This window comes from Poromitra crassiceps (genome assembly GCF_964638095.1).
Source record: "Poromitra crassiceps genome assembly, chromosome: 14".
NCBI lineage: Eukaryota > Metazoa > Chordata > Actinopteri > Beryciformes > Melamphaidae > Poromitra > Poromitra crassiceps.
Genome location: NC_139633.1, coordinates 43,666,921 through 43,810,683, shown reverse-complemented (window position 1 = coordinate 43,810,683; position 143,763 = coordinate 43,666,921). Strand labels below are relative to the sequence as shown.

Sequence of the window (143,763 nt, the reverse complement as noted above, 5' to 3'; positions counted from 1 at the left end):
AACTCATGCTGACCTTGCATATGTTTTTTTCTTTAGCATGGTTAAAATATATTGTTTATTGTTGCTTTAATTGATTGTTACATTGTTTGTTTATTGCTAATTTGATGTCATTTGGATTGCTTGTTAACATTGTGTATTTGGGTAAATAATTCTGTTTGTGTTCTTATCCACAGACAACATGCTGATTGCCTCACTGTAACTTTTGATGTTGGGAAAATAAAATCACCCTGCACCTTGTCCTGCTGTGTGCCTGCCATCTTTTCTTGTGGTTTTATCTGGGCCCAGTGCTGAGGGGTCACATTGCCCTCACCTGTTCATAGGTGTGACACTCATTAACCGCTCATCCTGGCTGATTTTTTACCACATGTTGAGCAGAGTTGCTTTAACTTAAGAACACATAATTTGATCATTGTAAACCCAGTTCACCAATGTTTACACTGCAAAATGTATCGCCAATGTATTTTACATGAAACAGAAGTTGGCGGGCTTGTAATCCTGCAGTGTGACTGACATCACTCTGAGCCAATCAGAGTTGGGCTGTGGTCAGGCTCTGTACCAGGTGCACTGAATCACTGATGAATGGAGATGGTGCAAGACAGTTGGCAGTATAGAGGGAATGTTTTTTAACATCCAATTCATCTTATTTTTGAAACCTGCTGAATGAAACCTCCAAAAGCCAAATCCGTGAGTTTAAAGGGAGGTTTACACAATCTGAAATATATTTTCAATGTTATGTAAAGGGAGGTATGAAGGTAATTTGAAGTGACAGCAATGTGTTGTGATTTGAAATGTATTCCTATCTTGTGTTTTAATTAAAGCCAACTGAGATGTTAGAGTTTTGGCCTTAAAGGGACACTCCACCGAAAACGGAAACAATGCTGATTTATTTTGCACATCTCGCACATCCGAAAACAGTTTAGCAGGCATTCATTTAGTTTGACACTTATTGAGTTGATTTGTGAAAGGTATAGTTTGGTTTATTTGAAGTGGGGTACTATGCGGTACTTGCATGCAGTCGGTGTACTGGGTAAAGCACTCTGGACGCATCACACAGAGATAGAACTGTACTCTAACCACAACAGGCACAGAGAGCTGTCTGCTGAGTGAAGTTGACCATGAGCAAAAACATAGAAAAAACTAAAATACAGAATGCTTCCATACTGCTCACCTGGTGTACTCAAACTCTCCACAAGCCCTGAGATGCCAAGTTGACTTTAAAATGTAATTTACACCCTGATTCTAGCTTAAATGTTCACTGTAGCAAGGTTGTACCTTAGTTGGTGTAATTCAGCCGCTAGCTCCAGTGCACATTGCCAAAAGTGGTGCCCCTTTGCACTTATCAACTCTGACTAAATGTGCACTATTTGGGGTCTGTCACATTTAACCCCCAGGTCACTTGGTGCACTTGTCCACATATCTCTGACTAAATGTGCACTATTTGGTATATCTGATGTATAACCCCCAAGTCCCCAGAAGCTTGGACCCCATGCGCACACGCACGCGCACGCACACACACACACACACACACACACACACACACACACACACACACACACACACACACACACACACACATATATATATATATATATAGGCTATATGTGACAGTCCATATAGGCCTATCTTGCATTATTCACGTTTTAGGATACCGGTATGATTACAGTATTTTATTTTTCACTGCAAAAAAATCTAGCCTACTTGAAGAGTGAGAAGAAATAGCCTGTGAGAACTGTCAATTGCTTGAGTCTCATAGACAATGCGAGAGTTGGCAGAATTCTAACCTATTACTTTTGGGCATGTCACACAGCTGTTCACTTTACATTGATTTAAATGTGTCGCACATGTAAACACCAGATCGTATTAACTCATTGAATGCCAATGACGACAGCTGTCGTCAATTCAAATACTGACGTAGAGTGCCAATGACGACGGTTGTCGTCAATTGCGTTTTTTGACGGTGGGACGTGGATCAATCCCTGATACATCTCTGGTACAACTATTGTAGCTATTGGAGGTCTATAACCTATTTTACAGAACCCTTAGGTGGCGACAGTGCTCTCCACATAACAGAAAGGCAAGGAAAAAACAAAGAAGAAGTCGTTATGGAAACGGAAATCGCATCGCATCCGTATGCATCGATATGCTGAAGCACGTTACTGCAGCTGTGCCTGCAGCAGCCAATCTGCTCCCACAATTGAGCCGCTCTGTGTCGGTTGCGACAGCACATCCGCACATCCACACCGTGGAGTTATTATTCTCAACTGGAAGCATCGTTGCCGGTGACAAACACACGCGGAACGCTGTAAAAAAGCTGCACCCTTCACTGTGCGCACAGCAAACTCAGCAGAGAGCCACCACAGACAGGAGGAGGAGTGTGCAGTTGAGGCGAGGCGGGGCGGGGCGGGGCGGGGGGGGGGGGGGGGCACGCAGAGCAGCACGCAACACCCAGACAGACCCAGGCAGCAGGACAGGATTGACAAACGCAAGCCAGAATATCCGATGCCCACCAGCAGCAAATCAAGACCAGCAAGAAGCTGCAACCAGCAGCGCACGCAGGGGCCAGCGCTGCTGGTTGTAGCTAAAAATATTATTCTGCCAAACAAAATTCCCTGGCCTAAACTGTTTTATTGAAGGAAATTATTTTTGAGGTGTGACTACATTAGAAAAGATTAGCTTCAGAGTCAGTGTGTGCTTGAAATGTTTAATTTCACAAAAGGCCAATTATCTCAGCTTCTAGAAAAAAATTGCTGTTTTTGGATGAATCAAGCTATCTTCTCCGGCTCATAACTAAAGAACGGAAAATGGGATCAATAAACTTTTTTTTGCAGATGATAGAATAGAGTCTCATCGTTCTTTGTGCGTGTTCAGTGTTTACATAGTAATATCACACAATATTCTGTGGGCCTCGAGAAATCACTGAAAACGCTCTGAAACTCTGGCACTGGGAGCGTCCGTTCTCCAAAAGTGGCTGGCACTCAATGAGTTAATCACCTCCCATGTAAACACTTGCCCCGAAATCTTCAAAACGATTGATTTCAATCAGATCAAAAATGTGCATGTAAATGCAGCTATGAGTAATACATGTTTCAGGTCAGGTGCAACGTTATAATACACATGAGTCATGACATTCTGATTATCGCACCAAATCCCCCCTTTTTTAACCTCCAATGTAATGTAATTTTTTGTTTTATATGTTGCAAAATGTATTCAGTACCCACTATTTTGTTTGTTTTACAGGTTGGAATTATATCATTTAATTTAGCCTGAAGATGGCAATTTTGGATCCAACTATTGGAAACCATTTTGGTACCTGATTTTCTGCCATATTATGGAATATAAGTATTAGATAGTCCAGGTATTTAATATTAAGAAGATATATGAATAGAGTGAGAGGAGATTAGTATCACTTGGTTCCTTTCATGGCATTGTCTATTGTGTTTATAGTTTGATAGATCAAAGATGAGTTTAATGTTACACTCCAGATCAGTAGGTGGCAGTACTGCACCCAAAAGCTAACTGTCTACCAATAATCCAACCAAAAGAAGAAGAAGAGGACTTAGTGTCATGTGACATCGTTACAAGCAGACTTGCTCAGGAAGCACAAAGGTGAGGCTGCTCAAATGTGTTGCACAATAAGTTATTTCCTTAACACTTTGAGTGCCACGGCCCTTGGGCAAAAGGTGCTGTACTGTGCCACATAGGCCGCAATGCATTTTAAAACAGTCATATAATTTCTTTAATAATTACTATGTAAACACTGAACACGCACAAATAACGATGAGACTCTCTTCTATCACCTGCAAAAAAAAGTTTATTGATCCCATTTTCCGTTCTTTAGTTATGAGCCGGAGAAGATAGCTTGATTTGACCAAAAACAGCCACTTTTTTTCTATAACCTGAGATATTCAGCCTTTTGTGAAAGGAAGAATTTCAAGCACATCATTGACTCATTGCTAATATTTTCTGATGTAATGACACCTCAAAAATAATTTCCTTCAATAAAAGAGTGAAAACAAAGGAATTTTGTTTGGCCAAATATTATTTTTTAGCTGCAACCAGCAGCGCTGGCCCCTGCGTGCGCTGCTGGTTGCAGCTTCTTGCTGTTCTTGATTTACTGCTGGTGGGCATCAGATATTCTAGCTTGCGTTTCCTAATCCTGTCCTGCTGTCTGGGTGTTGTATGCTGCTCTGCGTGCTCTGCGTGCCCCCCCCCCCCCCCCCCTTCCCCCCCCCCATCCCCTCAACTGCACACTCCTCCTTCTGGGAGTGTCTCTGGGGCTTTCTGCTGCCTGCGTTTGCTCTGCACTGACAAGTCCGCTACATCCAGCTTTTTTACAACCGCGTGTATTTGTCACCAGCTCCCATGCTTCCAGTTGAGAATAATAACAACTTCACGGCTGATCATGCGAATGGGCTGTGCAGCGGACACGGAGGTGCTCAATTGTGACAGCAGATTGGCTGCTGCAGGGGCACAGCTAACGTTATGCTTCAATGAAGCAGCTGCATACGGACGGACGGATGCGATTTCCTTTTCCCCAACGACTTCTTCTGTGTGTTTTACTCCACTTTCTCTCATCTGGAGTGCGCTGTCGCCACCTAAGGGTTCTGTAAAATAGGTTAGACACATTCAATAGCTCTCATATTGTAAGAGGCGATGTAAGAAGCATAGATCGACACCCCCCCGTCAAAAAAACAATTTCGAGTTATTGACGCCATTTGGCGTCGCTGGCAGCCTACGGTAAATTTCTAATGACGCCATATGGCGTCGCTGGCACTCAATGTGTTAAAGGAATCCTTTTGTCTATGCAATGTGTAACTTGTACTGCAATGTTGTCGTCCAAAGTTTTGGACTGAAAAAGCATGATGATGAACATAGTGCTATATATGCAACTAGATGATGTAAACTATATCTTGGGTGTGCTGAGCTAATGCTATTAGGTCAGCTAGTTACAAAACATGGTACAACACAATTCATGCAATGGAATGAAGTGAACAGAATCAACCTGCATGTCCTTTATTATACTACTACTCCTAATATGTAATGTATACCTGCTACACATATATACACATATATATATATATATACATATATATATATATATATATATACACACACACACACACACACACACACACACACACACATATACACACATACAAACACACACATACACACACATATATACACAAACATACACACACAGATGCACACATACACACACACACACACACACACACACATACATACATACAGATATATACACACATACAAACACACATACACACATATATACAGATATATATACATACAGATATATACACACATATACACACACACATATATACACACATATATACACACAGACATATAGACACATCCATATACACACACATATATACGGTACACACATACACCCAAACAAACATACAGGGGTTTGGACACATACACACACACACACACACACACACACACACACACACACACACACACACAGACACACACACACACACACACATACCCCCCAAGTCACCGGAAGCTTGGACCCCGCATCGCCGCTATATTTATTATTATGATTATTTATTTATTTATTTATTTATTTTTTGTCCCTACCCCTATCCCTCAAGAGGCCCTGCCTTTTGCCAGGTCGCCATTGTAAATAAGTATCTGTTCTTAATGACTTGCCTGGTTAAATAAAGGTTAAATAAATAAATTAAATAAAGTAGGGTACCCTCTGAGTACTCTAAACGACTCCAGAGAAATCAATTGCTCCAAGTGTCATGGAGCCTGTTCCATTTATCGGGGGCATAGAAAGAAAAGGCTGTCTTTCCCTGTTCGGACCTCACGTGGGATGGACCCACTCACTAATGTGAGACCGTGAGCGTGTTTGATAGTTAGCATTGTTGTGATTAAGAAGTGAAGACAGATACAGAGGAAGCTGTCCAATCAGAGCTTTGTAAATAAACAAATTACAGTGTTGCTCTCTTCTAGCCATCAAGGAGGGCCAGCATACCTTTTTATACAAAATACAGTGGTGTGTGAGAAAACCATCACCCGTTAGGAAGCACAGATTCAAGATTCAAGATTCAAGATTCAAGATTTTTATTGTCACTCCGTAATACAAGTATCACGTATGAAATTCTTGTGCTGTAGGCTCCGTTACAACATAATGCAAAAAATAAAAGATATATAAATAAAAAACAAGAGGCAACAAGCAATAAAGCAGTAAGACACGCCACAGACAGTGGCGTATTCACTGCCCATAGTGCAAATGGCATGAACATACTTTAAACATAATTAAACATAATAACATTCTGTTAGGTGCAAATAGCGAATACCTAATTAAACATACTATTGAACATTAGTCATACATGATGGTAGCATCTACAGTGCGGTACAGTACGGCTACTACACTATTTGTATATGTTAACTCATTCATGGCCAGTTTAGGACTGCCAATATTTAGCACAGGCCAAAGATTTTCATAATTGTTGGTCATCTTTCAAGACCCACAGTAAATTATCTATTAGCACCAAAGTGATTTGCAATACCTCAAAATGAAGATGTACGTCTCTGGGTTCACCAGGAAAAAAAAAGTGAGCTTTTAGCATGTTCTGTACTCTACTTATAGCCATTTATATACACCCTGTTTTCACCAAAAAGGTCTCTCGGAGAAGAGAAACAGCAGAAAAGGCAATTTTTGTAAAAGACACAATCTCAGGCAGAATTCGCTCTCAATTCTTTTATTTTGAACTGTATTGACATCGCTGTGCTTAGTCCCAGATGCTTGAGTTTGCTTACCAGCCTGGAGGGTACTATGGTGTTGAATGCTGAGCGCTAGTCCACGAACAGCATTCTCACATAGGTGTCCTTCCCCTCCAGGTGGGAAAGGGCGGTGTGGAGCATGTGTGCTACTGCATCCGCTGTGCTCCTGTTGGGGCGGTATGCGAATTGTAGCGGGTCGTGGTCCGGGGGGAGTGTGGGGCGGATCTGTGATATAACCAGCTTTTCGAAGCATTTGCTGGCTATGGGCGTTAGGGCTATTGGGCTATTGGGCGCCAGTCGTTGAGGCTGGTCACTTTCTGCTGTTTGGGAATGGGGATGATTGTTGCTGTTTTGAAGCAGGGGGGAACTTGCCGGAGGGAGAGAGACTGGTTAAAAATGTCTGTGAATACGCCTGCCAGCTGGTGTGCGCAGGCATTGTGGACACGCCCAGGGATGCCATCCGGGCCGGCCGCCTTGCGTGGATTGATACGCAAGAACGACCTGCGGACTTCATCCTCGGTGATGGTGAGGGGGCGGTCCGGATCTATGGGGGGGGGGGGGGAGGTGGGGGTTGTGGTTGTGGGCGGGGAGGGTGTGAGTGGGAGTGGGGGTTGGTGGTTAGGTGGGAGTGGAGGGGAGGTGGGTGAGGAAAGGAGTGGGGGGAAGGTGAGGGGGGGTTAGTGGTTAGGTGAGAGTGGAGGGGAGGTGGGTGAGGAAAGGAGTGGGGGGAAGGTGAGGGGGGGTTGGTGGTTAGGTGAGAGTGGAGGGGGGGTGGGGGAGTGGAGGGGGGGTGAGCGCTGTGATACACGGCATCAAGCGACTTCAGGATGGTGGATGAGGCATGCATAGACAGTAAAACAACATCTCCATAATCAAAGACAGACAATATTAGGAATTGTACAAAAGGTTTTCTGGAACGAAATGAAAAACAAGATTTGTTTCTGTAAAGAAAGCCGATTTTCCTCCTCAATTCCTTAAAATGTTCAATATGTACATGAAAAGAAAGTTTGGTGTCCAGACATGCCAAGATATTTATATGAATTAACAGATGGATTTGTTCACCCTGTAGTGTGAAGATCCAAAGACTATCGTTGACAGTAGGAGATCTAGAGAATAGGATCCATTTAGTCTTTTTGGCGTTTAAGACTAAGGTCAGACAGGGACCGTTGGAAAGCATTGAAGGCGGTCTGCAGACTTGCAGTGGCCTGTGCAGGGGTGGTTCCGAAACAATATAGAATTATGTTGTCCGTGTAATAATGGACATTACAGTGCCCAGAAGGGGGAATTTTTATTTATTTATGTAAAGAGTGAATAAAATTGGGCCAGAAATGGCCCCTTGGGGGACACCCTTACCAATAGACAGGGAACCGGATCTCATATTGTCAACAACACTGCTGCTGGAGCTGGTCTCTCGCCATGGCATGGCTGGGCTGCCCCGCCGCACGGGCTCGGTCTTGGGGCAACAACAACAACAACTGCAACACCACTCTCCCCGGATTACTGTCACCTCTCCTCATATCATACCTCCATCTTGGACTCTCACTACTGCTCCTCCTATCTTTTCCCCCTGGACCATTTTTATTTTTATTTTTTCCACCTGGACCATTATTTTTTCCACCTACCCCCCAACTTCCACGATCTCTCCCCCGCCTCACCTACTCTCCTGCCAACCTTCACTTACTTAACAATAACCACCGCCTCTCCGCTCCTGCTTTCACCGCCGCCAGCAAATCTAACATTCTCCGCTGCCGCCGCTACATCCACCATGGACCCCGCCATAACCGCAACCGGACCCAACACTACTCGGCTGACACTAACATTCCCTCACTCTGGACTAACTCCCGCCCCCCTGTCAATACCACCTGCCGCTCTGCTAACCCCAACAACCTCCGCTCTCTCCCCCCTGCTCCCAAATCCATCTCCCTTGCCCTCCTGAACACTCGCTCTCTCTCCAACAAATCATTTATCATATCCGAACTCATCCTGGACAATAACATTGATCTTCTCCTCCTCACTGGAACATGGCAACAGCCCCTGGACTTCTACTCACTCAATCAGGCCACCCCCCCCAACTATAGTTACATCGCCAAGCCCCGCCTCTCTGGGCGTGGGGGGGGTCTCACCGTTCTCCATAAACAATCCCTACCCATCAATGAACTCAACCTCAACCTCCCATCCCTGTCCTCCTTTGAACACCTTGCCTTCTCTCTTCCCAACTCCATCACTGCCCTTCTTCTTTACCGTCCCCCCAAGCCCCACCCCTCTTTTCTGTCTGAACTCTCTGAACTCCTCACCATTGCTTCTTCTCTCTCCTCCCGCCTCCTTCTCACCGGTGACCTGAACATCCACGTCGACCAACCTGACTCCCCTCTGACATCTGACTTCCTCTCTCTCCTCGACTGTTTTCACCTCACCCAGCACATCAACTTCCCCACCCACACCAAAGGCCACATTCTTGATCTAGTCTGCTCTTCCTCTCTACCCATCTCCAACCCTCACCCTCTCTTTTTCCCTCTCTCTGACCACCACTGCATCCTCTTCTCTGCTCCCCTGCCCCTACCCCGCCGCCCCAACAAACGCACCATCTCCTTCCGTAATATCAAATCCATTGACCTACACACGCTCTCCCAGACTATATCCTCTGCCCTCCCCCCCCTGACTCCGCCCCCTCCTCTCCCGATGACTATGCCACCCTCCTCAATTCTGCACTCACTTACTCCCTTGACTCCCTGGCCCCCCTGAAAACCTCCACAGTCTCATTCACCTCCTCCTCCCCCTGGTTCACTCCCCAACTCCACACTATGAAACAGACCAGCCGGCAACTGGAAAGACTCCTCATGAAAACCCACCTTACTGTCCACGCTGAACTCTACAAGCAGCACCTCTCCTCCTACCGTGATGCACTCCTAGCCGCCAAATCCGCCCACTTCTCCACCCTCATCAACAGCACCAACAGGAACCCCCACACTCTCTTCTCCACTGTCAAAAAGCTCCTCCAACCCCCGGACAATAACACACTCTCCTCCCCTGAACTCTGCAACTCATTTCTCCACGCCTTCAACAGCAAAATCTCCAAAATCCACTCCTCCCTGACTGCCTCCATCGCCAACCCCTCCGCCCCTCCCCCACCCCCACTATCATCTGACCTCCCCCCTCCCCCCTCCCTCACTGCCTTCTCCCCTGTTGACTCCTCCCTCATCACCGACATTATCACCGCCTCCAAGTCCTCCACCTGCTCCCTCGACCCCCTCCCCACCCCCCTGACCAAGGCCTGCCTCCCCACCCTCACTCTCACAACCTCTACGAATCCCTACAGTCTGGCTTCCGTCCCTTCCACAGCACCGAAACCGCCCTCTCCAAAGTCATCAACGACCTCCTCACCTCCGCTGACTCTGGTGCCCTCAACATCCTAGTTCTACTAGATCTGAGCGCAGCCTTTGACACTGTGAACCACTCCATCCTCCTCCGAAGGCTGCGCCAACTGGGTGTTGAGGGCACCGCACTGGACTGGCTCACCTCATACCTCACCGACAGACAACAGTTCATCTCCCTCTTCGGTCACTCCTCCACCCTCTCCACTGTTTTGCAGGGGGTCCCTCAGGGCTCAGTCCTCGGCCCCCTGCTCTTCATCTGCTATATACTCCCCCTTGGTCACATCATCCGTCAATTCAACCTGGACTTCCACTGCTATGCCAACGACACTCAGCTCTACATCAGCACCAAATCCCTCCAGAACCCACCCCTCACCCACATCGAAAACTGCATATCCGCAATAAAAACCTGGCTAACCCACAACTTCCTCCAACTCAACAGCGACAAAACGGAACTCCTCCTCATTGGCACCAAATCCACCCTCAATAAAACTGGACCCATCACCCTCACCTTAGACGACTCCACCATCACCCCCTCCCCCCTGGCTCGCAACCTTGGTTTCATCCTGGACCCCACCCTCTCCTTCGATCCCCACGTCAGCTCCATTGTCAAAACCTCATACTTCCATCTCCGCAATATTGCCAAAGTCAGACACTGCCTCTCCCCCCCGCTGCTCAATCCCTCATTCATGCCTTCATCTCCTCCCGCCTCGACTACTGCAACTCCCTCCTCACCGGCATCACCTCCCGTTCCCTCCATAGACTCCAGATGGTTCAAAACTCAGCCGCCCGCCTGCTCACTCACACCCGGTCCCGCGATCACATCACCCCTGTCCTCCACTCTCTTCACTGGCTCCCCGTCAAGCAACGTATTGACTTCAAACTACTCCTCCTCACCTTCAAAGCCCTCCACAGCCTAGCCCCCCCCTACCTGACTCACCTCCTCATCCCCCATCGCCCCTCCCGTACACTCCGATCCTCTTCTACTGCCACCCTCATCATCCCCCCATCCAGACTCAAAACCTTTGGTGACCGTGCTTTCTCCCGCGCCGCACCCCGACTTTGGAACTCCCTCCCCCAGACCATCCAAGACTCTCCCTCACTCCCCACTTTCAAAACCCGACTTAAAACCTACCTGTTCTCCCAAGCCTACAACCTCCCCTACCCCTGACCACCTCCTCCTAACCACCACCTTCCGCCTCCCCCCTCCTGTTCTCTTCCTCTCCTCTGCCTCTCCATACAACCTTGCCCTGAATCGCCACTGTTATTTGTACCTGTTACCTGTATCTGTTGCCTGTTGCCTGTTTCTGTTGCTTGTCTTTTGTTTACTGTTAACTCATTCACCGCCAAAGACGTCTTTGACGTGTTATCAGGAATAGTCATCCACGCCAAAGACGTGTTTGACGTGTTTTTGTTTTTATTAGTGCAGCGCGTAGTTCAAAGACTTCCCCAGCCTGTGACATGTTATCAGGTCCCTAGCCTCAAAGCCAAGCCGACAACACGTTATCAAACACATACCGCAGCTGTTGTTTTGAAATGAGCAGGAGGAAAAACAGAAAACAGAGAAACGCGCTTCCTTGTGCAGAGGAGAAACGCCATTGAAACGCCCCTCGGCGCGCTGCACGAGCTGGTCGGCTTGCTGCGGGGCAGCGGACATCGATCAGTTGTTCGCGGTAGTCAAACCCGTGACCAACATGATCGATCCTGGTGCCTGGACCCCGTTCCTGTGTGCCACCCCGAAAGAGACGAGACGGAGTCACAACTTTGTGAGCAGGAGGAGAACAGCAGCCTCGCCACAGAAATGGCTTTCACACAGAGCCAAGCAGCACAGCCACTTTCCTGTCGAGGGCGAGGAAGACTGGACTCCGATGCATCAGGACCCGGATGATCTCGCGGTAAGGAGTGTGTGTGTGTGTGTGTGTGTGTGTGTGTGTGTGTGTGTGTGTGTGTGTGAGAGAGACTACACTGATCTCTGCATTCTATGATCGTATAGTTTACTGAGACACTAGTACACGACTACACTGTCTCTGTACTAAATGTGATTATATAGTTTACTGAGGATATGTTGCTTTTATTTCAGATGAGGAACCGATTGTGAGCCCACATCTCAGAATGAGGTCAGGACGGTCATTTAGGTCTGCTAAATGACGAAATGTAATGTAATGTAAAGAGACACACATGGGCCCCGCGCACACACACACACACACATTCACACTCACTCACACTGAGTAAACTGTATTGTTGAATGTAAAAAAAGCACTTCATGTATATATATATAAATCGTAAAATACCAATTAGAAGCCGACTTCCAAATTGCCGCGGGTCCCATATATAAGCGGGGTCTGGATACATATTTTGTACATAAAAGCAGGTCCCAATTTGACGCCCGGTTAGTTTTTTCAATGTTTTCTTTTTACCTTTGCGACATCCTGTTGAATGCATCTCCCAAACACAACGAAGAAGAAAAATCGGATGAAGAAGACGAACAACGAGGAAACGAGGAACAACGAGGAAAAAAAACACATGCACGAAACTTGCTGATCAAAATTCGTTTTCCGTCAACATCTGAGGATTCTGAAAATTGTGTAGGCATTTCCTGAAGATTTTTATACACTAAAACCGACATCTCTGGTGTAATAATTATTTTGAGAAATGTGCCTATGGTATGTTTCCCTGCCAGCGGGCATAGAAGTCTAATTGGTATTTCACGGCACTTTCACATGTGCGCTACTGAAGAGGGTAGGCTCCGTGAGTGATGAACTTTTTAAAAATTCGTTTTCCAGCAACACCTGACAGTTATGAAAATTGTGTAGCCATTTTCTGAAGATTTTTGTAGGCCTATACAAATCCGACATCTCTGATTGAGAAATGTGAGTATGATAGGCTATAATGTTTCCCCTGCCAGCGGAGGAGGCAGCGCATGCAACAAATAATCTGCTCACATGATGATCATGTTCTCTCACCTTCAGCGGAGAAAGTTTAGTGGTAAATACCGGTAGGTCACAGTTCAGCTCAAATTTTATTTGATTTCATGTACAGGCCAGAACTGGCATGCAATGTGCTCTGCTGCGCTGAGAGGGAGGCGCGGCTCTCCCCATAGACAAGCAATCGTGTGGGGGGCTGTAGCCAACTGATTAAAATAAATGGTTTAAATAAACAATTTCATACTATTTACAATCTTTGCTGAGCAATATTTTTGTACAAAAATAATTAAAGCAGGTCCCAAACTGCCGCAGGTCCCATATTGACGCGGGGTCTGGCTACATATTTTGTCAATTAACGCCCGGGCTAATAATTGGTATTTTACGGTATATATATATATATATATATATTTTTTTTTGTCATTTGTGTCATAACGAATAATATTTACATGTCTGATGTCAATACAGTTCAAAATAAAAGAATTGAGAGCGAGTTCTGCCTGAGATTGTCTCCTTTACAAAAATGCAATTTTCTGCAATTTCTCTTCTCAGAGAGACCTTTTTGGTGAAAACAGGGTGTATATAAATGGCTATAAGTAGAGTACAGAACATGCTAAAAGCTCACTTTTTTTTCCTGGTGAACCCAGAGACGTACATCTTCATTTTGAGGTATTGCAAATCACTTTGGTGCTAATAGATAATTTACTGTGGGTCTTGAAAGATGACCAACAATTATGAAAATCTTTGGCCTGTGCTAAATATTGGCAGTCCTAAACTGGCCATGAATGAGTTAAGCGTCTTTGAGTTCTGAAAAGCGCTATATAAAATAAATGAATTATTATTATTATTAACAACAACAGTTTGCTTTCTCCCAGACAGATAATTGAAGAACCATCTTACTGAGAGATCATCTAATCCGATGGAGGACAAACTTTCTTAACAGAATACTGTGATCTACAGTATCAAAGATCAACAAAGAGAGCAGCACAGTGCTGGCGATCATCTAGGCATTTCAGTATGTTATTTACAACAAGAGAACCCTGATTGATGTGATTGAAGAATATTGTGTGTCTAAAAGGGTTTCGAGAACCTTGGCTAAACAACACAGCTTGGAAATAGGATGGCAATTGTTTAAATCACTGTGTTTTAATAGAGGCACGACCTGAGCAGACTTCCATACAGATGGAATTTCACCAGAGATGAATGTTAAATTAAATATGTGAGCAATCGGAGCAGCAATCAGATGGGCACTAAGGCATAGGAGAAATGGAGCAATGTCATCCTCGCCCTTAGACTTCTTAACATTCAATTTTGAGAGTGCCTTATGGACTTCATGGACGCTTACTGGCCTAAATGAAAAATGATCGGCAAAAGGGGAGGGGGTGGGTGGGTCTTCGGCTAACGGATCATGAGCGTGAGTGACCCAAGGCCGTACTGGCAGAACGTCAGTATATAAACAAATAGATAGCCAGCAGAAACAATGTGATGGTTAAAGGCATCACACATTTGTCATTTATCAGAGATTATATCATTCTCACCATTGATCTGAGGAGGGAGGGTGGAGTTGGGCATAGTTTTTAGAGATTTTACATTTTTCCAAAAACTAGATGTATTTCCTTGAGCGTTATGGAGAGAAGTTAAATAAAAGTCAGATTTGGCTTTCTGATTATGCTAATACACTTATTCCGAATCTTCCTAAAATATAGCCAATCTTCAGGGTTACCAGTAGATCTAGCATTGGCCCAGGCGGAGTCTCTGACATGCAGGTGTGATTTAACACCGTCTGAGAACCAGGGACTAGAGCATATTTTTACTCTGAAGTTTTTATAAGGGCCGTGCTTATCGGTGACAGAGTTAAAAACGAGAGAGAATTGATCTGATCAGCTAGATTTAGCTAGACATATTCTGCCCTCTGAGACATGCTACTGAATTAGGGCTATACAAATAAACTTGACTTGAAATCAAAATAGAAAAAATCTAGTTTAATTTAGGCATCAGAGGGATGGAAGGAGATACTGTGGTGAAAATTCTAAGTTAAAGTTAAATCAATAACATGGTCAGAAAAAGATGACAAGTTCCCCAATACATTTCTATCTGTCCTGAGATTAGACCTGAGAATTAAACTTTAGTGACTTTTGAACAGTTTACTTCCAAAATAATTTCTATTTCTTCTTTTCCACAGATTAACATGTGATGTGGTCTCTCACACAGCTGTTATGTAGCTCATCATTACAAATAAATTGTCCCTAATATATTGCCATGACCGGCTCGAAAGCTATGGAAAATAATGCGAGAGAGATATGGAGAATCTCTTCTTAGCTCCCATATAACATAATAATAATAATGATGATAATAATAATAACAACATGGTGAGTGCAGCCCGCACATTTTGAAATAGTGTGATGGACTTCTGATAAGTGGTTGCAGTGAGGCAAAACTTCTGTCACAATGCAGACTTGTCCGCTAGATGGCAGAAGAGCTCTATTGTTGTTAGGTTTACTCTCTCTCTAGCCCTGTAAAGCCTGACCATCAAATTGTCAGAAAATCCAAATTGTTTGAAACTAGTTTATTTGACCTAGTTGGAAAAAATAAATAAATACAAAGGCAGATTTAACAGACTAATTTGATACACACATATTTAAAGCTGCTCTATGTGATGTGTGTGTGTGTGTGTGTGTATTAAGATATGTGTAAGATAGCTCTAGTGTTCCATTATAGCCCGTGAGCTGAATATTTTTATGTAAAATAATTTGGTAACACTTTCTATGAAGGTCATGTCTATAATGCATTATGAGTACATTCATAAGGCATTATAATGCATTTATAAGGCTTTATAAGACCATTTATAAATGTTTATAATCATGCATAACAACTTATAACAAGGTTTATAAAGTATTATATGCGGTGGATATAATGTATTATACGTTCAGCATTATTAACGCTTTATATCTCCAAGCACAAGTGTTTGAAAGAAGAATCGGAGTCCTGGGTTACATAGCACATTATAACGACCATAACTTTAGACTTTAGCCAGTTATAAAAACACACAGAGAACTGCACTACCATATCATAACAGATAATAAATTCTAAGTTTCTGGATTGGAATAATAGCTTATAAACACCAATAATGCATTATAGCTTGACTTTGGGAGCTTTAAGTAAAGTGACAACACTGTATAAGGTTATTAGGAATTGGATGATGCTATAACACAATTATGAGGACTGCATAATTAGCAATTGACTTACTTGCAATTTGTGATATTTTTGTTTTTTTCGTACAATTAATGCATTGTCTTATTGTTTTATTGTTGTATTTTATGTGTGTCTTGTAGGCCCATGAGGGCTGGGCACTATAGAATGCATGACACTATTATTATTATTTTTTTTCAAAATAGTCTTTCACTTTTTAACAATTGCTACTGGGGTAGTATTGGGAAGTCTCCACGCAGGGTGTTTCTCCAAGAAGCCAACCCACACTACCAAAACAAAGTGCAATATCAGTGCAATTCCAGCTATTTTAGGGGTAAAAAAGATTGTTCAAAAGCAAAAACTGAAATCAGTGCAATCCCAGTTTTCCAAAAGGATTCAGTAGCTTTACAATGACCACTACCAGCCACTATTAGCCACTTTGAGTCCACAGTTTGTGTTGATGATCAGAATAATGTTCAGATAGAGGGATGCTCTTCCCAGCTGCTGTCAGCATGCAATATATATCAAATACCCTGCACCAAAATCACATCCAGTAAAGAACAGGTTTGCCTGGAACAATATGGAGTTTTAAAATGGAAAGCGTGTAGGAACCCTGCATCTCACATATTCTGATACAGTATTTGACGCTGTGTGGAAAAAATCTTCATCTTACTGATACGACCTAGTTAGCAGGGCCAAGATGTCTATCTGCATAAATCATATTGAACACAAGACAAAATCTCCAAAACAAATCAAGGTCTGGAAAAAGTATGGAATTTTTTCATTGAAAATGTGTAGGGACCCTGGCACTAGCCCAGTCTTGTTAAAATAGAGGTAAAAAGTGTGTATTTTCTGCAAAATAGTTGATATTGCTTTGATAATCAATGTGATTTTTTTTGTCTTATACTTTACTTGCAGCCATCAAATACTGCTCACAAGTCTTTATAATTGTGTTAGCATCATACAATTCCTAATAACCGTATACAGTGTTGTCACTTTACTTAAAGCTCCCAAAGTCAAGCACATTGCATTATTGGTTTTTATAAGCTATTATTCCAATCCAGAAATTTTGAATGTATTATCTGTTATGATAGGTAGTGCTGTGTGTCTTTATAACTGGATAAAGTTATGGTTGTTATAACGTGCTATGTAACCCAGGACTCAGATTCTTCTTTCAAACACTTGTGCTTGGAGATATAAAGCGTTAATGCTGAACTTATAAGACATTATATCCACCACTTATAAGTTTTTAACTTTTTATTTATTATTTAACTTTTTTTTAAGTCACTGAGTTTTTATTTGTGAAAGTTTAGCATGAATGAATGTTTGTCTTAGATTTGTGCCTTTGTGTGTTTACATTATTACAGATAACTTTTTCAAATATAAAAACGACAATCTTATACACTTTCATGCTTTCATGTCCTAATTTGCTACACCGCCTTTCTTACCACACAGTGGACTGCAGTAGATCCTGAAATCCCACTATGAATCGAGAATCGATTTTAAATCAGCAATCTGCATCGAGAATCGATTTTAAATCAAATCATGAGCCCAGGAATCAAAATCGAATCATGATGCACCCAAAAGATTCACACCCCTAATGTAGGGGCCTCCCCTGTAACTTGTTTTACAAATTGTAGATGAATATCACTTGGCTTTAAAAACATTTCAGTCAGATTTTTTTTCTCTTGAATCCCCGAGTATATTACACACAGTCTCTCTCTCTCTCGTAACGGGACAAGCCCCGTCTTTTATTGTCACACGAACACCACAACACACTCATGCTGACGGTGGCCGGTGAAAAGTGTCCTCTGCATTTAACCCATCCAGGCATGTCCTTTCCTCCGGGGGGCAGGCCAGGAGCAGTGGTCGCTTTCTCGTACAGCGCCCGGGGACCAACTTCGGATGTTGTCGTCACTGGTCGGATGACGATGACGATCTGATCTTCTGCATGTTTTTAGTGGGGGGGTTATATATGGAGGAACCCCCTGGGGGAGCACGGGGAGAACATGCAAACTCCACACAGAGAGAAAGGCCCTTACGACGAGATACCCCACCTGGGCAGTAGGCACTGAGGATATGGGGGGGACAACCACAGCGCCCAGTGTCCCAGGCGAGAATCGAACTCAGGACCTTCTGACTGTGAGGCGACAGCTCTACCACTGAGCCACCGTGCCCCCCAGTCCCTCCAGGAATTGCGATTTTGCAATCACAATAATTAATGCAAATTCAAACAATCTCTGCAACATTTGTGGGCACTCACACTTTTTAAAATTCCTGCAATTTCCTGTAAAAAACGGCAAAACTGGTACATCAACTTGCAATTTTTGTGGCCAGTTGCCATTAGGTAGTAGTTTGGGGGATGTTTTCCTCAACTGCAAAAAATCACATAAAACTTGGCAGATCGCTTGAAAATCAAGCATTTTTGATTGCAAGAATCACACAAAACTGAGCAAAATCTGGAGGGACTATGTTACTACAGCATTATTACTCATTGTACAGCAGATTTGAAAGCACCACAACACCAAGACCTAACACTAACTTTAAAATATTTTATTTGTTTTAAAATATACATCAGTTTACAAATTGAGAAAATAAAATAGTAGTTTTAACAGTCCTTTTTGTAGATTTCTTCATCCTCTTTAAAGTGGCTTGTTTTATTTCCCAACCGGAAGAGACATGAATTAAGATCAGAGCAGAAAACCCCCAAGCCGGAACCCAATGTTATGTTACAGCACGTAAATTAGTAATTAGTAATAATATTCAAAAAAGAACACCACTTTTATGATTTTTTAAGCATAAATGCAATTAAAAAAAAATGACGATTTTCAGAAAATGGTTCAAAAATCATAAAAGTGGTCTCCATTTGTGAAGATTATCTTACTGAACACAAAGGTCTGTTTCATAAACTTTTGTTAACCACAGACCTTATTTCAGGTATCTAACGAAAATCCCCATACACAATCCCATTAACTTCCAAACGAGGGAACCAGGAAGTGTTAATGTCGGGTTTTAGGATCATTCCTACGGCTCTAGATGGTTGTTGAAATGGGCTTACTGCCTGTCTGTACAGTAGTATTTAGTATAATGCGGAACCATAAAGTACGTAGGAGCCCATTCTCTTCAATCCTCGTACAAATAAATCAACTTTACGCTTTCAAATTGCGTGCAGTGCATAGTCAAAGACTCTAACCCGAGGCCTATACCACAAAGCAAGATTAGTGGCTTAGCAAAGGAACTTCAGGTTTAACCCTGGGTTTGCCGTGCTACGACGCTAGTTAACTTCTTACCAAAATATATTTTGATAGCAACTTATGCTTCAGACTTAACCTGGTCCAGAGCAGGTTAAGTTTCAAGGATAAGATTAAACCTTAAAAGGCACAGCCCAAGAACCAATGAGCTTCCTGGAAAAGGAGAGAAGAGTCTTTTGCGACCGCCAAGACCAATTTAATCATACGTCTCCAAAGCGCACCGTGTGCGCAACGGAGATGCTGAACTTCGGTGGTGAAATCAAGCAAGCTGAATAACATTGAGACAATGCATTTTTTTTGCCAGCCCTCCTTTCTGTGATTATGTGCAGCAGTGTTGCCTTTGGTTTTTATTACATCTTTGAATTCTTCATATTTCCTTAAGATTATGGTTTGTTCCTCCAGCGTGAAGTATACATTTTTTTTCGCTCCCAAGCAACGCTGCGTGGAGAAATATCACTAAATCACCTGCGTAAAAAGGTTACCATAAATGTCTCCAAAGCGCACTAAGGTGCGTGCAACGGAGCTGCACATTTGTATAGGCTATTTTTTGGGGCGGCTGTAGCTCAGGAGGTAGAGCGCGTCGTCCACTAATCGCCTTGGATAAAAGAGGTCGGTGGTTCGATTCCCGGCTCCTCCAGTCTGCATGTCGAAATGTCCTTGGGCAAGACACTGAACCCCAAATTGCTCCCGTTGGTGTGCCAGCAGTGGTAACCTGCCGCCATCGGTGTGTGAATGTACCTACTGACTGTAAAGCGCTTTGGATAAAAGCGCTATATAAATGCATTTACCATTTATTAATTCAATGCCCGCACCATGTTGATTCAGAGCCTATAACGTTAAATCTATTATCTAAATAGGCCTACAGATTTTGGAAGTTTACACTTCTACTCGCAAAAAACACATGCGGTAGGCAGAAACCAAACGGCAGCAGAGATCAAATGACTGAATAAAGCGGTAACTTTAGACAGTCCTTCAGTAACAGATCCAACGCAGACTTTGATTCTGACATGCAGTAAAGCTCCGTTAATAGCCTACACTTTGATGTGATGTGGCTTTCAATGAATGAGGAAATAGGCGTGTCTGACGCTGTAAAATCCGGAGTTGTCCATATTGCATTGTGATTGGCTAGTTGTTACAGACTATGCCTCTTTCATGTGCACGAGCTCCTGTTCACGAGCATTTTCAAGTGAACGAGCTCAGAGCTGATAAGAAAATCCTGAATTAACCGACCTAGCTGATAACCGGCATCGTGGTACAGAATAGCTTGATCGATTTGATCTGGTTAATCCAAACCAGATCAAAAGACAGATCCTGCATCGGTTTATCCTCCATTCGTGGTATGGGCCTCTGGAGTGACATCTTAGTACCAACATGTCCTCCAACTCATATGCTCCATGAGGTCATAATACAGTAACACCTGGAATACGACCATATAGCACGTCTGCTAGACTAGCGCCCCTCAGTGGCAGAGAAAATGCCACTCCCGCCCAAGCAAGATGAAAAGGCGACTGTTCTTTCAAAAAACGTAAGGATTAGGGTGTGGCTTAGGTGTCAAGGCGGTTGACAGGCGGCTGTCAAACCAGCGGCCCCAGGTTCAAATCCTGCACGCCTCAAGAGACTGGGATGTTATTCACATGACGTGTGGGTCGTATCCAGTTGGTCAGGCTGCTCAGTACTATAAGGCAGAGGGGTGTGGTTCCGCGGAGTACAACTGCACACTCAAGTGGGCTAGCAGCTGCTCAGCCAACGTCAGCTGACGACTCTCGGCCAAAAGAAACTGCTATTCACCTCTGTGTGAAATGGTGGCAGTTTGGTTAGGGTCACTACAAAATGTTTCCATGTCCACTGCACATACAGTATACTAGAAATGTTGCGCCTTCATTTCTAGCATGCTTGCCTGTTCAACTTGAGCAATTGTGCGCTGCGCCATGAGTGGAACCCCTCACCTTATAGAAGTGAGATGCGGTTCTGGGTCGGGGCTGGTGTTGGGGTGGCGGGCAGGGTTACGGGGCTCGGGACTGGTGGAAAGTGACCTGGCTGCTTCTCTGTTATTCTATTCATGAGAGAAGCTTCATTAAAGATGCAGGAGGCCAGATGTAAGTCTATTTATACTTTGAGTATGTCTCGCTCATACACACACACAGTCTCTCTCTGTTCTCGTATCCGGCACATCTGATGACTTCTATCAAATATTAAGGACTTACATTCTTACATTTCTGCATGTCTGTCTGTCTCTCTCTCTCTCTCTCACACACACACACTAAAGTGTGTGGATGACCTATTTCTGACGGTAATAAAACATTAATAATTTAACAGCAGTGGTCGTCTCATAATTATAGTCAGCTAGCGCCCGGAAACGTTTAATAACAGGAGACAGAGACTGTGTGTGTGTGTGTGAAGCCGTCACACTGAAGAAAATGGTTTTAAATAATTCAAAAGCGAGAGGTAGCAGCTTCTTGCACACACAGTTTCCTGTTATTACAGCAGCGTTGTGTGTGGGGTGGTCGTTTTACCACCCCAATTTTAGATGTTTTCTTCCCGTTAGAGGGGAGTTTTCTTAAACAGGAGTTTTTCAAGCCAGATGAATGCCCACCAAGAGCCGGCCAGCAAGGTCTGATCAAGGCGTCTCCCCCATTAAAGGGGGTTTTCCTTGCCGCCATCACTAAGTGCATCTTGTTGGGAAATCGTTTCAATTGCCACATGATCTGTGCAGTAAAATTGCCGGCGCATGTCAGAATTGTTTCAACTGTTGGGTCTAAAATAAAAAGAGCCTGGTCTTCTACCTGATCTATTTCTTAAGCGTCTTCAGATAACTCTTGTTGTGATTTGGCGCTATATAAATATAAAATTGATTGAAAATTGATTGACTTCCGTACAATTAAAGCCGCAGATTTCAAGCAGGAAAAACATTGCGGCTTGTTTGGAAACGGTCTTATACAGTTGTTACCCATTTAGTGTGTCCTCACTGCTGCGGGGGGTGGGGGCGGCGCTGCAGCAGTACTGCGGGAGTACTGCCAAACTAAATCAGCAACATCTGTATTAGGAAAATTGTTCAGCAAAATGTCTCTCTGAAAACATTTGATGTGAGAAGTCTTCAATTGACATGGACAAAGGTTTGTTTAAAAGTTTGTATATGGGTTAGGGTTCGTTTAAAAGTTTGTATATGTGTTAGGGTTTGTTTAAAAGTTTGGATATGGGATTGGGGAGTTTCCAGAGGCCTCAAATGTTTTCAGAAACTCATTTCGGTGAACCACCTTCCTAAAACGTTTCCAAGCAAGCCACCATTTTTCCCCCCGTTTGAAATCCGAGGCTTTCGATATACAGGAGTGGGTGTGGTTTGGGTTTGGATTGGGAAAACGACAGACACTGCTGAGACAGTTCCAGATATGCAGCAAAGCCAACATATCCTCCAACTCATACGACCAATGACGTCGTATCACTGCAATACGACCATATACCACGTCTGCTAGACAGCACTCCTCAGCGGCAGAGAAAAAGTACTGTGTGACTTCCGCCCAAAAGCAAGTTGAAAAAGCGTATTTTCTTCCAAAAAACTTTTACATTTAGGGTGTGGGGTAGGGACAGCAATGAATTGATAGCCAAGTGGTTATGACAGGTGGCTGTCAAGCCAATGGCCCCAGGTTCAAATCCCGCACAAGATTATATTTTTACCAAATTCTGAGACTGGGCTATTCACACGACCGCTAGAGGTCGCTTAACGTTGAAACGTGATTTTAGGTCGTATTCAGCTGCTTGTACAAACGACGTCTTGGGTCATATCCAGTTGGAGGTCAGGCTGAGCAGAGCTAACGGCAACATTCACTTCTAGCTAAGAGGCTGCTAGTGTCAGTCAGGTGGTCAGTGCCATTCACCTGGACGCAGGGCTCCTACACTCGTTACAGCAAAGAGAGGCATCATTGGAAATGTAGTTCTGTAACTGCAGTAGTGAAATATTTTCCCTCAGCCGTTTGGTCTGTGTTCCAGCATACAGACAGACCGACCTGACATCCCATAATAACACCAGCCACATACACACACACTAGGTGCTAGGTTCAAGCTACAATCTGCGATCACACGACCGGTGTTCTGTCAATCTATGATATCTATCCTAATGTAGCGGCTCTGTGCATATAGGTAGCACAAGACAATACTGTCTTTCAGAGGGTGTAGCGGGTTCCGTTTTAAAGCCAGAGTGAAGTTTCTAGTATCATATGAAACTGGATGACCCAAGGTATCCATTGGTACAAACCATGTCATGCTAGCTTGTCGTCAAGGGGGCTAAATACATTTCAGCCAGGGAAAAAAACATTTTCATAGGGGTCCCTTTACTCCCTTGACCTCTCCCCTCAAGATATCTGAATGAGAATGGGTTCTATTGGTACCCACAAGTCTACCCTTTACAGACTGGGGAGCATCTAATGCTACATCAGACTGTAGCTTGACACAGTCATTTTAGCTAAGAGGCTGTGAGTGGAGAAACGGTCCGCTCAGCTGGTTCCTCACATTCAGAGAATCCAAGATGGAAACTTCTCAACACTTTGAAATCAACAGACACCAAAACTGTACTGAGGTGGTGGCAAAACCTCCAAACACAAAAGGGATGAAAGACAGTGTCTGTTTTACAGATGTGACATGGGACGAGTTGTGAAGTAGTTTGACCAGGAATGTAGGGGGGTGATAGGCAGCTGCTGGGAGAGATCAATCAATCAATCAGTGGTCGGTGGCCCTCAGTGGAGTCACAATCACAGAGCTGTGGAAGGCAACGAGCCAACATTCATCCACTCAGTGAAGAGAGCACGACAAAAAAACTACAGTTCAAACCAATCAGAGGACAGATAAACTACAATTCAAACCAATCAGAAAACAGATACTACAGTTCAAACCAATCAGAGAACAGACACAACACTTCAACCCAAAACAAAATGAGAAACGGAGAAATATTTAGATTCAAAAACTGTCAAAAAAAGGTGATAATGAGAGTAAACAACATAAATGCATGATTACATTCCAGATCTGAATTACAGACTAAACTGACGACCTCAGTGAGGCCAGGCACTGGCCCCCATGCTGCCTGCCTGCGGGGGGCAGCACATACTGTCAGTCTGTGTGTGTACCGTATGTGTTTTGGGGGGCAGCCAGTCAGAACCTCTGAGGTGAAAGGGTTAAGTGATCAATAGATGTCCTCCTGATGCCCACCTGATCGATCGCTGATTGGTTAAGACGTACGATCAAACTACCTGATTACACTCTGGAAATCAATTAGGAGACTAAATAACAAAACGATTAATAATCAAAAAATATACACAAAAACAACAAAAAGGTTTTTTTTCATTCTCAGTGAGAAGACAACTAAGATCTGCAGTGACCCTGACCTCTGTGTGTGTGTGTGTGTATCTTGTCAGTTCTTTCAAAAATAAAAGCCCTGGGTAGGAAACAGAAGGGAACAAGGCAATGGTGTCCATCTTGTTTGTATTTTTTTTTTTTTTTACGCTTTCTTTACGGCTTGACCAGACACGTGCAAACGCCCCCCCCCCCCCCCCCAAAAAAAAAACACGCACACACACAGGCCGTCCGGTCGGTAGTGTATGGCTATATCCTGATTGGGTGTGACGTCTGATGGACAGGTTAGTTGTCATGGAAACAGACTGTAGCTGACAGCACAGTGGCTGGCGACCATCACCGCCGGTCCAACAGTGATTAAGAGAGAGAGGCTGGGCGAGGGAGAGTGGGGGAGAGAGAGAGTCATCTAGTCAGAGAGCTGGAGCTGAGTAACAATGACCTACAGGATTCAGGAGTGAAGCTGCTTTCTGCTGGACTGGAGAGTCCACACTGCAGACTCTCGGGTAAAATCAAGTTATTATGCCTTTGTGGGAATGGTGATCTATTCTGGCCACAGCCCAGGAGAGGGAGAAGAGAGGGGAGGGGGGGAATCGTCTCCTTGTTGGTCAGTCGATCTTGCTCCTGGCCTCGGGTCAGTCCAGCAGCGTGCCTTGCTCTTGGGCTCGGGTCAGGCTGTCCTTGCGGTGCAGGTGATGAACCCCCATCCTCTTAGGGCTCTTCTGGGGTCGTGGGGGGGCGGGGTGGAGGGGCGGGGCAGGCTCGTGGTCCAGGAGGCGTGGCGAGATGACGGGCAGGTCCTGAGACAGGATGTCCCTCTTCTCTTCCCCTGCTAGGTCCTCCTCTTCCTCTGCTAGCTCCTCTTCTTCCTCAGCTAGCTCCTCCACTGTGACAGCCGTGTCTCCGCTGGCGTTGTCCTCCAAGGTCATCAGTAGCCTCTCCGCCTCCTCAGGGGAGCCGTCAGCCCCGTGGCAGCCCCTCTGGGTCCTGGCCCGCGGCTCGGTGTCAGTGTCGGTGTCAAGGCTGGAGCCGCGGCTCGGGGTCCAGCTCCGCGCAGATGAGCCCTCCTCCCCATCTGAGTACGCCCCCCGCTGGCTGTCTGAGAACGCCTCTCGATGGCCTTCTGAGTATGCCCCCCGGTGGCTGTCTGAGTACGCCCCCCGGTGGCCGTCGGAGGAGGAGGAGGCATCCTGCCGGCTCCTCTGCAGCTCCTGGGCTGTCTGACTGCTGAAGGAGGTGCGGCTGACCAGCGAGTGGTCGCACGCTGGTGCCATCCTCTCCACAAACATCCGCTGCCAGTTGGCCAGCAGGTCCTCCTCCGAGCTGCCCGAGCTGGCCAGGATGCTGGGAGCCTGCAGAGAGAGAGAGAGGGGTTAATTACATTTATTAATTTATCAAATGATACATTTATTAATTCATCAAATTATACATTTGAAACTATTCCTTTTTCAAGTTCTGTCATACAAGGGTTGGGGTTCTTTTTATACTCTAATTTGAGCGGAAGGTAGCCCTATAACACACACTGACTGACTGAGGTACATTGAGGTTCCACTTAATGTTAATTGAGGATCCACATAATGTTAGAATGACCTTGCTTGATCCTAAGATGCTAGCTTACATTTGGAATGTGAACAAGGCCGCATGGTGGAACCTACTAACTGGGGGTCTTGCTCTGTGTCTGATTTTGCTTGGGGGGAGGGTTCCGTATCTTCACTTCCTGATTTATTTAACTAGCTACAGTAGGTGTATGCTGCAAGGATGGCTTGCCCGACCCTCATTATCACCACTGAGGTGCCCTTGAGCAAGGCCCTTAACCCCAACCGCTCAGTGGCCAGCAGATCAGGCTGGACAGCTTCCAGGTGTGGATGTGTGTGTGTGAATGTGAACAAGGCACTCCTGAAAAGAGAATTGTTCTCAGTGAGATATTATACTTGCAGTTATCTAGGCAATGTTGAATTCTATTAATGAACATTTAGGTAACATGTAAAGTCACGTTAGCATTATATTCACTAATTCTTGCTTTATACAGCTCAAATTTTTCATGTGTGTTGGCCTGGCCTGGGTGGAGTCAAACTACTGGCCTGAAATATGGTCCCAGTCTGCCACTGTCTGTCTGTGTCTATTGAGGCGAAGTGACTGTAATTTGTCAGAGCGAAGCGGTGAAGTTCTGGCCTCAGTTCTCAGCTCCCAGTCCTCTAGTCCAGTGTTGCCCAAAGACTGGGGAGATTTTATTTGGGTCGCCAAATAAATTTGCCAGAATTTCTTGCAGTCTTTTATTTAAAATGTGTATATTGTCTTACTGATGAGAAGTAAAAACAATGACATGGCCTGGTAACTCACCATAAACACAATTATTTGTTCTCATTTATCTATCTATACTATAATGACGATAGCGTCTGTCTGTCTCTCTGTCCTTTCCGTATCTCGAGAACCGTTGGTCGGATCGACTTGAAACTCGGGGGGTGTGCTGATGGCGACCCGACGGAGTGCAGTGCCCTGTTTTCTTGCGATTCGGACGTGAAACACGTTAGATATTTGAATATTTGTCTTCAGTTCTGCGCTCCTTCAAGCCCCAAGCCCCAGCTTTAAGTAGTGTCGTTGACACTAACTGAGAAAGTCAACACAGGGTCGTCGATCTCAATGACCCTGTGTTTACTTTGATGTGAGTAGATTAGGGGAGGCAGCATCCCTCCTCAGGTTCCAATTAAAAAATGTCTTGCAAAGAGGGCAGCTTGAAATGAGCAGAGAATGTATTTGTAAGCTGAATAAGCTGCATTAATATTCATGTCATCAAGTCTGTCATGAATAAAATCAAGGGGAAATAATCAGTAGAGCTCAGTGATCTTAGTTAAGTGAGATTTCTAAGAGATTTTTACGTGGCTATAATGGTAGGCTATAATGAGTCACGCATTCAGAAATAATATCCTCTAGGGCCACGCCACTTCCGGGAACCCCCATCCTGTGTAAGTAGGGTTCCCAGAGTAAAACCTGGCCATTTCCACCACTGCTTATGGATGAGAATCATCTGCTGCATGCCATCGAGAACCGTTGGTCGGATCGACTTCAAACTTTGGGAGTGTGCCCTATTGTGCAGTGCAGTGCCCTGTTTTCGTGCAATTCAGCATAGCGCCACCTACTGGCAACATTAAAAATGCTGTTTATCTCAAGAACCGTTCGTCAGATCGACTTCAACTTTGTGGGGAGTGCGCTGATGGGAACTCGACACAGTGCATTGCAGAATTTCGTGCAATTTGGCACAGCACCACCTATTGGCAACACAAAAAGTGGTTTATCTCGAGAACCGTTCGTCCGATCGACTTCAAACTCGAGGAGTGCACTTAGCGAAGTGCAGGGAGCTGAATTCTGTGCAATTTGGCATAGCGCCACCTACTGGCAACACAAAAAGCGCTTCATCTCGATAGCCGTTCATCTGCTCGACTTCAAACTTCAAACTCGGGGAGTGCGCTTTGGGGGACTCAACGGAGTGCAGGGAGCTGAATTCCGTGCAATTTGGCATAGTGCCACCTACTGGCAACACAAAAAGCAGTTTATCTCGAGAAACATTTGTCCGATTGTGACTTCAACCTTGGGGAGTGCGCTGCTTGGACCGTGATGGAGTGCAGTGCCGCATTTCATGCAATTTGGACTTCCAGAACTGTCTATATGTCTGTCCTTCGCGTATCTCGAGGACCGTTTGTCGGATCGAAGCGCCACCTACTGGCAACACAAATAGCGCTTTATCTCGATAGCCATTCATCTGATCGACTTAAAACTTTAAATTCGGGGAGTGCGCTTAGGGGGACTCAACGGAGTACAGGGAGCTGAATTCCGTGGAATCTGGCATAGCGCCACCTACTGACAACACAAAAAAACAGTATCTCGATAGCCATTCATCTGATCGACTTCAAACTTGGGGAGTGCGCTGCTGGGAACCTGACATAGAACAGTGCCTAATGTTGTGCAATTCGGCACAGCACCACCTACTGGCAACACAAAAAGTGGTTTATCTTGAGAACCGTTCATCCGATTCACTTCAAACTTGGGGAGTGTGCTCCTGGGAACTCAAAGTAGTGCAGCGCTGAATTTCTTGCAATTTGACATAGCGCCACCAACTGGCAACACAAAAAGCAGTTTATCTCGAGAAACATTTGTCCGATTGTGACTTCAACCTTGGGGAGCGCCCACGGGGTGGTGCATGGGGGAACGGGCACTGCACTAGTCTTTATAAATGAGACCAAATAACATGTATATGTTTTCAATAACGTGCATAAAACAAAGTTGTGATTGATCAAACACATATCTCTTTGAAGTGGCTGGTTTACCAATTCAAGATAATATAAGGTGATGTGGAACTGGCAGTAAAAATGGTTAGGAATGTGCATTTATGCACAAATTGGCTCTTCTCATGACTTATAAAGGCCAGGGCCATTTGTCATTTTCGCCCAGAAAAAAGTTTGGGAAACATGGCTCTAGTCTGAGATAGCTGAACCCGAGTAACAATGACCTACACCATTCAGGAGTGGATCTGCTCTCTGTTGGACTGGAGAGTCCACACTGTAGACTGGAGACTCTCAGGTAAGATCAGGTTAACACATTCACTGCCAACAGTTTTTCCAATACAGTAGGTAGCTTCTGCCAAGGTTTTTTTTGAGGATTCTGGCTCATCTTTCAAGAGCCGAGGATTATTATACCACAGATAATGGTTTATAGTGGGACAGACTTCCATGCCTGCCCATTCACAACAATAGAACTCTTCCCAATGCAAAATTCAAACAGCTTTGCCAGTAACATGACAAAGGCAGATGTAGTGAGCAAAGATGGATGATTGATTTAATATTCCATAGCTCTGACCTAACAAAATTTAACTGACATCACTATTGTGAACACAAAACAAAGAACACTTCTGATATAATATGATATGAGTGTTTTAGTAGTGTATCACTCAATACAAAAAAATAAAGGCTTTGATGGAACCGAAAGCCTATGGCTGATTAGTCTGCAGATAAAACACAATGACAAAAGCCATGTTAATTTAGAGTCAGGTGTGCATAAACTACAGGTTAAGAAGTTCCTTTTTTAAATACAAAAATGTGAAATTATTATTGCTTATTGAGGATAAGCAGATATGTGTCCGTTTGCAAAGTGAATTTTAAGCTCTGATCACAATAAGATTTTTTTTGCCGATATGAATATGAACTCTAGCGATATATCGATAATGTTGTGGCACACCCCTAGTTCTTCATCCAGTCAACCGGCGGACGGAGGCAGGACCTGAGAACTGGTCGGACCGATCCAGTGGGTTCTGGATGGTACCTGGGGCGGGCTGATCCAATGGGTTCTGGAAGGTACCGGGGCGGGGGGGAGGATGTCAGGTACCTGGGGGGGGCTGCTGAACGGGCTGGACTGGCTGGACAGAGGCTCGCTGCCTGCCTGCCGCTGGCTCCGCCCTCCTCCGCCGGAGGAGGCGGGGCTTGCGGGTGGCAGGCGCTCGTCGTCACTCTGCACCAGGCTGAGGCTGATGGCCTGACGCGTGGCGTAGGTGCAGTTGGGCAGCGGGCTGTTCTTGGGGATCTTCACCTTTTTTTTTATTGTGCAAACAAATAACAGTACAAATAAGTCAAAGACAAACAAAACTGACTTCTACAAAAAAAACTAACAACAAATACAGAAAAGACATAAAAATACATACAAAGGCAGAGACAAGGTCTAGTGGTTGGGCAGACATGCAGGCATTTGGGGGAGATTCTTCTTACAAAGGTGTGAGAGGTTAGTCTGCTTAAAACCTACCCTGGTAACCCAGCCGGTCACGTGAACTCACATTTCATTTTGTTCTTCGTTTCCGTCTGGCCTGAAGCTCTCACCCAGTCTTTGCAGTGGGCAGAAGTTGGGTGGGTGTACTTGCCTTGACAGACAACTCCTTCAGCCAATCAGTGTTGGATCCAGTCAAACCCAAATCTCGGGAGAACGGCAAAAACATATTTTCCACCCAGAAACTCCACTGTTGCATACTCCTGTACTTGTTTAATTGTTGTTATTGAGTCTATTTCTGCAATAACTGCACTTTATGCCTGTTTAAACTAGTCGAACGTTGACATTACTCCCCAAGGCGACAGGCAAGGAGGCAGCCATTACTGTTTTGCTAGCGACGTTCCTGATTGGCCAGTTACGATGTCAACTACGAGGCGGGTTGCTGATTGGCTCGTCCGCTTTGCAGTTTCTGCAGAACCCCTCAGAGAGTTGAGGCCATACGGTCTGGTAGAACGAAATAAAATGTGGGTTCACGCGACCGGCTGGTTTACCAGCCTAGTTAAAACCATCTGGATCCGTGAACTCACATTCTGTTTGGTTTGTAGATCCGTCTGGAGTGGACTCAGCACTGTGCACAGTCAATTCAGTAGTTGGAAGTAGGCAGTCCTTCAGCCAATCAGCGTAGGATCCAGTCAAATCCAAATCCACTCGGGAGAACAGTGAAAAGGTCTTTTCAGCCAAGAAACCCCGCTGTTGCATAATCCTGTTCTTGTTTAATTGTTGTTATTGAGTCTGTTTCTGCAATAAGTGCACATATGGCTGTTTAAACTCGACAAACTTTGACCTTACTGCTCGAGGTGGAAAGCCATGGAGGCAGCCTTTACTGTTTTGCCAGCGGCGTTCCTGATTTGCTGGTTACGATATCAACTACACAGCAGGTCCCCGATTGGCTAGTGCACGTTGTAAAATCTGAAAGCGCCCGCCCTGGGGCAGAGGCCAGATGAAGGAGTAGAACGAAGCAGAATGTGAGTTCACGTGACCGGATGGTTTACCAGGCTAGTGAGAGGTATGCGGATATGTTGTGTTTCTATTACCGGTATGCATGTTTACCTTTGTATCAATATGCTAGTGGACATTGTCGTGCAGGAGGGGGGAGGGGGGGTTGATAATAGTTGGGAGGGCAGTTGGGTTGGAGTGAGTGAAGGGGAAGTGGGGGGGGGGCAGATACAGTGATAAAGTAAAGTACAGTACAGTACAGGGATCCTCACCTTGTCGTCGGACGAGAACTCGATGACTTTGCGGCCGGGATAGAGGGGGTGGGGGGGTGGCGGGGCGGGGTAGGGGTTGAGCTTCTCGCCCCCCTCCTCGCCCCCTGACCCCGCCCCCTCCAGGCTGCTCTGACTGCGGCAAGAGCCATTCTGCTGCACCGGCTCCCGCCCAATGTTCTCCCGGTACATCTGAACAATTAATCCAAGAAAATAATTATAAAATTAGGATTAGAAATTAGGAATTTCTGGAATTTTCAAATCACAGAGGCTGCAATTAATTTCTTAAAGCCCCCCTCCAGTGTATTTTGTCATTTGAAGATATTTCATGTGTTGCTGACTCATGACATAGCCACACCAACTGTAGCAAAACCACTGTACTTTTTGACAAAGAACCTAATTTTGTGCTCAAGTTAAAAAAGATAATTAAAATGTTGGATGATGACATGACTTAATGGAATATTAAAGTTATATTATGGGTCATGAGGATGAGCTGGCAGCGGGCATTTTAACTAGCTAGCTAGCTGTTAGCTATGTTAGCTAAGCCCGCTGCCTGATGCTGTAAACCACTTCACTAGGGTGACCAGACGTCCCCGATTTTCGGGGACAGTCCCCGATTTCGGTGCTCTGTCCCCGGCTGGAGCTGTCCCCGAAAATGTCCCCGATTTTGGCCACAAAGTCAAATAATAATACTGGCAAGAAACTCGATAACAGAGCATTTGCGGCACCACAAAAGCCTGTCGTTGTGCAAAGTGCTGCCTGTGTGTGACAGAGTAGATCACAGAGTAGATGTTCTCCCTCTGCCCGTGCCGTGGTTTTCCCAGGACCCAGCCGCCTGCAACTGAAGCGGCCCCAGAGGTGGCGAACGAGAGGCGGCGTCTGCTTGCTGCTTTTGCTACCGTCCTTGTTTACCGGACCCCATTCAGCGGGTTATCCATCCCAGTTGTTTTGAATAGCTAAAAGTACAGTAAAACTATCTGGTAAGTAAGTGCAGTAACTAACTCAAAACGTTTTTGCAGAGAAGCCAGTAACGTTTTTATGTACACCAAACTCCATTGAAAAAAATGTCAATTTTTAACATGATTGGCGATGGATCATTGTTATCTAGTCATTAGCCTACTGTTCCCTAAATTGGCCTTCAGCCATCAAAATTTTGATAACCCCTTGTTTAAATTAACACAATAGGTCATATTTATCTCTAGATTACAATTTTAATCATTAAAATTGCCTTTTAGTATTAACACATTGACTGCCAGCCCTTTTTTTCTTGCTGTAGGTAGCTTCTGCCAAGCCGTTTTTTGAGGATTGTGGCTCATTTTACAAGCGCCGAGGATTATTTTCTGCTTGGAGTTTGTGAACATACAATATCTCAAAAGTACTAATAGAATGTGTACTTTCTCTGTCTAAAAGAGTTAGTTTGTAGAGTTAGTAGTTATGTAAGCATTAGCAGTTGAATACAGCATGGTTTTAGCATTAGAAAAAATATTCAGAGATAAACGGCTTTTTGTGAAATTCGATAGAGCTGTCACTTTAACCATTCATTTTTGGCTCTCTCTCTCTCTCTCTCTCCCTCCCCCTCTCGCTCTCTCTCTCTCTCTCTCTCTCTCCCTTCCCCTCGCTCTCCCTCCCTCTCTCTCTCTCTCTCTCTCTCTCTCCCTCCCTCTCGCTCTCCCTCCCTCTCTCTCTCTCTCCCTCCCTCTCGGGAGGGAGACGCACTAGGTTTAATCCTAGTGAGAGGGGGAGAGGGAGAGAGAGAGAGAGAGAGAGAGAGAGGGAGGGAGGGAGAGAGAGAGAGCGAGAGAGAGAGAGAGAGAGAGAGGGAGAGAGCGAGAGGCAGAGCTGCTTCAACTCCTCCCTCTTCTTGGCTGCCGCGGCCGTCACAGTCTCAGTGCTTTTGCTGCTCTCCTGTGCCTGTCTGCAGGCTGCTGTTTGAGGAAGTCGGCATGAACTCGCTCGCTTCTTGGGAGTTTTGGTTGAGAGAAGCTTTTGCGATTCTGGTCATATTTATGCTGCGTGTTTCAAAGTGTGTTCCACCTGTAATGTATTATGTAAATTTGCAATCCCGCATCGCCAGCAATCAGTGCGAAAACGAGAGCGTTTTCCCCCAACCATTTTCATGAGAATGTAATACTGTAAAATCGCCTCGCCATTTCCTTGAATGGCTTTGCTCCCTTTTTCTTTGATTTCGCTCGTCTGGGGGAGCACTGTCAACACTTAGTGGGTCGGTAAAATAGATTATACACATTCAATACCTCCAATAATTGTACAGGAGACGTAAAAGGGATTGATCAACGCCCCACCGTCAAAAAAAAAAAAAACGTTTTTTTTGACGTATCCATACGTCGCTGGCAGTCAAGCGCTGGATTTTTTTTGACGTATGCATACGTCGCTGGCAGTTAACGTGTTAACATGATTTTTAAAATTATTTTGTCAGCATTTAACACGTTCACTGCCGTGGACGAGATATCTCGTCAAGCAGAAACCAACGGTTGACTGCCGTGGACGAGATATCTCGTCCAAATTTTTTTTTTTTTTTTTTGACGGTGGGACGTCGATCAACCCCTTTTACATCTCCTATTAAAATATGGGAGGTATTGAATGTGTATAATCTATTTTACCGACCCACTAAGTGGCGACAGTGCTCTCCAGACGAGAGAAAGCCAAGAAAAAACAGCCGCGTGAGGAAGCCATTCTCATGAAAATGGATTGGCAAAAAAACGCTTTCGCTTTCGCGCAGGGAGCTGGCGGTGGGGGATTGCAAATTTGCATAATAGATTACGGGTGAAACACACTTTGAAACATGCAGCATAAATAAGACCAGAATCGCAAAAGCTTCATCAAAGCTCTCAACCGAAACCCCCATCCAGACTCGCCCGACGAGGGGCAGCCAGGCAGCACAGACAGCAACTCGCTTGTCACACACCCACTGCAGCCACGGAGGGAAGAGGAGAACACACACGGAGGGAGGAGTTTGAAGGAGAGGGGGGTTTCCTGCTGTTATGGAGGAAATTACTGTTCAAAACTATTGTTTAGATGTCTGACGTCTTACTGATGCCAAAAATAAATGGTTAAAGTGACTGTTCTATCGAATTTCACAAAAAGCCATTTATCTCAGCTTAAATTTTCAGACGCTGAAACCATGCTGTATTCAACTGCTAATGCATACATAACTACTAACTCTACAAACTAACTCTTTTAGACAGAGAAAGCACACATTCTATTAGTTCTTTTGAGATATTTTGTGTTCACAAAATACTAGCAGAAAATAATCCTCGGCTCTTGAAAGATGAGCCAGAATCCTCAAAAAAAAACCTTGGCAGAAGCTACCTACAGTAAAAAAATAACTGGTGGCAGTGAATGTGTTAATATTAAATTAGCAGTTAATATGGTCATGTGGCCATTGAATACTTGAAACTGGTGAGCGACACCTTAAACTCAAGGAAAGTGTTTACTGAGGTAATAAATCACTACTGTAACGTTTTTGTTTTGTGGAAATAAATTATCCACCAGTTGGTGAGGTCAAAGAGAGAAGTTGTCCCTCTCTATGTTCCTGCCACTCTACACAATAGGCTACACCAGTAGCCTATTTCCCATGAATTACCTAGGCTGTCTAATTTGTCGTAAAATGTGCCAGATAACTAGTAACCATTGTAAACTGCTTCTTTTTCAATTGTTTCAAAATCACAAAGTTCTTCATAGATCTAGCCTCTTACTTTTGCTCTCAAAGTGCACCAGATTTATGCATTTTACTGTAAAATGCACACAATTTTCTAAAATTGCCCGCCAGGCCAGAAAAGAAATAGCATTTTTTTTTTTTTTTTTTTTACTTTTCTCCCCAAAATTTCAGTAAAGCTTTACGGCATACTATTACTACTAGTGTTGACAGCAGTGGTGTATAAAGTACTAGAAAACCATACTTAAGTAAAAGTAAAGATATCTTCCCAGAAAAAGACTTTGGTAAAAGTCAAAGTCACTCATTAGAATATTACTTGAGTAAAAGTCTTAAAGTACTTGATATTTTCTGTACTTAAGTATCAAAAACAATTTTCTGATATTAAATGTACTTAAGTATTGAAAGTAAAAAGTACAAGTAAATGCTGCAAAAAAAATCAAGCAAAATACATCCCTGGGCTTAAGTGGAAGTCTATTTCTTCTTCTTGACTTTTATAGCCGCTGGCAAACAATGTTATGTTGCATTACAGCCACCAAATGGAATGGCGTGTGGATCGTGATTAACGTAACTTGCAAACTAGGAGCACTGATTTGCCAAACCTGATCGCTTGCAGGCTACGCAATTTCTTCTGATTTGACTTTGTAACTAAGATGCTTGGGGGAAATGTAGTGGAGTAAAAGTATCCATTTTATTTGAGAAATGTAGTGGAGTAAAAGTGAAAGTTGACAGAAATATAAATACTCAAGTAAAGTACAGATACTCAGAAAAAATACTTAAGTACAGTACTTAAGTATTTATACTTAGTTACATTACACCACTGGTTGACAGTAATAGAAGGTGCCAAATCATTCAAAACAATAAGAATTTTGCTTTTAGGAGCATTGTGCCAGCATGCAGCACTGTTCCAAAACGTGTCAACGTGTGTCGTTGCCTGGGAAACGCACATCCCATAATAGGCCAGCGAGGGCCTCCACCGTTGCCGTCGGGGTACGTTTCGAAATCCCTCCAGGCCTGACAATTGTTCTAGGGGAAACACTGAAGCTCTTGTGCTTTTTTGACCAGTTTTTGACAGCACTGCTGCCACGATGTTGCATTGGAGCAACCTATTAGCCTTCGGTTCTTATCAATGTAAGTTCTTTGGCACAGAATCAGATGACATACAAAACATACGTTTGTATATAACACCAATGGTTATACAGGTAGCAAAACTGACTGGTGGGGGGGGCCTTAAGTCCAAAATGGACTTCTGAATAGGGATGGTACGATACCACATTTTCATATCTGATCCGATACCGATACCACAACCTTGAGTATCTGCTGATACCAATCCAATCCAATCTTTTTCCAGACATCTAAACATCATGTTCAATCTGTGGAACAATATTTATTCCCTTAATGAAGAAATATGCTATATAGTAGGGATGGGCATTTTAAGAAATTTAAATACTCGAGTATTCTCCTTCTATTATGAACGAGTGCTCGAGTACTCGCACGAGGGGGGGGCCTGTGTGATTACTATGGTAATGACTGAGCAGGGGTCATCTGCTGTGTATGGGGCTGTTCACACATAACGTTTCCATTTTTGCATGGACAAAGCGCTACCTGGAGCATTTTTTGTCAGGAGAGGGACTGACTGTGATATTAGGTGACGCTAAGCTAACATCTATTCAGTTGATGGCCCAAAGATCAGCTCCTGGAAACATGGCAGCTGGGAAGCGTGGGCTGAGCTGCTCAGCTGTAGGGGATGAAGATCTGCAAGAGAGGAGAGCCTCATGGAAGAAACACTTCCTCACCATGTTGCTGTCATAGTCGCATTTCTTGATGACTTGCCGGTCCTGGCAGCGTTGGATGGTATTACAGAGCCCTCCGTACCCTGAGACTCCAAACTTTGGTGAATTATCTACTCAAAGGTGTACATTGCATCATCCATGCAGCTTGGCCCTCTGGATGAACACAGAGGGGCTGGAGACTTTGAACCTCTGCTGCAGACCCTTCAGGCTCAGCTGCTCCACCTTCTCGTAGCAGCTCTGCATCTTCACCAGATGGACGGCTCCACATACTGACCTTCTCCATGTGGCCCACCACATTCTCCTTGGTGCCTTTGTTGAGGGTGTTCTTGTTCATGTCCACCAGCTCCCTGAAGAAAGCATGGTAGATCTCGGAGAAGCCCTGGCTGGTCGGCTCCATCATGGCATCCAGGGTGGAGCTGATGTAGGGCTGGATGCTCACCTTCAGCAGCATCTCTGCCTTGGGGTGGAGCACCGCTCACATTTTGCTGTTGACATGCTCCTTGGTGGTGATGATCTGGTCCATGTCTGTTCATATGGAGGCCTGCAACACAGGACGTCCCACCTCACACTGCTGCACCACAGCCTTGTACTGGGCTTGTCCCTGGTCCTGCAACAAGCTGTACTGATCAGCATCCAGTTCCTCTGCCTCTCGTGCATCTTGTGTTTGAGTCAAGGAAGATGAGCTCCCTCAAATTGGGCAGGAGGCCCTCCATCACCAGGTTAGACAGTATCTGCGACGGTATGCCACATGTCATGTCCCAGGTGCTGTAGTGCCCATGAGCCTGGCGGTAGAGTCGCACTGCATTGGTGAAGGTCTGGACCTTGTTCTCCTCTGACAAACCATTGTTGGCGTGGCTGACGTACATTTGAAAATCATGACCCATCCGTATTGTATGTGTATACTGTGTGAGAGCAGAGGATTGAATAATTGATGATCATTTAGGGGCTGCTGCAGTCTGTCTTGCCTTTTTCTCCACACTTTCACTAACGTGAACTGAATAGAAGGAGCTTTCATAATTCTTTGTATACAATACTATACAGTGCTTAAAATCCAGGCGCGGGATTGCAAGACTCGCGTATATTTTTGCCAATTCGCGCAGATTTTTAATTTATAATGCGGGAGAAGTCCCGCAATTGTTTGCGTGCTGATGTCTATAATGTTAAGCCGACGGGGCGGGATGAACATTGCTGAATACGGATGACTGGTCGGACACATTAGAGGGCGGACTGTTAGCTCGCCTGAACGTTACCTCAGGCAGCGGTGTAGCAAGCAGAAAACTGCTTGCTGTGACTAAATATCCGCGCATTCAAAGCACTTCATACTCCCAGAGCTGGCGTAATCCATATAAAAACCCCTCATGTTTTACCCGAAATGAAACGTCCAGGTTTTGTGTCGGTTAGTGGCTCCAAAAACAACCGGCTAACGGTTACGGTGGCTAACCGGAGCTGATGTTAAATTGAGGGTAGGGTAAGTCCCTCTATAAACCATAACGCTAATATCTGTGTCGTTTCACCTTTGATTGAAAAATGCTTCCACCTGATTAAAGAAAATATTTTACATGTGAAATTATCGCTTATCGGACAGGAGAAGCAGATATTTGTCGGTTATAATGTAGTATCAGCTGAAAAAATCCCTCCCAAAGTCTATAGATCCCCCTCAAATCTAGAAATCCCCCCTATATGAAGAACATAAGGGGGGAATTCCCCCCGTTTGCAAAGTGAATTTTAAGCTCTGATCACAATACAATCTTTTATATATACTGTAAGAGAGGAAATATGAGATGTGTGGTAGGCCTATGTAAACGCACATTCCAATAATTCCATTCAGTAAATTCAGATGAACAATCCTGTGTAATGTTTTTAATAGTTTGTTGTTAGGCTACTGTTTATCATTTAATTGGTAGGTCCCCTTTCCCTCTTTGCTACTCTAGTGCTTTTGGCATTGTGCCTGTAATATTTTATGGTAAATGGACTACATATATATAGCGCTTTTATCCAAAGCGCTTTACAATGTGCCTACATTCACCCAATCCCGAAGGCGGCAAGCTGCCACGCAGGGTGCTGGCACAGCTATCGGGAGCAATTTGGTGTTCAGTGTCTTGCCCGAGGACATCTCGACATGCGGACTGGAGGAGCCGGGGATCGAACCACCGACCTTCTGATTAGTGGACGACCCGCTCTACCTCCTGAGCCACAGCCACCCCTATAGGCTAATAAAGTAGCCTACAAAAAAAGCAGTGATGCGGTTATCGTCACAGCCTTAGTTATGAGATAATTGATAAGAGCCAGCTACATGCAGAAGGCCCTTCTCTAAAGCAGCAATGTCTAAATAGTGCAGAATCAAACAAGTCTCCTTCTTTGCCATGTATATTTTCTTCATTTTAACTGCTTTTTGCAAGTTGTATTTTTCTTCATTTTTGTCTTCAATTGGCTAAATCTTTGTAAATGGTAAATGGACTGCATTTACAGTATATAGCGCTTTTATCCAAAGCGCTTTACAATGTGCCTACATTCACCCATTCACACACCGAAGGTGGCCAGCTGGCACAGCCATCTGGAGTAATTCGGGGTTCAGTGTCTTGCCCAAGGACACTTCGGCATGTGGACTGGAGGAGCCGGGGATCGAACCACCGACCTTCTGATTAGTGGACGACCCGCTCTACCTCCTGAGCCACAGCCGCCCTCTGTACTGTATATTCAAGAAAAAATAGCTCTGGTATCGGAATAATATTGGTATCGGCAGATAGTCTATGTAGTTGTCATAGACTGTGCTCCATAGTTGATTGCTCTATTGCTAACAAAATGTGTAAGCCGCTTTGGATAAAAGCGTCTGCCAAATGACATGATGTAATGTAATGTAATATCCAAATTCAGGTACAGGAATCAGATCGGAACTGAAAAAATGTGGATTGGTGCATGCCTAAAAGGCACCCTCTAGAAAACCATTCTATAACCTAAGGCACGTTTGAAACAATGTCCTAAAACCTGAGGGATAGTGTATAAAGCAGGGGTTTTCAAAGTGGGAGGCGGGCCTCCCTAGGGGGGATCCAAGCAGTTTCAGGGGAGGCTCAGTGAAAGGAAGTGAAAAAATATTACATTATTACATTTGTTATCAAAAGGAGAACACACAGAATAGCCTAAGTGTGTGATTTAGTTAAAGAGATACAGTAGTTTTGTGGAATTTTACCGTTTTTCCCCTCACTTCCCCACAGTCAGAAACTAATGAATGTACGTATTTGGTGTAATCTGAAGTATGTCAAACAGCAATATAAGACTATCTTGGCACAATTGTTGCGTGTCTATGGGATCAATTGACATAACCATGATCCCATAGGCATCCAGGAATTGAGCAAGGGGGACACCTTTTCCAAGCTTTGTCTGGGGGAGGCCCACAGTCTCAGACTTTGAAGTATCTTTGGTGAAATGGAGAACACCACAAATGCTGCATCAGGTCTAAAAAGTTGTCAGAAAAATCGCAATTAGATATTTTCCCCAAATGGTTGAGGCCTACCTGGCCAGCGGCGCTCTCGGCCCCGGAGCCCGTCATGTCCACGTGTACAAAGACATCCTGGGCTTGGGGGCGGGGCCAGCTGCTAGACTGGGCGGAGTTTAGAAGCAGCGGCTCAGGTTTCTCCAGGACGCGGGCGATGACTGAGGTGGGCACCACGTCGGCCGGGGTCAGGCTGAGCGTGTCCGGGTCCTGGGTGGGAGGGGGGAGGGGGGAGGGGGAGGGGGGGGTTGGGTAGACTTTTAGAGTGGTATATGTAGCAATAGGATTCTCTTTCGTTTTTTGTTTTCACACATAGCTGCATCTAGACTGTTCTTTGTAAACAAGCTGGCACATGCTCAATAACAACGGCAAATCCGGCCCAGGCCCACGTGCGTCGTACAGTATAGCAACCGCGGGGGCAGGCTTACTTGGGTTGTGGCTAGCTGGGATATAGGCATGGATGGAGTGATGCAAAATCATGGCAATTGTTATTCCATTCAATTGGTGGTACTTCTTATACAGTGTGTCATTACGAAAGCAAAGATCTAACAGAGTGAGATAAAGGACACATCCCCCCAATATTTAAGTATAATAAAGTGTGTGTGTGTGTGTGTGTGTGTGTGTGTGTGTGTGTGTGTGTGTGTGTGTGTGTGGGCCGGGGGAAAGGGGAAAGGGGGGGTATTTTTTGGATCAGCAAAAAAATCGAATGCAAAATCATTTTTTACCAAATGTAGTGCTGTAGTATAACCAGCAGGAGGCCAATGGTGTGTGATGTGATTTTGGTGAAGCTACACTGTACGACAGTGAAGTTCTGGAATATTGGTGTAGTCTGTGTTACACTTTGTGTAGACGGTCCCTAAGCACTCGCCGCACAGCCGGCTGCACATAGAGAGTCTCTAGAAAAATAAATAGTTATGTTTGTACGCTTATGTTTCGTTAAGTTAAGTTATTTAAATAAATTATTTACTATACATATTGTCAAGTGTTTTTAATTTCTACACTATACAGGCATTAACAAATTGGATGTGTGTGTTCAGGGATGCAGGAAGCTGTGGGCGGGAGAACAATATGAAGCGATTAAGGTTGGGGTAGTATAGTATCTGCAAGAACTTCAATACACTTTTACCCCTGATAGAGACCAATGTTATTTGTCCAGCTCGAGGACGTTTAGGTGAAAGTGAGGTTGTAGGTCGTTGTCTACCTTACTAAGGCCATGTCCACAGGGAGATGAGTTTAGGTGTATCCGCTAAAGTTTTTTCTCGTATGGACTTTTCGTCCAGACGGAACCAGTGTTCTGGGAGTATACGTTCCTGGAGAATACGCTAATTTTTGAAACCGGGTCCCAGAGTGAACAAATCTGAAGATGCCACACTTGGATTTCCGTGTTTACTACCCATGCGCATCTTTCCTGAACCGATGATGCCATAGCCCAGGGATACTCAACTTGCTTTGCCCGGGGGCCACTTTCGTGAAATGACAGAAGGCCAGGGGCCAGTTAATAAACAATCAATATACATTTTTCTGTAGCAGATTGTAGGTTTTTGGGGTGTCAGCCGGAGTTTAGTCTGACAATGTTGTGCACACCGGATAGTTAAGTTAAGTACATACATAAGTGCCTGGGTAGCGAGCAGACGGCGATATTTGACAATTTGGCAGCTAAATCATAGATTATTGAAAGATATTCCATATTCCAGACTGAAATGCTATAAGACTTAAGTATTGGGCAGGAGTATTGGCCAGAATGACATGAACATTTGGACACTTGTTCAGCGGGTATCTTGCATGTTGCGTTCAGGTGCACTGTAAAAAAAAAATATATATATATATATATATATATATTTGCAATTCCATCGCGGGCCACATAGGGGGCGCCCGCGGGCCGCATGTGGCCTGCGGGCCGCCAGTTGAGTATCACTGCCATAGCCCCACCTCTCCGCCAGCAACAGCTACTGAGCCTCAGGGCTCCACAGCTGCCTCTTCCCATCCATCCCTCCCCTCATCGGATATTTCCCAGAAAGCTTAGCGGCGGCTAAGTTTTTACAAGAACACAAACAAAATCATGCTAAACATGTTAGATAGAAATATTATATCTTTTTAATACAACATGCAATTCTGGAATATTTTAATATTGGACAAAATGAAATGGAATGTAAACCCTGAGTGTAACACACATACTCGGGATGCTCTATATATAGCCCTCACAAATACAACGTGTTAGTGAAGTGAGAGGTTTGAGGAACACACGGTTGCACTGTGATGTCCACTCCAACAAGACTTTAGCTTACTTGACGCCACTTTTTCAATAAAAACATTTATGCCATGACTTTATGTGGCCTTTCTGTGTGGAGTTTGCATGTTCTCCCCGTACCCCCCAGGGGTTTCCTCCGTACATAACGCCCCACTAAAAACATGCAGAAGATCGTCATCCGACCAGTGACGACAACATTTGAAGTTTGTCCCCGGGCGCTGGAAAGAAATAGCGACCACTGCTCCTGGCCTGCCCCCCGGAGGAAAGGACAAGCCTGGATGGGTCAAATGCAGAGGACATATTTCACCGGCCACCGTCAGCATGAGTGTGTGTTGTGGCCGCATGCATGTGTTGTAGTGTGTTCGTGTGACAATAAAGACGGGCTTCCGTCTGAAATCGTCTGTTTTTTTTGTTTGTTTTTATATATACAGTATAATGTATATTTATGTTGCATCATTTAGCCTGTGCTGTGATGTGCAGGAGCGGCCAATACGCTGGGATGTGTTTGCAACATATGTCTAAAGATCATGGAAGTGGATGGTATCAGGAACGTCACCGATAGTTAACGTTCTATATTGTAGGCTACAGGGAGACCATCAGCCCTGCTGAACAGCTCTGCATTTGCCTGTATAGGTTTAATCATTTGATTCATCGACATGGCAAACCTCGTGTAGAGTTGAGATACAGAGGCTACTAATAGTACCCCACAAAGCCAAGGGTTTAGCTGCTCGCTACAGTGAGATACACATTACAGCAGGGATGTCAGAGATCCGGCCCGTGGGCAGGTTTCATCCGGCCCGCGAGATGTTTTGGAATATTATTATTATTATTATATTTTTTTATTATTATTATTAAATTCGCACCCCATTATCATGAACTACGTGTGGCTAATAAGCAAGCTAAGAGTTCATTCATAAGTTAATTAACCTGCACTACAAGGAAGTATGTCAGTAGGTCATCAGGTGTAAACAAAGCCGCCATGATGCCACGCTGGAATTGAATCGCGCATTCGGCTACCTACCAAAAAACAAAGGAATCAACAAGATGCTGTCGAAAAAGAGAAAGGTTGACACGGAATGCAGGCAGTTTCAAGAGAAATGGAAAGAGCTGTATTTCTTTTGTGAAGTAAATGGGTAAATGAGTCGAATTGATTTTAGTAAAAAAAAAAAATCCGGCCCCCATGAGGTCTCAGTTGAAGAAATCCGGCCCTCTACCTAATATGAGTCTGACACCCCTGCATTACAGACTCTGTGCGCCCCCAGTGGTTGAATGGCATTATTGCTGAGATTGTCTTATTCTCTGTTTTTGGTGTACTTTGTGGCAGCGTTACAGGGGCACTTACTGGCCTGGCATATATACTACAGCGGTTTCAGTGGTATTCAGTGGTATTCAGTGGTTTCATGTGGATACACACATTTCTTGAAACGATTCCGTGTTTATGGAAAACTTTTCTTAAACGGGGGGGGGGGGGGGGGGGGAAATCGGTTCAGTCTCCGTGTGGACATGGCCTAAAATGGGAAAGAGGCGTTGTTTGTGCATTCCAAACGCCTAATTAGCTATTGATCCGGGAAGTGCGAATCTGTCAATATTTCCAACTTGCCCGAAGTGAAGCAGAGCTGTTTTTCAAAGGGAAGGCAGACGTGACTGGCAGAATCGCACCGTAAGCTGCATAGAGTTCACATGATGACAAAGCCCCGTTTTACTTCGTTTCTAACTCAGATTCTCACATATGCTGAAGCCCGCCTAGCGGCGTTGAACTGAATGCCTTTCTTTTTACCTCTGAAAAAGATCTTTAAAACCACCCAGGTGCCCCCACAGCATCCTGGCACACCTCAGCCGGTGATTGGCGCAACCACCCACAACCGCCCCCATGTCTCCGACACGACCTGCGCATACCGGCTGAGGATCATCAAGCACAATTCAGCCTCGCTGACCAGTCGCACTTCTTCTCTGAGAGACCTAGCATTAGCTTGCCGTAACATTCCAAACGCTCCGTTAGCCAAAGTTCGTCTTACTACCAGTGTTGGCCAAGTTACTTTCGAAATGTAATATACTACATATTAATAGTTACTTTAATTTGAAAGTAATAAGTTACTTTACAAGATTACTCTCTGTGTAGAGTAACTCATTACTTATTACACTACTTTTGCATTACTTTGATCAAAACAACAGCAGCAGAATGACATCGCCGCCCCGGAACCATCCCGAAAAATAATTTCAACCACCTTGAAGTCAGTGTAAACAATCCAAAATTCTACATGTTATTATTTTCCTTTGTTATTGTCATCTATAGTGGTTATTTGCATAAAAACACAGTTTGATTAGGAAATGATTGTATCTTTTTTAAATATGTGCTTTGATTTAATAAAATGTAACTCAATTACTGAAATCCTATAAGTAATAAGTTATATTACTGAGTTACTGCTAAAAGTAATATATTAGATGTAATATGTTACTTTTGTAATGAGTTACCCCCAACACTGCTTACTACCCACCGTCGCAAGACCAGCGAACGGGAAACATTGGCCGTCGAGTCTCCTCCAGCCAGCAGACTATCTTCGCTTTGGGTGGCGAACACCGGCTCAGGAGGAGCAAAGCTAAGTGCTGTTCTTATTACACATGTTGTCGGTTTAGACAGCCGTATTACTAACACTCTGCTAGCTTGTCAAGTAGCCGTGGTTACTTTGAAGTTAGCTAGCTCTCTCGCTAGCTTGTAGCTAGCCTCTCCTGTATTAACACGTTCATTGCCAATGGCGAGTTGACTCGTCAAAAAAATTCCAACGGTTGACTGCCAATGACGAGTTGAGACATCAAAAAAAAAAAAAAAAAATTTTGACGGTGCTACGTGGATCAATGCCCCCCACGTCTCCTATAAAAATATTGGAGCGACCGAACGTGTACAACCCATTCCACCGACCCACTAAGTGGCGACAGTGCTCTCCATTCTAGAGGAAGGCAAGCAAAAAGCAGTGTGAGGAAGCCATTCTCATGAAAATGGATTGGTGAAAACGCTTTCGCGCTTGGGAGCTGGCGGTGGGGTTTTGCAAATTTGCATAATAGATTACGGGTGGAACACACTTTGAAACACGCAGCATAAATAAGACCAGAATCGCAAAAGCTTCATCAAAGCTCTCAGAACCCCAAGAAATGAGCGAGCCCATCCATCCAGACTTGCCCAGCGGCCGCCAGGCAGACAGGCACAGCAGCAGCAAAGCAGTGAGCCTGGTGACGCGAGGTTACAGCAGCAGCAGCAACGAGCTTGTGACACGCCCGCTGCAGCCAAGAAGAACACACACGGAGGGAGGAGTTTGAAGGAGAGGGGTGTTTCCTGCTGTTATGGAGGAAATTACTGTTCAAAACTATTGTTTAGATGTCTGACGTCTTACTGATGCCAAAAATGAATGGTTAAAGTGACTGTTCTATCGAATTTCACAAAAAGCCGTTTATCTCAGAATAAATTTACAGACGCTGAAACCATGCTGTATTCAACTGCTAATGCTTACATAACTACTAACTCTACAAACTAACTCTTTTAGACAGAGAAAGCACACATTCTATTAGTTCTTTTGAGATATTGTGTGTTCACAAAATCCTAACAGAAACGAATCCTCGGCTCTTGAAAGATGAGCCAGAATCCTCAAAAAAAACCTCTGGCAGAAGCTAACTACAGTTTTGAAAAACAGCTGGCAGTGAATGTGTTAAACAGACTAGCTAATGGTTATTATCGGACTGCTTCGCCTCCATTAGCCTACAGTCTAGCTATTAGCTACCTTTGGGCTGCTTGCACCTCCGTAGCTAGCTTTATGGATCTGGCTGTCGGGGCGCTTCAGCTGTGCACCCAGTGCGGGGCCTGCTTGGCGCCCGACGATTGTCACAGGCTCTGTGTTTCCTGCCTCTGCCCTTACTTCTTGTTAACGGGCATTGCTTACTCTTAAGAGGAAAACAATGGGAGTACCGCTGTGTTAACTCAGCCGGCTCGGCCTGTATACTCTAGCTACTAACAGCTACAGTTAGTTTAGCTCAGAGCAAACTCTGGTTTTTCGCTAGCTTGTCCTTGCTTCGCCGCTGTTGCCTCGGCTGTGCTACCGGGCTGGGCCACTTGCCACCCCGTTGAGTTAGTTCGCTCCTGCTGGCTTCATTGTTAGTGCTGCTAGTTCTAACTGCTCTGCACGTGGGGTTCACTAGTGTTTATGACGTTGCGCTCGCTAGCTCCGCTCCCCGCTTGGCCGGGCTGCTTGCACCCCGTCTTATCTGCGGTATGGAGAGCGGTCATTACCTCCCGTGTGTGGGGAGAGGGAAATAAGCTTCTGCTAGCTTCGTTAGCAGCTTGAGAGCTGGCTTGCTTGTTAGTTTTCACGCCATGAGTTGCACGGCACCTCGCTGGTTGTTGCTATGCTGTAATACGCCAGGGCCCCACTGGCTTGTGTCATGGTTATGGTTTGGTGGTGTCAGCTTGGCGCCTACGTTGCCACAGTATTACCTAGGCCACGTACCCGTGTGTAACAAGTGCGCGCGTGAACAGCCTACGGCTAGGGGACCCCTCCTACTGCCTCCGCTGTACTGCGTTACTGTCACCACTCGTCATTATGACAATAGAGCCCTGGGCTTCTTAATAAACTGGTAGAAGAGCTCCCTTGTCCCGGGGCAGGTTGCAACCTTCCTGGGACTGGAGCTGAATTCCCTGTCCATGCGGGCACGCCTCACTGCGGAGAGGCGGAGACGCGTTCTGGAGACAGCAGGGGCCCTGCGCCGGGGGCGCACGGCCTCGGTGCATCAATGCTCTGTAATGCTGGGTCTCATGCTGGATCACGGCAGTTGCCGTGATCCCCCTCGGGCTGCTACACAACACATGCGCCCGTTCCAGATCTGGTTCCTCTGTCACTGCCTGGACCTGGTGAACAGTGTTTGGAATAACGCCGTTTAAAAGAACGGCGTTAGGTAACGCCGTTATTTTTTCAGTAACGGGGTAATCTAACTAATTACTGTTTCCGTCGTTACAACGCCGTTATCGTTACTGAACGCTAAATGCGGTGCGTTACTATGAAATGATTGAGTAAACTACCCGTAGCCTACACTAGTGTTGTCAAGTGAGGAGACCGGGTGGGTTATAACGAGATAAACGATTATGATTGGCTAAGGCAGAGTCATGTGTTTCATGGTAGCCAATCGGAGCCAGTGTTACACACGTCAGGACACGGGCGACACACACACACAACACAGACACACCAAACAGATTCGAGGAAGCAGCAGAAATGGCGAGTCCGGAGTAGAGAGCTGCGCGGGGCTGAAATTTCGGCCCGAGCCCTCCCCGGCCCGTGACATGCAGACCCGTGCCCGATCCAGCCCGTTGCGAGGCCCGAAGCCAATATTACGATATAATGACACATCTCTCTCCCTCTCTGTTCCGCGTGCTGCGTCGCCGCGCGGCCGTCCTGCGCAGCCTCTCTCTGTCTGTCTCTCTGACTCTCTCTCTCTCTCTCTCTCTGTGTGTTCGGGAGCTGTCCGCTCGCTGTACATGGACGGACAGGGTCTGTGTGTGGCTGGGGGAGTGTCTGTGCACTCCTCCTCTTTGTCTGACTGTGCTCCGCTGTGTAAAATCAAGCGAGTACGCTAATACAACATTATTTAATTGAATTATTGAAACGGCCCGACCCCGGACCTATTAATTAAAAATAAATAAAAAACAAGCCCGGCCTCGGCCCGTTTTGGTCGGCCCGAGGGGCCCGTGAGGGTACCCTCAGGTTTGCAGCAATCCATGAAAATTTGGCATTTTCAAGGTGGAGATAACGCAAATAGTTACTTTGCCTGGTAACTAGTTACTTTTATTATAGAGTAATTCAGTTACTAACTCAGTTACTTTTTGGAACAAGTAGTGAGTAACTATAACTAATTACTTTTTTAAAGTAACGTTCCCAACACTGCTGGTGAAGCATCGCCGTTGTGAGTTGGCGCTGATGGACCATGCCCGGCAGGCTTTAGCCACGTGGACGGACCCACATTGGCTCTCATCGGGCACTCGGTTGGGTCCGCTCCCGCTCAGAAGTGTCATTGGGGCTGACGCCTCCCTGTGGGGAATCGGATGGGGTGTGGTGTTCGAGGGACTCTCGGCAAACGGCCAGTGGGCGCTTCGCCACATAAACATGCTAGAGTTGGAGGCGGTTCGCCTGGCTCTACGCCACTTGCAGAATCAGATACATGGTCACCATGTACTGATACCCTCAGACAACACTGCCATGGTCGCTTACATCAATCGCCAGGGCTAATAACATTACCGTCTTGTGTGGAGTAATGCAACAGTCGCAAATATGCCTAACGTTACTACCGTTATGCTTATGGTCATGGAACATAACTGGGATAACTGTGTTATCCCACTGTGTTATCGCTATTGTTGCTGTGGACATGTTTACTCATTCTATGACCACACTGGACAAACTTGAGTAATTGTAAATTCATACATCAATAGTAGACACCTTGAAGATGATAGAGAGATGTACCAAAATTCTTTGTCCTATCTTTATGTTAACATACTTTAATAACCTTTTGTTTGGGAGCTTTGATGCAGCGATCCTCTTCTCCTGGTGCAACCAGGAAGTAAACAGCTCTGGTCATGTGACAATTCACAACATTATAACGTTTTTTACGGCCACTAGTGTGACCGGTGGGATTAAATGGGTATCGCAATAATATTGTATTGTGACTTAAGTATTGTGATAATATCGTATGGTGACTTAGGTATCGTGATATCGTATTGTGACATACAGTAGGTGATATATAATAAAATTTAAGTTCCATTGGCATTTAATAATCAATAAGCTATAATTGCATAGTTACGCATAATTAATGGTATGAGTTATTAGTCATAAATGCATATTTGGACAGGCAGACACATCAAGGAGCAGATTGCTCTCCTTTGTTCAGAGAATACAGCATGACAGTGACCCTGAGACAGGAATGCTTTGCTGATAAGCACGGGCAGCCCTGCTCAGTCTGACTGCACCATGTATGGGTTTATCATATTCATGTGTTTTTTTAATGTTGTTTGGACCCAAATGTTATAACTATTTGTTTCAATAAAAATAACTATGTGCTCCAACACACACACGCAAAGTCATCACCCCTCCCCTCTGTTTCTCTCTGCCTTCCTCTATAAAGTACATGTCAAATTGTGACATCGCCACTGAATATTTCGGACTCTGTATAACTTGAAGGAAAAAAGCTTTTGCACACCTAGGCTCAACAGGTGCGTCGGAGAAGGGCGAAACCCGACACAGTACCAGAATAAACTCCCGCACACTGTCTCCACATGCAATAAAAAGTTTGATCAGAATAACGTTTCGGTCGTGAGATTCAGAAGAGAATCTGATGAAGGTCTCACGACCGAAACGTTATTCTGATTAAACTTTTTATTGCATGTGGAGACAGTGTGCGGGAGTTTATTCTGGGACTCTGTATAACAACATCATGCGTACATTGAGAATTCAGTCCTTTGGCAACTAAGTTTGCCAAAGTATGTATGGCTTAAATACAACTTATTGATCTTACTTTCCTGGACTCCTGGCTTCTATTATTATAAATGTCTGGTCACCGGTCTTATAATTTTGGTTAGAGACACTGTCTGATCATGCGGATGAGGAATGGTGTTCTTGGTATAAACACCATTTCTACAACAACAGGTATCACAATAATATTGTATCATGACTTAAGTATCGTGATGATTTTGGATCGTGGGGACTCTGGTGATTCCTACTCTTACCTGAGAGGGCCCCTGGGGGCCGCCGCCCGTGGGGGGGCCGCGCTCCGGCAGACCGCTCTTCATATGCTTATTCACCATGTCCTGTAACTCATAGGGCAGCTGCAGGGGAGAGCAAGCACGCACGCACGCGCACACACACACACACACACACACACACACACACACACACACACACACACACACACACACACAAATACATTATAGTTATTAGGGGTTCAAGCCCCGAAGGGGCTGGAACGCACTATGCTATGTTTGGTTGCTATGTTTATTCTTATTCTTGTTATTCTTCTTCTTCTTCTGTACAACTGTATACACGTCAGAATCCCTAAGGCCCACAGTAACCAAACTTTGCACATAGGTTGGAAATGTCACCCACTACTCGGAAACAAAAAAAAGGTCATTTTAGGGCATTATGACATCATCACCATCAAAGGGGGGGGACCATGTTAATGATTAATCAAGTAATTGATCGTTAAGGTGTGCAACTAAAGGTTAAGGAAATTCATGAAATTCCCATCCCTATCCAACACACGCACAAACAGATGGAATTAAAATGTGTCAGCTGGTGGTTTTGTACGCAGGAGACAAAGCTACAGCTTCAGCAGACGAGTTCTGACTAAGGTTAGGTTGGCTGGCATGACAATGACATCTTAGCGTCTAATGTTAGCATCGCTAGCGGGATGCTAGCTAACGATCAAGCAAATTCTGGAATTACTAACGTTACCCAACATGTAATTCAAGATCGCTAAAATGTGTTGTTGACAATATGACTGCTGTCAATATGACTGTCTGTTAATGTTAGACCATCTAAGAGCAGCTATCTGCTATGGTTTTTCACTGTCTGCAGTGCACAGTGAGACTATCATTTCACAGCACACTGTGGGATGTCACTAATCACACAGTAACGTGAACATTTACAATCATGACCACCATGACACAATGTTAGGCAAACTACAGATGACTAAATAAATGGTTAGTGATAATTCAATGACAATAGCCAATACATAGCATTGAGTCATTCTGGTAAGAAATTCCTAGTGCATCATGAGAACGGTAGATTCATCATTGTGTCCTTAAATGTGCTGCTAACTTTTTCAACTTAGGAGCATAATCTAAGGCAGTGTTTCCCCTACCATTCTACAGGCCTGGCGGGCCGCCAGGCCAGAAAAAGAATAGTTTTAGTTTTTTTAAGATTTTTTTTCTGCTCTCCCCAAAATTTCAATAAACCTTTATGGCATATTATTACAATACAGAAATACTGGTGTTGACAGTGTTGACAGTAATAGAAGATGCCAAATCATTCAAAACAATAAGCATTTTGCTTTTAGGAGTATTGTGCCAGCGTGCAGCCCTGTTCCAAAACATGTCAACGTGTCGTTGCCTGCGAAACGCACATCCCATAATACAACTGTTCGCATTGCATCCCATAATAGTATGATGATACTTGGGATGCCATTGCGAACATAGATGCGAACAAGTTAGCTAAAAGTTTAGCGTCGCCAGCGAGGGCCCCCACCGTTGCGGTCGAGGTACGTTTAGAAATCCTTCCAGGCCTGAAACATTTTCTAGGGGAAACACTGTAAGGTGATAATCACATCACAGACACCCAGTTCATAAATGCTGCAATACTTAAAATGCAAAGGCTTCCATCAATGGGCCATAGGCTCAAACTGTGTTAACTCAGTTGGTGATAGTGACTTTAACAGACATTTATTGACATGAAAATCTTTGAGTGACTCTCTCCATGGATCATCTAATCTCCAACATATATTTTAGCCACATTGATTCATGAAGTATCCTCTATTTTCTTACCCGACATGGTGATAAATGACTACAATAAGCACATTATTATTATAGCCTTGATTTATATGGCTAAAATACCGAGCAGAGTAAGATGCGTAGACTGTCAATTAAATCATACTTGCGTATCTCCAGATTTGAGGCTCTGATTCCTGAAACATTTTCTGACAAACTGTTTGAACTGACACATTTAATACTGGTAATGCTTAATGTAATGGTGTTGATATAATAAGTCAGTGGTTCCCAAATGGTGCCGTGAGATTTTGTGACAAACAGGGTTTAAATTGAGCTGCCTGGTGCTATCCACTAAAAGGGGACTCAGACAGCTATAGATTTATTAGGAAACATGTAAAATTATGTAATTATTCTAACTGAGTAAATCTCGAAATTACGTGCAAATGTGCCCAAAACACTTGACAAAAAAATATTTTTCAATCGATGACATGCTGCATGCATCGTGCTCCAGGACTGCATGCGCTGCGCAGCGCTTGTTGAAGTCAAGCAGACCTGAGTGGATGCGCACAGACACAGCCACATGGTTCCTAGTCAGGGAAGCAAACATTAAGGTAATGTGGTGCATTTCAACACAACAAGAGTAACAGCGTTGTCAGGGGGCATCTCAAAGGAGTTTGGGGGGGGAGTAAAGCAATCATTTTACTTTCACTTTGGCCCTTTCACCGTTTTCCATCGCATGGAGTCTCCATTAGGCGACAATGAAAACAGAGGGAGATTTGTATCGTGGGTCAGACAGACAGACGTTGTGGATGGAAAGGTATGGGTAGGGAGAATAGGTCAGATAAGAAATTGACATGTTTAATAGAATGTATATTGCTCTGATATTCTGCCTCAACAATTGATTGGATAGACTAAATGGTACAGTATGTTGCTGCTTTGATGTAATTTTACAAAGTTTCAAATGAATTCTTGAATTATTTTGTTAAGTAAATATGCTTGTTAAGTAAATAAAAAGCATTTACAGACTATTTTGCATGGATATGAATACAGGTGTGCCTTGAGATTTCGGTTTGCCATTTGGTGTGCCTTGGCCACAAAAAGTTTGAAAATTAGCTACTCAAAATTGACCAAACACATTAGATTTAGCTAGTAGGCTATTAAAAGAAAAGAAAGAAAGAAAAAGTCGGGCTTCATGTTGGACTCTAGCTTAAATCTAGTGGTTCTCAACTGATCTAGCCTCACAACCCACATTTTTTTCTTTAAGTCGCAACCCAAATTTACAATTTCATTTTTTATTTTTTAGGCCTATATATCAGTATATATATAGGCCTAAAAAGTAAGATTGCCCCATTCTCATTCAGATACAGTATCTTGAGGTGAGAGACCATTTTAAAATGGCCATGCCTGTTTTTCCCTGGCAGTATTCTAGATCAGGGGATACCAGTAGATTCACTCTGGCTTTAGAAATGGGCCTGCTACATCCTCAAGGAGTAGAATAATTTTTTTCATGCACACATTACATTACGTCATTTGGCAGACACTTTTATCCAAAGCGACTTACAATATCACATTTTGTCAACAGTAGAGAAATCAACTTTACAACACAATCTATGACAGCTACAACTTTGAAGGAAGAGAGTAGCACCTCTAGAAAGTAGATTGAGAAGGATTTTTTTTTTAATTAAGAAATGTTAGTTCAAGATGGGCCCAGATGGAGCCTGAAAAGATGTGTTTTTAGTCTTCGCCAAAAGATGGCCAGTGATTCGGCCGTCCTGACCGAAGGGGGGAGCTCGTTCCACCATTGTGGTGCCAGGGACGAGAATAGTCGCGATAGGGATGAGCGACTTTTGAGCCCACCTAGTGGAGGAGGGGCAAGGTGACCTGCACTGGTGGAGGAGCGGAGGGAGCGATGTGAGGTTTGGAACCTGACCATAACACATGCGCGACAGTGGTGTAGTCTACGTGCAACGCAGGTAGACGCAATCTACACACTGCGAAATTATTCAGATTTGCGTTGGCGCACTGGGAAATGCGCTATGATACGTATCGTTTTCAATTTCCATTCATAAAATTCACCCTGTGTGTTATCCTACGTTCACACACAGCACCCAAGCATTGCCTTTACCCACGCTTTTAAAGGCGTCCTTTTTAGTCAATGAGGCTGTGTACACAGGGCGCCTCAACGTGAACCTTCTGTGTACCCACGCCTCGCCTGAGCTGCGCCGATTTTTACATGAGTTCTATTTTCAAGCCGACAAGGCGCGTGAAGGCAGACTTTTTCTGTCAAGCCAGGAAAGAAAAACGCGAAGCTATGGCTGAAGCTATTCTGTAAATTTGGGGAGGAACAACAACAAGAAATGGGTCGAATCTCCGCCCACTTCCGGCCGAAACCACGCCCCCCCCCCCCCACAGTATACCCTCTGAAAAAAGGTAGACTACACCACTGATGCGCGGCCCATTCAAAACGACCCCGTGACCCACTTTTGGGTCCCGACCCACCAATTGAGAACCGCTGCTCTATGTAGATGTCACATAGTGCAGTTTCTCCTGATTTTTCACCTCTGCCTCTTCCTTTCTTCTTCCACAAGCAAAAGACCAGGCAATGGCTGACAACACCAGTGCCCTTTGAAACTTTTTATCACAGAATCTCTACACACACACAGCTGTACTTACATCAGCAAACTTGTGGTTTCTGAAATGCGACTTGTTGCACTTGAGCAGCTGAACCGCCAAGTTACAGTCCTGCCTGTACCGCTCCTGAGAGGGGGAGAGAGGGATAGAGAGGGAGAGAGAGACAGAGAGGGAGAGAGAGATACTTTTTATACTCACTCAGATTGATTAGGTAGTACACTGTACAGTAGGGCTGCACGTTTAATCGAAATAAAATCGTGATCTCGATTCATAGAAAGCACCAATCTCATTTCTAAATGACGTCGATTCTGCCGTATTTTCATTCGGGACATCAGCTGCAGGAAAACAAGCGCTCCTACTTTCATGACGAAGTGAGGAGGCGGAGCAGTCAGCAGAGAGGCTCTGCCTCTGACGGCACGAGGCAGTCAGGCAGGCAGACCTGCGCAGATGTACAGTGAGAAACCGCCCATTAAAGTAAGAATGAACGCAGTATAACAGGTTTCACTCTCAAACGACCGGATCAGCACATGAATAGAATCACCAAACTTGCTGCACTTTCTCAGCCCCGATAGCCTATTCTCAAATGTTTTTCAGCCAAGGACCCCTTACAAGATAGAAAATATACCAGGGACCCCCTCATTCTGATTTTGGGCTAAGCTTAATTGTTTCCACGGTAACGTGCTTGACTTTTAAATTGATAGGTTTCTTAGATTAAAATGTAATCCATGAACCATTTTAGATTTAAAGCATACAATATTTTTGTTGAACTATGAAGCTTTTGCAACAAAAAAAAGTTTTTTATTTTTATTTTCCTGAAAACTTTTCGCGGACCCCCTGGCAAAGTGCCACGGACCCCTGGGGGTCCCCGGACCCCCATTTGAGAACCACTGGTATTGTGTTGATATCTGCACGCTGCAAAATGAGGGATTTAGAATGCTTCTCGCCATCTCGCAACTTCAAACATTACATTACCTGGTGGTCGATACGATCAGCAGTGAACAAACGTGGAGACAGAATTGCGGGGACAGATTGACAGATTGATGGTCCAGCCGAACTATGGAACCATAGCATATATGAGCCTGATGGTCCATTTGATCGATAGTGACTTCACCATGAAAACTCATGCACAGACTGCGTTTCTCCCCAAAGATCACACAGGTGATCGCCCAGGTACTGAAGGAGACTCTACCTCCTCCTCCTTAAAGTGTAACTTACCCCCAAAACACCTTTTTCAGCTTTTAACCAATATATATGACTTTGGGGGTGGTGTGTGAAGAATTCTGGTCAAACTTTCCACATTTGAGACCAAACTGTTACTATTGTACCATTTGTATCATTTTCAGCAGCATAAGTTCCCTCTATGGGTTCAAACCTGCTTTTTTTGTGCCCTCAAATGAATGGGAGATTTGGTACATCGTGACGTCACGGTGGTATTTGCACGTGCCCCACTCATGTGAAGAATTGTTTTTTCTCCCCATGTACTGTAGTTCACGCGGCGCAAGCCCTTTAACTCATTCACCGCCAAAGACGTCTTTGACGTGTTATCAGGAATAGCCATCCACGCCAAAGACGTGTTTGACGTGTTTTTGTTTTTATTAGTGCAGCGCGTAGTTCAAAGACTTCCCCAGCCTGTGACATGTTATCAGGTCCCTAGCCTCAAAGCCAAGCCGACAACACGCAATCAAACACATACCGCAGCTGTTGTTTTGAAATGAGCAGGAGGAAATACAGAAAACAGAGAAACGCGCTTCCTTGTGCAGAGAGGAGAAACGCCATTGAAACGGCCCTCGGCGCGCTGCACGAGCTGGTCGGCTTGCTGCAGGGCAGCGGACATCGATCAGTTGTTCGCGGTAGTCAAACCCGTGACCAACATGATCGATCCTGGTCCCTGGACCCCGTTCCTGTGTCCCAGCCCGAAAGAGACGAGACGGAGTCACAACTTTGTGAGCAGGAGGAGAACAGCAGCCTCGCCACAGAAATGGCTTTCACACAGAGCCAAGCAGCACGGCCACTTTCCTGTCGAGGGCGAGGAAGACTGGACTCCAATGCGACAGGACCCGGATGATCTCGCGGTAAGGAGTGTGTGTATGTGTGTGTGTGTGTGTGTGTGTGTGTGTGTGTGTGAGAGACTACACTGATCTCTGCATTCTATTCTATGATCACACTCACTCACACTGAGTAAACTGTATTGTTGAATGTAAAAAAAGCACTTAATGTATATATATATATATATATATATATTTTTTTTGTCATTTGTGTCATAACGAATAATATTTACATGTCTGATGTCAATACAGTTCAAAATAAAAGAATTGAGAGCGAGTTCTGCCTGAGATTGTGTGCTTTACAAAAATGCAATTTTCTGCAATTTCTCTTCTCAGAGAGACCTTTTTGGTGAAAACAGGGTGTATATAAATGGCTAAAAGTAGAGTACAGAACATGCTAAAAGCTCACTTTTTTTTTCCTGGTGAACCCAGAGACGTACATCTTCATTTTGAGGTATTGCAAATCACTTTGGTGCTAATAGATAATTTACTGTGGGTCTTGAAAGATGACCAACAATTATGAAAATCTTTGGCCTGTGCTAAATATTGGCAGTCCTAAACTGGCCATGAATGAGTTAAGAGCAATGCATCCATGGGTAATCGCCTACTGTGGCTAATATTAGCCGCTAGTTAGTTATGTTACAGGGCAGTAAAACGCCACTGAATGACCAAATTGATAAAACTTTTAACCATTTCGAGTAACACTGTTTCCATATGGATCACCAGCGTTAGTTTGTTGTTTATAACGTGGCTATATTCATAACGTTTCCTATGATATCTATCTCTGATAGACTGAAAATACTGGGAGGTGGGCCATAGCGTCTCTGTCGATGATTTGATTTGACAGTTCTGGGCACTGGCGTGGCGTTGGCCAATCCTGGCTTGTTCCACCCCCAAATCGATTGTGTTCTGGCACAAAGCGAGTGGGTTTCAGGACGAAACGGTCTCGAGCCACTTACGTTATCTTTAGAGCAATATTCCTGGAATGCGAGTTTAACTAAACAGTTACATGTCCTCTGCATTCTACATCAAATGAAGACATTACCGTTTGTTTTATTTTGTATGTTACATACTTATTGGCCAAGTTATGTTAATTTATGGGGGAGGAATTCTGCCAGCTAAAAAAGAGAGTATAGGCGGCCATCTTGCCTGCAGAGTTTTCAAATCAAGTAGAATACCGTTTTGCAAGAAATCTGGGGGGGTCAGTCCCCCTTTAACTATGCCATTTAGTGCAATTAGTATAATAATAATAATATAATAATAATAATAATAATAATAACAGCAGTAAAACAATTATGAATCATCTATTTACATCAATATGTTTCAATAATAAAATAGAATTATAGCTGCTGCGCAGCAATGGGTCGTGGCCGGGCAAGTCTCAAGGCTTTGAGCTATTATGACATCACAATTGCTCGAGTGACATCAGTGATGGCATCACAATTGCTTGACTGAGTGATGACATCACAAATACAACCTAATTGCCATAGGTAATTAAGGCAATTAGGCTATACACGGGGGCAGAATTAAACGTTTTGATGGACTGTGGGCTCAATTTTTGACCGATCGAAAATGTGTTTTGATACTTTTGTGTAGGACAGTCTAGTGATGCAGATGCTGAAGTTTGGTGTCATTTGAAGAAAAAATGTGGGAGGAGTAGGGTTTAATTCGTTTTACAGTTTTTGCAGTTTTGCGGTCTTTAGACTTCATAATTGGCCATAGGTTGCAATGTACAAATTGCAAAGCCGTAGCACTGCCGTATGCCTGATTTTTTATGAATTTTCAAAGTTTGAAACTTTAGACGGTCGCTGTAGTGCCACCGTTAGGACTACTGGCCCCAAATTTGCGCCAAAGACGTTTGGCATGGGACTGGACCTTTGTGCAAAGTTTGGTTAGTTTTCATGCATGGGAAGTCGAACTTCCCGGGAGAATAAAAAAAAATAAAAATAATATAGGCAAATACAATAAGTGACAGAGGTAGGCAACAGCACTCGAATTAGAGTAAATCTTGAGTTTTTTTATTAAGGGCAAAACAGACGCGTTTCAGCCTTAGGCCATCATCAGTGTACATCAGAACAGATGACAATGGGTAGTATATATATAGGTGTGGTCAAACAAATCACCTTGAAAAAAACATCAGCAGATGGAGTGCATCTGTGGAAGCTGCAATGCAGCCAATCACAGAGAAGGAGGTGAGTGATATATATACTACCCATTGTCATCTGTTCTGATGTACACTGATGATGGCCTAAGGCTGAAACGCGTCTGTTTTGCCCTTAATAAAAAAACTCAAGATTTACTCTAATTCGAGTGCTGTTGCCTACCTCTGTTACTGTGATCTCCCTGCAACCTGCACCGATTGAGCTGCTTAAGACCTGGAGCTGTGCGAGCTATTCCCTTGCTGCAAATACAATAAGTGGCCATGCCGCTTCGCTGGCCCGGCCACTAATAATAAAAGTAGATGATGATGACAAAAATGAATTAAAGCAGCTACGAGCAACTTTTTCGATTGTTATTAAACAGTATAATTACAATATTGATGCATCACATCTTACCTATAATAGTAGCTGAGACCAAAGCTGTGTGAATCGGAGATTGCTCCCTTAGATGATTATTAAGTCTGTGTCTGTCTAAACTCGCGTCAACAGGGGGCTCTCTCTCTCTCTCTCCTTACCGCCGGACCGGATAAACGCGGAAGTGAAACCCGGAAGTGAAACGCAGCTGCCTGCCTTCACCCGTTCGCGCTGCCTAGCAACATAGCATAAACAATGTGAACGCCACGCATACTCTCGCGAACATCTCTCGTTATATTCTAACAGGTTTTTTGGAAGTTATTTTGTGGTTATGGCCGAAGTGGCTGCTGCAAACCGTTTCATTTCACTTGGGAAAGGTTTTTACAATTTTCACTAGCTATTTCATGACTAAATCGTAGGGCCCGGCAGACCCCAAAAAATTTACGCTTTGAAGCTTCAATCGATGCCATGGTAAGTGAGACGTCCAAATCAGCAGTCGAAAGCTTCGCCCCCAACCTGCCCGCCCCCTCTCTTTGTGAGACAGTCTCTAGTTTCCTGGCTGGGCAGGGTCCTTCAGGCCAACACGGAGAACTTTACTCGAAACCCCACCGGCACGCGCCGTGCACACAAACAAACACACCTTGCTTTAAAACGCCCAGCAGCCCCAGAGCTGCAGACCTGAAAAAGCTTGTGTTGTAAACATGAAACTAACGTACACTTATTTCCTCATTTCAACAGAGTGTGAGTAACGTCCACCCACGTCCGCAACCTTGGTATCATTCTCGACCCTACCCTCTCCTTTTTGTTTTTCTCTATTAAAGTTGGTTTATCTTGTGTTGTAAAACGGCTTTGAGCACTAGGAAAAGCGCTATATAAATCTGATGTATTATTATTAGTATTTATTTAAGTGTTCAAATAGTTTCAACTTCTTAGTTTATAATGTTATCAAGTAGCAGTAGTGACAGATACACAGGTCTCCTTGACGAGCTCAGAGAGCAGGGAGAAGTCCGCCAATGTTACGTTGCGCCCACCTGAATAAATTAATATTTTGAGGCAAAAAACAATATCCACACTCCGTGTCTAACTAGGGTTGGGTACCGAAACGCGGTACTGATTTGGTACCGGTACTTTTACAACCGGTACTACCGTTAACGAGGTGCCTCATTTAGGTGCCATGCCCCGAGATGCTGAGTAAAATATCCGCACACTGCTGCTGAAACCGGCACCATACGCACCTTCACTAACATTATGGGGCATAACACATAACATTATCGTTTGAAATCCTCTTTACAGCCTCTTAAAAAAATGCTTTTAAATACGCTTTACATTTTTTTAAGTACCATTTCAGGCTCCGTTTAGGCACCAGTACTGTTTTAAAAGTCTCGTTTTAGCATCGGTATCGGAAAAATATGAAACGATACACATCCCGATGTCTAACGCTACTTTTTACGGATCGACAGAGCGGATACCTGAGCTGTCCAGTAGGGGTCCCCCAAGGGTCAATTTTGGGGCCAATTTTCTTTTCTTTGTACATTAATGATCTTCCTGATTAGTGTTTTAATGTAGATGTCCAGCTTTATGCTGACGACACAGTTATCTTCACAAGGGCTAAAAACCCAGGGGAGGCGGCACGTGTCTTATCTTCAGCTCTCTCTCATATCCAGGCATGGCTAACTAAATCTTGTCTCGTGCTGAATGCAAAAAAAACAGTTTGTATGTTCTTTTCTAAAAGAAACATTGCACCTCCGCGCTCCAATGTCTTCTTGGGGTCAGAGGAATTAGCTGTGGTTAACGAGTTTAACCCTTGTGTGGTGTTCGGGTCTGTGGGACCCGTTTTCATTTTTTATTAAAAGAAAAATGATACAATTAATTAATTTTTCAAACTGAGACTCACTGACTTTGGCTCATTTTCTGTGAAGAACATATATCAGAATACATATTTAATGACCACACACCATACACCCCCCCTACACATTTCTATTACATATAAGATGTCCGGGTCCACTGGACCCGGACATCTTATATGTATGAATGAACCATTCTGTATTTTCTTGCGCTGCTTTCATTGCTTTGTGTGGCTCTGCATCTCAAGATGGCGGAAAGATTCTCTGCTCAGAGGGCCTTAGAGATCATTTTTGAAGAGAGAGAAGCTTTTTTCCTTTTTTCCCATTTTATCATAAAAAACGGATAGCACTTTGATAAATGTGATCTAACAGAGGTAAATGATCAATATTAACCATATGCTCTCTTCATTGCTAGTAATTGGGATAAATTAAACATCTGGTAAGTATCTTTACATAAATTGTTATGGCTGTATTGATTTAAAAACCCAATAATGCGGCGGGTCCACCAGACCCGCAAACATTGGCTGAGTAACAAAAACATGAACACCACACAAGGGTTAAATACTTAGGCGTGATGTTGGACTCCAACCTAACGTTCAGTAACCACATTAAAATGATCTCCAAATTTTTTTAATTCCACTTGTATAATTTCAGACAAATAAGGAGCTGTCTGTCCACAGACGCTGCGTTTTTATTTTTACACTCGATGATCCTTTCGCATCTGAATTATTGTATAACTAGCTGGTCGTTGACAGGTGTAACCACTCTCAAACCAGCCGAACTACTTTATAAAAAAGCCCTGAAAATACTAGATAAAAAACCCTTTTCTCATCACCACTGTCATGTCATACGTAAATATGACATGCTAAGTTTTGAGAACTTTAGAAATTTCACCTCTGCCTGTCTAATATACAAAGTTCTACATGGACTGGCGCCGCCTCCTCTTGCTGACTTCATCAAATATCGTTCGACCGCCAACTCGACCCGTGTCACTCGGGCCATCACGAACAAGGTCTGTGAGGTCCCCTTTAGAAAAACTTCCTTTAGCCAGAAGACCTTATCCTTCATGGGAAGCACCTTCTGGAATAATCTACCTCCCTCTATTAGAGAATGCCCTAGTCTCGCCACCTTCAAAGGCCAGTTGAAACTATGGCTCAGATCAAACCAGCAATGTGATCACACCTAACATATCGCTGCATGCTCTGTGTTTTTTATTCATTTTAGGTTTTACTAACCTTTTGTACTATTAATTTTTTGGTACTATTAATTGTGTGTGTTTTAATCATTTTTGGTTTTACTAATCTTCTGTACTATTAATCTTTTTAGTACTATTAATTTTTTTTTTCTCTTTCATGATTACATCAACCTGCCATGGGACTACAGGTGGAAACTAGCCCTTGGGCTATAACCTGGCATGTTTACTGTACGGCTGTACTGTTCATTAACGTGTAAAGTCCCATTCTTTAAATAAATGAATTTGAATCTGAATTTGGATGAAAATCCGGACCAACAGATCAGGACAGATGAGCTCCTCTAGGAGCCTAGAAGAAAGTTTACTATGCGCCACGGACATGCTGAGCTGAGTCCTATTTTCAACCCATTACTCTGTTAGGAGTTTTTCTTTTTTTTGTAACCCCCCACTGCCCACCCCAGGATGTAGAAGCTTCGATTACGATCGATTTGATCTCCCCGAAGTTTCGAAGCTCGAAATATGGTATTCGGGACAGCCCTACTAAATTCACTTCTGTCACCATTTGAGGCGGGTAACCAGAGGTGCATATTAATTTGGCAGCTTTACGAAAATCTCTGGGGGAAAAAAGCTCCACACACGTGCTCGCCAGCAGCTATCGCCTGTGGGATAAAGAGGCTCTCTTACCCGGGTAACTTGGTAGATGGCCCTGTTAGTCTAGCCTGTGGGATAAAGAGGCTCTCCTACCCGGGTAACTTGGTAGATGGCCCTGTTAGTCTAGCCTGTGGGATAAAGAGGCTCTCTTACCCGGGTAACTTGGTAGATGGCCCTGTTAGTCTAGTTTTCCTTCGCCCCACAGTCACGACATGTGGTCAAATAATATTCGAATGACGGGGTTTATATTCATAATGCTGTTGTTGGCATTGTATGTAATGTTACCATCAACACACACACACACACACACACACACACACACATATTTAAGACAACAATACTAAAATGATCTGGTTCCAGCTTTCCTTAAAGGAGGACTTACCCCCTAGATATGTATTAGAACAGTGATTTGAAAATAACTATGGAAAAAACCAAGAAATGACATATGCTCTTGTCTATACTGGACTCTTTGGCTGTGTTCAAGTCGAGATTCTTTTTCGGAAATCGACGCCATTACAGTTTGCCTACTGCCTCAAAAATAATTTATTTGAGAGGGGCAATATCTCTATAAATATCAACAACTAGCCAACGCTGTTGGTCTGTATGGAAACAGAAAATCTGAAAATGGTTGAAAGTTATATCAATTTGGTAATTCAGTGGCGAACTAGAAATTTAATTATTTTTCTGCATGTATCTCTATGGAAACTACTCAAACTACGTTACGAGAGCAAAGTGACATGGGCTCGTTAACAGCAGCACACACACCCACAATAGGACAAACCTCTCGCTCTGGGGTAACACAATGCGAGATTTCTCCACGTAATTCCCTCGTCTAACTAGAGATAAACCGCGCAATGAAATCCGTTTTTAATTTGCGTTTTGGGGCTTTTCGTGATTCTTGTTAAAAGTTACTGCAGGCAGGGCAGTGTCAGACCTGTGAAGAGCTCCGCCCGCGTGTCCCCGCTGCCTGAGCACACAGCAGCTCGTGCTCGCGCTCTAAAAGGCAGGGTGCCTACGAGCTGCTGCGTGGCCGCAGAAAGGGCATCAGACTCGGTGTGATAGTCCTCTAACAGCATTTGAGCTTATTCAGGTAAGATATTTATAATGTAATGACACATTCAGCGATAAACTGTCTACAATGAAGACATATGTCAAATATGACAACGTGGTGTTCAGTATTTTAAGAGCACAGGAGCTACTTCCCTGATCAAATCCATTCCGCGCAGCAAAACACACACACAGCGAGTCCCCCCCCCCCCCAGTCCCCAGTCGCTGCTGACATTTCCTGAAAAGTTGGTGTTGCTTGTACAAAGTGACGTTATTATAGTAGCCGATGTGTTTAGACCAGCTTTGTCACGTTGTCACGTCGTAGTATAGCGTTATATTTTACATGTGCGCTGCGATAAGATTTGTTTGCGGAAGGATGAAATTGAGGCTCTCACTTTGATGCTGGGCTCTCGGAGCTGATTGCTGCAAACACACAATAAACCCCTCCCTCCCTCCGGGCAGTCAGTGCAGCAGCTCTGTGTCCCCAGCGAAAAGGGGCACAGAAGACCACCAGTCGTCCTTGAGAGGATTCCAGCATTCGTTGTCTCTCAACCTAATTATATGGAATTCTGGACAAAATCATATCTAGGCTATAAAAAATAAAAAATAAGATTTACATGAGACCAAATCTCATCATAGGGCCCCTTAGTATGAAAAAGGTTGGGAATGATTTACTTGCTATGTCCTTCCTTTTATGATTATAGGGGTGTTTATTGATAGTATTGTGTTACATAGGAGTTGGTAGGAAAATAACAGGCGATTGTAATAAATTAACAGGTCAAGTGACATCATGGCAATAGGCTTGGAGTTGTGAGGAGCCGAAAGGGTACAGGGGGAGTAGGGGAGTAACTATCTTGAAATCCCATAGTCTTTGGTTCACTATGACGTCATGACATGTCAAATATCCCATTCATTTGAGAGAAGAAAAAAAAAGCAGTGTTACACCCTTAGAGGGCGCTTATGCCAGGTATGCTGCTGAAAAATGATACAAATGGTAAAATGGCAACAGTTTGGTGTCAAATGTGGAAATTTTGACCAGAATTCTTCACACATCACCCCCAAAGTCATATATATTGGTTAAAAGCTGAAAAAAAGTGTTTTGGAGGTAAGTTCTCCTTTAAGCGTGGAACACGCTCCAAAGTCAGCCTCGACTTGGAGCCTTGCCAACGGCAGCTAGATCTATTAGGGATGGGCATCGAATTTCGAATTTTCGAATAATCGTTGTTATTATCAAGGTCGACTTTTATTATTGAAAGTCGAAATTCAAAAAAAAATAATAATAATAATAATTTTAGTGAAATGTTGCATTGTCTCCCCTGATTCTAAGTATAGTCGAATCGCTTGGTTTGAGCAAGTAAAACAATTTTTATAAGCATTTTAAGCAAGGTTTATGGAAAAATGAATGGCGGATGAAATCCCATGAAGAGGGAGAGGGGGTGACTTTGGCACCCCTTTGGCACTCAGACCTGAGCCTACTAAATATTTAATGAACCACTCATGATTGTCAAAACTGTTTTTTATTTTTGAAAATGTCAATGTCATGTAACATGTTCTTTACTTCAGTGGTGCAATGCTTGTTTGAGCTAAAAATCCACAGCAGAAGCTTTTTCTATTAATTAATAAAGCCTTAAGGTCCTTACACACCGAGCACGTTTTTTCGTGCGATTAATTCGCACGTCAATAATATTTTCCGAACCTATATCAGTCAATGCAACCGTGCATACCGACGGCGAAGTTTCGCTGAGCGTTATTGCGGTGTTTATTTTTTCGAACCACGTTCGATTTTTCAGAAATTCGCTTCCAACGTGTACACATCTGTGGCTGTGATTGACAGGTGGGTCAAAACTCGCATCGCAATTTCGTGCCGTATATTCGCATCGCTCTTGATGTGTAAGGACCTTTAGACTTAGAATCAGGGGAGACAATGCAACATTGTACTCACACACAAAAAAAAAAAAGTGTTTTTGCTAGAAATGCCCATCCCTAAGATCTATATACTCGAACTCTAGGGGGGTACGGTGGTGCAGTGGTAAGCGCTGTCGCTCACAGCTCGAAAGTCCTGGGTTCGATTCCCACCTGGGACGTTGTGAACGCTGAAGGAATGCGTGCCCATCCGCATGTCCTCGAGTGCCCCCAACCCCCTTCACCAAAACATGCAATATCCTGGTTGCTAATGTGGTTCCTCCTCTGGTCGTTAAGGGCACCTGTTCAGAGGGAGGGGAACTGGTTGGAACCTCCCATGTGCTATGTCCTACCGGTGAAGCTTCCCCTGTCAGGTGAAAAGAAGCGGCTGGCTAACTGCCCATGTCTCGGAGGAAGCATGGAGCCAGTTCCGGCTCTCCCCAGATCGGCAGAGGGTGGAGTAGCAACCAGGATAAATAAAAAATAATAAATTAGCACTAATGGGGGATAAAAATGGGATAAAAAATCGGGAAAAAAAAAAAATATATATATATATATATATATATATATATATACTCAAACTCGATCTACCGTATATACGTCAGCTTGACGAGAGGGTCACAGGGAAGTCCCCAGCAAAATTAGTCAATTGTGTGATTCCACTAGGATTTCAATGACTAGAAGTTAGCCCAAGGAAAGAATGTAGTGCATATACTTGGTAATAGCTTTCACTCTCCTCGGTTATCTCCCCATCTACATTATTATTATACTTGCGCTGTTTGCGTCTAGTCTCATTTTTTCGGGAGGTGCACACCAGCCGCATTCAGCGAGGGCTTTGATGCTGTAGCATGTTTTTGATTACATGTTTTTAGTCTTTGATGACAGTAAAGTGATTTGGAGATCTTTGGGCTGTGTGTGTGTGTGTGTGTGTGTGTGTGTGTGTGTGTGTGTGTGTGTGTGTGTGTGTGTGTGTGTGTGTGTGTGTGTGTGTGTGTGTGTGTGTGTGTTTGTGTGTGTGTGTGTGGACTGTTGGTCAGGACAAAAGAAGACATTTGATGACGTCATCTTGGGCTTTGGGGAAAAAGTGAGACATCTTTCACCATTTTGTGACATGTTATAGATCAAATGTTGAATCGATTAATCAAGAAAATAATGCACAGATTAATCGATAATGAAAATAATTGTTAGTTGCAGCTCTGATTATAATAAGATATGTCATAATGAAAAGTGACCTACGTTGAGCTCCTCCAGACGGTCGATGGTGTTCTTGGCATCCAGCAGCTTGTTGGTCAGCTCCACGATCTCCTGGTCCATCGTCTGCTTGTCCCGCTCCACCTTACGCAGCTGTGAGGGGGGAGGGGCATCGTGTTAAAGGAGCATGAGCCAATCAGAACACAGCTGTGAGGGGGGAGGGGCATTGCTTTCAGAGCAGCATACGTCAGATTGGCAATACGTCATTTTGTAGGCGCCACATGTTCCCGCCCCTTTTAGGGCGAAAACACAAGGCTCTCCCCGTTGGGAGAGGCTTGTGTTTTCGCCCTAAAAGGGGGTGGGGCCTAATTGCCGATCTGATGTATGAGCCAAGGGGAGGGGCATTAGCAGGAGCCAATCAGAACACAGCTGTGAGGGGGGAGGGGCATCATGTTAGCGCAGCACGAGCCAATCATAAGGCAGCTGTGAGGGGGGAGGGGCATCGCTTTAGAGCAGCATGAACCAAGGGGGGGGGGAATCGCGTTAGAGCAGCAGGAGCCAATCAGAAGCACAGCTGTGAGGGGGGAGGGGCATCATGTTAGAGCAGCCAATCAGAAGCACTGTGGTGACAGTGGGGCGGGGATAATAACGGCTAAAGCCCTCAGTACATCTGCCCATCTGCCTCATGCTGGATTTAAATCATTCACATCATGTGGGAATAAAATAAATGCTGGAATAAATGCCTGCCCCTTCTTCATTCTCTTCCTGTGTGTGTGTGTGTGTGTGTGTGTGTGTGTGTGTGTGTGTGTGTTGCGTCAGGAGGTATAACCACACGTGAGTTTCACCTAGTGCTGCACGATTTGGGGAAAAGGTGCGATTAGCGATTAGGGTGGACAATATTGCGATTGCGATTGTGATTGCGATATAATAAACAAGAGTTTTTTTTTTTTTTTTACCTTTATTTATACAGGGGGAGTCTCACTGAGAGCAATGCTCTCTTTTTCAGGAGTGCCCTGTTCACATTCACACACACATTCATACCTGGAAGCTGACCAGTACAACCAGAGTCTGATCTGCTGGCCACTGATCAGCTCCACTGGAGCAGTTGGGGTTAAGGCCTTGCTCAAGGGCACCTCAGTGGTGGTAATGAGGGAGGGGCAAGCGCTGCCTTTTCACTTTCCCCACCCAGATTTATCCTGCCGGTCCCGGGGATTGAAGCTCGCTTCTCTAACCGTTGGGCCACCACTGCCACTAGGTATCTAGGGATGTGCCGGCATGAGTTTTTGACGGTATGATAACCTTGGACAAAAATACCACGGTTTCACATATCACAGACTAAAATAGCCTACATGAAATATGTTACAATTTAAAATATATTAAAACTAAAAAATTATCTTTACAAAAAAATAAAACATTTTGAGACATTTGCCTGTCCCAAACATGTAAAAAAGAAACACCAGTCAAATAGAAACTGCACTGTGTTACAGCACATAGAAGATGGCTCAGCAAAGTTGCAAAGTTAGTTACATGTCTGTCCAGCAATACTAATGAATGATACACCCCGTTTATTTATTTTGTAGCGACAGATGGCCTTAAACGCCACACTCACGTGACGCTTCTTGAGAGAGAGAGGTGAGAACGTGCAGCAGACTTTTAACGAGGGGACCATGAAGGCGTCATGTGACAGGCTAGTTAGCTAGCCTGGAGGTGATGCTGCCAGTGCTGGCAGCTGCGACAGTGTTTTGCTATCAACCTTGTTAATCTCGTTATATTCTTCATCACAGCGGGTCATCCCCACTGTGTACTTAATCGCGCACTAGTTCTGCATAAGCACCTGCAGCTCTCTCCTTATTTTACTGACGTTCTCACTGATCACACGGCTGTTTACATGCGTTTCTGAACGAACGGCTAGCTAGTTATTAGCATAGCTTGCTGTTAGCGATCATGGATGTTCTCTCTCGCCCTCTCTGTAGATAATATGTACCTTGCTGCACATAACATTACTTATTTGCGGGAGTGCATGGGAGAAGTCTCCCGCTAGTATTGATGCCCAGTGTGATGGCTGAGAAACGTGTGTTTGCTGCGTCGCGTGTAACGTTAGTTTAAAGGAGGCTCTCACACACACACACACACACTCAAAAAGACGTGAAAAAAATAAAATAATCGCACACTTTTGCGGTTATGCAATCGCACGTGCTGACATCGCGATTGCGATTGCGATTCGATTAATCGTGCAGCACTAGTTTCACCCCACCAGACATTGCTCCTCCCACCCACCCATAACCCCGGCCATCTGCTTTATTCCCATGCCTGCCATGTTTAATGGGTAACTTGGGTATTTTTCAGCCTGGACCCTGTTTTCACCATTTTTTGTCTCTATGTGACAAATGGGGACAACTATTTTTGTAATTGGTCTCGTATTGATCATGAGCCGGCAGCCGTGAAGCGAGCGGTGATGTAATCCAACAACACAAATGTGAAACATCAACGTACAAGTTGACAAGTCAAGGAGAAGAGTTGAGTTGTTGCAAGAGAAGGGTGGAAAAATGAGTGAGAGTTGGAGAGAGGAGTCCGGGGCGGCAGGAGTTTGTTGTGTTCTAGTACAGAGAGCATAGCTTTCCAACTTCTTTCTAGCTGTAGCTTCCTGAAACAACTCAACTCAACTGCCGGCTGAAGTTTTTCCACTTTTCTTTTTTCATATTACGTTTTAGGATCACTAAATATCACTAAATCTGTTTTCTCTGATGGTACCAACATTCCAATACTATCTTCTGCAACTATTTTCAGATTTCAATGTATGGCATAATGTCTCATTTGAAAGCTTACATTATCCACTTTTTTATGATCTGGAAAAAAAAAAAAAGAGGAAAAAATTACGTCGGCCTATTTTTTATTTACCCAAAACACCAGTCCCTGTCACATATGGCCAGCATGTGAATAAAGATGACTAGCACAACGATCAGCCATATCGCTAAGGCAAAGCCGGACAGAACAATCTAGAATCTAGAAGCAAAAAAAATAGAACTGTTAGCCAGGATGAACAGACCAGGAAAGGATAGAAAAAAACATGCAGAACTCAAAGAGTCAAAGGAAAACAGAGGATGGAGTGATGTTCTATGTGGAGGAGGAGGAAGAAGAGGAGGATCAGGGTAAACAACAAGAACGCAACTGCATAGACCCATGTCTGACTGACGGCAGCCTGATGAAGAGGAGGGTGAGCATGACGAGGAAGATGAGTCAGTCCGAGCAGCATGAGGAGTGAGGCAGAGACAGAGAGAGTCACACACACAGAGACAGAGGGAGATAGAGAGAGATGGAGACAGAGAGAGGGAGACACACACACACACACACACACACATACACACACACACACAGAAAGAGAGAGACAGAGAGAGAGAGAGAGAGAGAGAGGGAGAGAGAGACACACAGAGAAAGAGACAGAGAGAGGGAGAGAGAGAGGGAGGGAGAGACACACACAGAGAAAGAGAGAGACAGAGAGAGGGAGAGAGAGACACACACAAGAGACACACACAGAGAAAGAGAGAGGGAGAGAGAGACACAGAGAAAGAGAGAGAGGGAGAGGGAGAGAGACACACACAGAGAAAGAGAGAGGGAGAGAGAGAGGGAGAGAGAGACACACACAGGGACACACACACACAGAAAGAGAGAGAGACAGAGGGAGAGAGAGACAGAGAAAGAGAGAGGGAGAGAGAGGTGAAGAGCGACATTAGAAACGAAGAGATAACAACAAAAGAAGAGAAACGGGAAGTGAGACAACATGAATGAATCCGAAAAGAAACGACCACTTCTCCTTTTTAAGGATTTGTAGATATCTTAAATTTAGTTTTGACTCATACAATCAAAGATTCAGATATCTTGAAATACAATTTATACTAATGAGAATGTTATTGTGGATTAGGGCTGTGCAATAAAATCGATACGGCAACATATTGCAATATTATAATAATATATATTATAATATAATAATACCGCGATATATCGCCATATCGATTTTTTGCACAGCCATGTGTTCAGTGACACAATAAAAATACTTTTTATTTCAGTGCGTTTAGTAACAGACTCAACACTCAGTAGTTTTGACTCAATTTGTCAATATGAAGTGATGTACATATTATTACACTACCTGGGTGGTACACAGCAAATTTAATTTTCAGTGTAAACTATTGCAGTTCTGACTAGTGAGAAGAGAATAGGGCTGGGTTAAAAAAATCGATATATCGATATTGAATCGATATTCATGTGAAGGAACAAGTATCGATACATAAATCCCAGTATCGATCTTTTAAAATGCATTTTACCCCGTTATTTTATTTTGTATTTTTTTTACCCGTTAGTCTCGCGTGGTTTAGTTCTTAGCGCAACAAGTGCAACGTGATCGCAGCCAGATCTCGCAAGGTCTCGTTGTGCTTTTCAGACCATGCTTCAGACCAAAAAAACAAAAAACGAAGATGGGGGAGGCTGCTCTACTCAAGGCGCCGGACATCTCAAAGCAGCAACAAGCCTCGCTGGAGAAAGCATTTGCGTGCAAGCTTCTGTCCACTTCTCCACGTGCACAGAAAATAAAATCGGCTGTGGCAAGTTTTATTTGCAAAGATCTGCGGCCGTACAGCGTTGTAGAAAATGTTGGCTTCCGAAGCCTCATTAAGTCACTACATGCTACCGTCACAACAACAACTGAGTGAAGTGGCAATCCCAAAGCTGTATGAAGAGGTGAAAAAGAACATCTCAACTTCACTGAAGTCAGCAGAGAGAGTCGCTATAACTTGCGACAGCTGGACATCCAGAGCTACAGATTCGTACCTGACAATTACGGTACTTCTCTGCCCTTCTTGTCCGATCGGGCCCGTGATGACACCTTCTCCAGGCTGACCACTGTCTTGACTGAAGCTGCTCGTCAGGAGCAAGTGGAGGCATCTAATGTAAGTTATAGAAATAACAGTGTTCCTGTACACTACAGTATTTGTATATGATGGTTTATTTATTATCCTGATCATGAATATTTATTTTATCTTTCAACAGCAACAAGCTGATGGAGCTGCTGTGCCTTGGTCCTGTTGTTCCTGCCAGTGATTTGAGTTGCTGTTTACACACTGGTAATAAGTTAAAAGCAGGTTGACAATGTGCATTGTGCATGCACCATGAGCCAGATGTACAGACCTCAAATGTGTTTGCACTATAATGTTTGTGAGCTGGAAATGTTCATAAGCTGTAGCCATTTTATTTTATTTTATTTAGAAAGCATTTATACTTTATGAAACACTGTTTACAACATGCTGCTGTTCAATGATTCTGTTGTATAGTGGAAATCAAAATTTGTTTGGCTTCTCACAGAAGATTGTAAAGAAAGAGACAGAAGACTGTAAAGAAAGATAAGATGTTGAATGACTATGTTGGTCATGTTTAAATAAAAAAGAAGAAGAAAAGGAAATCCGCACACTGTTTTTTGATTACAAAAAGCAACGTTTCGACCCTCACGGGTCTTCATCGGGCAGTACAGAGAAATAAAAAATAAGTACATGATGTAACTGCTTTCTTTATGGTCAATTCTTAACTCATTGAGTGCCAAGGACGAGTATGTTCGTCAATTGCGTTTTTTGACAGTGGGACGTGGATCAAAGCCAGATCCATCTCCTGTGAAAGTATGGTGCATGTTGAATGTGTAAAAGCTATTTTACGGACCCATTAGGTGGCAACAGTGCTCTCCAGATTAGAGAAAGGCGAGGAAAAACAGCAGAAAAAGCCGTGATGAAACCATTCTCATGAGAATCGTTTGGCTTTTCGCTGTCGCGCTGGGAGCCGGCGCACAACGGTGGGGGGCTCTGAAAATAGACTCTGGGTGCAGCACACTTTGAAACGCGCAGCAGAAAGCCCAGAATCGGACACAGCTTCATCCCAGCTCACAACCGAAACCCCAGAAACGAGCGAGCCCAATCCAGACTCCCCCGACGAGCAGCCGCCATCCAGGCAGCAGAGACTCGCCTGACACACGCAGCACTCAGAACGAGCAGAGCCACCAGAGACACACCCACGGAGGAGGAGTTTGCAGTGGAGGGGGGGTGCGGGTGCTGTTATATTGAAGGAAATTACTGTTCAGATGTTTCAGGTCAGAAAATATTAGCTTCAGAGTCAGTGATTTGCTTGAAATGCTATATTTCACAAAAGGCTCAATATCTCAGCTTCTAGATGGAAACGCCAATTTTTTCTGTTTTTGACCTATCTTCTCCGGCTGATAACTAAAGAAGGGAAAATGATATCAATAAACTTTTTTTTGCTGCTGATACAATAGAGTCTCATCGTTCTTTGTGCGTGTTCGGTGTTTACATAGTAATATCACACAATATTCTGTGGGCCTCGAGAAATCACTGAAAACGCTCTGAAACTCTGGCACTGGGAGCGTCCGTTCTCCAAAAAGTGGCTGGCACTCAATGAGTTAATGTGAATATTAATATTTTTTAATAATGCACCAGGTTAGAGGGTTCCTTGTACAATTTACAGCATTAGTTCTTTGAGAATCTCTTCCATTATCAAAGCAAAACTAGTATTGTAACTAAAATATCGATATCGAATCGTATCGTATCGGAAATCGTATCGACTTGGGACCTTGTGTATCAGAATCGTATCGTATCGGGAAGTCAGTGGCGATACCCAGCCCTAGAAGAGAATACAATTTTGACTAGGAGAAATGCTGTTATGTCAAATGCAGTGTTGGGAAGTAACTACTCACTGTAATTTAACTAGTTTTGCAGTAACTAGTAATATAACTACTTACTTTTTTAAATTTAGTAACTCAATGACAGTTACTGAAATTTAAATGGGCTAGTTACACTAGTTATATAACTTAACCATTTCGGGCAAAACCGTTTCCATTAGTTGTTTATAACGTGGCTATATTTATAATATAGCCACGTTGATACACTGTTATGGGGGAAAAAAGAAAAGGAGATTGGGAGGCGGGTCATAGCGTCTCTGTCGATGATTTTATTTGACAGTTCTGGGCACTGCCATTGTCGTTGGCCAATCCTGGCGTGTTCCACCCACAAATGGATTGTGTTCTGGTGCAAAGCGAGTGGGTTCCAGGACGAAGAGGCTCTCTGAGGCACGCGCCAGTTACGTTATCTTTAGAGCAGCGCAGTGAATACAATATTCCTGGAATGCGAGTTTAACGAAACAGTTACATGTCCTTTGCATTCTACATCAACCAAAGACATTACTGTTTGTTTTACTTTGTATGTTACGTACTTATTGGCCAAGTTATGTTATGTTTATGGGCTAGGAATTCTGCCAGGGTACAAGGGAGTATAGGCGCCCATCTTGCCTGCAGAGTTTTCAAATCAAGTAGAATACCGTTTTGCCCGAAATCTGGGGGGTTTAGTCCTGCTTTAAGATAGACCTGCTGTCATGTGACCCTGAGCTCCCCGCCCAGAGCAGAGTCATGGCCCTGGGCGGGTGTGCAGTGTGTCTGTCTGCTGATCAATCGGCTATTGACTAATTGGAGCAGCTGAACATGATCAATGGCCTCATGGGAGGTGGAAACACACGTGCACACACACAAAGTTAGAAAGCATAAAATATTCATTGCAGCAAGTACACAAAACATTCAACAACACATTTACTTACACACACACACACACACACACGTAAAACCATCAGCCATCAAATATTTAGCAGCAACAAGCACTCACACAGCACGAGTACACACACACATATACACACACACACGTGCGTGCGTGAGGGCTTGTTTGTGCTACCGACAGACCAGCGTCAAACTTCCATCACTTCACACGTACCACTTCCCTTTTCCGGCTTCAAATAGAGCCCAACAGTCACGTGACTTTTCGTGACATCATTTGCCCCGCAAGTAAGTTCCGCATTCATTTTCTCCATAGACATTTGGATAAATCCTTATATAACGAGTTTTAAGGCTTGAACCAAGCCAACCCGTGACCTACTGAATCGTGAGTGACCATAAAACATTCAGTTTAAGCAAGAATAAAAAATAACAACGGGGGAGGGGGTGGGGGATAAATTTTTTCCCCATTCCCATTTCCCATCCACCAACTGGTTAATGAGCTAGCAGCTGCTAAGCTAAGTTCTCCTCTCAAAAAGCGCTCCAAGCAGCGCTTGGAAACACTGACGAACGCTAAGTGGACACACACTCAGCTGTCCGTATTTTTCATTTAACTGCTCTCAGTCCGACGCAGCCTTCTAGCTAGTCACCGAGTGTGGACATTATATTAGCCAGGAAAAGTTAATTTATTCAGGTCGGGTGTGCTAACACCGACTACCGCGGCAGGCCTAACACACACGCATGCACGCGCGCGCACACGCACACACACACGCATGCACACACGCACACACACAAACATCACATTTACCAAAGCGTGAAGCTTTTCCTCCAGATCTTGATTGGCTCTCTGAGATGCTGTGTAACTGTTCTGCAGTCTAGAGAGAGAGAGGAGACAGAGAGAGAGGAAACAGAGAGAGAGAGAGAGAGAGAGAGAGGAGACATAAGCTGTGTTTCCATTACAGTTTTTCGCAAAATAATTGCGATATTTCTACAATTTCGACAATGTACAATTGCGACTTGTAGGCGTTTCCATTGAAGTTAAGTTTGAGTGACGGCGCACACACCTGAACGAAATTCCCCGTTGCAGCAGCTGCCACAGTGATTACGCACGGGGATCTGCCCCAAATCCCGTCCCCTGCATGCTCAAATCCAACCCCAACGGTCAATGCAAATCACCACATGAAGTTACAACGCATATAAACGAGCCTGATTATCAATTCAAAAGAAAATGAGTGTCAACATATTGCTGGCTGCAGTGAATGCAGTGAGCGCGAGAGGCAGAGGAAAAAAGGTAGCCTACAACTGCGCGCACACAGACAGGCAGCCTGTCACTATGGACCGATTTCTGTCATTAAACATGATCTATTTTCCCCAGCTCCGCTTTTACAAAACACTAGTCTTTCTGATAGGTAGCGTTGCTTAAAAGTTTTCCACTTGCTGCGGAGGTTTTGCCACGGCTTATCGAACCGTTTCTCCCTCATTTTCCTTTCATTTTCCGCTCCGTTTCCAAAGGGGAAGATGGGTCACATGACATGCAAATGCGAAAAATGTGTTTCCATTACACTTTTGCGATAAACTGCTATATCGACACGTCTGAAAAACCACCTCATGAGAGCGCAAAAACTTTTTGCGATATTTGGGAGGTTTTTCGAAATTTACGTGTTTCCATTACCCACTTTCTATTGCGATATATAGATTTTGCGCATTTCTGAGAGTAATGGAAACACGACTATAGAGAGGAGAGAGGGGGGGAGTAACGGTGAACACTGTGCGGTGTGACTTGCTTGCTTCTACAGGTTCTCCACCTCCTCCTCTGAATTTCAGAGCCGGTATCATTAACAGACAATCCAGATAACGCTAACGATGGCTAGATTTCCTAGTAGCACTACTCCCTGGCTGGGCTGTGATTGACAGCTGCAATGCATGTCATCATTAGAGTACCGCAGGAAAGGGATGTTTAACATGATATTCATACAAACCGTAACACCAGTGTGAGAACTACAAGAGCCTCCACTAGAGGAGACTGTTGCGTGCCATTTAGATCCACGAAATTCAGTCAATCTGCATTCACAGTCAAAGCGGGCGGGCTGTGGAACACCCTGCCAGCAGTCATTAAAGGCTGCAGTACTTTCACTAGAGCTGGGTATTGGTTCAAATTTCAAGAATCGATTCGATTCCGATTCACAAGGTTGCGAATCGATTAATTTCGATTCGATTCGATTCGATTCGATTCGATTCCGATTCGATCAATTTTCAATATTGATTTGGTTAGTGATACCAAAACGTGGTTTTTGAGCTGTACCCTGAATTACATGACTGTCTAGTTATGTAACACAGGGGTTTCCAACCAGCCAAGTAGATACATGGGGAAAAAAGTTGCAGACCTGTTGTCAATTTTAATGGTTTTAGTTACACATATATTTACTCACCACGTGGTGACAAAGGGTAAATAACAGCCTTTTCATCTGTCAATAAAGACACTTTCACAATTATGCACAGTGATTTGATTTCAGCCTATATAATTTCTAAAAGTAGATATTAATAATGATCAAACATTTCCATTCATGTAGCCTACAGTATTTATGTTTTTGTTTCAACTACAAACATAATTAAACGTCAACTTGAAACTATGTTTCAACTACCACACACAGCACAATATTTTAGCCTGTTTAGTAAAAAAAAAAAAAAAAAAAAATTTTTTTTTTTTTATTAAAAAAAAAAATCGATCTCTGGACATATGAATCGATAATCGAGGATTAAAATGAAAATCGATTAAAAATCGGAGAATCGATTTTTTGAACCCAGCCCTAACTTTCACAGGTTTTAAGTCCTCTGTCAAGAAGTGGCTGAGAGAGGGTCAGTCCTGTGGCCACCTATATGCATTAGTGTGGTCTCATGTTGTTGTGTTCTGACATTGTGTATTTATTTCTGATCATCTCCTCATTTACCACTATGTGATCTTAGGGGATTGCTATCTGCCTATGTGTTATATTTTACTGTGTTATATATTCCTAATAGTAAGTATTATCATTTTTTTGTACCATGCATATTGATTGTTTAGACACTAGGATTTTCTTTTATTTCTGTATTTGATATGTACTGTGTGCGCACAGGACTCTGTGCGCCCAGGGACTACAGATGCAAATGAGCTCTTAGCTATCTCTGGTGCAATATGTTTATTGTGTACTGTCCCTGCTCAAATAAACAATAAAGATAAAGATAAAGATACTGAATTGTCAATTCGTAAACTTATTTCCCTCTTTTAGTCTGAGATTGCACTCTGTGTTATTTCTATGATGGGATCCCCCAGGGGAATTCTAACAAATCACTAGAGACCAAATCCAACTAGGGATGTCGACGGTTAACCATTAACCGCCGAGAACGTCTTTGAACGGGTAAGCATGTCGGTTAAACGGTAAGCATGTCGGTTAAACGGTAAGCATGTCGGTTAAACGGTAAGCATGTCGGTTAAACGGTAAGCATGGCGGTTAAACGGTCGATTTGCATGTTAATTACAACACTGTTGCCAATCTGGCTATTTTTTCCCTCCTTTGTGGGAAGCAATGTTAACATAAGTATATTAAAACAAGGCACAAAGGTTAATAAAGCTTGATCAATATATGGTTGATGTCGATTTTCATTCATACCTACTTGTTGTCTGATGTCTGATCAAACGCAACCGGCAGCACACACACACATGTAGCAAGTACGCCACACACCCGCGCCCCCCCCCCCCCCCCCCCCTCTGCTCCTCTCTGCTTTGACCAGACGAGTGAATGGGACGGGAGAAAAAAATTAAAGGAACATGTCGAAGCGTGTTTAACTAGAACGACCGCACAGCAGGTTTATGCCTCCGCCATTAGTTCATTCTTGAGTCCAAATCACCATTTGAGGCAAATTGGAAGAAATTCCATCAAGGCGCTCCTAAGATGTTGCGTTACAGAGCTTGGAAATTGGGTGTGTGAGGTCACAGTGACCTTGAACTTTGACCTTCAACCATCAAAATCTAATCAGTTCATCCTTGAGTCCAAGTCGATGTTTGAGGCAAATCTGATGAAACTCCGTCAAGGCGTTCCTGAGATATTGCGTTAACAAGCTTGAAAATGCCGTTCGAGAGGTCAAAGTGACCTTGACCTTTGACCACCAAAATCTAATCAGTTCATGCTTGAGTCCAAGTCGATGTTTAAGGCAAATTTTCATGAAATTCCGTCGAGGCATTCCTGAGATATCGCGTTAACAAGCTAGAAAATGGCTTTCGAGAGGTCACAGTGACCTTGACCTTTGACCAACAAAATCTAATCAGATCATCCTTGAGTCTAAGTCGATGTTTGAGGCAAATTTGATGAAATTCCGTCAAGGCGTTCCTCAGATATCTCGTTAACGAACATCAGACGGACGTACGGACGGACAACCCGGATCCATAATGCCTCCGTACAAATATTTCGTCCAGAAACGCGACAAAGTACGATGTAAATTGTGCGATGGTGCTCTTCAATTTTCTAGTAGTTAGGGCAGTGGAGTGCCAGGCAGTGGAAAACAGTTCTCCCTAGGGATGCACCGACCGGTGATCTGCGCCGGTCACTCTAAATAGCCGATTCTGTGAGCGGATTTTCACGTGACGTGCGCGCACCCGAAAGCAGCGAGACCGAGACGGATGAGTTGCAGCCAAAACAAAAGCAGCCACACACATGCCACAGCATGTCTTCATCGGTGTGGACATTTTTCACCGTCAGTGAAGACGATACAAAGCTTGCATTTTGTCACACATGCAAGTCGAAAATAAGCTGCAGAGGGGCAGGGTAGGTTGGAGTCCACTCCAGTCTGAGCGGCTCGCTTCACCTCACCCCTCTTCCCCGACCAGCTGCAGTCCACATCACCGCTGCCTGCTGCTGCTATCTGTCAGTCACGTTGTCACGTGGATACAGGAGAGGACTATTTGTTTTCGTATTGCGAATAGAACGACGAACATAATAATAAAACGCATCGGACCAGTGTGCAAGGTTTTCTGTGCGAGATGATTTTTTTTTTCGAATGGCGGATTAAAAAAAAACTGACTCTGTGTGTAAACTCTGATATTCAAACTGAGTCAACTCAAACTCATTTCCTCATCTACTCAATAACAGCCAAATCCACAACTGTAGAGTGGGCATGGCTTCGAAGGTCTCTGGGCTCCAGACCTATAGGCTATAAACTCCTTGTCCATGGATAACATTTTGACGTTTATTTATTTTATTTTATTAGTTTATTTGGCATGGACATATACAAAAAAAACATTAAACACCATAGGGGAAGAGATGCTTTGTAACAGATTTAGCCATAGGCTACTTTCCATCTGGAGCCTCTGTTCTGTTGCACCTTTTTTCTTTTGGAAAAGTAAATGCATGATAGCTGTGGGATATACTGGTTGTTTTATATTTATTGTATTTACACAAAAAAGAAAAGCTCCAGTCACAACTTGTATTGACTTCATGCCTGGCTGCATGCGACCGCTCAGGTCACGCGTCAAAAATAGACCTGATGCCGAAACTCTCGCTGCACATGTCTGCTGCGGCCGGTGTGATTGGTCTCCCCTGTTAACAAGGATGCGAAATGAAACTGCCTCCGCAAGGCATTGCTTCAGCGTCGGATACGCATCTGGTGTGTTTGGTGTGCCGGAGAAAAGGCATTTGCATACGACGATGCCAGACCAAGAGCAGCAAACCCAACTGTGTGGAGTGGGCGGATTCGAGGGTCTGACTCTGGACCCAGTCCAGTGTTTCCCATACATAAAGGAATTCTGGCCAATACTTCTGTTATAGCATTCAGTCTGGAATATGGAATATCTTTCAATAATCTATGATTTAGCTGCTAAATTGTCAAATACCGCCATCTGCTCGCTACCCAGGCACTTATGTATGTACTTAACCTAACTAACTTAACCTAACTAACTATCCGGTGTGCACAACACTGTCAGCCTAAACTCCGGCTGACACCCCAAAAACCTACAATCCGCTACAGAAAAATGTATAGTTTGTTTATTAACTGGCCCCTCGCCTTCTATCATTTCACGAAAGTGGCAAAGCAAGTTGAGTATCCCTGACCTATAGGGAGAAATTTAGTTTGTCATTGTAAACCCACAGCACAGCAATGATGACATGTTCTTCATAGATCTAGCCTTTTAATTTTGCTCTTAAGCTTTCTCAAAGTACACCAAATTCATGCATTTTACTTTAAAATGTTTAAAAAAATCTCGCGGGGGGGAAAGCCCCCGCATCCCCCTAGGGGGTCTGCGGTCCCCCACGACAAATTCTCAAAATCCTGTGGGAAACACTGCAGTCTACTGGATTTGAGCACTTCAATTTACAAAACAGCAAACTTTGTGTTCAGCAAGATAATCTTCACAAATGAGGACCACTTTGATGACTTTCGAAGCATAATGTGTTTTTGTAATGCTATTTTTAGAAAACGTCATCCCTGCCATACTCTCTGTGGCCATCCATGATCATTGAATGTTTGTATGATTCATATTTTTTTATGTCTATCATGTCTGATAATATCAGTAGCTTAGCTTGTTAGCTAATCTAAAGTTGTCGGCCATTTTGCCCATGTTAATCCCACATGCCCGACGTACAGCCAATCACAAGTGAGTGCCTGAGCCAATCTGGTAGGCGAGCCAAAATTGCACCGACACCGGCCTCATGGCAGGCCTTCCTCCTTCTCTCTCTCCTCACCTCCTGCTCTCCTCTCCTCACCTCCTGCTCTCCTCTCCTCACCTCCTGCTCTCCTCTCCTCACCTCCTGCTCTCCTCTCCTCACCTCCTGAACTTGTCTCTCATCTTGTCCAGGTCGTCTCGGGTGCGGCTAAGCTCCGCCTCCATGTAGTGGCGTCCGCCGTGGAACTCTGCCTCCATGGCCTCCATGTTGTGTGTGGAGAGAGACAGGCGACGCCGCAGCTCCTCATTCTGCTGCTGCAGGAGTCTGAGAGAGAGAGAGAGAAAGAGACAGGTCAGAGAGAGAGAGACAGGTCAGAGAGAGAGAGACAGGTCAGAGAGAGAGAGTCAGGTCAGAGAGAGAGAGACAGGTCAGAGAGAGAGAGAGAGACAGACAGGCAGCTCTCTGCCAGGTTCACAGAGCGATTAGATGAATGAGTCAGAACAGTCAAATCAGACGAGTGGGGGGTTGGATCTATGTGATCTATGTCTATGAGTTGAATAAAGATAGAGACTTACTTGATCCTGTCGGCGTCAGTTAAGGCTTCCTGCAACAGAGCAGAGGAGACGGACCATGTGACACAAGCACATACAACACATACTGTACCATGAGAGGGAGAGAGACTAAAGCATGGTGCTGGCAGGGAAAGGGAGAGAGAGACTAAAGCATTGTGCTGGCAGGGAAAGGGAGAGAGAGACTAAAGCATGGTGCTGGCATGGAGAGGGAGAGAGAGACTAAAGCATGGTGCTGGCAGGGAAAGGGAGAGAGAGACTAAAGCATGGTGCTGGCATGGAGAGGGAGAGAGAGACTAAAGCATGGTGCTGGCATGGAGAGGGAGAGAGAGACTAAAGCACGGTGCTGGCATGGAGAGGGAGAGAGAGACTAAAGCATGGTGCTGGCAGGGAAAGGGAGAGAGAGACTAAAGCATGGTGCTGGCAGGGAAAGGGAGAGAGAGACTAAAGCATGGTGCTGGCAGGGAAAGGGAGAGAGAGACTAAAGCATGGTGCTGGCAGGGAAAGGGAGAGAGAGACTAAAGCATGGTGCTGGCAGGGAAAGGGAGAGAGAGACTAAAGCATTGTGCTGGCAGGGAAAGGGAGAGAGAGACTAAAGCATGGTGCTGGCATGGAGAGAGAGAGAGACTAAAGCATGGTGCTGGCAGGGAAAGGGAGAGAGAGACTAAAGCATGGTGCTGGCATGGAGAGAGAGAGAGACTAAAGCATGGTGCTGGCAGGGAAAGGGAGAGAGAGACTAAAGCATGGTGCTGGCAGGGAAAGGGAGAGAGAGACTAAAGCATTGTGCTGGCAGGGAAAGGGAGAGAGAGACTAAAGCATGGTGCTGGCATGGAGAGGGAGAGAGAGACTAAAGCATGGTGCTGGCAGGGAAAGGGAGAGAGAGACTAAAGCATGGTGCTGGCATGGAGAGAGAGAGAGACTAAAGCATGGTGCTGGCAGGGAAAGGGAGAGAGAGACTAAAGCATGGTGCTGGCAGGGAAAGGGAGAGAGAGACTAAAGCATTGTGCTGGCAGGGAAAGGGAGAGAGAGACTAAAGCATGGTGCTGGCATGGAGAGGGAGAGAGAGACTAAAGCATGGTGCTGGCAGGGAAAGGGAGAGAGAGACTAAAGCATGGTGCTGGCAGGGAAAGGGAGAGAGAGACTAAAGCATGGTGCTGGCAGGGAAAGGGAGAGAGAGACTAAAGCATGGTGCTGGCAGGGAAAGGGAGAGAGAGACTAAAGCATGGTGCTGGCAGGGAAAGGGAGAGAGAGACTAAAGCATGGTGCTGGCAGGGAAAGGGAGAGAGAGACTAAAGCATGGTGCTGGCAGGGAAAGGGAGAGAGAGACTAAAGCATGGTGCTGGCATGGAGAGGGAGAGAGATACTAAAGCACGGTGCTGCTGGCATGGAGAGGGAGAGAGATACTAAAGCATGGTGCTGGCATGGAGAGTAGGGATGTTAATGATTACCGTAATTTCCGGGTTATAAGCCGCACCGGAGTATAAGCCGCAGCAGCAAAATTGCCTGTTTGTTACATATATAAGCCGCACCGGACTATAAGCCGCAGGTGTTTTAATGTTGTTGTTTTTTTTAATTGTGTTTTGATGTTTAATTACCATATGTAAGGGTTCGTGCACAGAGGGGATTGTCGGGAAATATAAAATGTGCAGATGAAGCTGTGTAACCTGTAAAATCCATCGATTTTGGAGGTCACCGAGTGGCCGTTTGCTGAAAAAATCCATAGATAAGCCGCACCGTTATATAAGCCGCAGGGGCCAAAAAACGGGGAAAAAGCCGCGGCTTATAGTCCGGAATTTACGGTAATCGATAATTGATTAATCGATCATTAAGAATTTGATCGATCAAACTATATGTTAAAGGGCCCATATTTTGCTAATATAATGTATTATTATTTTATTGTTGGCCTCCACTAGAGTAACTTATTGCATCATTCATAGTTAAAAAAAACTCATTGTTTATCTTGTACTGGCTCTCACGGCCCCCTTCAGTTCACCCTCTGTCTGAAACGCTATGTTTTAGTCTTCTTCTGCATTTTGCTATGGTAGGGAATCTTAGTTTTCTTTTGCTGGTTTGAACAAGTAAAACTACTTTTATAAGCATTTTACGAAATGTCTATGGGGAAATAAATAGCGAATGAAAATCTCTGGTACAGTGCTGAAGCAGGAAGCTAACTACAATATCTTTCATCTGTCTGTCTGTCTGTCTGTCTGTCTATCTATCTATCTATCTATCTATCTATCTAACAGAAACAGACAGGCGATCTCTGCTTTGGCTACTAAGTTTGGTAGTTGTAAAACAATAAGCGTTATATCAACGAGCAACGGATTGCCAAACAAATTTGACCATCGATGACAAACGTGACTTGGACGTAACAAGCAAGCTATCAATTGATATATCAACATCCCTTTAAGGCAACAGCTCCGCTCGGCCCGGGCTGCGCCGGGACATTTCCTTCGGCAGCTGGCCGAGCAGGGATTCTATTACCGTGGCCTGCCCGGGGAGCTTCAGACTAATCAATATCGTCACATTCAAGCCACAACTGAACAAAATAACAGCTAATGTAGCTAGTTAGCTAACTTCCCAAATGCTTGTGACTATAAGGGGGCCTCTCCTAGCAAAGGCTACACGGACCAAACAAAAATGAGGACTTGGGGAAGTCAGCAAGTTGGACTAATGTTACAAGTTCTGAAAATGTGTGCCTTCGTCATTCCAGCTATTAACGCGATATCGGTTGTTCATTATGTCTATGAAAGGCAGCTGTGCTGCTAGGCTAACATATAGCAAGTGCTAACGTTACTTAGCTGGTAAGTAGCGTTAGCGCTTCCCAGCAGCACATTGGTACACAACCGATGCTGGAATGAGACACACATTTTCAGAACTTACCACTTCAGTCCTATATCCTGGCTCACTTCCAAGTCGTCTCCTTGTTTTTGCGATCTGGAATCCGTTATTCCATGAGACTACTGTTGTGTTAGTGTTAGTCCCAGACAGCCAGGTTGGAGAGAGCCTGGTGACACGGGGTTAGGTTGGCAAGGCAACAAGAAAACTCACTGACTTTAAACGACTGGACACTGCTTACAGCTAACGCTACAGCTTTTAACCAGGACTTCTATCAGGAAATACTAGATACTCAGATAAACACAAATAAAATGAAAGGCAGATACGGCCGAGACGAGTGGGAACTAGCAGCGTTACTGTGGGCAGTGTACTGGAGCAATGTCAGAACAGGGAAGGGAGGGGCGGATGGACGGGTGAAGGCTAGGGCACGCGCGCGGCCGGCCCGGGCTATGCTTGGCATCACCAGGGTAACAAACGTCCTACCTGACGTCACCTAGGACTTTGGCTCTCGCACAAATCCCGTACCATCTCGTCTACGAGACTTCATGGGGGGGAAGGGGGGGGTTCATGGGGGTAACATTCAAACACCTTCACCTATTTATTTGAAGCTTAGCCCATGTTTAATATGACCACCCAAGATTGTAACAACATATATATGATACAAAATTAAGAAATGCATAATATGGCCCCTTTAACCGATTAATCGACAATAGGCTATGTGCTATTTTATCATTTTTCTTTTTTTTCCTGGGACAAAATGTAACTTTCACTGCTTATACAGAGGAAGAAGAAAGCCATGCTAGCAGACAGAAAGTCCAGGGTGGGAGAATTACACCCAAAAAGACAACAGTCATCATTGTAAACATTGTAATATAATGTTGAAAGATCTCACGTCCACAAGCACAATGACAGCTAATGCAGGACGTTTAGTTGGTTGATCAACTTGTTGGGTCGGTCTAAAGACAGGTAGCCTGGTAAACCAGCCCGTCAAGTGAACTCACATTTCATTTGGTTCTGCGAGACGGTCTGGCCCCGTCCCCACCCAGTCCTTAGCAGGGGCGGGAGCATGGGCGGGCGTAGTTGCGTTGACAGACAAACGCCTTCAGCCAATCAGCGTACCAAAACAAGTGACGTCATCACAGGGCGCTGTTTAGTTCAGAGTAGGGTGTTCATTTTGAACAATTTCCATAATCGAAAATCTGGAAAATTAACGATCAATTATCGATTATCGATAGCGTAATAATAATAATTATATATATATATATATATATATATATATATATATATATATTTTTTTTTTTTTACTCTGGTCTGGTAATAACGTTGCGCGTTCTCGGCCAGCTATAATGTGCTATAATGTGTAGTAATAATATCGGACACTAGCGCTGTGGCCAGGTAAACAAACATGTTACATGTCAGGTTACATGATGTAAGGCAATCGGCGTCTTCCAGCTTAGCTGACAGCACAAGAGTAAAATCAACAGGCCTGAGTCTCACTGAGGTCCACAGACCGCTGGGTGCGTTTGTTTGTGTCCCCGGCGCATGCCTGTGTGAATTCCCCATGTTTAAAACAGTTTTGTTGGCACAAAGATTAATCACGATTAATAAAATTAATCGTTTGACAGCCCTAATTTTTTTAATACGTGAGTGACATGCATGTGACATTTTTTTGCTGTTACAATCTACGTGATGCTACACGTGTGGTAAGGTGGCTGCTCGCACACATGCACAGCGGCTGCAGGACACACCGTGAAGATGTCAAAGCAGATGAAGTCTGGCTGGGTCAAAAGCCCCGACTAATAACGCTAACCCTGCGTCAGCGTCAACATCACAAATCGAGCTGCAAGATGATAATTCAAGCGACAAGGAACAACATGAACCACCCGCACAGAAACAAAGGATGAGTTTAGAAAATGGCCACTTAGTGTCTGTAACCTAGCAGAATTTCTAGCCCATAAACTAACTAATAATTTGGCCAATCTTATGTAACATACAAAATAAAGCAACCAGCAATGTCTAAGAATGCAACGATATGTAACTGGCTCGTTAAACTCACATTCCGGGAATAACGTTAACGTAAGTGGCGCGAGGCTCGGAAGAGACTGAAAACCATCTGAAGCTTTCAATGTTGGAGTCCAAGTTGTTTTGTACAAGGAAGTCTCTCAGTATGTTGGCGTTAACTGCCCATTTCGTTGTTTTGTTTGTGTTGATCTCATCGTTTTACCACGTGCGCAAGCACCTGGTCAACTCGTCGTATATTCACTGAGTCAGTCAGTCATAATGTCACGGTAAGGATGGTTATTTGGGGTGCGCTGGATGAGTTTCACTCTCGTTTCCCGAAGGGGTGGTGTCTTTTAATATGCCTGACCCCGCCCGCTTGGGACACTGATCTTTCCTTGTCTGGAAAGATCGGACAAAACACCAAGAATTCACATATTTTGTTGGATTCAGGGAACACACACTTTTTGAAACCCATATTGCCGTTTGTTTTTTTGGGCGATTTTTTTCATTTTATTTTGCTAATTTAATGGTCTAATTGTAACATGCAATTCAAAGACACTGACTCATTTGCCCACCCTGCAACCGCTCTTGCACTGGACTGTACATTTGTAAATCTGTCAATTACAAGCATCTGTACATCTTTAAATCTGTCAATACAAAAGGTTTTTTTCCTAACAGATTCATACATTGTATTAGCATGATGATGTGTTAAATCTCCAGTATAGTTTCATTCTTCTATCTTAATGTACTTTATATTACTTTCCATGAATGCTCAGTGTTCAGGGACTCACTGTCCTCTGCTTATTTACCTCCCCCTGGCTAATCAATAGCTGGCTGTGTAAAACTAACAGCCCGACGTATGGAAAAGCATAGCAATGATCCATTCAAACACGATGAGCGCTCGATATCCACTGGAGCCGCAAAATCAATAAGACAGCTGCTGTGATTGGAGCAGCTAATAGGCCAATCATAGCCCCCCATAAGAGGAGCACCGCAGCAATGCGGGGGTTAATATCCCATGAGCGCACTGGACCAAACTGTTCTGAAAAATTGGTCATGGTCAAAGAATCCCTTTTAGAAAATGAACTTAGTTAGGCAACATAAATAGCATGTGAAAATTAAAAGCCTGTATTTTAAATTGACTTGAAGTGCATGGAAACGACGAGAAACAGAGATAATAAAGCGATAAACATTTTTGGAGATTCGCCTATTTGTCATATTCCCGATAGTAAAACTATAATGTAGATGCCTTTCTCTCCTCTGTGCGTGCATTAGAAAGTGTGTTTAACCCCTCATTGCTAGTTAGCTTAGCACTACAATGGCAGTCTATGGTACCGCTGCCTACCCCCATTCAGTCGCCCAAAATACACATTCCAAAAGCGCCAGAAACACTGTGACTTGTGTACTCACCACGCGATGAAATAATAATCCAAAGTTACAGGATACGATCATTTTCGAAGTAGATCTATAGCGAGAGGGTTCCCTCTCTAACCAAAGTCTTTTGCCTGAGGTGCATGCGCTGTACTAATGACTGCACACAGCGCATGCACCTCAGGCAAAAGAGGAAGTAACTTATGTTAGAGAGGGAAGCCTCTCTGTTAGTTCTCGCTATTGATAAAAACTTTAAAACATTGGACATTGCAGAATGTTCCATAATTTGGCTGAAATTGATAAAAGTAGGCCAAATTATCAAAATCAAATGTAGACCAAATTAATGTAGTAACCTAAATGATGTCATCATTGTAAAATAGGCCTAGATAATTTATTCTATTTTTTGATTGAGGGATTTTGAGAGGGGGGTCGGTCTTGCGTGGGACCCTTACGTCACCTCACAACTTGGTTTTCACTTTGAGACAAATGTCGAAGAGTCATCAAGTCATCAGAAAAAGAGAGAAGAGAGATTATCCTAACGCCTAAATTTAAAATGGAAAAACGGAATTTGGGTAAAAAATAAAGCGGAATTTGGACAAAAATAAAACTGATTTCATATGGCCTTCGAGATGGAGATGGTGGAGAAAGTGCTGTGTCTCTTCAGCTGTCTATAGTTTCAGTCTGGGGTATAATTAGCAGAAAAGGTTGAGGTTGTGATCCAGACGCACTGACGATGAGACCTGCAGCTATTTTTGGTGCCGCCGTCGGACGGAGCAACGCAACCCGAGAGCCAACGGACACAAAACACCGGACAGAGCAACTAAAAGCAGGAAGTTAAGCACTAATGACCCTCTGTCTCTCCTCAGAGACCTTTAAATATAGAGACACCGTACTCGCTTAAGAATAAATGGTACTCTGCCGGTCTCCTAAATGGGCGTGGTCACCTCTCTCCTCTGTGTTGTTGTAAGAGAGAGCCAGGTGACGCAGGGTTAGTGCTGACCTAGCAAGCTAACTTGAGTTCCAAAACTCCACACACACCACACATATATAAACACTAAGCTGCCCCTTGTAACCAGTGTTCGGAAGTAACGCGTTACTAGTAACGCATTATTGTAATAATATTACTTTTCCCAGTAACGAGTAGTGTAACGAATTACTAATAAAATATAAGCAATAATATTACCGTTACCGCAAGATAAAACAACTCGTTACATATTACTTTTGTTGTGATTGTGACGTGCCGCAAAACGACACGCAGTCGGCGTTCACGTGACCAAACATGCTCCAAGCAGCATGGCATTTAACGTGACAACAACAACGCGTGACGTCACCACAGACCACAGCAGAGCCTGCCATGGAGGAATGTGAGCGTTCAGCGGCTGGATATCTTCTCATTACTTTGATTTTGTCGTGAAGAAAGGTGACAAGAACATCAAAGGCAAACCTGTGTCCAGGTACTAAGACTCTTTCCACTGTGAAAAACACAACCTCAACCCTCCCAACACATCCCTAACGTTAGCGTTACGACTTATGAGCACAGCACAACAACATGAACCTCAGTCATGACTAACGTTAGTAACCACCAAAGGTAAGCAGAGAAACCGTAAAACTGTTCAAATACAGAGAAATGTAACGTTAAATCTCACAAGGGCACACTGTCTACTGCTGGCGGACGTCAATGTAACATATTGCTATGTTATTGTTTTTGCAGGGCTAACGTTATTTGTGACACAAACTTGTTATCCATGTACAATGCGTATTGAGAATACGTTGGCAGTGCACTTACTGCGTTATTGAAAACAGAAGCTGTTTAAAAGATTGTGTGTGAGCCAGGTGTGCTCTTCATCAAGGTAACTTATTAGAGTGGATCACAGAGGAATGGAGAACAGGGGAACATACATGTAGGGTTAGGGTTATGTAGGGGCGAGTAACTTATGGATTCATGCATATTAGGCTGTAGAAACAAATGCTAGTTTGAAGCTTGCTTTAGCTGTGCTCTGGCAAAGTCATTAATAGACCTACAGTATATAGGCCTACACATATGCAAAGTCTGCATTTTGATGAGAAAGGACGTAAAACCAATTTTGTGGGATGTAACGGAAAAGTAATATAACGAGTAATATAACAAATTACTTTTGGCAGGGAGTAATAAGTAAAGTAATAATATTACTTTTGAAAAGACTAATGAGCAATGAGTAATATATTACTTTTTTAAAGTAATGTTCCAAACACTGCTTGTAACTAAGATATTCCGTTAAAAAAATACTTTTTCCAACCACAGATTTAGCTACTACTAGTGTTGTCCCAAATACCATATTTAGAGCTTCGACACTTCAGGGAGATAAAATCGATCGTAATCGAAGCTTCTAACGTCTGGGGGGGTTACACAAAAACATTAGTATACTGTATATACTGTACATATATATATATACTGTCAGTATATATATATATATATATATATATATATATATATATATATATATATATATATATATATAAATAAAAAGTAATATACAGATCCTTTCCAAAAAATTTGAATATCATGGAAATACCATGGATGACCGTGGGCTTCAGCGGATTGTCAAGGAAAGACGATTTTTTTTTTTTTGCGGAGATTCAGAAGGAGTGGACTGAGGCTGGAGTCAGTCACAACTGAGAAGTAACTGCTGATTTTCTTCACACTATTCTAATTTCTTGAAATACTGTTTTGGGGGGTTTCTCGAGCTGTAAGCCAAAATTATGAAAAATGAAAAAAATGAAGGCTAGAAATATTTCACTTTGTGTGTAATGAATCTATAATAGAGGTCGACCGATTAATCGGCTGGCCGATTAATTAGGGCCGATTATTGGCATTTTTAATTAATCGGCATCGGCCTCTGCCTTGCTCACAAGGCCGATTTTTTATTACAATTATTATTATTTATTATTATTATTATTATTATTATTATTGTTATTATTATTATTTAGCGGGGGTTCCTATCTGGAAGAAACTAACATTGTAGTGTTAAACTCCGCGGAGAAATGTCGGTTTACAAGTGTTCACAGGCTGCTCACCCCTCCCCTTTCACCCCTCCCCTTTCCTTGGCTTTGGGATAGCTGCGGTGTCTGTTCTGTGTCGAGTCCTCACTTACTGTGATACATGCTTGCTGGATCTTAAACTAAGAAAACTACGGTAAGATTCCCACTCCTAGCTTTCAAAGCTCAACATATACTCTCACTCACTCTTATAAGTTTACTGTCTGTAACGTTAACATTGATTGCAGCCCGAAATTTGCGGGGGGACGCATGTCATTAGAAACTGAAACAACCAGACGCAAGCCAGTTCAACTCGTCTCAAGCGACGAGTCATTCCAACGTTTACAGCAGGTCGCATTAATGTGGGTTAGAGATTCAACAAGGGGGAGTCCAAAAGCTAGCGTTAACGCTACTTGCCAACAGTGTTTTGCTGAAGGAACAGCTTCCTAGTAGTAGGCTAAATAGCTCCGTGTGTGCGTGCGTGCGCGCTCGCGTGTGTGTTTACTGTTTAATGAGATAGCGTAGCATTCCTCCTATACAGTCTACCCGAGCCTGTCAAAAGTTCATACAAACGTAACATACGAAAACATGTCTTGGGACAGTTGTTATTTAATGCGTGAAAACGTTTTGAGCTCATGCAACCTGCTGTAAATAATGTTGGATTGACTCGTGGCAGACGGACGATTGGACTGGCTTGCGTCTACGTTATGTTGTCATTCTTATCAACCCGAGCGTTTCACAGTAGGCTACATGCATCCCCCCTGGCTGCAATCATAGCGTTACAGACAGTAAACGTATAAGAGTTAGTGAGAGTATATAGGCTATTGAGCTTTGAAAGCTAGGAATGTGAGTCTTCTCAGGCACCCATGAGCCTACTGTAACGGTTTCCTCAGTCACCTCACCATCATATTTTGCAAACACACTTCTCCCATCAAATGACAGCAAATCTAAACAGTTACATTATTATTATTGTTAATGTATAGAACAGTGCATGAATGAGTTCTCTGACATACTGCTCTCACTATAGCCTACCAGTCACTACTGAAATCTATACCGCATAACCCAATGTATTTTTCTATTTAATAAAAAGAATAATCAGAAACATGTTACTGTACTGGCTAAGATAACATCTTATATTAGATGTAGGCCTACAGTGTAATGTTATATTCGATTTTCAATGTACATGAATGGATAATGGAAATCTAGGCTACTAGATTTCTTAAAAAGAAAATACCAACAGAAGAATATTGCAGGAGATTTTGGCACATTTTTTGGGGGCGCTACCCACACGTTTAGCTGTGTGTTTCTCATTCCACAAATGCACAATCCTCGTTGTAAAGGTGACTAATCAGGCTTTCCAACGATATAAAATACAATACCAATTGGTATTATTAAAAGGGAGAAGTAATCGAGCGAAATAAAGTTTCCGAACTTTTTTTGAGGAGTTTATTTTAATCGTATTTTATCGAATGAAAAAAACTAAAATAATCGGCATTATATATCGGCCATCGGCCGCCCTGCTCTCTAAAGATCGGCATCGGCCATTGAAAAAGCAATATCGGTCGACCTCTAATCTATAATCTATGAAAGTTTCACTTTTTGAAAAGAATTATGGAAAAAACTAACTTCCCCATGACATTCAATTCTTTTTGAAAGGATCTATATATATATATATATATATGGGACTCAGCTCAGCACCATCCGCGGCTCATATGACTTTCTTCTAGGCTTATAAACTCGTGAAAAAAAGCTCCTCATCTGTCCTGATCATCTGGATTTTCATCCAACTGCTCTCAGTCCGACGTAGCGGTCAAATTAGCGTTAGACACGGAGTGTGGATATTATTATTTGCCATGAAATCTTATTAATTTATTCAGCTGGGCTCAACGTAATGTTAGCAGACTTCTCCCTGCTCTCTGAGCTCGTCAATGAGAGCTACGTATCTGTCACTTTATTACACAATCCAAATCTTGCCATTTTCAGCATGTAGCTTGCTATTTTTTGCTAGCTAGCATTGTTGTTGTTGTTTCACAGCAGTGGAGGCATTTGAGAGCGACACGCAGGGAGCGGAAAGGGATTCCCTTCTTCTCAAACTCGGAGCCAATGGCAGAGCTTATCCCCGCAGCCTGCTTATAGTGAGTCAGACTAGAGCACAGGTAATCAATCTGCTGTCTAAGTGTTTTTAATGAATTTGATCATATCTAGATTATCGAGAAATTTAGCTAGACCTAGATAGAGACATTCTCTGTAAAGTCCTCTGAGACATGCTTGTAAATTAGGGTTATATAATCAAACTTGACGTGATATGTGTAGACGAAGGCTCTCTCATGATAACCTACCTTGATGTAGGATAAAACAGAGAGACCAGAGGGAGGAGTCTGAGCTGCTGAGGAGCCTCCACTCAGCCCCGCCGTCTTCTCCACAGGCCCCGCCCCCTTCTCCTCAGGCCCCGCCCCCTCCTGCCTCCTGGGTCGCTGCAGTGCCGCCACCCAGCCATCCCAGCGCCGGCTCCTGCCCGCATCCTCCGTGTGGGTGGGGCGGTGGGCGGAGCTCTCGGTCTGACCCCGCCCCCTGGACGCCCTCCTGCCCAGCAGCGTGAGGTGGGTGGGGCTGAGCACGCTGCGGGTAATGTCATCCAGGAAGCTGGAGAAGTGGACCTTCTCCTCCAGAGCCTGTGCCTTCCTGCCGGGTGAAAGCGTATCTGACGACCTTCTGGCGGAGGGCGGGGCGTGTGGGCACCCTAGCTCCGCCCCTCGGTCCAGAGAGCGTGCGGGGGGCCGCCGCCCATCATCCAGCAGCTCCACCCACTTGGACTTCTTGATGATGTCATAGGCGTGGTGAACGCCGAGCGAGTTGGACTGTTTCAGGATGCCCTTAGGGGGAGCCCCAGGGGTCCAAGTGGGGGTCTTGGTCCGAGTGGGTGTCTGGGTCCGGGTGGCGCTCTGGTTCCGTGTGGCTGGCCGGGTCCGAGGGGGGGTTTGGGTACAGATGGGGGTCCGGGTCCGGGCAGGGGTCTGGGTCTGGGTCTGTGTGGAGGTCTGGGTCCGGGTGCGGGTGGTCTGGGTCCGGAGGCGTTGGTTGTGACATTCTCCTCCAGGCTCCAGGCTTGGCGGCACCATGAGACCGTGGGTGCTGGTGGTTTGGGGAGGCACGGTGCGGCGGCTTTGGCTGATGATGCGTGGAGGCGGCAGAACGCAGAGCTCCAGGGTGGACAGACTGGAGACGTCGGCGGCCGGGGGCAGCGAGGAGGCGGGTGGGCGGGGGATCTGCGGCTGTCGGGGGAGAGAGCAAGCACCCAGCTCTGGGCCATGCAGCAAATTGAACATGATGGCCAAGCTCGGTATTACACGTCACGTGACGCCTTGCAGCCCCAGAAACAGAATTTCCCGTCCAATTACATGGGGTGTCACTCAATGTCAAAAACGGCTCTTTTGATTCTCATTTATGAGCCAGTTTTTCTCCAAATCCACCAAGAGCCGTTTTCTGGAGCTCCCTCTCTCTCTATGGCCCTAGGCACTACAACTCTGGGCTCATTCGTGAACGCAAGCTGACATGTCACATGACCTTAAGCTGACATGTCACATGACCTTAAGCTGACATGTCACATGACCTTAAGCTGACATGTCACATGACCTTAAGCTGACATGTCACATGACCTTGGGCCGCACATCAGGAAGTCAAACCAGAAATAAAAAAACCTTCAAAATGGGTGGGCGTGTCCTATACCCTATTCAGTTTGGGGGGGGTGTTGTTTACCTGGCTGGCGTCGGGCTGCAGCGCGGCAGGGGGCGGGGCGTTGCGTGTCTCGCGGTGCTGCGGCGGAGCCTTACGGTATGGCTTCCTGGCCGGGGCCGCGCTCGCCATCCTGCGCCCTCAGCGTCTTTCCTTCCTTCCTTCCTGTGTGGGGTCAGTCCTGTCAGGAAGAGAAGCGTTAGACGAGGTAGAACGCACGCCGCCCGCTCGCCCTGCCAACCGCTCTCCACAACGCCTGAATGACAACTGCACTCTCTCTTTCCACTACCCCACTCCCTCACCCATCTCTCTCTCTGCATACACAGCAGAGAGAGAGAGAGAGAGTGTGTGTGTGTGTGTGTGTATACGTGCGCTTTTGAATGTGTGTGTGTGTGTGTGTGTGTGGACAGCGAGCGAGCCCCAGGCTACAGATTGATCTCAGCAGAAGTGTGTTTCCAGCAGAGGAAGTGCAGCGCCATTGATCTGAACAAGGCTAACGTTAGCATGTCAACCCCATTGATCTGAATGAGGCTAACGTTAGCATGTCAACTATAGAACTATAACTATAAGTTATAACTATAACATTTTGAGAGTTTCAGTACAGAAACTGTAGTACAGTACAGTTCGTGCAGTACAAAGTGTGGTACACCCCTCACTGCAAGTGAACTTAGCACTACAATGGGAGTATACGATACAGCTGCCTACCCCCGTTCAGTTACCCAAAATACACATTACAACAGCACCAGACACACGCACATGTACATGCTGTGACTCGTGTACTCACCACGCCATCAAATAATAATCCAACGTTACGGGATACGGTCATTTTCAAAGTAAAGCATACCAGGAAGTCGGATCACTGCACACAGCACATGTGCCTCAGGCAAACGCGGAAGTAACTTTGGTTCTGGCTTAGTTCTGGCTATGGATTTACTTAGGAGATTACCGTTTCCTGTAACGTTGGATTATTTCATCACGTGGTGAGTACACTATATATATATACACTATTTCTAAACATGCAGTGAAATCCGGATTATAACCAGCTGCTAGCCGGTTGGCCTGCATGTTTAGAAACAATTAGCCGCCTCATGCGCACTCCTGTGAGTGTGGATCATGACCATCTGAACCCCTAGTATAGGATCCGCATTATTGGAAAAACGGCTGTTGTTTAACACCGGCAGCTCATGTTCCGGATCATGTATGTCTGAGTGGGCGGGTGGTGGCACTTTACAAACCATTAATGTCCCAGTGATCATTATTTTCATGAATGGACGTAGCATTAGTTACGTGGCTGGATTATTTGTAAGAGAGCCAAATTAGGTGATTTAAAAAAGTAAAAGTTGAATCTTTCTTTCTCCCCCATCTGCCAGTTTAAAAATGCAACAAGGAGATGATAGCCTACTACTTTTAGCCTGCTGCATAGGCTAAGTACCCGGTAAGGTTCACGTAGACGATTAATTAATCGTTCAGGCAATCGCTTATATCAACGAATTAAACGAGCAAACTCACGGTTTCCTCAAGTGCTGCAAACGGCTTAAATGGTTTCTTTTCCTCCCGACCTGTCTGTCTTGTAGGCTATGTAAAAATGCAAGAGTTGCATCAGCCTATATCAAGACATATAGCCTAACTTTTGTGGGAAGAAATAAATTGAAAACTAGTCAGATATGACTTGAATGCCACTTGTAAAATCATCCACAGTGTAATGTTAGTGCGACGGTGCGACCACTATTTTGACTGGCGGCTTTTGGGCGATGTAACAAAGGCAAGCGCTCACTTTTTCTGGCACATTGCCAGCCCACGTTATCGCCTGAATGCGTCGGAATGCATCTTCCGTTAAAACTGCATGTTTTTGAATCGAGTTTGGTTAAGGATTCGCTAAAGCTGTTTCCATATCACGTTTCTTTTTATCGATACACGCTCCCGCCCACTCTACTCGCCATCGGCAGAGAGAATACGGACCATTTCGAGCTGTTTCTAAACAAAGGCTCCATGTTTAGAAGAGGCTTAAGTCACCATACGACGTAAGAGCCAACTGCCAGAGATTTGAGGTTCGCAGTCTTAAAGGGATACACACACAAATGCTGCATCAGGTATCAATGGGTTAATATATCTAATCTCTGTCCGGTTCATTTTCAGCTTCACTGAGAGAGAAAATGGCTTCCAGATCAGAGGAGGATCTCTCCTGTCACTCATGTCTGCCATGACATCTTGTCTCGCCTTCCATGGAGAATATATTTTATTGTATTACAGCAGACCTTCATCAAGTGTTATGGGCGACACATATCTCCATATATACACATCATCGGAGGTGCCTCCATCAGCCAATCATCCAATAGGAGAAGAGGACATAACCTGGCTGAGCACCTTGAGGTGATTACAAGTAAATGGGTACTCAATCAGAGGAAGAAGGCATTAGATACACTTGAATACTATAAAGGACAGTGCTCAATAATCTTGCAAACATCCATATTCCAGATATTATAAAAGTAGCAAATAGAAAAATAGAAAGATACAACAACAAACTGGTCTGGGTAGGCTAATATATATATATAAGAAAGTGGACATTTAAATATATATCAATAAATAGCTATAGGCCTGGTTGCCAGATTATAGCATTACATTTAGTAACAGTTTGTCATGGAGTCCCTTCGGGAACAGCGTCTGGACGGAGTGTGAAAATCCACGTCGTCTCCCTTCTCTTCAAAAGCAGATTGTGGTCTCCACCCCCTAGGTGGCATTAAAACCTTTTCAATCCCACAAAAACGGAGGGAGGCCATCTCTGTGCAGCCTCCACCGCACGAATCAGCCGGGGGCGGAGCGCCCACAGTCTGGCTGCCTCTGTTGAGACGAGCTCAGATTCAGATTCAGATTCAGATTCATTTATTTAAAGAATGGGACTTTACACATTAATGAACAGTACAGCCGTACAGTAAATATGCCAGGTTGTAGCCCAAGGGCTAGTTTCCACCTGTAGTCCCATGGCAGGTTGATGTAATCATGAAAGCGAAAGAAAAATTAATAATACAACAAAGATTAAAAGTACAGAAAGTTAGTAAAACCAAAAATGATTAAAACACACAGTTTATAGTACCAAAAAAAAATTAATAGTATAAAAGGTTAGTGAAACCTAAAATAAATAAAATAAATAAAACACACAGAGCATGCTGCAAAACATGGCAAATGATCTGTTAAGTATGTTAATTGTGATCACATTGTTGGTTTGATCTGAGCCATATTTTCAACTGGCCTTTGAAGGTGGCGAGACTCGGGCATTCTCTAATCGAGGGAGGTAGATTATTCCAGAGAGTGCTTCCCATGAAGGATAGGGTCTTCTGACTAAAGGAAGTTTTTCTAAAGGGGACCTCACAGACCTTGTTCGTAATGGCCCGGGTGACACGGGTCGAGTTGGCGGTCGCACGATATTTGATAAAGTCAGCAAGAGGAGGCGGCGCCAGTCCATGTAGAACTTTGTATATTAGACAGGCAGAGGTGAAATTTCTAATGCTGTCAGAGGAGAAACCAGGGAGAAGGAAATCGAAGATTTTTTAAAAGGCGTGTTTCACAAATCGCGGCAGTTCTTTGTATGTACATCAAACACATATATGCTCATTAGAGCCTGACCGATATTATCGCCCCGTCGATATAATCGGCCGATATTGGCGATATTGGCGATTACCGATATATCGGTATCGGTCATATTTGGCGCCGATTTCTTTTTTTTTTTATATATATATACTGTATATATATAAGTTATAGACAGCATGGACAGCATGTTGTGTATATTTGATATTTTTTCTTAACTATTTGTTCTATTGTGTTTTTGTATTTCTAGTTATTTATAATTATTAAATTCCCAGTTAAGTTTACTGTTTCATTGTATTGAGTTTATTAATAAGCTGTAAAATATCCTGCCTACATCACATATTTCAATTCATGTCAACTCAATCATATCTTTGTCAAGTGTTTGATATTTGAGGGTTGCTGATGTGGTGCATCCTCTGGTCGTTAAGGGCGCCTGTTCGGAGGGAGGGGAACTCGTTGGAATAGCGTGATCCTCCCACGTGCTATGTCCTACCGGTGAAGCTTCCCCTGTCAGGTGAAAAGAAGCGGCTGGCTAACTGCCCATGTGGAAGCATGGAGCCAGTTTTCGGCTCTCCCCAGATCGGCAGAGGGTGGAGCAGCAACCAGGATAAATAAATAAAAAATTAGCACTAATGGGGGATTAGCACTAATGGGGGATAAACATTTGATAAAAAAAAAAAAAAAAAAATCGGCCGATATATCGGTTATCGGTATTTTTTTTTCCCCTAAAATCGGTATCGGTATCGGTTTCAAAAATCCCATATCGGTCGGGCTCTAATGCTCATGTTTTTGCATCTGTTAGCGAGCTATTTCCGACAAATGTTACAAGATGTATGGGCCTGGAGAAGTGTCTATCCGCACTGGCCAGCCTGCAGACACATAGTCAATGAGTTGAACATGCAGAGAAGGCAACATTTACACTCGACACACTGCACGGGGCGGGTATCCCACTAGTTATAATAAAGATGTGGAAAAAAAAGATGAAAAGTCCTTCAGATGAAGATGTTTAAAATGTTTAAAAGAAGATATTTGGAAAAAAGAAGGATAAAGATGTTGACAACATTTGTGGAAGTCGTTATGCCCGAGTGGACCATACAACAATAATGGCAATAATCAATGGAGGGGGAGGAGGAGGGGGGGGGGCAGCTGTCTATATGTTCTCTGAGGGGAGGCTCACTCTGCCACACTTTGAAAACCCCTGACTTCAGCCATCGACTGATACCGGCCATGTCATGCTAGCTTGTGAAGACGGTGGTTAAATAACGCTACAAATATTTGCAAAGTGATGTTCATCAAATTGATCAGATAAATGTACAGCATGACTCGTATGAGACTCACTCTCACTTCTACTTATTTCTCAGGCAAGAGACGAGGACAAAGTGAGAAAGAGACCTTTGTTCCAGAGAGGAGAGAGCCAAGGCCAAGCAGCCTGTGTGTGTGTGTGTGTGTGTGTGTGTGTGTGTGTGTGTGTGTCTGTGTGTGTGTGTGTGTGTGTGTGTGTGTGTGTGTGTGTGTGTGTGTGTGTCTGTGTGTGTGTCTGTGTGCGTGTGCGTGTGCGTGTGCGTGTGTGTGTGTGTGTGTGTGTGTGTGTGAGCCTCACCTTGTACGTCAGTGCAGCAGACTCATCTTGTTCCTGCACGCACTCAGTGCAGCTCCTCTCTGAGCACGCTCAGTCCGCTCAGAGAACCTGAGACACGAGAAGCCGGTCAGGTCGCACAGAAAAACATGAGACGATACCCGCTGTCAATCGCACACAGACGCGCACAAAGGCACAGCACACACAGCACACACAGCACACACACACACACACACACACACACACACACACACACCTACACACAAGGCACAGCACACACACCACACTAGGCAGTCCAGTCCACTGCCTAGTGCCTGGGCAGTGGACTGGACTGGACTTTTCTAGCCCATAAATGTTAATATTCTTGGCCAATAAGTATGTAGTCTCGCTGGCCAGCCTCCCCTCCCTACCGTGAGAGGAGTCTGGCGCCAAAGGGTCTCCTTAGTGGGATTGCGATGGGCGGCGCTTAGCGGCAGTGCCCTTGGAAAATAGTTTTCAACAATCCAACTTGCCGTTTTCAGCGACGAGCTAGCGTGTAGGTTTCTGCCGTTAGCTTGCTAGCTAGTTAGCGTTGTTTTCACTGAGGCGGCAGGGCACTATTTACAGCGACACACAGGGAAGAGGGAGCGGAAGCCGCTCTGATTGACATGGTCGGAGCCAATGACAGAGTTTGTAATAAGCGGGGAGCGGACATCCGGCTGCCACTGAAACAGTCGCTCCAATGGGAGAGCAGCTGTAGAGTAGAGGAGGGTTTATCCCTGTTGCCTGTTTCCGTGGCGCCAGACTCCTCGGACGGAAGGGAGAGGAGGATGGCCAGCGAGACTAATAAGTACGTAACATACAAAGTAAACCAAACGGTAATGTATTAATTTAATGTAGAATGCAAAGGACATGTAACTGGCTTGTTAAACTTGCATTCCAGGAATATCGTTATTTACCGTGGCTCTTTACCGCGGCTAGTCAGACACTCAAGGCGGACAGCCGTCCGCACGGAGGCGGTCAGCTGCCCGGTTCTCACGCAGTGAGCCAGCCAGCAAGTAGGCCGTCCACAGCACAGCACTGTAGTTACTAGGGCTGTGGCGATTCACTTATCTCCCGATTCGATACTATCACGATTCTTGGGTGCCGATTCGATTTATATTGCGATTCTTAAGTATTGCGATTCTACGATTATTACGATTCGATATTACGATTTATTGCGATTTTTGTTTATTTTTTTCTTTTCTTTTTTCAGTTTGTTTGCTTTTTTACAGTAGATTAGAACATGGGAAAAGTTGAATCATACACTAGAGACTGTATATTATATATCATGAGTAGGGCTGGGCGATATAGTTAAAAACAGGGGCGGACTGGGATCATAATTCAGGCCGGGCATTAGATACCAAGCAGGCCAGGCCGATATGGGCCGACGCGTGTGAAATTTGGGCCGTTTGAAGCCCAATTTGGGCCGTTTGAAGCCAGATTTGGGCCGTTTGAAGTCCAATTTTACAATGAGATGCACCCACTTTAACCCTGAAGTGTAATTATTACTTCAGACTAACTAATAAAGTAATAAAACCACTAGTAAACCAGTAGGCGGCGCCTGGCCTGCTGTTCAGTGAGTGGCCTGACTGCAAGCACCCAGCACGATTATCGATTCTGGAATAAAAGATCGATCCAAAAAATCGTGACATTAAAAATCGCGATACTTAGGTGAATCGATTTTTTCCCCCACCCCTATTATCTACCTAACTATGTGTCTTTTCCCCATCCCTGTTGTAAGATCAGCCCATAGACGCCATAGACACGGCATCTTCAGGTGTAGTAACCCAGGTAATCTTTGCTACCCTAAGCTCACAAATAGTCCTTTTACTATTGCCGGAGGACTCTGGAACTGCCAGTCGGCTGTTAAGAAAACTGAGACCATCTCAGCTCATGCTCTTTCTCAATCCCTCCACGTTCTAGCTCTCACAGAGACCTGGATGATTCCTGAAAACACTGCTAGAGCCTCTGGCCGTGGGGGAGGCACTGGTCTCCTCATCTCTCCCAAATGAACCTACACTGTCACTCATCTCTCTTATCTCTCTATATCCTCTTTTGAGTCCCATGCAGTTGCCGTTTCCCTACCCATCAAGCTCAACATCGTGGCAATCTACCGCCCGCCTGGTCTGCTTGGTGACTTTCTCGACGAGCTGGACACCCTTCTCTCCGTCTTTCCTGAGGATGGTACTCCACTCATTCTTCTGGGCGATTTCAACATCCAGCCAGTAACCTTACAATCTCTGACTTTCCTTAACTTCTTCTCATCCTTTGACCTCTACCTCTCTCAATCTCCTCCAACTCACAAAGCAGGGAATGTGCTTGACCTGGTCTTCACCAGATCCTGCTCCACCTCTAACCTCACTGCGACTCCTCTTCCTGTATCCGACCACCACTTTATCACCTTCTCTCTTCCCATCTCCCTCCCCACCTCCCACCCATCACCCCCTCACTCTACCACCACCCGACGCAACCTAAAAACTCTCACCTAACTCCCTCTCTTCTACCGTCCTTCTCCTTGCTTCCCTCAGCCGAGCAGTTCTCTCGCCTGTCCACTGACGAGGCTTCCACCACTCTTCTATCCTCTCTCTCCTCTGCTCTTGATTCTCTCTGCCCACTCACCACTAAGCCTGCCCGATCCTCTCCCCCTGCTCCATGGCTGACCGAATCTCTGCAAACTCATCGAACAGAGCTTCGGGCAGCTGAGAGGAAATGGAGAAAATCACATCACCCTAAAGATCTCTCTTCCTACCACCTTATCCACTCCAACTTCACCTCAAAAACCTCCTTCTTCATCTCTGAAATCCAGTGCTCTGCGTCCAACCCCAGTAAACTGTTTTCCACCTTCTCCATCCTCCTCAACCCTGACACCCAGCTTTTCCTTTCCTCCCCCCCCCCCCCTCCGACACCCAAATCGAGGCTCGCATCTCTGCATGCCTCAAAGACGTCAGTGACTGGATGTCTGCCCACCACCTCAAGCTCAATCTTGGTAAGACAGAGCTACTCTTCCTCCCAGGGAAAGACTGCCCTCTCGCAGATCTCTCCATCTCCATTGACAATACCACTGTGCTTCCCTCCCAAACAGCTAAGAACCTTGGGGTGATCTTTTTTTTTTCTTTTTTTTTTTTTTCAGGGACAACGTACAAAAAAACATTAATCTCCGAAGAGAAAAGATGCATTGCACTAGATTAGAGCTTTTGCTATTTTACATCTCCAGTCCCTAACAACCTCCATCCTTGACAACCAGCTGTCTTGCTTGGCCAACATAGCTGCGACAGCTAGGTTCTCCCTCTACAACATCCGCAAAATCCATCCCTTTCTCACGAGGGAAGCGACTCAGCTCCTGGTCCAGTCACTTATCATCTCCCGCCTGGACTACTGCAACGTGCTCCTGGCCGGCCTACCTGCCGCCGACATCTGACCGATTCAGCTCATTCAGAATGCTGCAGCCCGTCTGGTATTCAACCAACCCAAATTCTCTCACGTCACTCCCCTCTTCCGGGACCTTCACTGGCTTCCCATCTCGGCCCGCATCAAATTCAAGACACTGGTACTGGCCTACAGGGCAGTACACCAGACAGCTCCTCTGTACCTGCAATCTATGGTCAGGTTCCAAACCTCTCACCGCTCCCTTCGCTCCTCCACCAGTGCAGGACGCCTCGCCCCTCCTTCGCTACGGGGGCTCAAAAGTCGCTCATCCCGATCGCGACTCTTCTCGTCCCTGGCACCTCAATGGTGGAACGAGCTCCCTCCTATGGTCAGGACGGCCGCTTCACTGCCAATCTTTCGGCGAAAACTTAAAACACAACTTTTCAGGCTTCATCTGGGCCCTTTTTTTTAACTAACATTTCTCTCTCTCTCTCTCTTTAAAAAATAAATAAATACTAACTAAACTTTACCACTCTCTCTCAGCTCTCAGCTCCTCTCCTCAGTTCTTTTCTCTTCCCCTGTGTTTTTTAACCAGCAGTTCATCATCTCTTGGCGTTCTGACGAGTGCGCTCACTCCGAGAGTGTAGTGCCCTGGATAACCCAACGCTATATTCCAACAGCGCTCCCGATTTACGAACGGTCCAGTTTGTGCCAGAGTGTGCTCTGGGCGCTCGGCGTGCCATTTATGCACTGCTAATTTCAACAGTGTGTGAGTAGTAACGTTACAAGTTTGAAGGTGTGCACTATGCAACTATGCAACGCGTTTGTTTACCGTTAGAAGCGGTGACAGATACAGAGCTCTCTCTCATTCATGAGCTCAGTCAGAAGAGCAGGGAAACTGCTTGTTGTGAGCATGTGGGGACAGAGAGGAGAGGAGACGTGCGTACAGCCTGCCTGCATATCCTTTGACATTATCCTACTGAACTCGCGAGGCCGCGAGCCTGCACAACCTACACCTGCGCAACCAACACTATTTTTCTCAGCTGGTGGAGCTATATTTGTGAATAATAACTAGAGACATCTCATACACATAACAGGACAAAGATGTGTTTTATCATGCCATATACAGTAGCTTCAAGGAGAGACCGTTAAAGAGCATGGTGCAGGTTAAAAAAGAAATCTGAATTGACATTTTGGGCTCATGATTACAGTGAAAACACTCCAAAAAGACAGCCTGTTTCCGTGGCGCCAGACTCCTCGGACGGAAGGGAGAGGAGGATGGCCAGCGAGACTAATAAGTACGTAACATACAAAGTAAACCAAACGGTAATGTATTAATTTAATGTAGAATGCAAAGGACATGTAACTGGCTTGTTAAACTTGCATTCCAGGAATATCGTTATTTACCGTGGCTCTTTACCGCGGCTAGTCAGACACTCAAGGCGGACAGCCGTCCGCACGGAGGCGGTCAGCTGCCCGGTTCTCACGCAGTGAGCCAGCCAGCAAGTAGGCCGTCCACAGCACAGCACTGTAGTTACTAGGGCTGTGGCGATTCACTTATCTCCCGATTCGATACTATCACGATTCTTGGGTGCCGATTCGATTCATATTGCGATTCTTAAGTATTGCGATTCTACGATTATTACGATTCGATATTACGATTTATTGCGATTTTTGTTTATTTTTTTCTTTTCTTTTTTCAGTTTGTTTGCTTTTTTACACTAGATTAGAACATGGGAAAAGTTGAATCATACACTAGAGACTGTATATTATATATCATGAGTAGGGCTGGGCGATATAGTTAAAAACAGGGGCGGACTGGGATCATAATTCAGGCCGGGCATTAGATACCAAGCAGGCCAGGCCGATATGGGCCGACGCGCGTGAAATTTGGGCCGTTTGAAGCCCAATTTGGGCCGTTTGAAGCCAGATTTGGGCCGTTTGAAGTCCAATTTTACAATGAGATGCACCCACTTTAACCCTGAAGTGTAATTATTACTTCAGACTAACTAATAAAGTAATAAAACCACTAGTAAACCAGTAGGCGGCGCCTGGCCTGCTGTTCAGTGAGTGGCCTGACTGCAAGCACCCAGCACGATTATCGATTCTGGAATAAAAGATCGATCCAAAAAATCGTGACATTAAAAATCGCGATACTTAGGTGAATCGATTTTTTCCCCCACCCCTATTATCTACCTAACTATGTGTCTTTTCCCCATCCCTGTTGTAAGATCAGCCCATAGACGCCATAGACACGGCATCTTCAGGTGTAGTAACCCAGGTAATCTTTGCTACCCTAAGCTCACAAATAGTCCTTTTACTATTGCCGGAGGACTCTGGAACTGCCAGTCGGCTGTTAAGAAAACTGAGACCATGTCAGCTCATGCTCTTTCTCAATCCCTCCACGTTCTAGCTCTCACAGAGACCTGGATGATTCCTGAAAACACTGCTAGAGCCTCTGGCCGTGGGGGAGGCACTGGTCTCCTCATCTCTCCCAAATGAACCTACACTGTCACTCATCTCTCTTATCTCTCTATATCCTCTTTTGAGTCCCATGCAGTTGCCGTTTCCCTACCCATCAAGCTCAACATCGTGGCAATCTACCGCCCGCCTGGTCTGCTTGGTGACTTTCTCGACGAGCTGGACACCCTTCTCTCCGTCTTTCCTGAGGATGGTACTCCACTCATTCTTCTGGGCGATTTCAACATCCAGCCAGTAACCTTACAATCTCTGACTTTCCTTAACTTCTTCTCATCCTTTGACCTCTACCTCTCTCAATCTCCTCCAACTCACAAAGCAGGGAATGTGCTTGACCTGGTCTTCACCAGATCCTGCTCCACCTCTAACCTCACTGCGACTCCTCTTCCTGTATCCGACCACCACTTTATCACCTTCTCTCTTCCCATCTCCCTCCCCACCTCCCACCCATCACCCCCTCACTCTACCACCACCCGACGCAACCTAAAAACTCTCACCTAACTCCCTCTCTTCTACCGTCCTTCTCCTTGCTTCCCTCAGCCGAGCAGTTCTCTCGCCTGTCCACTGACGAGGCTTCCACCACTCTTCTATCCTCTCTCTCCTCTGCTCTTGATTCTCTCTGCCCACTCACCACTAAGCCTGCCCGATCCTCTCCCCCTGCTCCATGGCTGACCGAATCTCTGCAAACTCATCGAACAGAGCTTCGGGCAGCTGAGAGGAAATGGAGAAAATCACATCACCCTAAAGATCTCTCTTCCTACCACCTTATCCACTCCAACTTCACCTCAAAAACCTCCTTCTTCATCTCTGAAATCCAGTGCTCTGCGTCCAACCCCAGTAAACTGTTTTCCACCTTCTCCATCCTCCTCAACCCTGACACCCAGCTTTTCCTTTCCTCCCCCCCCCCCCCTCCGACACCCAAATCGAGGCTCGCATCTCTGCATGCCTCAAAGACGTCAGTGACTGGATGTCTGCCCACCACCTCAAGCTCAATCTTGGTAAGACAGAGCTACTCTTCCTCCCAGGGAAAGACTGCCCTCTCGCAGATCTCTCCATCTCCATTGACAATACCACTGTGCTTCCCTCCCAAACAGCTAAGAACCTTGGGGTGATCTTTTTTTTTTCTTTTTCTTTTTTTTTCAGGGACAACGTACAAAAAAACATTAATCTCCGAAGAGAAAAGATGCATTGCACTAGATTAGAGCTTTTGCTATTTTACATCTCCAGTCCCTAACAACCTCCATCCTTGACAACCAGCTGTCTTGCTTGGCCAACATAGCTGCGACAGCTAGGTTCTCCCTCTACAACATCCGCAAAATCCATCCCTTTCTCACGAGGGAAGCGACTCAGCTCCTGGTCCAGTCACTTATCATCTCCCGCCTGGACTACTGCAACGTGCTCCTGGCCGGCCTACCTGCCGCCGACATCTGACCGATTCAGCTCATTCAGAATGCTGCAGCCCGTCTGGTATTCAACCAACCCAAATTCTCTCACGTCACTCCCCTCTTCCGGGACCTTCACTGGCTTCCCATCTCGGCCCGCATCAAATTCAAGACACTGGTACTGGCCTACAGGGCAGTACACCAGACAGCTCCTCTGTACCTGCAATCTATGGTCAGGTTCCAAACCTCTCACCGCTCCCTTCGCTCCTCCACCAGTGCAGGACGCCTCGCCCCTCCTTCGCTACGGGGGCTCAAAAGTCGCTCATCCCGATCGCGACTCTTCTCGTCCCTGGCACCTCAATGGTGGAACGAGCTCCCTCCTATGGTCAGGACGGCCGCTTCACTGCCAATCTTTCGGCGAAAACTTAAAACACAACTTTTCAGGCTTCATCTGGGCCCTTTTTTTTAACTAACATTTCTCTCTCTCTCTCTCTTTAAAAAATAAATAAATACTAACTAAACTTTACCACTCTCTCTCAGCTCTCAGCTCCTCTCCTCAGTTCTTTTCTCTTCCCCTGTGTTTTTTAACCAGCAGTTCATCATCTCTTGGCGTTCTGACGAGTGCGCTCACTCCGAGAGTGTAGTGCCCTGGATAACCCAACGCTATATTCCAACAGCGCTCCCGATTTACGAACGGTCCAGTTTGTGCCAGAGTGTGCTCTGGGCGCTCGGCGTGCCATTTATGCACTGCTAATTTCAACAGTGTGTGAGTAGTAACGTTACAAGTTTGAAGGTGTGCACTATGCAACTATGCAACGCGTTTGTTTACCGTTAGAAGCGGTGACAGATACAGAGCTCTCTCTCATTCATGAGCTCAGTCAGAAGAGCAGGGAAACTGCTTGTTGTGAGCATGTGGGGACAGAGAGGAGAGGAGACGTGCGTACAGCCTGCCTGCATATCCTTTGACATTATCCTACTGAACTCGCGAGGCCGCGAGCCTGCACAACCTACACCTGCGCAACCAACACTATTTTTCTCAGCTGGTGGAGCTATATTTGTGAATAATAACTAGAGACATCTCATACACATAACAGGACAAAGATGTGTTTTATCATGCCATATACAGTAGCTTCAAGGAGAGACCGTTAAAGAGCATGGTGCAGGTTAAAAAAGAAATCTGAATTGACATTTTGGGCTCATGATTACAGTGAAAACACTCCAAAAAGACAAAGATCCCCCCCCCCCCCCCACACAGGCCCCCAGGGTATAAATATGGAGGAAAAGGTGGTATTTTATAAATGGGCGTGTGACATAACAACAGGAGTGACATCACAAGAGGAGAATGTTCTGCTGGGGCCGACACAGGGATGCAAAGTCATGGAGAGTGAAAAAAGGTGACAGATACCAGGGCAGACATAAAACCACTCAGAAATCCTCATATTTTGGGCTGAAAAATGTGACTGTCACCTAAAGGTGACTATTTTGCATCCCTGTGACATCACAAAAGGTAGTTCCATGAAATGGACCAGTGCCCCCTGCTGGTTACAAAAACTAGTCTATACGCAGCTGTGTGATTGAAAAAAAGTTTTTTTCCCCCCAAATCCCATTGCTTCCCCCTTCCACATATTAATGCAATGTGGTCTCCAACCTGCACCATGCCCTTTAACTAGCTGGAACAAATAGAGAAATTAGTTAAAATATAGTATAGTATAGTATAGTATAGTATAGCCTATAACTGAGTGAATAAAGATAAATGGAACATTATTGTCATTGCCTGCATTGCTAACTTTGCTAGCTACTTGATGTTGTTACCCTGTGCTACCTACATGTAGCTTACCAAAGGCTGACTTTGTTGTTAGCTAACAAACTTAAACTTCTTGAGGTTTATTTGTCTGGTCAGATAGGCTATATTTGCCGTTCAGTTCGGATAATTTGTTGAAACAGCATGTCCAAACAATTTTTAGTTAAGCTCTAAAAAAAGTCAGAAAGTCAGAATCAAAGTACTGTGGGCTACATAGGCTTGCAAAACTAATTACGGCAGTTGGTGAGAGTTGAACAGTTAGGACAGCCTAACATTTATCCTAAAGTTAGGACAGTATTTTAATATTATTTTTTGGGGGGAGGGGGGGGAGTTATGATGCTTCTGTAATACGCTTTTCCTATCTTAAATTAGGATAAGAACATTGACTTAGGAACTGTTAATCTGTAATGGCTATTTTGCTAAATCATGCCCTAACTCTAATTACCGTGGTTACCAAACAGTTAAGAAAGGAATTTAGCAAGTTTCTGTAATATGGCCCCAGGTTATTATGATGTCATCACTGTGACCTGTTCTACACACACCATTACTGCTGCTCTGAGTGACAGCTCAGTTCAGACAATCAGAGAGAACTGCCACGGGACTCCGCCCCCTCCCCTGACCCCATGACCCTCTCTGCCTACCCATAATCCCCCTGCCCGCACATAAACCCCTGTGACGCCTAATCCCATCAGCCTGCATGCACACACACACACACACACACACACACACACACACACACTCAGTCTTTAGTTGGCATTTTCAGGGAGTGGACAGTTGTAGTGGTCTTAGATGCAGAACAATGAATCAAGCGCAACTAATGATTTTTCATTAGTTGAATGAAATTTTCATTATCGATGAATCTGTCGATTATTTTCTCGATTAATTGATTAGTCGTTTGGTCTATAAAAGGTCACAAAATGGTGAAAAATGTCGAATGGTAAAGTAATTCCAGTATGTTTTAGTGTCATACTAAGCCACATTCTATGGTGTAACGCTATTTGTAGCCCCCCTCTCAATGTTTAGTTCAGGGTTTTCCATAAGCGCCGGCAGCAGGCTAATTAGCCGTTCCTTAAAGGGCCCATATTTTTGTATTATATGTATTATTATTTTATTGTTGGCCTCCACTAGAGTAGCTTATTCCATCATTCATAGTTCAAAAAACTCATTGTTTATCTTGTACTGGCTTTCACGGCCCCCTTCAGTTCACCCTTTGGCTACTAAATTTGGTAGTTGTAAAGCAATTATATCAACGAGCAACGGATTGTCAAACGAATTAGACCATCGATGAAAAACGTGACTTGGACGTAACAAGCAAGCTATCAATTGATATATCAACATCCCTTTAAGGCAACAGCTCCGCTCGGCCCGGGCTGCGCCGGGACATTTCCTTCGGCGGCTGGCCGAGCAGGGCATCCCTTACCGTGGCCGCCGTAACGTTACGCCCCAGGGTCCACCCGCTAAGCCGACGTTATGTTTAGGCGTGGGGGTGGGAGAGGTGCTAGTTAGCTAACTTCCCAAATGCTTGTGACTATAAGGGGGCCTCTCCTAGCAAAGGCTACACGGACCAAACAAAAATGAGGACTTGGAGAAGTCAGCAAGTTGGACTAACGTTACAAGTTCTGAACATGTGTCCCTTCGTCATTCCAGCTATTATGTTCATTATGTTAGATGAAAGGCAGCTCTGCTAGGCTATATATAGCAAGCGCTAACGTTACTTAGCGCTTCCTAGCACAGCAGGTTGGTTCGCAGTACAACCGATGCTGGAGTGAGACACATTTTCAGAACTTACCACTTCAGTCCTACATCCTTGCTCACTTCCAAGTCGTCTCCTTGCTGAATCCGAATAGAGAGGCAAAGTGGAACGTCACTTCCTGCTTCAGCACTGTACCAGAGATTTTCATTTCAGCCATTTATTTTCCCCTAGACATTCCGTAAAATGCTTATAAAATAGTTTTACTTCGTCGAACCAAACGGTTCAGCTAACTCTATAATCGGGAGAGACCATAGAACATTTCACTCGGACCAAAATAAAAAACATAGAAAAAATATTTTCTTTAAACCCGCATTTCTTGTACGTTTTGGTCTCATTGAAATGTTATGCGATCTCTCCTGTTTCAAAATATATCTGTACCATTTGGTTTGAACCAGTAAAACTATTTTTATAAGCATTGTACGAAAACGAAATGTCTGGGAAAATAAATGGCGGTTGAAAATCTCTGCTACAGTGCTGAAGCAGGAAGTAGGCGGTCACTTTGCCTCTCTATTCCATGAGACTACTGGTGTGTGCCAGTCTGACAGCCAGGTTGGCAAGGCAACAAGTCCTACCCGACGTCACCTAGACCAGTGGCTCTCCAGGGCACAAATCCCGTACCATCTCGTACACGAGATTTCATGGGGGGGAGGGGGTGTTCATGGGGGTAACATTTAAACACTTTCACCTATTTAATTAAAGCTTAGCCCACATTTAATATGACCATCCAAGATTGTAACAGCATTATATATGATACAAAATTAAGAAATGCATAATATAGCCCATTTAAACAATTTCAAGCCGACTACTTTTTGACCATCAATTTTTGCCCTTTTTCACTGTCACTTTAAATCCCTGGATTGACAGCAGCAGAGCGGAGCAGAGCCCCCTCCTTTCTGTTTGTGTAACGTCACGTCATCACAGTCAGACACATGGACCTATGTTTTGCTTTGTGCGACCGCGCCGCGCCACTAACGTTAATGTCGACTGGATACTATAGCCCTCATTTTTATGGACACAACGAGGTAGGTAGGCTAAAGTACGCCAAGGTTTGAAGTACATTTGATTGACAAAACAGTCCTGTGCACGTTTGTGATTATTAGCGTTAATAAGTAAGTAACGTTAGATTAAATGGACTTGATTAACGTTACGTTATTATCACCTGTCCTACTAAAAGGAAAAGCCTTTAGAGTGTGTAACTGTCATTAGAGATGCACCGATTGCCATTTTCTTGGCCGCTTTTCCGATTTCCGATTTTTGAATAGTCTGACTTGCCGATACCGATTTTGGCCAATTCCGATTTTCTTTCTAAGAACAATAATTGACAGGTTATTTTTTTAAGTTTTTTTTTTTTTTTTTTACTTTGCTTGAATAGAAAATTAAGATTCATGTCACATTTCTTATCATTTGCATATAGGACGATCTCACTGAAAAACATCTCAAAATAAAAGTGTTCCAGGTTACTGGACAGAGCTATTCTTTTTTGTGTAAATACAATGAATATAAAACAATTATTATTTCCAGTATATCCCACAGCTATCATGCATTTACTTTTCCAAAAGAAAAAAGGTGCAACAGAACAGGGGCTCCAGATGGAAAGTAGCCTATGGCTAAATCTGTTACAAAGCATCTCTTCCCCTATGGGGTTTAATGTTTTTTTTGTATATGTCCCTGCCAAATAAACTAATAAAATAAAATAAACATCAAAATGTTATCCATGGACAAGGAGTTTATAGCCTATAGGTCTGGAGCCCAGACCTTTGAAGCCATGCCCACTCTACAGTTGTGGATTTGGCTCTTATTGAGTAGATGAGTTAATGAGTTTGAGTTGACTCAGTTTGAATATCGTAGTTTACACACAGAGTCTGTTTTTTTTTATCCGCCATCCGGAAAGAAAATCATCTCGCACAGAAAACGTTGCACACTGATGCGTTTTATTATTATGTTCGCCGTTCTATTCGCAATACGAAACAAATAGTCCTCTCCTGTATCCACGTGACAATGTGACTGACGGATAGCAGCAGCAGCTGATCTGCAGCAGCGGCAGCGGTGATGTGGACTGCAGCTGGTCGGGGAAGAGGGGCCGGTGAGGTGAAGCGAGCCGCTCAGACTGGAGTGGACTCCAACGTACCCTGCCCCTCCGCGGCGTGCATCGTGCAGCTGCAGGTAATTAACCAAACAAAAAAAGGGGAAAGCCGACCGGCGCACAGAATCGGCTATGTGGACTGACCGGCGCCGGTCAACGGTCGAGGCCGATCAGCTGAAAATCAGCCAGTTCCAGTCACGTGCCGATCGATCGCACACCCCCCAATCACCATCAACGGCACAGTGGTGGAAAGGGTGGACAGCTTCAAGTACCTGGGAGTCAATATCCACCAGGACCTGACTTGGGCCGGCCACACCGCCACTGTCGTCAAAAAGGCTCAACAGCGAATACACGGACTCAAGCGCCTGAAGAAATTTGGGCTAAGGAAAGAAATCCTCAGGGACTTCTACAGAGGCACCATTGAAAGCCTGCTGACTGGCGGCTTCACCACCTGGTACGGGAACTGTACCACCATGGACCGCAGGGCGCTACGGAGAGTGAGACGCGTGGCCCAGCACGTAACAGAATGTGAGTTGCCAGATCTGCATGAACTGTATAAACAGCGGTGCCTCAGGAGGTCCCTGAAGATCATCAAAGACACAAACCATCCCCACAACAGTCTGTTCTCCCTGCTACCCTCAGGGAGAAGATACAGGGTTCCGAAAGCACGCACAAATCGCTTGAGGAACAGTTTCTTCCCGCAGGCCACGAGACTCCTTAACATACACAAATAGTGTAGTAGCCGCACTGTACCGTACTGTAGCTGCTACCATTATGTATGTCTAACGTTTAATTGTATGTTTAATAAGGAATATGCTATTTGCACCTGTATGTCAAACACGCCGAATTTAAAATGCCGAGTTTAATTGTATGTTTAATAAGGAATATGTTATTTGCACCTGTATGTCAAATACGCAGAATTTAAAATGTTTAAGCACGTCTAAAGTATGCACCCGACACGTGCACCTATGTGCAGTGAATATGCCACTGTCTCTGACTTGTCCTATCACTATACTGCCTTATGCTTGTTGTGTCTCTTGTTGTTTTTGCACCCATATGCCCTGTTATATTTGTACTATTTGCACTATGTTGTAAACGGAGTCCACAGCACAAGAATTTCACACGTGATACTTGTACCATGGAGTGACAATAAAAAATCTTGAATCTTGAATCTTGATCGGTGCATCCCTAACTGTCATGCTTTGTCATCTGGCTTGTGTCATCTGTAGCAACTTGTCCACACAGATAACGCTATCAGGGGTTAAAGCACAAAAAAATATTTTGACTGGAAATTTTTCCCGGCCTGTTTTAGCTATCTCAGGCTTTTTAGAGTGTCCGCTTTTTTCCCGCTGTGCCGTCGCTTCCCATGGGTTTTCATGTAAAAAAACGGCAGTGTGTACATCGCACTCATTTCACTCTCAAGTTCCCAAACATCCAGTAGGCCTAATGAGGCATGAATTGTGTTCTGGGCTGAATCAGTAGGCTATGTTATAAGATTCCACGTAGGTATGCCAACAGAGACATATGAAAATTACTGGCTATAATAAATCACAATATATAGATGTTTTTTATCGAGTCAAACAAGTAGGTTAAGGGATCAGTATAACAATAATAACTAACAGCCACAGGAACTACAACAACATTGTCAAACATATGTCCCAACTAAGGAGGTTCTCTTCCACCAGTCACACAGCCCAGCTCCACCCAAACTCTCACCCCTCCTGTCCCACTGAGCTGATGGTCTGGTAGCCTACTGTTATGAAAACACACCAATTAATACTGTCAGACAACACCTAGCATGCCTAGGCTAACCACCTAACGCTAGTGTTACAGTTCAGCATCAAGTGAAGAGGAAACATCCCACTGCACACGGTTACATCTAAAACATCCCTCAGAATTACATAACTATCATGGAGTCATGTAACAGATGAAATCAACAACATCTTGTTATCAACTAACTCAGAGACCAGCAGCAGCTGACACATATAACACTAACCAGAAAGTTAGTAACCAACTAGTTACTGCGCTAGCAACAGTTGTTTGTTAATGTTATCACGTTGTGTTACAGATAGGTGCCTATAGCTCATTCAGTAACGTTGACGCTAGTGAAACTCCACTAGACTTTTTCTCTCCATCAAATAACGTTATTCTGCTGACATGCATCTTTATGGTGGAAATGACAATTAGTGACATGTGGTCGTGGAAAAAGCGTCAACCCCCCGCGCTGTCAGGGGGGGAAATACACCGAAAATAATAACGTTAACGTTACTGCAGCAAATGTTTGAGCGTGTGTTAGCAAGTTTTACCTGTCCAATAAAAGACAACTCCGCATCGCACATGTTTTCAAAGTTCCTCCACCTTTGCAGTAATAAATTAACTCCAATTCTCACTAGGGGTGGGAATCGCTGAGTAGCTCACGATACGATATCGTCACGATACTTGGCCCTCGATAACGATATATCACGATACTGCGATACTGCGATACTGCGATATATTGGAAGACGATACATCACGATACCTGTGTAACAAGTGAAAAAAATACCTCTGAAGGCAAAAAATCATGTATTATGCATTTATTAGCAGAATTGACATGAACTCTCTGAGTTCACTCACTCACTCATACCATTTTCGATACCACGGAGGAAAAGTTACACATTAAGTCTTTTTATTATTACTATTAAAACAAGAAAACCTATATAACCTACCTACCTACCTATATAATTTCTAAAAGTAGATATTAATGATCAAACATTTCCATTCATGTAGCCTACAGTAGTTATGTTTTTGTTTCAACTACAAACATAAATAAAGTCAACTTGAAACTATGTTTCAACTACCACACACAGCATAATATTTTAGCCTGTTTATTAAAAAAAAAAAAAAAAAAAAAAAAAAATTAATAAACATATCGATACTTGGCGCCAGTGTATCGATAACGTATCGCGGGTGGAAATATCGCGATAACGTGGGTATCGATATTTTGTCCCACCCCTAATTCTCACAATAACAAACTTCTTCAGTTCAATGCTGTCATTAGGGATAATTTAACGTTGGGAACTAACGCTGTCTGAGAGGCAGATCTGCAACAGTGTTTTGTTTAGCGTTACATATTAGGAGTGGCTTTGCAGGGTCGCGTTCAGCGGGCCGAAAACATAGCACAACGTAGCAAAACATTTATCAGCGAACATAGTGGTGCATTGAAACAGGCAAGGAAACATGACGTTCAAACTGGAAACCGTAGCAAAACATTTTCAGACTTATTGTGGCTTGAACACAGCCCAGGAGAATCATTTATACGTCCGGTCAGAATTTTTCAAAATAAAAGCTTTCATTCAAACTCAATACAATACACATTGGAAAATATACAAAGGGGCTTTAATTTTGGTATTGTTCACATCTGGCTCCAATAGACGGAAATCCGTCGTAGCTACGGAGAACTTTAAGCCCTGCGCTATAAGTTAGACAGTACACAGCACTAGGGATGCCACGGTGTGGACGTTTTCCCACCGGGTAATAAACACGTGACAACAACACTGGTGTTACCGGTGACACCGTAAAAACAAAACAAAGAAAAGCTCCAGAGCTCCTCAGCAGTCCTCACGGTCGGGATTTTTAATTTAACTGCTCTCAGTCCGACACACCCGTCAAGATAGTCACCAATACAAGCGTGGTACAGTAGGGATGTCAGGTTAACCACAGAGAATAGTTTGAGCGGTTACATTTGTCGGTCTATAAATTAGGCTACTCTGCATACAGTCCTTTCTCCCCCAGTCAGTCAGCCCCTCCCCTCCCTGCTGCTGCTCTCAACACTGTCAGCCTCACATAACGTCATGCACTGGAGAGGGGACAGATCTCCTCCTGGAGAAAAGAAACTAACGTCGTTAGCGACAAATCTGGGGATTTTTTTCTGGCCATGGGATTAACATGACCAGAAAGCAGCAGTAAACCAGACAATGACGATAGCTGAGTAGCATGTGCTTTTATCACAGCTAAGTCATCAATGCTAACTATTTACCATCAATGTTAGCTAACCTATGGTATTAGCATCAATGCTAGCGGAGATTTAGCTCTGTTAAAACCACATTTCCAGAGATGGCAGTGGCAAGAGAATACACACAGGCTTAGATAAGGGTCTTACCTACATGTGTATGAGGGGGGATTGTGTTCACAACATGTACAACTAACGTTACTTGCTGGTCTGTCTAACCAGAGAGATATGATGAACTCAGACAGCCAGGATAGGAGGGAGCACTTGTATTATACACCAGCGCAGCTGAGCGCATGGTGAAACTGTCACGAGCCGGCGGAGTTGAACGACGGTGTTACCGGTGGGCACTGGGCATGTTATGTAATCGGTGTATGCCTCACCACCGTGTAACACCTACCGCGGCTAGCCTACACAGCACTGTCTAACTTCTAGCATTATCTGTGTGGACATGTTGCTGCAGTGTTTCCATGTGCAAAATACCGTGAAATGCATTGTCATCAACTGTTATTGCTAACAATGGCTAGCCTGGCTAGAGCTAACCCTGGCTGAATGGAATGACGACAACACAACACAGGTGTGAAGTCATTCAACCGTCACATTACCCTATGAAGATGTAAATGAAAATGAAATAGGCTAAGGCTTCGTTATGTTAATTAGATCATGTAGGACAGTCATGTCCAAAGTCCGGCCCGGGGGCCAATTGCAGCCCATGGACCGACTTTAAGCGGCCCTCTGCTTGTCTCTCCAAATATACTATATGTGGCCCTCCACACAGTATTGGTTAATCAAGCAAGTTCACACAATCACCAAGGAGGAAGTACACATGCAGAACTAATGTTTTCAAATGATAAACAAAATCCTTAGAGTACAATTGTATTGTATATGATTTTTTTAATAACCCATATGATGTGAGAAGCAGCTGCCTCAGATCGGGATGAGCGACTTTTGAGCCCCCGTAGCGAAGGAGGGGCGAGGCGACCTGCACTGGTGGAGGAGCGAAGGGAGCGCTGAGAGGTTTGGAACCTGACCATAGATTGCAGGTACAGGGGAGCTGTCTGGTGTACTGCCCTGTAGGCCAGTACCAGTGTCTTGAATTTGATGCGAGCTGAGATGGGAAGCCAGTGGAGGTCCCGGAAGAGGGGAGTGACATGAGAGAATTTGGGTTGGTTGAATACTAGAGGGGCTGCAGCGTTCTGAATTAGCTGAAGCGGTCGGATGTCGGTGGCAGGTAGGCCGGCCAGGAGCACGTTGCAGTAGTCCAGGCGAGAGATGATAAGTGACTGGATATAAAATAAGGTCATGAATTATGTTTGGGATTTGGAGACACCTCGATTTTTTCCCCTTGTATTTATCCTCTGCAGCTCAGTATACTCAGTTTTGGCTGAAAAGGCCCTGCTCTGATTGGCCGATGAGTGAGGCGCCGCTCTGATTGGCCGCCTGATCTGTCACTCAAGCAAACATGGCTGCAGCCATGGATCTATTGTGGGCTGTAGCTTTTAGCTAGCCTGGCTAACCTTTAGCTGCACTGGGCCAAAGAGAGACCGTTTGAAACAGATTTGTATTTAGAGGAAGAGGAAGAGTTGAGCGGACCCCATCGGCTTTGCGGGTTGACCCTGTTTCAGTGTGGTAAGTTGAGTGTGTTTTTATTTTAGCTTTGGCTTGTGTCAGAGCTAACGTTAGCATAGTAGCTTGGCTGTAGGCGAACGGTAGAACTACAGGAGGTTTGCTTGTGTGTCACTGGCGTTACATTATTATCACCACTATATTTGGACCCAGGAAGACTAGCTGTTGTCTAGGCGGCAGATAATGGGGATAATTTTTAATACGTTTTTGGTGACGTGTCCCCGAAAATGTCCCTGATTTTCTACTCCTCGTCCGCGGCCGAGATTACTGTTTTCAAGTGGGCTCATTTTTAAAGCTATAGTGAAGATACTTATATCATATGAAACTAAAGACTTAGGGTCCCAACCTTGTCATGCTACAGACATAATCCACTTAGTGCAGTGTTTCTCAAACAGTGGTCCGCGGGCGCCCCTAGTGGTCTGCAAGTCCACTATCCAATCAGAGAAATGTTATGTTTTCTGGGAAACAGAAGGTCAGATCGCGATGCTTAGGACTATATGTATTTTTTCACCCCGAATCCAACGCCACCACCCCCGAGTCTCGATCTATGGTTGCGGAGATAGGTCCACTCTGCATGCAGGGCTACAGGAGAGAGACAGAGTAGACTACAGCGGGGGGTTGGGAGTTTCAAGTTACTGACCAAACACTATTTCAGTGATTGCTGTCAGAATATAGAGCCATTTAACACTTATTTGAACACAAAAACATCACTGAATGCAACTTTAAGATGGCAAGAGATAGCCTATTTGACTTTGGCAACATTGTGCATTTACTGAACTTGAAAAAACTTTCTTTGAACTTTGAATATATTTGAACTGAAAAGGAGAAATAAATGTTAAAAAAAGGTAAATGGACTCAAATAAATTGTATATATTTTGTATATCGGTTATCTTGTTTTCATAATTGTGGGAAGCCTCTCAGTACGCTATGCGCGGAGCAATGCGCGAACACACACACACACACACACACACACACCCCATCTATCTTTCCTTCTCTCTCTCTCCTTCTCTCCCTCTCTCTCCGAGAGAGAGGTCTCCTCCGAGAGAGAGGGAAATTTCCCTGCTGCAGACGGGACACGCCCACACAGTCCGCGGGAGAAAATACACTCTAAAAACAAGTTGATTCTCATGACTTTTGCCATGACTGTCAAACCTAAATTTATATACTTTGCGACGTTCATCATCGTCCAAATTTGGCTGGTGGCTTATTAACATAGGGTCCTGTGATGTGATGATCTCAAAATGCTAAATAATAAAGAAATATTTCTGGTTTCCAGGGACTTTAACTCTTAAGAAGCTTCTTTGTTGGGAAACTCAGCCAATATCTCAAAAACTAGACATCACATCGCTTATATTTTGACATTCTGAGTGAGAGCAGAAGTAGCTCAAGAGTTTGATGTATAAATACATGTCGTGTTAAAGTTGTGTGAACTGTCGCAGTTTTTAAAATGTAAACAGACTTAGCCGGCTAGAGTCAGACACTCACGCCTTGCGCCACTTGGGCTCCATAGGGTTCCATTGCCGTTGCCACCCAGTGACGCGGTTTATTTACCAAAATGCTGCTCGGCTGATCCCTCGTATTTGTCATTTAATTAGCCTGTAATTTGTAATTTACAGTTGAAGTAGTAGGCCTATTGTTTTTGGGGATGTTTTGGGAGTTAGGTGGTCCCCAAGTTTTTTTTTTATTGGTTAAGTGGTCCTTGGTCTGAAAAAGTTTGAGAAACACTGACTTAGTGCAATCTCCAAATGTCAAATGTTTTTTATATCAAAGAGAGTGAGCACTGATAAACCGTTCAAATGCATGGATGGTCACGTAACACAAAGCTGCCCCTTGTTAGCTCAATACAGTTGAAACTAAGATATTCGATTAAAAGAAAAAAAAATCGAGACACAGATTTAGCTACTACATCAACAAACTTCACATTTAGCTTTAGCTAATCGCTCCCTGGCCGGTAACATAACAGTTCGACTTCCGGGTCAAAGAACGTTAGCGTTCACGCTGATGACCTCGTCCAGTTCCAATCCGACTGGCGTGTATACATGCAGGAGTAAATCGACTCCCAATCGCATTATCTGGGTGCGTTAGTCGGACTTTTATAACTTCAATTTCAGTCGAGCTAACATGTTTACATGCATTTCAAAAGTCTGGTTTTAGGCAGACTAACGCAATAATTAGATTTTTTTAAGTGCATGTAAACGTACTGAGTGAGAGAGTGTGTGAGTGTGTGTGTGTGTGTGTGTGTGTGTGTGTGTGTGTGTGTGTGTGTGTGTGTGTGTGTGTGTGTGTGTGTGTGTATGCGTGTGTGTGTGTGCGCGTGTGTGTACGTGTGTACGTGTGTACATAAGCACACTTCAGTAATGTAATGCATACTTGTTAACCCTCAGTTGTCTGCAGTGTTGGGCAAGTTACTTTCAAAATGTAATATACAACATATTACTAATGACTTTCATTTGAAAGTAATAAGTTACTTTACAATATTACTGTCTGTGTAGAGTAACTCATTAATTATTACACTACTTTTGCATTACGTTCACCAAAATAACAGCAGTAGCAGAATGACGTCGCCACCCCGGAACATCCCGAAAAGGAATTTAAACTGTCTTGAAGTTAATGTAAACCGTCCAAAATGATAAATGTTATCCTTTTCCTTTGTTATTGTCATCTATAGTGGTTATTTGCATAAAAACACACAATTTGATTAGGTAATGATTGTATGTTTATTTAAACATATGCTTTGATTTTTTTAAATGTAACTCAATTTGTAACTTGTGTTAGTTGACAGAGTAACTGGTATAATATTACTGAAATCATATTGGTAATAAGTTACTGCTAAAAGTAATATATTACATGTAATATGTTACTTTTGTAATGAGTTAATATGTTACTTTTGTAATGAGTTACCCCCAACACTGGTTGTCTGGCAGGCGTTCTACTCTCTGAAGCAGATGTGATCGATCAGCTTGTTGTGTAACGTTAATAATGTAACGACCCTACGGGCACGCGCGCCGTGGCCGCGGCCCGGTCAGGCAGACTAGTGTCCACATAACGTCACACAGTATTATTACACATAAACACGCAATCCACACGCGCGCACACATCTAACTGCAGTTAAACCGGTTTAGGGCTCTGTCTCACCTGTGTGGTCCGTGTCTCGGGTCGGCCCGGGCGGGGTAATGTCTCCAGAACAGATGAGAGAGGAGCGGAGCGGAGAGGAAAGTTTACCCGCTGTGTGAGCTCCGCTCCGGGCCAGGCAGCCAGGGCGGAGAGCCGAGGCCAGGCCGGGGAGGAGCGCTGCGGACCCGGCTGAGCGCTGAGCGAGGCTCCGCTCTTCTCTCTGTCTGTGTCTCAGCACCTTGTGGTGGTGAGAAGCTACCTGTCCGTCTGTCTTTCGGCCTGTCTGTCTGTCTGTCTGTCTGTCTGTCTGTCTGTCTGTGTGTCTGCCTGGCTGTGTGTCAGTGCCTGGCTCTTGGCTCTGTGGGTAACGTTAACGTCACAGAAGTTGCTGCGCTCTATCCCTCCTCAGCTGTCGCCATCTTTACCCGCGGGGCATGACGGGTAGGAATTCCCCCTCCCTTCACGCCCCACACGTTCTGCGTGCTGACGTTACACACCGACAACTTTTTTTCTTTTTCTTTTTACCACGTGCGTGCGTTAGGGTCAGTCTCTACTCTCTAGCCACCTTATTTTCGAATGCCCCGCTGTAAAATTATTATGGGTGCAAGGTCCTGTTATGCAGCTTGCCCATTTCCTCATTAAAACTCAGACGGAAAAAAGTTGCTTGTCACAATAAATACACTAATAAGTGTATCTATCACATCCTTATTTCTGTTGCTCTTTGAACAACTCTGCATATTGACAAGATTTTTGCCAAGCTGGACATGCTACAGGGTTTAGGGTTAACTTAAAGGGCTCTATCTTCCCCTTAAAGTCGAACTGAACCTGTACGTGCATAATGAGTCCGTTTCAGACTGAAAACATAGTTTGTCTAAGATGACAGGTTGAGAGGTGGGTCATAGTATCATAGACTGGGTCAATTTTCAGAAAATCTGAACCCCGAAGGCAAATCATGTTAATTTATGGCATACATGCTTTTTAGGGGTATTGAAGGGTGCTGAGTTCAAATTTGCTGTATGCCCAGCTCAAAAATGGACGGAAATGCCTCAAAACCAAGATGGCCGCCCCCATCGGCATGAAATGTATTTAACTACATCTTTTTGACTAAACATGGTAGAAACTTGAATGAAATGTGCTTTTGTAGGTTTTCATATATGAGGAATCCAATACCATATCCTGTTTTAAGCTAAAATGTGAAGAAACTGTTTGAAACCATATACATTGCGAAAATTGTCAGCTTTAGTGATGAATAATTCGTCAACCAAATAAGATCCAAAAGCAAGTTGGTCCTAGATGTTTAAGAATAATTTGATTACTTTGCAGTTTGTCTTTGAGATATGTCCAATGCTGTGATGGAACATTTGCCCCGCCCCCTCCCACAAACAAAGGCTCTACTCTCAGAACGACAGAACCTTACAGAAAGGCTGTTTTGCTGAAGCAAAGGGAACAAAAAGCACCTAGCTAACCTTACTGGCTAACGATAGCTAAATTAATATATAACGATATGTTAACACTCTTCTTTTAAATGTATCTCTGAAATGGTCGGCTGGTGACCAAAAACATTGCTGAAGGAACAGACTGTAACATTACCCAAAAGACAATACACAAAATGTTAACAGGTAAGTCAACATCAGCAAAGATAGGAATATAATGTGATACATTTTGTGTTGTTTGAATTATATTTTAGGATATTGCTGCATGAAGCTTATTTAGCTATCTAATGTTATCCAGTGGGGCCTGCCCATTGGTCCGACCTCCCATTAGTCCGACCATTAGCGTTAACATTAAGGTTAGGGTTGGGGTTTTGGGTTAGGGACATTGAGTGGTCAGACTGGGTTATGGTAAGTGTTAGGGTTAACGTTAAGGTTTGGGTTAAGGTTTGGGGTATGGGGTATGGGGTGCTCATATGAAAACAATAGTCGTGTTAGCGCGCGATACAGATGTGCTTCTTCTACTAAGAGTCAAGTTGTTTTGTAGAGGTCGTGCACAAGAGACTCTGCCACCAACCTCAGATGCAGCAAAGTTTCACATCATGCGTGCACACTATCAAGCAATTGTCTGGAACCAAGCTCACTTGCCAATGTTGCCATATCCCGATCTTCCTCCAGTGACCGAAATGGGATGGATGCACCTTGATGGTCAGTTAGTGCCACGGCTACTCTCTCTGCCACCTATGCCGAAAGCATGCAGGGAGATCACCTCATGTGGTTGTTTGAAGGGGTGCCTCAGCCAACGCTGCAGCTGCAGGAAATTCCGCATGGAATGCATCGAGGCTAACCTGACGCTGCCAGATGGACGGTATAGCTCCACATACGTTTCACTAAACCAGTCGATCTGGGAATGCAGTAACCAGACCCTGACGGAGGCGGGCACTTTTTCCAAGCTACTTGGCAGGTGATTGGATGACCCATCTGTCTATCACCACTGGTGCGTGTTAACTTCAACCAATCAGATCGCCGAAGGTGCCTGTGCCTGATCTCCGTGGTATTCATTGATTGAGTCCTCACCATCGTAAAGTCACCTTCGAAGCATGAAGTTAGATTATAACGAACTAGTTGTGTGGCTTAGCCTTCCCAAATGTTGCCGTTAATTTTTTTGAATTTATATAGAATTGGGAACGTTACATTCAATTTAATTCAGACTGCCTGTCACTTCCGCGGCGGCAGCCATGTTGACGAGTGAAAAGAACTACAAAAGACCATGTACCCACTACTTGCCCAGACGAGCCTGAGCCCGCCTAAGGCTGCCGCTGATTCGTCGGGCCGGCATGGTTCGGCCAATCATCTTAACTGCCTGTGCATGACAAGATGGATTACGTCGAGAGAATCTCTTTTGATCTCGCGAGGTTATCCATCTTGCAAGCAAGGTTACATCGAGGCAGGCAACTGCAGGAAACTTGGCAACACCTGCCGGAACACTACTGATGACTGGGAATAAGTTAATGTGTTCAATAAGTTAATCTACCTGACTGCAGGGTAAATAAAACCAACCATTTTTGCAATAAATATTTATTTGCCTTTTATTTTAAAAACTGAATGTGTCATTGTATTTGCCATATATGAAAACCTACAAAAGGGTTACCCACTCAGGTTAATTGATGACATACATGGTTTGTAGGGGTACTGGACTCAACTCAATGCATATTTGAAAACCAAAGTAAGGAAAGTATTCACCTAGGATAAACCTGCTTCTGGATTTTATTAGTTTGAGTAAATAAAACCAACCAACTACCAAATATTCATCACTAAAACGACCATTTTTCACAATATTTATGAGTTTCAAGCAGTTTCTTCACATTTGATCTCAAATCAGAATATGGCAATGGATTTCTCATATATGAAACTATACACAAGCACACTTGATTCAAGTTTCTACCTTGTTTAGTCAAAAAGATATGTAGTTAAATACATTAAGCCCAGTGGTGGCGGCCATCTTGGTTTTGAGGCATTTCCGTCCATTTTTGAGCTGGGCATACAGCAAATTTGAACTCAGCACCCTTCAATACCCCTAAAAAGCATGTATGCCATAAATTAACACGATTTGCCTTCAGCACTTTATACAAGCACATTTTCAGGAATTCTGCCTAGTCTATCATGTCAATGATTTTATTTGACAATTCTGGGGACTGGATTGGGCTTTGGCCAATCCTGGCGTGTTCTGCCTCCAAATCGAGTGGGATTCAGTGTGTTGTGGCGCTCCCCTCGGGAAGACTTTTGACGGGAGGAGTGGAGCTCAGCGACCCGCAGGCAGCCAGCTGCCTTCGTGTTGCCAAGCGGAGAGTGCAGCACATCGGTCTGGAATCTCCGAAGTGCGACCCCTGACAACCAGCTCTCGGATGCGCGCGCCATTATCGCTGCTGTAACGATACGATATCCCTGGAATGCCTGTTTTAACGAGCCAGTTACATTTCTTTGCATTCTTAGAGATTAGGCTAGTTTTTGTTTTTTGTTCATGTTTCTAACAATTGGCCAAGTTAGTAGTTAGTTTATGGGATAGGAATTCTGCCAGATGACAGGCACTAGGCACCATTTCCGACTTCATTTGGAAGAGAAAATTATCCTGAAATGAAGATTTGATTGACAGCTGCATGTCGTGATATGATTGGTTGAAATGGGGTAGAAATTTGATAGTACTAGGTGACGTCAGCAAACTGTACATTACTGTTATCAATGAAATCTTGAAAAATGAACTTTTGATGTGAAAAAGTGTGAAAAACTAAAGAAATTAGATTGTTGTGATTTTGTTTGCATACATTATTAAATAGGTGCACTGCATACCCAGGTATTTGAACTAAAAGAAAAGAAAAGTCATTTTTGGGTTCAGCTCGACTTTAAAGTCGTAGCTAGTCGACTTTAAAGTAGTTCCTCACTACGCGGCTCGCGAGACGCTGGCGGCTCTCGAAGCTTTAGTTGACGGCTCTAAGAAATTGGGGGAACCCCCCCCCCCCTGCTCTCCCCAAAATTTAAATAAACCTTTATGGCATATTATTACAATACAACAATACTGGTGTTGACAGTAATAGAAGGTGCCAAATCATTCAAAACAATAAGCATTTTGCTTTTAGGAGTATTGTGCCAGCGTGCAGCGCTGTTCCAAAACGTGTCAATGTGTGTCATTGCCTGGGAAACGCACATCCCATAATACAACTGTTCGTTTCGCATCCATAATAGTTTGATGATAATTGGGATGCCATTGCGAACATAGATGTGAACAGGTTAGCTAAAACTTCAGTGTCGCCAGCGACGGCCCCCACCGTTGCGGTCGGGGTACGTTTCGAAATCCCTCCAGGCCTGAAAGATTTTCTAGGGGAAACTGGTATATATGTGTGTGTGTGTGTGTGTGTGTGTGTGTGTGTGTGTGTGTGTGTGTGTGTGTGTGTGTGTGTGTGTGTGTGTGTGTGTGTGTGTGTGTGTGTGTGTGTGTGTGTGCGTGCGTGCGTGCGTGCGTGCGTGCGTGCGTGCGTGCGTGCGTGCGTGTGTGGAAAACAATAAAACAAAAAAATGGTAGGCAGGTGTGCTTGGTTGGGGTGGCTTTTGGTGTTTTGCGGTAAAAGTGGCTCTCCTATTGACTTTGTCCTGCCAGTGCGGCTCTCATCGAAGAAATAGTGAGGATCACTGATTTACATGGATGAAAATCACGCTGCTACGTGGCCCCCACGGAGCTCCGTTCTAGGACTGGCTTGCACACTATTGATCTCAAAACAACGCCTAAGACGGACAAAAACGCTGCGGAGAACACTGGGTGAGTCGTCAGATAATAATTAATGTGAGGAGAGGGATCCAGGTAAAAAAAAAAAAACTCCTTTAAGCACAGTTGTGAGTTTGTCTCATAAACATAGAGGTCACATGGGCTCTTCAAAGTGTCAACAACATTCGTTTTTCCACCATTTCCGGCTAAACTATAGTCTTTATTTGAGCATTATGACATGTAGGAACATCACTGACACAAATAACAAAACCTGAAATACTCACAGGACTGTAACAATTCAGGAAATGTATAATCTTCCCATATTATCCCACCATGAAGGCTGATTGTGGGCCTTAAAGCAGAATATGAACCCGGGCCAGAATTTCCACTAATTGGTACCACCCATGTTGACAAATTCTAGTTTTGTATTTTGAAAAGGTCTGTACCTGTAAGATCAGGACTGTCAAACTGAATTTCATCCACAGCCACATCAGCATTATGGTTGACCCTCAAAGGGCCGGTTGTAAATGTAACACGACATAAATGTATCTAGCCTACTTGTTATCATATTACATAATTGCCTCTGATTTGATTATTATTGTTTTTTAGTAATAACTTAATCATTAATAACTAGCTCTGAAAGCAGAATTATAGGGAAAACAATGGCAAACAGACAACTAGTAGCCTACAACTATTATTCCATTTAACAATAGCTATTTTAAGCCATATTGCAAAGAATTGTATTGCGCAAATTGTATTCTTTGCTAGCTCTCGCGGGCCACATAAAATGAGGTGCCGGGCCGGATGGCCCCCGGGCCTTAAGTTTCACACATATGCTTTATATGATATTTCAACTTGATAAACCTTCCCAAGTGGTGTATTAGTCACAGTTAACCCTCAATGACACCAAACGTTGATCCAAAGAAAGAGACAGGTGTGTCACTTTATTTGAACAGAACATGTGATAGCAAAAAATCAAGAATTCTAACTTTCAATCATTTATTTAACATTACAAATATACATACTTCAGCATGCGCTGGGACGCGTCATCAGTGATGTTAACTGGGGTCATAAGGTGTTTCGGGTCTGTCGAACATCATACACCCTCGCCCAGTAGACCCAGCCGAGGCCGATTAAGACCCCGACCCGCGTCCCGGAAGCAGCCGCACACGGATCAGCCCTCCTACTCTGTCTGCAACATTGCCCGCGGAAGGGCCGATCACGCCCAATCCGCTGCAAGCATAGCAAGACCCTTCGGTGCATGGAGGCTCTAAGGCGCTATGGGTTGTCTCCCGGCCGCTTTCCTCCCTCGTCTCACCAGGCCCTCCCGGGGCAAAGGCATCCAGTGGCAGAGTGGATGCCTCAAGAAGGCCTGTGCATTGCACGTCATTCGGCTGCGCCGAGCACCTCGCTCTAGCCTGAAGGACCCCAGGCCGCGCCGATATTTACACAGATTTCCGGGAGGCTAATCCATAGCGTTTGTGGATTTCTCCCTCACGAGAGAGCCAGGCTGGGGTGCTAACCAATGATCTTTGTCTGGTGAGACGAAGGAGGAGCCCGGCCTGGAGTCACCCACAGGGCCTAGAGACCCTCCATGCACCGAAGGCATTACAATACTGCGGTGTAGCACTAACTCTATTGCAGCAGATTGGGCGTGATCAACCCTTCCGCGGGCAATGTTGCAGACAGAGTAGGAAAGCTGATCCGTGAGCGGCTGCTGCTGGGACGCGAGTCAGGGTCTTAATTGGCCTCGGCTGGGTCTACTGGGCGAGGGTGTATGATGTTGAGAGACCCGAAACACCTTACAACCCCAGTTAACATCACTGATGACGCGTCCCAGCGCATGCTGTAGCATGTATTTTAAACCTATCATCACCACTATCACAAATATAATATTAAACAGTATTCATATTCTGTTTTATTCATCATCATCATTATCATCATAGTCATCCAGGGTCACGGCAACTTCTACATCCAGGGGGAGCATACGGGTAGCCGCCTCCTCATGGGAAGACTTTAGCTCTTCAACAACATTACAATCTTTTTTGTTGAGACAATAGCATGTCTCTCCACAGGTTGCAAATAGCTGCTTGTCCTGAAGCTTTACCCGGTTCTGTGGCAGCTTTCACTGGTCCACGATGAATGTTATCAAGGCAGTTTTGCTGTCTGGATTACTTAAAAGCTTTCTCCACGGCACGACATTGTGTCCTGGGGCAATGTTCTTCCATTGAGTGCTACTACTTGCTGAACCACAATTGCATCTCTCGGCATTCTTGATTGATGTTTTCCAGTACACATCAAACACCACATCTATTCAGTTACTGAGTAACTGAAAGAGAGAGAAAGAGTAACGTTTACTCTTTCTCCTTCATGCAACGCTAGGTTCAACACAGAACCAGCAATCTCTCCAAAAGTCTTGCCATCATTTTTCCGCATGAGTGGTCTCCAATATCTTCAACTGCTAATGTTGATCTCTCTAACTCGCTAGCGAGTGCAGCGGCTTTGTTGGTTTTCGGCAATGAGACATCTGGATTGAAAGTGACCAAGGCAGTGGACCATGAGCCAGGACATCTTCGTGCAGATCTTTACTTTGCGAAACAATGATCGTATGCCCCAAAATCTGCTTTCAAGACCAGCTCCTTGTTTTGTGTTTGGTTTCCTCTATCTCTTTTTGTGATGCCTGAGAATGTCTTCAGATTCTTTTCCCCACTCTGTCATGGAACTTGGTTGCTGGTTACTCTTTCTCTATGATTGTTCAATGTGTTATTATTACTACTGTAATTGCTACTGTTGTGTCAGCTAGAATTAGCTAGACATATTTTATGTGAAGTCCTCTGAGACAGGCTTGTGAATTAGGGCTATACAAATAAATTTGACTTGACTGACTTGACTTGGTGACACAGCAATTCCTGTGGAAAGGCTGATGATATTAGACTGATCTGGACCTAGAGGGTTTACCCAGCTTCTCTCCATAAGCTCTACAAAGGCATTCACATCTGCCCTATCCTTCTCTATTCTGGGCTTCTGTAGATCGTGATGACTGAAACAGTCTGTGGACTTGTTGCCTCTCATGTTCCTGAGCTGCCTCAGATACTGATTTCTGTCTGAAGTGACTGCACCAGTTTTCAGGCTGAAACCCTTGGTTCCTCCAGCAGTCTGATTGTCTTTGTTTATGGTCTCCTCAATTGTCTGGTCTACCATAATCTTTCCAATATGGAATCATTTGTCTGCAGGACGTATCGTCATCCAGTGTATGTGATGCCAACAATCTTTGCTACCTGCTGTTCTGCACCAAATGTCCTCGAGTGCCCACCGCCCGGGTGGGGTCGTCAAAAGGGCCTTTCTGTGTGGAGTTTGCATGTTCTCCCCGTGCCCCCTGGGGGTTTCCTTCATATAGGAACCCCTCACCAAAACATGCAATATCCTGGTCACTGAAGTGGTGCCTCCTCTGGTCGTTCGGGGCGCCTGTTCGGAGGGAGGGGAACTCATTGGAATAGCATGATCATCCCACGTGCTATGTCCTACCGGTGAAGCTTCCCCTGTCAGGTGAAAAGAAGCGGCTGGCTACACTGCCCATGTCTCGGAGGAAGCATGGAGCCAGTTTCAGCTGTCCCCAGATCGGCAGAGGGTGGAGCAGCAACCAGGATAAATAAATTAAAAATTTGCACTAATGGGGGATAAAAACTGAAAAAAAAGAAAAAAATAGACTGTTTAAAGGTCCCAATTCGTGCAGCTGTAACCTCTTAAAAACGTGTGTCTCTGGTCCATAAAACATGATTCTGGATTAATTTGTCAAAAATATAGCAACCCCGTTCGTTCTGACGGAGTTCTCACTTCCTCATCTCGTCGCTTCCCAGGAATGGTCTGTTTCTATATTCAGAACTAACAGTTCCCATTGGCCGCTGGGAGAGAGCCCGCCCCAGGCTCCACCAGGCCAATCAGATTAGCGTCCGTACGCTAATCTGACGCTAGGTTGTGTCCACAACTAACGTTAGCAATGAGCTATCGCTAACTTAACGGTTGCTACGCTAAACAGGACATCTCAAAATGCCTAGACTTACCGAATGCACCTCCACAGTTGCTGGATCACGTACCGTTGGCGTCGCTCCAGCTAGGAGTGTTAATTTTGTGGCTAAACCTTGATTGTACTGCCCCAGATTGTTGAAACATTCTGGGCTGAAATGGTTAGCACAGACCAACAGGTCATGATGAATCTCGCGCTGAAACAGCTTGCTATGGCAAAGAATAGACAAAATGGCGCAGGTAGGTTGTGTGAGAGAGACCGTGCGCAGTATGCTTAAGGAACAGCGTGACGTAACACGAAACCGTCTGGGAGAACAGAGTGTAAGGGGGCGTGGCTTGAAGGAGACAGCAGGAGAGAGCTCGATAGGGACAAATCCAACTCTGGCAGTTCTGAGGTTCTGAGCACTCATTACAGGGAGGGATGACAACAGCATATATGCATTTAGAATTAAAAACAGCTTTTGCACGGAATGGGACCTTTAATATTATATTTGTGATAGTGGTGTTCTGTTCAAATAAAGTGACAAGATTGTCTCTTTCTTTGGATCAACGTTTGGTGTCATTGAGGGTTAACTGTGACTAAGATACCACTTGGGAAGGTTTATCAAGTTGAAATATCATCTATAGGTACAGACCTTTCAAAATACAAAACTAGAATTAGTCAACATGGGTGGTACCAATTAGTGAAAATTCTGGCCCGGGTTCATATTCTGCTTTAAGGCCCACAATCAGCCTTCATGGTGGGATAATATGGGAAGATTATACATTTCCTGAATTGTTACAGTCCTGTGAGTATTTCAGGTTTTGTTATTTGTGTCAGTGATGTTCCTATATGTCACAATGCTCAAATAAAGACTACAGTTTAGGTGGAAATGGAGGAAAAACAAATGTTGTTGACAATTTGAAGAGCCCATGTGACCTCTATGTTTATTAGACAAACTCACAACTGTGCTTAAATGAACCTATGAGTCTACCCTTTAAAATTAGACCAAACATGCCTTCATAAAACATGAGTAAAGGTCCTGAAAATGAGCCTAAAGTAGGATATGCACCAGCGTCTAGATACCAATTTATTGTAGGGGGGGTTAACTTCATGTGCTGATAACTGTGACAAAGCTACCACTTAGCAAAGGTTATCATACCAAAATATCATCTATGGACATGTACCTTTTAAAAAAATGTGACTAGATTTTGCCACCTTGAGTGATACCAATAAGTGAAATTTTGGGCTTTGGCCCATGGACTATAATCTACAGTTTGCTGACGCCACCTAGTACTATCAAATTTCTACTCCATTTCAACCAATCATATCACGACATGGCAGCTGTCAATCAAATCTTCATTTCAGGATAATTTTCTCTTCCAAATGAAGGAGAAAATGGCGCCTAGTGCCTGTCATCTGGCAGAATTCCTATGCATAAACGAACTACTAACTTGGCCAATTGTATGAAACATGAACAAAAAACAAAAACGGTAATGTCTAAGAATGCAAAGAAATGTAACTGGCTTGTTAAAACTCGCATTCCAGGAATATTGTATTTATCGCAATAACGATAATGGCGCGCGCCTGAAAGCCTGGTTGTCAGGAGTCGCCCCTCGGAGATTCCAGGCGGGCGGGCAGCACCCATGCATCGGATTGTCCACTCGTTCCGCACGAAGCAGCTGACTGCCTGGTACTCGACGGATTCCACTTTGGGGGTGGACACGCCAGGATTGGCCAATGCCCAAGCCAGTCCCCAGAATTGTCAAATCAACGACACCCTATGGTCCGCCTCTCAACCCTGTCATCTCAGACAAGATTTGTTTAGTCTCCGACACTCGCACTACTTGCATTTCGTTCCGGTTCACTTCGACTTTAAATTTGCGTTCATGGCTTGGCCCAGCAATATTAGTGGGCATGGTCAGGCGCATCCCTAATTTTTCCTTGGCCTAAACAGCAGAATCCGCGGCCCTAACCATTTAACCACGCCTTTTTAAGCGTTGAATTATTCACAAGTGTTGGATTGGTTATCTCCAGTAAACCAATCACATTCCCCCTTCCATGGTCCCGAACTTCCGATCCACCGAAATGGTATGGTAACTCCGGTTGACTTGCGGCTGCATGCTGTCATCTCTTCATGCCAATTTCGATATCTCAGCGCATCACAGATCATAGCCTGAATAAAATGATTCAACAGGCAAATACAGATCTGTTCAGCAGGGCTGATGGTCTCCCTGTAGCCTACAATATAGAACGTTAAATAACTATCGGTGACATTCCTGATACCATCCACTTCCATGATCTTTATATGTTGTAAACACATAACTTTCACAATAGTGAACAAGCACCCCCACTCAGCTCATTCAGGGCAGTCTTATTTTTATAACTTGTAGGCTACCTGCTGCTGCTGCACATCACAGCACAGGCTAAATGATGCAACATAAATGTAGCCTACATTATGTAAAGTCATGGCATAAATGTGTTTTTATTGAAAAAGTACGTGTCAAGTAAGTCAAGTGTTGTTGGAACGGACATCACAGTACAATCGTGTTTACAGTTGTCACTCGACTATAACACGTATTTGCGACTGATACGACCTGGATTACATGTATGTTTCACATAGGGTTGTGTTTTGATTTTGATTTTGTCCAATATTGAAATGTTCTAGAATTGCATGTTGTGTTAACATAAATATTATTTCTATCTACCACTTAGCCTACTTAGGCTGATTTGGTTGCTTTTTCTTGTCAAAATGTATTAAGCCTCAAGGCATGCTGGGAGAGATGCAAATGTATGTCTGTGTGTGGCGTTTGGTAGGGGAGCCGGCCCACTGAATAAGGCCTGGTTTTGAAAAGCGTTAACCTCAAAATTAACGCCAGTTGGGAAGAAACGCCCATTCTGGCCTATTCTGGCACTGTGCCACGCCTCCTCAGCATAAAGCACATTTCGGGGCGTAAAAACATGAGCTATCTTCCCGAGTCAGCGGTAGGCAGGCATAAAAGCGTGTTTTTTTGCGTTTAAGGCCAGTTTAGTGCCTAAGGCCAGGGGGGGAATAGAGCCCAAAATCTCTAAACCGGAAGTCAAACTGGGAGATTGTTGCTCACTTTACGGAGATCTACGAGCTACAGTATAGGCTATATGTTGCGGGGGGGCTGGGAGGATTAATACACCGGAAGAAGCACCCATATAGAGTACAGCAGGAATGAGTCCGGATAACATGGATGCTAAAACTTCTTCACTGTTTCTGCCTATAGGATTTTTTAATGGGTTTTTAGCGCAATGCTTTAAATAAGATCTGTGGTTAAGACAAGCTTATTCAAACACAAACCTGTGTTCAGCAGGATAATCTTCACACATGAGGACCACTTTTATGAATTTTGAAGCTTTTACGTGCTGTTAAAAGGGCGGCTAGCTAGCAAACGGCTAAATGAGACTACACTGTCAACGGGGATATTATACGTCGGTCATCACGCCAAAGGGCGAACACGGAAATTCTCTTTCCCTCACCTGCCTCGCCGTTCAGTCACACAGCTATTGCCCACTCGCTCTTTCAAACTAGATTTATTAGTAAAACACACGCACAGCAGCGCACACACTGACACACACAAACTCCTGTCACCATACTGTCAAAACCTAACCTAGCGTCCAGGGCCGTAGCCAGGGTTCCGAAATAGGGGAGGTCCAGCAAGGGGAGGCGGATTCAAAGAAATTGAGTTTTTTTTCCCCCTTTTTAAGCCATATTTAGAGTAACATATCATTTTAAATCAACATTAGGATTATACTGTTGTGATGTCATTATTCAGTATATTCTCTTTCATGTCACCACCTGCTCAGCTCTCCTGTCAACATAATTGTAACTAACAAACACAAACTGTTTTAGCCAAATTCATATCAAAATGACACCTACAAACACAGGTACACAACCCAAGCCGTACACAACACACAAAGTCATCATCGATAATAAAAAAAACATACAGAGGGACATTTATTTATTCCTGATAGGAACGATTGAAAAATAAAATAAAATATATTATGTTGTTTTTAACTTTACACCACCTCTTTTTGTTACTTATTGGGTCATGAAACTGAAACCATGCATATAGCCACCTGCATACCTGACTTCGGGAGCTTGGCAATTGGCATCATGCATGATTAGCCAGTAGCATCCCAACGTGTCACACAGGTAACATTACTTAAGAGACAGACTAGACACTTACTTTCTTGGTTGTTGCTAAAAAATCTGTCAGTGTCACTCACTGTCTGTCGTTCACTCGCTCACTGTTCACTCGCTCGCTCACCTTCAATTATCTCGCCAGGCAGACAGACAGTCATCACTCACCACCATGCTGCTGCTCTCTCAGAATCAAGTTACCGCGGACGTGGCGTCAGATGACTTCCTGCCTGACCTGCCTTTCGTTTCAAAATAAAAGCGATCCCGTGTTTTTCATGCTTTTCCATGCAGATTGTTTTATATATATAAAAAAAAAAAAAAAAAAATCCTCTGAAATATTAGGGGAGGTCCGGACCTCCCCGTCCTCATAGCTAGCTACGGCCCTGCTAGCGTCACCAGGCTCTCTCGGAGGAGAGAGACCCCAACACTCAGTCCCGCCCAGCCGCCCCATTAGCCAATAGCATTTTAGAGAAACGTGATGTACCTCGACTGACCAATCAGAAGCAGTTAAAGATGAACAATACTAGCAAGTTAGTTTGTCACACGGTGTGAAGCTGTTTGACAGTGTTACCAAACTATAAAGTGACAGGTCAATATTCTTATGCCCAGATTTAACCCGGGGCTACAATTAATTGTGTCGGGAGGTAATTTACAGTGTCGTGCAGATTTTAATTTGCAGGTTTTTGATGAATAATAGCTGCCAGTTTGTTTATAGTTATGTTTAATAAACGTATTTCTTTTATTTGTGTGTGTGTGTGTGTGTGTGTGTGTGTGTGTGTGTGTGTGTGTGTGTGTGTGTGTGTGTGTGTGTGTGTGTGTGTGTGTGTGTGTGTGTGTGTGTGGGACCCACACTGCTCTCTGTCGGTTGGCTGTGGTGACGTGACATGGAAGCCTATGCGACACTGTGTGTAGTTCTGGAATAGCTTAGCATGAGCTTTTTACTTCTAGGGCTCGCATTTATGCTTCAAAACTCATGAAAGTGGTCCTCATGTGTGAAGATTATCCTGCTGAACAGGTCCGCGTTTGAATAAGCTTGCGTTAACCACAGACCATAGAGACACTGCATGAAATAGGCCATGCCCATCACGGGGGAAAACGCTCCGTTCACTTCCACACACCAGCGTCCTTTTCCTGGAATTAAACATAGCTAAAAGCTGTTGTGTGGTGGGCTGCGCAGACAACAAATGTAAAAAATCGCATATTAAAGTTTTTGTTGTACTCCCGAGCAAAATAAGGAAGCTATTGAGAATCGGCAAGAAGAAAAATGTGGATCTAGCTGTCAAGGAAGTAAGTTGGAGTGTTCAACGCGGGCCCGGCGCCACGAGGGGGCGCCAGGGGGCTTTGCACCCTCAGTTAAATTTTCTGCCCCCTCACTTGATTTTTTTTTTTTTTTTTTTTTTTTTTTTTTAGAATAGTTCATCTATAAAGACCAGTTAGACAATGTTTGTACCTGACATGTTTCGGCTGCTGTTTCTGCAGTCTTCATCAAATTTGATCAGTTTAAGTTGATGTAGGCTACCCCCTATAAACATAGCTCTGTTGTTTCAGAATTGACAGGGAAGCGCTATTTGCTATGCTTTGGTTGTCACAAGGTGTCAGAGATGTAGCTATTTATTAAATTTGAACCTCACTGCATGTTGTAGTGATCATGACGTGATTAAAACACACACACACACACACACACACACACACACACAGAGAGAGAGAGAGAGAGAGAGAAATCAGCTGCACTCAAGCACACAGCATGCCATGAGCAGAAAGATGGAGACAACACATCTGATCACTTTATTTCTTTAATTTAATGAACTGACTGGCTATTATTTTGTTTCGTTTTTTGTCGATTTTTGCAGCAATTGTTTATTCTATGACTTTTCATATAGACATATATGTTCAGAGTGCTCCAGACAGGTCCCGCATTTCATGTTATGCAAAGCTCAGCTCTATTAATGCCTTAATCTGCTGCTGTGAAATAAATGTTTTATTTGATTTTGAATAGTAGTCTTTCTTGTGTTGTAATTGCGCTTTTCAGAGGTTATTATGGTTAAAAAGTCCAGAAAAAGGCATAGCGGGTATATAACCTATGTTTTACGATATAAAAATCAGCCCCCTCCCCAGTTATAACCGCCCCCTCAGTCATTTCATTCTGGTGCCGGCCCTGGTTCAACGTCCGTATATATGATCTTTGTGTGAAACACCCGACCACCCAGCAAGCAAGGACGGACCCGGACGAATCGAGAGAGCTCAATCGGGGCCAGCTCAAGTCATATCATGACAAGTCAGATCTTGCCCAGATTATCACTGTATCACTATCTAACTAATTTCACTCACCACTGAAATATCCATGAGGATAACTAAATGGTTGCATTACAGTGGCGCTGGAAGTACTTTTAGGTAGGGGGTGCTGTAAGGAAGGGACTTTGCAGACAGCGGCGACGAAAATTTGACGTTTTTTGGACTTTCATCCATATTTAGAAGAATATTTAATTTTAAATTAACATTAGGATTATACTGTTGTGATGTCATTATTCAGTATCTTCTCCTTTTCTCACTTTCATGTAAGCACCTGCTCTTCCTTTAGTCGTTTTACACTACAACAGACAGCAACACAGGCATAAACACTGAACTTATTATTATGGAAAACCAGATTATGAAAATCAAACCCTTTTGAAGAGAGAGCGTATGAAATAAGATTAGAGCTGGGAAGCACAAACTGTTTTTTAATGCATTTTGTTGGTGGCATAAACACAAGACAGCCAAATCCAACAATTTCAAAAATCCCATCTCTTGCCACCAGGGGGTGCTGCAGCACCCTCAGCACCCACCTTCCAGCTCCCTTGGGTTGCAATCAATCACGTATTTCTCAGCCTGGGCTATTTTTTATTCAAAATCAGAGTGATCTGCACCGATTAACAAACTGTTTATTTGTGGAGGTGGGACTACGAGCAGATGAATTGTGGGGGAATCCTGCAATTGTCTCACTTGCATATCTTGTTGCCAGATTGTTTTGAAAGAGAGAAAATACACTGCGAGGCGTAAACTACATTTATGAGTTGGAAGTTGGAATGTAGCATTGGGCGTTAATGTGTTTCGGGTACACTGTGATGTCTGATCCACAAAGACTTGACGCCAACGTTTTAAATAAAAAAAACACGTTTCTGCCATAATCCTATGAGGCTATATTTGTGTCTCGTATAGCCTGTGTGTGCAGGAGCACTGGGTAAACAACGTTATAGGCTGGTGGTGACACTTGTAAATTTTGAGGGAACCCTTAATGATTCTTCGAGATTAAGGTTTCAATTAAATTATCTTTCGTTTTTATTAAAACTGTCCCGACTCCATGGATGTTATAAAAAGAACAAGGGGTCCATGTTTTGAAACGGTATAGGCTATATTACTCCAACGTACAACAGATTACTTCAGCGAACAGATAGTGTAGTGGTAGATAGTGTAGTGGCAGAATAGCCGGCCAGTAAGTTGGAGATCCTGAGTTCAAATCCTACTCCAGGCACTGTTATATTTTTTGAAGATGTAGCATAAATTGTTAATTTGGACATAATTATATGTATAAAGCTGCTGAATACACACTGTGTACATATGCAGAATGTGCAGAATAACTGAACATGCCCATTCATAGTAACGTCATATTTCGACGTCAGCTTGACGTTCCCGCGTAGACGTCTAAATCATCCCCAAACTGGCTGTGATTTGGCCATGTCCTGGACGTCACTGAATGTCACGAACGACAAGGAACCCAGATGCAGACAGAGACTCAGAGATGTGATCGATGAATTAACATAAATGTTTTACTTAAGGAAAAACTTAAAAACAGTCTATACAGGTTCACTGAGAATGTGCAGTCTTTAGGTCCACAATGAGCAGAGTCCAGATGGCAGTCCAGATGGTGCTGTGGCTGTGGTTTAGCTGTGGCAGTCCAGATGGTGCTGTGGCTGTGCATGGCTGTGGCAGTCCAGGTGGAGCTGTAGCAAGTCCAGGTGGTTCAGTGGCTCGGCTCTGAGAGATTAAATAGAAATCAATAGTTGACCTTGCAAAAAGGTTCAGATTCTCTTGGCAGGCGTTCGTACTGACCTATACGGTATTACAAGCAGACACTGAATGGAGGTCCTGCCAGATATTTAAAGGCCTCCACCTGATGAGGACCCAGCTGACGGCAATCCTCCTGATTGGCCACACCCACACCTCCTGGAGCAGCTCACAGCTCCAACCTAATAGAAAGCCCCATTGATGACGTATTTTTGTAGGCTGAATGCGGAAGTCCCGAACTTCCTGGTTCTTCACTGTTTCTGTCTATGGGATTTTTGAATGGGTTTTTGGCGCGATGCTTCAAATAATGTCTGTGGGCAACGCAAGCTTAATCAAACGCGAACCAAGGTTCAGCGGGATAATCTTCACACATGAACTTTCATGAGTTTTGAAGCGTAACTGCGAGCCCTAGAGGTAAAAAGCTCGTGCTAAACTAATCCAGAACTACACACAGTGTCGCATAGGCGTCCACGCATTGATTGCGAGAGAAAGAATTTCCGCGTTCACTCGTGATGACGTATAATATCCGCGTCGACATTGTAGTCTCATTTAGCCGTTTGCTAGCTAGCCACCCTTTTAACGGCACATAAAAGCTTCAAAACTCATAAAAGTGGTCTTGTGAAGATGATGATGTTACTAAACACTGGTTCGCGTTTGATTAAGCCAGCGTTGCCCAGAGAGATTATTAGAAGCATCGCGCCAAAAACCCATTCAAAACTCCCATAGGCGAAAACTGTGAAGAACCAGGGCTGTTAGCATCGATGATTTCCGGACTCGTTCCTGGGGCTCTCTATAGACCTGCACAGATAGAGCATTAAAGACACAAGGAGGGCAGACCTGCCCAGTTACCATGACACTGAAAGACGTCATCACAACGTTATCATGACGTAATTCTGGTTGCTGGGCATGCACACGACATAGAACGCCAGGGTTGGGGGGGGGGGGGTTCTGTTTTACCCCATTTTGGGTGTGGTTTCTGAATGATGACGCGCTCCGCAGTGCTTCTATATTTGAAGCATCATGCCAAAAAACCCATTAAAAAATCCCATAGGCAGAAACAGTGAAGAACCCGGAAGTCCGGGACTTCCGCGTTGCGACTACAAAAATACGTCATCCCTGCGGTACTCTATTTCACGTAAGGCATGATGGCAGCTAGAAATAAGGTGGATAGAACCAATCAGCGTGACGTCACTGCCACCCAAAAATGCGTAACCCCACGGAAGTGCCAAACAAACGTTAATATCTCAAAAAGTATACATCACATCGCTTATATTTTGACATTCTGAGTGAGAGAGCTCAAGTGTTTGATGTATAATATATGCATGTCGTGTTAAGGTTGTGTGAACTGTCACAGTTTTTTAATTGTAAACAAGGTCAGCCGACTAGAGTCAGATGCTCAAACTCAGGCTCCATAGGGTTCCATTGCCGTTGCCACCCAGTGACGTGGTTTGTTTACCTAAATGCTGCTCGGCTGATCCCTCGTATAGGACGAAACAGCGTGATGTAACTTGCCACCCAGAAATGCAGAACCCCGTGGCAGTTATTAGTATGAGTTGTGCCAAACAAACGTTAATATCTCAAAAACTATGCATCACATCGCTTATATTTTGACATTCTGGGCGAGAGCAGAAGTAGCTAGAAGAGTAGCTAGAAGAGTTTGATGTATAATATATGCGTGTCATGTTAAAGTTGTATGAACTGTCGCAGTTTTCACATTAAAATATTTTAAAATGTAAACAGAGTCAGCCGGCTAGAGTCAGACTAACCTCGCGTCACGAGAGAGGCTGGTAGAGGGGAGAGAGCCTGCATAGACCATATTCACAGCGCGGCCATCTTGGAATGACGTCACCCGCTGGTTGGGAAGGCAACGGGCCCTATCTTCGTATAGGCGATATCCCCTATTAGCGCTTGCGCATCTGTTTGCGCGTGCCTTAACGCAGGCAAGATAACAGTCCGCCTTGAAAGCCGGAAAATGCATGGAAAATGGGATCCACGCCTCCGATGTGAAAGTTGTGAAAGTGGGTTGGTGGCAGGGGCGTCGCTAGACCCTGGCTTCCGGGGCTAGAGCCCCGGATGTTTTTTTCCTAGCCCCGGATGTTTTTTTCCTAGTTTTTTTTTTTTTTAATTTTTTAATTTTTTTTTTCTTTCCAATAAACAAAGTCTGGCATTAATAATCAGTACATTATACAAAAAAATCAGACTAAACATTTACAAAATTGGAACAGACAATCAAATAAACAACAAAATAAAATAAATAAAGCAAAATCATTAAGTCAGAGTTCTAAACAGTTTTCTAAAAAAAAAAAACAGAAAATATCAGTAGGCTATGCAGGACCAAATTATCAGTTACTATTGTCATAGTGTGTCATTACATAATGTTTCTGCTTCACTCCTCACCACCTCCTCTCCACACGAGCTCATCATCTCACTATGAAATTATTCAAACAAATGACATGCGCCAACATGCACAGCATCACAGTAGCTACAACTATGAAATTATCTTATGTTATTTAGTTGTTTAGTTGTGAAGATATTTTCTGAGATAAATGGGCCTTGATGCTCAAGGCCCATTTATCTCAGAAAATATCTTCACACAGAATATTATTAACCATACAACCTACAACGCTAGCATCAGCATGAAGCCACAGCCATCCACTCCAATGTCTATAGAAGCTAACGTTAGCATGACTGTCACAATAACAATGCCTTCACTTCACAGTTACATTAAACAAAACCACACATCACTGCTTCATTAAACCATTACAACAAACAATACGTTGTTCCCAATTCCAGCTAGGCGCTTTTGATTAGATAGAACCGTAGGTTGAAGAGCGACATGTGTTTTGCGACCGGCCGGTGAGCACACCTTACGTCAAGTAGCATAGATATAACATCACTACGTCCGCTCTAAGTTTCAAAATAAGTCCGGTTGGTGAGATGCGTGGGTGAGACGGAGGATTTTGGAGCTCCCTGCCAATGGCTTAAAATTCGTTAATTATCGAAACCTTGGACACTTATATGGTCTTTTTTTTTCTCTCTCTCTTGTCAACTTGGAACAAATAACTGTCTATTACGTTACCACGGGACAGTTTGAATGCTATACCATGCCTGAACAACGGAAAACAAAGACCGCGCTAGCTGCTGCTAATGCTACCACCGAGCAGGCTAATTCCACCCAAGCTAATTCCACCATGTCGGACAATGCTGTTCTCAGCGCTATTGCCTCGTTTCGCGCTGATATGACATCCGAGCTGGCAACACTAAAGGATGAGATTTGTGCTTCTGTGGACGCTAAAATAGACACTCTAGCCTCAAGCCTGAGATCTGAAATCGCTTTGGTACGGTCTGAAATAAGAGGAGACGTGGCTGCAGTTAAGGCCGAAGCAGGGGCCTTGGCTAGCCGTGTGACAGACCTGGAGAAAGGGACCAACCACTGGGCGGATGAGACGACTTCAATGGAGATCAAACTACAAAATATGTCTAAACAGGTGGCTCTCCTATCCGAAAAGTGTGAGGATTTGGAGGGGAGATCACGCAGGAACAACTTGAGAATTATCGGGCTGCCGGAGGGTGTTGAGGGACCTCAGCCGACCAACTTCATTGCCGATCTCCTCAAAGATGTTCTACACCTGGCAGAGCGACCCCTGCTTGACCGAGCACACCGTTCAATGAACCAGCGTCCGCCGCCCGGAGCGAGGCCCCGTCCCTTCATTGTTCGATTCCACTACTTCAGCGAAAAGGAGGACATTCTACAACGTACAAGGCAAGCGGATCCACTTCTCTACAATGGTCAAAAAGTCTTGCTATTTCCCGACTACACCGCCGCCGTGGCTAGGAAGAGAGCGGCTTTTGATGAGGCCAAGAGACTGCTCCGGGAGCACCAAGGAGTAAAATATGGCCTTCTCTTCCCTGCACGATTCAACGGTAACCAGTCCGTGTTCAACACTCCAGAAGAAGCAATCTCCTATATCCGCAGCAACATTTTAGCCTAACCAACAACATGGTAAAGTATTAGCGTCCTGGGCCAATAGCTAACGTTAACTAGCCTCCGGGGCTAATGGCCAATGCTAACGAGACTGGCGCGGGTCTGTGGCTAGCTTTAGCCTAACATGCTAGCAAATTCTAAGGACACCAGTATACTACCATTACTTAACGTTATACTGAAGTTGGAAATCAAAGGCTAAGTGAGACAGATATACCATGGAAATGCTTGGTTTGACTATCACTTTTATTTTCATTATTAGTCGGCTCAGTATTATGTGGAATAGACATTGTGTTT

At 44.3% G+C, this 143,763-nt stretch overlaps 1 protein-coding gene across 1 annotated transcript; it reads right to left on the bottom strand.

Annotated features, from left to right (window-relative positions):
* Positions 1 to 25,466: 25,466 nt before the first annotated feature.
* tjap1 (tight junction associated protein 1 (peripheral)) lies at positions 25,467 to 122,422 on the bottom strand (the record flags this gene model as incomplete). The annotated part of the gene is made up of 13 exons (XM_083651051.1): positions 122,104 to 122,422; positions 100,498 to 100,584; positions 95,340 to 95,496; positions 82,365 to 82,393; positions 81,952 to 82,113; positions 75,966 to 76,032; positions 67,615 to 67,722; positions 55,227 to 55,310; positions 50,799 to 50,897; positions 40,819 to 41,007; positions 31,848 to 32,036; positions 30,208 to 30,408; positions 25,467 to 26,183 (listed from the first exon to the last, which is right to left on the bottom strand). The coding sequence occupies exons 3-13, from the start codon at positions 95,445 to 95,447 to the stop codon at positions 25,467 to 25,469; spliced, it is 1,953 nt and encodes a 650-aa protein (XP_083507177.1). The 5' UTR covers positions 95,448 to 95,496; positions 100,498 to 100,584; positions 122,104 to 122,422.
* Between the last annotated feature and the right edge of the window lie 21,341 nt (positions 122,423 to 143,763).